The sequence below is a fragment of the Peromyscus californicus genome, unplaced genomic scaffold (assembly GCF_007827085.1).
Source record: "Peromyscus californicus insignis strain IS unplaced genomic scaffold, ASM782708v3 Scaffold_4__1_contigs__length_199733344, whole genome shotgun sequence".
NCBI lineage: Eukaryota > Metazoa > Chordata > Mammalia > Rodentia > Cricetidae > Peromyscus > Peromyscus californicus.
Genome location: NW_026294562.1, coordinates 55383256 through 55505151, shown reverse-complemented (window position 1 = coordinate 55505151; position 121896 = coordinate 55383256). Strand labels below are relative to the sequence as shown.

General features: G+C 49.4%; 8 protein-coding genes, 2 long non-coding RNA genes and 1 pseudogene across 15 annotated transcripts; 3 read left to right on the top strand and 8 right to left on the bottom strand.

Annotated features, from left to right (window-relative positions):
• Positions 1-14369: 14369 nt before the first annotated feature.
• Positions 14370-16507, bottom strand: LOC128124763 (preferentially expressed antigen in melanoma-like protein 7; annotated as a pseudogene).
• A 1607-nt stretch (positions 16508-18114) lies between these two features.
• Catsper1 (cation channel sperm associated 1) lies at positions 18115-31678 on the top strand. Its single transcript, XM_052761415.1, has 12 exons — positions 18115-19408; positions 20397-20603; positions 21428-21541; positions 21701-21854; positions 22172-22263; positions 22413-22556; positions 22695-22758; positions 22917-22989; positions 23089-23149; positions 24743-24818; positions 27176-27290; positions 27437-31678. Exons 1-12 carry the CDS (start codon positions 18115-18117, stop codon positions 27461-27463), a joined length of 2421 nt encoding a protein of 806 aa, XP_052617375.1. The 3' UTR covers positions 27464-31678.
• On the bottom strand, positions 18268-27182 carry LOC128124771 (uncharacterized). 3 transcript variants are annotated; one of them, XR_008222975.1, is made up of 4 exons: positions 24720-27182; positions 22827-22968; positions 22513-22637; positions 18268-18373 (listed from the first exon to the last, which is right to left on the bottom strand). It is a non-coding gene; the product is annotated as an uncharacterized LOC128124771 (long non-coding RNA). The 3 variants fall into 3 exon arrangements; XR_008222974.1 differs by lacking the exon at positions 18268-18373 and adding an exon at positions 19287-19373; XR_008222973.1 differs by lacking the exon at positions 18268-18373 and adding an exon at positions 20478-20587.
• A 117-nt stretch (positions 31679-31795) lies between the features above and the next one.
• Cst6 (cystatin E/M) lies at positions 31796-33338 on the bottom strand. The gene is made up of 3 exons (XM_052761411.1): positions 32967-33338; positions 32322-32447; positions 31796-31981 (listed from the first exon to the last, which is right to left on the bottom strand). Exons 1-3 carry the CDS (start codon positions 33210-33212, stop codon positions 31898-31900), a joined length of 456 nt encoding a protein of 151 aa, XP_052617371.1. The 5' UTR covers positions 33213-33338; the 3' UTR covers positions 31796-31897.
• A 220-nt stretch (positions 33339-33558) lies between these two features.
• Positions 33559-57215, top strand: Eif1ad (eukaryotic translation initiation factor 1A domain containing). The gene is made up of 7 exons (XM_052761410.1): positions 33559-33673; positions 52927-53332; positions 54783-55001; positions 55119-55227; positions 55322-55430; positions 55607-55654; positions 56897-57215. The coding sequence occupies exons 3-7, from the start codon at positions 54915-54917 to the stop codon at positions 57048-57050; spliced, it is 507 nt and encodes a 168-aa protein (XP_052617370.1). The 5' UTR covers positions 33559-33673; positions 52927-53332; positions 54783-54914; the 3' UTR covers positions 57051-57215.
• Positions 36627-47185, bottom strand: LOC128124772 (uncharacterized). The gene is made up of 2 exons (XR_008222976.1): positions 37946-47185; positions 36627-37335 (listed from the first exon to the last, which is right to left on the bottom strand). It is a non-coding gene; the product is annotated as an uncharacterized LOC128124772 (long non-coding RNA).
• Positions 50882-52822, bottom strand: Banf1 (BAF nuclear assembly factor 1). Its single transcript, XM_052761413.1, has 3 exons — positions 52703-52822; positions 51943-52081; positions 50882-51402 (listed from the first exon to the last, which is right to left on the bottom strand). The coding sequence occupies exons 2-3, from the start codon at positions 52063-52065 to the stop codon at positions 51256-51258; spliced, it is 270 nt and encodes an 89-aa protein (XP_052617373.1). The 5' UTR covers positions 52066-52081; positions 52703-52822; the 3' UTR covers positions 50882-51255.
• A 7707-nt stretch (positions 57216-64922) lies between the features above and the next one.
• On the bottom strand, positions 64923-73851 carry Sart1 (spliceosome associated factor 1, recruiter of U4/U6.U5 tri-snRNP). Of its 2 annotated transcripts, XM_052712648.1 has the most exons (20): positions 73477-73851; positions 71169-71226; positions 70759-70814; positions 70098-70224; positions 69886-69991; positions 69634-69711; positions 69448-69547; positions 69220-69362; positions 68902-69108; positions 68394-68518; positions 68178-68311; positions 67952-68094; positions 67438-67611; positions 67210-67320; positions 66906-66993; positions 66380-66470; positions 66137-66272; positions 65306-65395; positions 65088-65209; positions 64923-65000 (listed from the first exon to the last, which is right to left on the bottom strand). In XM_052712648.1, exons 1-20 carry the CDS (start codon positions 73787-73789, stop codon positions 64982-64984), a joined length of 2421 nt encoding a protein of 806 aa, XP_052568608.1. In that variant the 5' UTR covers positions 73790-73851; the 3' UTR covers positions 64923-64981. The 2 variants fall into 2 exon arrangements, with proteins under 2 accessions (XP_052568608.1, XP_052568609.1); XM_052712649.1 differs by lacking the exons at positions 71169-71226; positions 73477-73851 and having other exon boundaries at positions 70098-70265; positions 70759-70788.
• Positions 73852-75248: 1397 nt separating this feature from the next.
• Tsga10ip (testis specific 10 interacting protein) lies at positions 75249-87902 on the bottom strand. Its single transcript, XM_052712316.1, is given in 9 exon segments — positions 75249-75896; positions 76329-76447; positions 76539-76638; positions 80898-81068; positions 84988-85135; positions 85326-85794; positions 85796-86039; positions 86117-86256; positions 87774-87902. Coding segments are annotated over 9 exon segments (1644 nt in total). The 3' UTR covers positions 75249-75772.
• An 11500-nt stretch (positions 87903-99402) lies between these two features.
• On the bottom strand, positions 99403-101456 carry Drap1 (DR1 associated protein 1). Of its 2 annotated transcripts, none has more exons than XM_052712977.1 (7): positions 101311-101456; positions 100999-101071; positions 100819-100912; positions 100421-100540; positions 100209-100323; positions 99910-99998; positions 99403-99568 (listed from the first exon to the last, which is right to left on the bottom strand). In XM_052712977.1, exons 1-7 carry the CDS (start codon positions 101350-101352, stop codon positions 99463-99465), a joined length of 639 nt encoding a protein of 212 aa, XP_052568937.1. In that variant the 5' UTR covers positions 101353-101456; the 3' UTR covers positions 99403-99462. The 2 variants fall into 2 exon arrangements, with proteins under 2 accessions (XP_052568937.1, XP_052568938.1); XM_052712978.1 differs by having other exon boundaries at positions 100209-100302; positions 101311-101455.
• A 302-nt stretch (positions 101457-101758) lies between these two features.
• On the top strand, positions 101759-103888 carry CUNH11orf68 (chromosome unknown C11orf68 homolog). 2 transcript variants are annotated; one of them, XM_052712976.1, is made up of 2 exons: positions 101759-101901; positions 102546-103072. In XM_052712976.1, exons 1-2 carry the CDS (start codon positions 101780-101782, stop codon positions 102949-102951), a joined length of 528 nt encoding a protein of 175 aa, XP_052568936.1. In that variant the 5' UTR covers positions 101759-101779; the 3' UTR covers positions 102952-103072. The 2 variants fall into 2 exon arrangements, with proteins under 2 accessions (XP_052568936.1, XP_052568935.1); XM_052712975.1 differs by having other exon boundaries at positions 101765-101901; positions 102560-103888.
• The last annotated feature ends 18008 nt before the right edge of the window (positions 103889-121896 follow it).

Here is a 121896-nt window from a genome sequence, read left to right as displayed (position 1 = left end):
GGCATGGTGGCAAATGCCTTTAACCCCAGCACTAGGAAGGTGTCAATTTGAAACCAACCTGGCCTACAAAGTTCTAGGCCACTCAGAGCTATCTAGTGAGACCCTGTCCCCCAAAACAAACAAAAATGAGAACTAGGAATTCTGTTGCTTTCTCTAGCTACCTTGAAGTAGCTAGGCAAGTAATACCACAATAGCTAACGTAGTCTGCTATGTGCCAGCTACCACTTTAGAGCTTTGTTTGAATTGATTTGTGAGATAAACATTATTTCCCACATGATGGAACTGTACCTTAGGTTAAATGATCCAGTCCCACAGCTAGAAAGTACAATCAGGATTTGAACCCAGGCCCTGTCGCTTTAGTACATGCTCACATGTGCAGTTTCTAGTGTCATTCAAATAAAGAAGGTCACATGCCACAGGCTGACCCTTTGGACCTTCTCCCAAAAGAATGTAAAGTAAGACACTGCTATCAGTTTTTATTTTTCAGTGAGACAATGGTTGACTTGTTTGGGCAAGGAAGGTTGTAGAGGTTGGTTGGCAAGCTTTCTGAAACTTCATCAAATTATCTGTTTATTCTTAGTATAACAAAATACCTGAAACTCCATAGCATATGAAGGGAGAAATCTCTTTTGGCTCAGAGTTCTGGAGGCTCAGAGCATGGCACCAGCCTCTGCTTAGCTTCTGGTGAGGGCCTCACGGCAGGACAAGCAGATAAAGACAAAAGACGAAGAAACAAAACAATATGGCACAACTCTCACAGAAATTAATTCGTTCCCAAGAACAAGTATACCCAGCCAGTCACTTCTCACAGGTCCTACCTACCTCCTCTCAACAGTTATAGATCAAACTTCAACACAAGGTTTGGAGGCGACAAACAGTATGGAAACCACAGGTCTTTGAACGGGGCTCTTTTTACGGCACCCCACTTTTCGCCAGTAGAGCTATGGAAGGAGCAATAATTAGTGTCATGCAAAGCTATAATTAAGTTCCTCCTGCTAAGCAGCAATAAAGAATTGTACTAGACTCAAGGCCATCTAAGTCAGGTGTCCTCTGGCCCCCAGGCCTAGAAAGTACTCACTATTCTGCCACCTTCCTGTAGCTCTAGCCTTCGGTCATACCTCTGCAAGAACTGTCCTTTATCCTGCCCTTGGTTGCTTCAGAAAATTCAGACATGCCTTATATCTGCCTTGCTAGGCTCTCTCGTGCTCCCTGGCCCTTGGGCATAGCCTTTTTTATATGGTCAAGTTCAACAAAGGTACAACTCTGGATTCAAAAATGCCTGAGTCCAGGAGCTAATGGAACCCTTCTCACTAGGAGAGGCTTCTTCTAGCTGACTTGGGGCAGAGGCTCTAGGACTCCTTGATCCAAAGAGCTACAGGGTGAGCTATACCCAGGAGATAGGCTCGGGCTCTTGGGTCTCCAGCGTCTTCTAACAAGGTTCCTTGTATAACATGCATTTCGTTTGCTGCCCAATCTGTGGCCTACTTCTTGTGACTCTGGAGTGTGGCATTGGCAAATGTGGCCTGCTGCAAGGCTGTCACCCTAAGGCCTGGAGCTGGTATAGAAATAGTCACCATAGGGCCCAGTGGCAGTGGCACACGCCTTTAAACCCAGCACTCAGGAGGCAGAGCCAGGTGGATCTCTGTGAGTTCAAGGCCAACATGGTCTACAGATCGAGATCCAGGACAGGCACCAAAACTACAAGGAGAAACCCTGTCTCGAAAAACCAAAAAAAAAAAAAAAAAGAAAAAAAGAAATAGTCACCATAGTGGAGTGGCGATGCATCTGATTTGAATAGCAGTTGACCATCAGTGCTCTGGAGTTCAAAGCTGGCTTTGTCTCCTACTGGCTACATTCTTCGAAACTGGCCTTGGCGCCCCATTTTCCTCACCTGTGAGGTCAAGTTTCCTAAATGGAGCTTTGGGAACAGTGAATGAGATTATCTACCTAGCACTGGGCTGGTTTGTGGAAACTCCCTTAAGGAGCCCCATCTGCTTTTGAAGACAAGATTTCTCTGTATAGCCCTGGCTGTCCTGGAACTTGCATTGTAGACCAGGCTGGCCTGGCTCTGCCTCCTGAGTGCTGGGATTAAAGGCGTGCACCACCACCATCCAGCTGCCCCATCTGGTTTTATCATTTTCCCCGATATAAATACCCTGTACCTGGTATATGTCATAGGTTGGCATGTCCTATAAGAATTGTTCACCCGAGAATGGTGGAACATGTCTGTAATTCCAGCATCCAGGAAATAGAGGAAAAAGGATTGGGGAACTGAGGTCATCTTCAGTTACTTAATGAGTTCAAGACTAGCTTGGACTACATGAGATTCTATCTTTAAAAAAAAAAAAAAAAGCAGCCGGGCGGTGGTGGCGCACGCCTTTAATCCCAGCACTCGGGAGGCAGAGCCAGGCGGATCTCTGTGAGTTCGAGGCCAGCCTGGTCTCCAAAGCGAGTTCCAGGAAAGGTGCAAAGCTACACAGAGAAACCCTGTCTCGAAAAACCAAAAAAAAAAAAAAAAAAAGCTTTCAGTCGATAGAAGAAAGCATTTTGAGGAAGAATGTTGTTTTCCTGCTTTGTCCGAAGACATATCATAGCCCAGCAGCAGCCTTGGTTTTTATGACCAGGGAAGAACAACCAAGTGTGTGGAACACAATGGCTGCAGGCTGCAGTCAGGAGAGGCTCTCTGCAGGAGGCACAGACAGCTGAGAAAGGACAGGAGAAGGTATCTGAGACAGAGGGAACAGCCACACAGACATTTGATGTGAGAAAGGCCGGCCATCTGTGAGACTGGATACTGGATGCTATAGTAATGGGTCTGGAATGTTCTCAACTAAGGGACTATTGGGAAGTGGTTAAAAACACTTTTTAAAGAGGTAGGACCCAGAGAAAGGTTTCCAGGTCACTGAAGGCTATGTCCTGGGATCTTTCTCTCTCTTTTCTTTTTCTTTTCTTTCATGTCTTGGCCATGAAATAAATAGCTCGCATTCCTGCCATGATGTGCTGCATCTCCACAACCAGGCATGGTGGCACACACCACCTCCCAGCACTTGGGAGACAGAGGCAGGTGGATCTCTGAGTTCGAGGCCAGCCTGGTCTACAGAGTGAGAGCACTTTCTGCATTTCCAGAGAACCCCGGCTCTGTTCCCAGAGGCCACATGGCAGCTCACATTTTCTGTAACAATACTTCCAGGGTCTCTAACTCCCTCTTCTGGCCTCCACCAGTACAGACATACAGACAGGTTAAACACTATAAAATAAATAAATCTTTAAAAAGAAAAGAAAAGGCCTGGTAGGGTGGCACATGCCTGTTAATTCCAGCACCAGGGAGGCAGGGGAAGGCACATCTCCCTGAGTTCGAGGTTACTTTGTCTACAGAGTAAGCCTGTACATATGTGCATAAACACACACACAAAACATCAAGGACCTGGCATCTGGTGGCGTCAGAGCACACACACACACACACACACACCAACCCTGTGGCGTCAGAGCACACACACACACACACCAACCCTGTGGCGTCAGAGCACACACACACACACACACACACACACACACACACACACACACACACACACACACACACACACACACCCCAACCCTGTCCACACTAACATTCGTCATGCCAGGGCCGGGCAGGAGCGAGAGGCACAAGTTGCAAGATAGCGCGCTCCTGAGGATTGCGGAGCACCGCGCACAGTGCAGCCTTTTCGCGCTCTGGTTTCGCAGCTGGCCAGAGCTTCTGGGCCCCGATGTGGGCGGTGAATGGGGAGTCAGATGTCATGGGAACCATGCTGGGAGGCATCGCTGCCACCGCTTGCGTTTCCAGGAGGATCCTAGGGAAGAAACCCAGACTGCTAGCCAGTCCGCCGGCCTCAGACCTCGCAGCCGGGGCCTGTCTTGTGAGGGCTCAGCCCTCGGGGAGCGCCATGGATGCAGGCGCCACCCCCGCTGCTGCTCCTCGGAGCCGGCACCTGATCCTGCACCGCAGAGGAGCAAAGGGACCGCAAGAGCAGCCCCAGTGCTGAAGAGGTTACTTCTCAGGAGGCTTTGGCTAGGTCAATTTAAAAGAGATGTTACTAAGAATTATTGGAATGGGGACGGGCGGTGGTGGCGCACGCCTTTAATCCCAGCACTCGGGAGGCAGAGGCAGGTGGATCTCTGTGAGTTTGAGGCCAGCCTGGACTACAGAGCGAGATCCAGGCCAGCCAGGGCTGTTACACAGACAAACACTGTCTCGGGTGTGTTAGTTTTCACTGCAGCAGCAGGCTGCCTCTGCTGCCAGAGCTACGTCATCACCTGTCGCCAGGTGTGACATGCACACCCCTTAAAAGTGCCCGCTAGAGCACAGCTCACTCTCTTTTCTCTCTCTTGCCTCTTCTTTCTTCTTTGCCTCTTGCTCCTCTTGTCTCTCTGTCTATCTGCCGGCCTCTCTCATGTCCCCACTCCAACATGGCCTGTCACTCTTTCACTCTCCCCCTCCCCCAATAAACCTCTTGCACTAACTGTTGCCCCTGGCGTCTTTGCTTAGTGGCATACCTTGGAAGGCCCGCCAAATGGTACCCACTTTGCCTTTCTTTTTTATTTATCATTACAGCATGAAGACACACAAATTACACCGTTACGCTGTGGAAGTGTAATTCATGATAGGAGTTTCCATCATGCTCATGAACAGATAACAGCAATAAAGACGGCAGCTCAAGAGACACTCATCAAACCTTCCTGTGAAGGGACTGAAGAATCTATCTTGATTCTTTCCTCAACATCTGAAATTGCTTCCTGTTGGTTAGTGTCCATATCACCTGCTTGTACTTCCACCAGCAAAAAAAAAAAAAAGGCAAACTTACTGTTTCTGAGTAAGCAATCCATCCTCCCAAAATTGATCATATTTACAACATGGTTTACGTCCTGTATTCTAGGACACTGAGCATCTTCTATTCCGCTGTCCCTACTTTCAATAGTATTTGCCTTGAGGCAGGAGAGATGACCCAGCAGGAGAGCACTGGTGGCTCATCCACGGGAGCCAGGTTTGACTCCCAGCACAGAGACTTGGTCGCCCTCTTCTGGCCTCCGTGGATACTGCATACACATGATTCACAGAAATACATGCAGACAAAACACTCATATACATGAAAGAAAGAAAAGAAAGAAAGAAAGAAAGAAAGAAGGAAGGAAGGTGGCCGGGCGGTGGTGGCGCACGCCTTTAATCCCAGCACTCGGGAGGCAGAGCCAGGCGGATCTCCGTGAGTTCGAGGCCAGCCTGGGCTACCAAGTGAGTCCCAGGAGAGGCGCAAAGCTACACAGAGAAACCCTGTCTTGAAAAACCAAAAAAAAAAAAGAAGGAAGGAAGGAAGGAAGGAAGGAAGGAAGGAAGGAAGGAAGGAAGGAAGGAAGGAAGGAAGGAAGGAAGGAAGGAAGGAAGGAAGGAAGGAAGGAAGGAAGGAAGGAAGGAAGGAAGGAAGGGAAACAGAGAAAGAAAGAAAAGAATAGGTGTCCTTAGGGAATAAAGAGATGGCTCAGTGGTTTAGAGTACCTGTCACTCTTGCTGAGGACCTAAGTTCAATTCTCAGCACCCACATGGTGGCTCACAATCACCCTAACTCCAGTTTCAGGGTCTCCAACATTTTCTTCTGACTCTCACAGGCACCAGGCATGTTAATGGCACATATACATATATGCAGACTAAACATTCATATACATAAAATTAAATAAATCTTTAAAAAAAATTGTCTCCAATGATAGCCTTTCTCTTAGAAGGATGACTTCAGTCCTGATCTCAGGCATAACTTCGTAGGCAGGCTTACGTGTTCCAAATCTTTGAGGAGGATGTTAAGTGGAAAGTACTGAAAAGAGTTTAATGGTACTCTCAACTCTGAAAATTCCAGCATCAAAAACAGTTTTGCGCCGGGCGGTGGTGGCGCACGCCTTTAATCCCAGCACTCGGGAGGCAGAGCCAGGCGGATCTCTGTGAGTTCGAGGCCAGCCTGGGCTACCAAGTGAGTTCCAGGAGAGGCGCAAAGCTACACAGAGAGACCCTGTCTCGAAAAAAAAAAAAAAAAACAGTTTTGCAGGCTGGAGAGATGGCTCAGCGGTTAAGAGCACTGCTTGTTCTTCCAAAGGTCCTGAGTTCAATTCCCAGCAACCACATGGTAGCTCACAACCATCTATAATGAGATCTGATGCCCTCTTCTAGCCTACAGGCAAAACATGCAGGCAGAATACTGTATACATAATAAATAAATTAAAAAAAAACAGTTTTGCCAATTTCCTCCCATATTTCTGCAGCTACTCCATCCATCCATTCTCTCTGCTCAGGCCTCTCTTTCATCACATTTATGGCAGTGATACACTCTCTAGCTGTAATCCTTCCACAATCACCAGCTTTTGGTTTATTTGCTTTTCTGCAAGAGATGTTTTTGCTTGGGTTACTGTTTTGGCCTCTAGATACTTCAAGTTTAATTAGATTATTGAAAGTTTTTAAAAATAAATATTAGTGTGTGATTGTGAGTGTGTGTATGTGACGCAGGAAGTCAGAAAGACACCAGATCCATAGAACTGGAGTTTCAGGCAGTGACCCACCATGTGGGTGCTGGGAACTGAACCCAGGTTCTCTGCAAGAGCCATAAGTTGTAGCTAGAGTTTTTCTCCCCGGGTCCCGCCAAGCCCCAGCAGTCCCATAGCCCACTTATAAAATAAACATACAGATGCTTAGATTATTTAAACTGCTCAGCCATTAGCTCAGGCCTACCATTGTCTAGCTCTTACTATATACTCAGCCCATTTCTGTTCATCTATATGTCGCCACGTGTTCCGTGGCTTTACCTGCTGCCTTTACATGATGTTCCCTGGACGGCAGACTGGTTTCTCCCCCTCTCTGCCTTCCTGTTCTCTCAAGTCTCCTCTCTGCTAGTCCCACCTATACTTCCTGCCTGACTACTGGCCAATCAGTGTTTTATTTATCAATCAATCATCCACAATAAGTGTTCTTTTTTTTAGCTTGAACATAAAAACAGGTTATAATTCAAAGGTCCAGGGTTATTTGAAACAGGAAAATATTTGCTCTGTAGAAAATAGTAAAAATGAAGCAGAGGCCCAGTAGGAGCACACTTGCTACCCCTGGACTCTTTATTTATTTATTTATTTATTTAAATTAATTTTTTTATTATCAGCTTGATACAGGACAAATTCTTACCCTAACAGTGAAATGTTTCACTAAAGCTTGCCCAGTGACTGGATAAAACCAAAACTTATTATAAGCCACAGTCATCCCTAGGGTTCCCCATGGTAGGTAGCCTTCCTGGATCTGTGGGTTGCAGTCTGATTGTTTTTTGCTTTATAGCTAGTATCCTCTTATGAGTGACTACATACTATGTTTGTCCTTCTGAGTCTGGGTTACCTCACTCAGGATGATATTTTCTAGTTCCATCCATTTGCCTGCAAGTTATATGATGTCATTGTTTTTCTATGCTGAGTAGTACTCCATTGTGTATATGTACCACATTTTCTTAATCCATTCTTCAGTTGACGGGCATTGAGGTTGTTTACAGGTTCTGGCTATTACAAATAGTGCTGCTATGGACATAGTTGAGCATGTATCTTTGTGGTATGATGGAGCATTCCTTGGGTATATGCCCAAGAGTGGTATGGCTGGGACTTGAGGTAGGTCAATTCCCAATTTTCTGAGAAACCTCCATTATTGGTGAAATTATTAAGGCCACTCCACGTAGTTAAAAGGAGATTTATTGCCGGGCGGTGGTGGCGCACGCCTTTAATCCCAGCACTCGGGAGGCAGAGCCAGGCGGATCTCTGCGAGTTCGAGGCCAGCCTGGACTACCAAGTGAGTTCCAGGAAAGGCGCAAAGCTACACAGAGAAACCCTGTCTCGAAAAACCAAAAAAAAAAAAAAAAGGAGATTTATTTAATGGCGTAACTTACAAATTAAGGAATAGGTAGGTCGCGGAGTCTGGGGAAGGTGTATCACAGTCCAGCGGTGTTCTCTGGAGCTCTGCTCAGTCCACCTCTCCAGTCCAGGGTCCCGCAACAGAGAGAGCGCCCGCCGATCCAGATCTCGGGTCCCCCGGCGCCTCCCTTGGCCCCGCCTTGTAGGCGTGACAGTTGCCGAAGTCTCAATGGGGGTTGGAACTTCCAGATCAAAGCTGGAATGGCTACCCACTACATCTCCCCCTTTTTGTCTAAATAAGAAAGTTCTAACCTAATACAAGACTATATACAAAGGAATGGTTATCAAATATTGTCCAGGAATAATGAGGGATAATGACCTAGATAAAATGGAAGTACAACCAATGCAAACAATATCAAGCAAGAAACACATACTAAAGTCCAGAGAAGTATAGAGCATAGGTAAATGGCATGTTACAAAGATCCTTCCAAAAGGTGTCCTATCCTAAAGAACCTGAATCTAATACTTAATATGTTCTATCTACTAAGTTGTAACTATAACTGCTAGTCTTCAATCCCATCAAAGACCTGAGAAGGAATATAATGGTACCTGAGAAATGGTACATGGATGCAAACAACTTTCGGGAATCTTGCGAGAGTAGACGGAGACAGCTGGCAGCCTGGACAGTCACCTAATGTTTCTCAGCATTGTTGATGCATTCAAATTGGCTACAGGCCTAAAGTATCTGACAGACCATTTTCAGAAGCAGGAATTCTGAAAGACCATCTTACCCTGTCTTGGCAGAGTACAGTGGTCGCTTTCCTTGTGTCCCACTTGTCCAGAAAGGATAGCATTGCATTAGTACTGTCAGCCGTCGAGGCAAGGGCAGTTCTTTGCCCAGTAGGCCATTTTGTGCCAAGAAGACAAACTTCCAAATGGAAATGTCTTAGAAGCCCAGCATTCTCTCGGGATCAAATTGGTGCAGCCAGGAGCAATTATGTCTCACATCAACAGAATTCTAAGTTCCTAATTGTCTCTCTCAAATGAGCGGCAGCTGCCAGTTTGAGCTACTGGCGGGTTCCTGGCGTGCGCGCTCGACCTGCCGCCATATGGCGGGAATGAGGCCTCTGCAAGTGGCACATTAAGCTACATTGTGGATTTAGCCTTTGCTAGTACAAAACAAAAAAAGAGGTTTCTGGGCTACACGCTGCTTGGATAAAAGCATAGACCCAAGATAGCTCCCAGAGCTGGTGGTAAAGTACCACGCCATGTTGGGAAGCTGCGGTGGGCGGAGCCAGCAGCCACAGCTGCTGCAGCTTAAAGCAATAGATTCACAATAAGACAGATTCAGATGTAATAGTTTAAAATGTGTGTAAAATATACGTAGGCTTGGAAGAGACAAAAAAAGGTGATATATACAGTATAAAAACAAATACATGGTTTTAAAAAATAAAGTCTTTAAAGAGACAGTAAAATTAATATAAAAAATAAGCCACATAGAGATGACTATTACACAGAGAGTCTGGATTGTGTTGTCTTTGGGATTCTTAACTACAGAGAGATGTTTGATTGTAAAGGAAGCTGAGTTAAACCAGTACGTATATTTTAAAGATACTTTGACTTCAAAATTTGGATGTAAGGATATGTTGCTTTGGAAAAGAGTCTCTTTTGTTTCCACAGGAAGCAAGAGGCTATGGATTTGTTCCAGAGTAAGATACATCAGGTTTGACCAGCCAAGACCCCCTGAAAGGTCTCCAATGACACCATGGCCCAGATGATCCAACATCCAGAATGGTTTCAAGGCAACTGGCTCAGATGATACAGCCTCACGGACTACTCCATGATCCTAAAATTTTCTTTGTGTCCCCAGAAGATACAGCGCCCCCCTCCAGCAGGAAGTAGTAAGAGAAGCTACGCCCAAATTCCCAAATATACCAAGCTGACTTTGGAGATGTGTAAAGGTTAAAACCCTCCTTTTTAAGAAAAGAAAAGGGGAGGTGCTGTGGGATGGTCTGTATGTCAAATGTGTTGCTGATTGGTCAATAAATAAATCACTGATTGGCCATTGGCTAGGCAGGAAGTATAGGCGGGACAAGGAGGAGAATAGAGCTGGGAACAGGAAGCTAGGTGGAGAGACATTGCCAGCCGCCATCAGGATAAGGAAGATGTAAAGTACCGGTAAGCCACAAGCCACGTGGCAAGGTATAGATTAATAGAAATGGATTAATTTAAGCTGTAAGAACAGTTAGCAAGAAGTCTGCCACGGCCATACAGTTTGAAACCAATATAAGTCTCTGTGTTTATTTGGTTGGGTCTGAATGGCTGTGGGACTGGCAGGTGTCAGAGATTTGTCCTGACTGTGGGCCAGGCAGGAAAACTCTAGCTACACTCCATAGTGATTTCCACAGTGGTTGTACAAGTTTGCACTCCCACCAACAGTGGAGGAGTGTTCCCCTTGCTCTGCATCCTCTCCAACATAGACTGTCATTAGTGTTTTTGATCATAGCCATTCTGACAGGTGTAAGGTGGTATCTCAGAGTCATTTTGATTTGCATTTCTCTGATGACTAAGGATGTTGAGCATTTCCTTAAATGTCTTTCAGCAATTTGTGATTCTTCTTTTGAGAATTCTCTGTTTAGCTCTTTAGCCCATTTTTAATTGGATTGTTCAGTATTTTGATGTCTAGTTTCTTGAGTTCTTTATATACTTTGGAGATCAGTCCTCTGTCAGATGTGGGGTTGGTGAAGATCTTTTCTCATTCTGTAGGCTGTCTTTTTGTCTTATTGACCATGTCTTTTGCCCTACAAAAGCTTCTCAGTTTCAAGAGGTCCCATTTATTAATTGTTGCTCTCAGTGTCTGTGCTACTGGTGTTATAATTAGGAAGTGATCTCCTGTGCCAATGCATTCAAGACTACTTCCTGCTTTCTTTTCTATCAAGTTCAGTGTAACTGGATTTATGTTGAGGTCTTTGATCCACTTGGACTTGATTTTTGTGCTTGGTGATAGATATGGATCTATTTGCATTCTTCTGCATGTTGACATCCAGTTATGCCAGCACCATTTGTTGAAGATGCTTTCTTTTTTCCATTGTATAGTTTTGGCTTCTTTGTCAAAAATTAGGTGTTCATATGTGTGTTGGTTAATGTCAGGGTCTTCCATTTGATTCCATTGGTCTGTATGTCAGTTTGTATACCAGTACCAAGCTGTTTTTATTACTATAGCTCTATAGTAGAGCTTGAGGTCAGGGATACCTCCAGAGGTGCTTTATTGTACAGGATTCTTTTAGCTATTCTGGATTTTTTGTTTTTCCATATGAAGTTGAGTATTGTTCTTTCCAAGTCTGTGAAGAATTGTGTTGGGATTTTGATGGGTATTGCATTGAATCTGTAGATTGCTTTTGGTAAGATTGCCATTTTTACTAAGTTAATCCTACCTATCCATGAGCATGGGATATCTTTCCATTTTCTAATACCTTCTTCAATTTCTTTCTTCAGAGACTTAAAGTTCTGATCATACAGGTCCTTCACTTGTTTAGTTAGTGTTACCCCAAGGTATTTTATATTATTTGTGGCTATTGTAAAGGGTGATGTTTCTCTGATTTCTTCCTCAGCCCTTTATCATTTGTGTATAGGAGGGCTACTGATTTTTTTTGAGTTGATGCCACTTTACTGAAGGAGTTTATCAGCTGCAGGAGTTCCCTGGTAGAATTTTTGGGGTCACTTACACATCCTATCATATCATCTGCAAATAGTGAAAGCCTGACTTCTTCCTTCCCGATTTCTATCCCTTTGATCTCCTTTTGTTGTCTTATTGCTCTAGCTAGAACTTCAAGTACTATATTGAATAAATATGGGGAGAGTGGACAGCCTTGTCTTGTTCCTGATTTTAGTGGAATCGCTTTGAGTTTCTCTCCATTTAATTTGATGGTGGCTGTTGGCTTGCTGTAAATTGCCTTTATTATGTTTAGGCATGTTCCCTGTATTCCTGATCTCTCTAAGACCTTTATCATGAAGGGGTGTTGGATTTTGTCAAAAGCTTTTTCATCATCTAATGAGATGATTATGTTCTTTTTTTTTTTGTGACACAAACTTCTTTATTGCTACCTGATTATACAGACACAAAGAAACACAATTAGGCTCAGAGACTCATTAACAATATAAAGACAATTCGCCACTGGACATTTACTATGCAGATCCTAGGGACTGGCAACCCTTTAGGACAGGACAGGGACCTGTATTGGCATTCTGGCCTGCCCCTGGGAGACCCGGCCTGTGTGTGTTCTGACTTAAAGCCTACTTTTAAGAGAAAACTCCACCTTCTCCCCTCTCTCTCCATTCGCACCTCTCCAGCTAGAGCTCTCTCCCTCCCTAACTTTCTCTCTTTCCCTCCCCCATCTCTTCCCCCACCAAATAAAACTCTTCACTGAGCACTGTCTGCCTGGCATCTCTGCCTCTCACCTGCCATGGGTCACCGTGGCTCCACTCGCCAGGGACTCCGAGTGCTGTATAATAACAGGACCTTTGTCTGTCTCCTGGAGGTGTTTATGTGCAGGTGGCCAGCCAGAATTGGGAGCCCTGAAGTATAGTGCCCCACAGTCAGGTGGCCAACAAGCTGGGTTTGGTGCTTTCTATTAGAAACCCCATTGATCTTTAAGAGGAGGGAAGAGGATGAGGAGGATTAAGGCCATCCTGGGCTACATTGAAAAGACAGAAAGACCAAACAAAAAGCCCAACCCAAGAAGGAGGAGGAAGAAGGACCAAACAAAAAGCCCAACCCAAGAAGGAGGAGGAAGAAGGACCAAACAAAAAGCCCAACCCAAGAACTCTTGGTTCTGGGTGTCTGGGAGCAGCTTAGGTGTGTAGGGAAGTCGACTGGAAGACAGTAGTGGACCTCTGCAGCTCTGGGAAGAACAAAGCCCAGGTGCTGACAGGAAGCACGGCGTTTTCCCAGGACTTAGTCCCTCTCCGGGGCTTGTGGTCATCCACTTCACACAGGTGGGGGGCCTCAGCCCCTCAAAAGACAGGTGGGGTTCTCAGTCCCCAGAAAAAGGCAGGGTAGGCAGTATTGGAACACCCTTGGATCTCTTGTCAAAGTCACCAACCAATTGGGAAGGAGGAGTGGGTGGCCCATCAATGCCATCCCAGAAAGTGGGGTTCAGGCGACACTGGGGTGGCAGGCTCAGATGCAGATGCACCTCCATTTGGACACAGGGCTCAAGCCTGTGGAGAATAAAAGGGCCCTAACGGAGCAAGACCTGGGTTCCAGGAGGCAGACAGAACTCAGGTACCCTGGGGGATGCGGGGCAACGCTCGGATGGGTCGAGGGGGAGGATTATCCAGGACCGGTTCCGGCCTCGACCGCACACCACCTCGGCGCTTCTGCTTCCGCAACAGATAGTTTGAATATTGCACCTCAGGCATAGCAAGCTTGAGGCAGGCCTCCGTGGAGGGGCCGGCACCGCCGCCAGGCAGGTCATAGCCCATGATGTCCACTTTGCGGCTAGGCTGCCAAGGCTGCAGCTGCTTGGTGCGAATCTGCGCAGCGGGTCGCAGCACCGTCACCAAAGCAACGGCGCAGTAGACGCTAGCGGGCCTCGCGCAACCAGATAATCCGCCGGGCGGTGATGGCGCATGTCTTTAATCCCAGCATTGGGGAGGCAGAGGCAGGCAGATCTCTGTGAGTTCGAGGCCAGCCTAGTCTACAAAGTGAGTTCCAGGAAAGGCACAAAGCTACACAGAGAAACCCTGTCTCGAAACCCCCCCCCGCCCCCCCAAAAAAAGGCAGAAAGAGAATGGAAAAGAACTATGCTTATCCCCCATTCTGTTGTTGTTTGTTGTCTTTTGTTCTGCTTCAGGCATCTTTGATGTCCCCACAGTGCATCCCAGCCTAAGTACCCTGGATCGCCATCTGCTGCCCATTCCCCAAAACTCCCTTTCTCAACCCTTGGCTTTGCATCCATTGCTGCTTTGAAAACTTTACATATAACCCACTGCGATGTACAAGTAGGAAGACAATGTCAGATTAGCTTCAGGTCACTTGGATGGTGAGAAGTCTTAGCCAACAAGAGCTGAGGCAAGACAGTACCTTTCCATTCCTGTGTACAGTCAAAGGATTGCCCTGACCATGAGCTCGAGGACCAGATTAATGGAGAAGCAGAGAAGCACATCACAGACAGAATATCAGGTTCTCAGCATCTGACCATTACTTTGTATGCAGGAGAAAAGCCCTGAACAGCCAGTCCTGCCAGGCGGTGGTAGTACACGCCTCTAATCCCAGCACTTGGGAGGCAGAGCCAGGCCAATCTTTGTGAGTTCGAGGCCAGCCTGGTCTACAGAGTGAGTTCCAGGACAGCCAGGATTGTTTCACAGAGAAACCCTGTCTCAAGAAAAAAAAAAAAAAAAAAAAAAAAAAGAAAAGAAAAGAAAAAAGAAAGAAAGAAAAGAAAAGAAAAAGAACCAGTCCTGACAGGAGCTACAGTTTGAGATGTAGAACACTCTTTCTGACTCCACAAGACACTTAACCTCACTGTGCTCATCAGTGTCAGCCCCCATGTTCTGTCCCCACTGCATGCAATTTCATTTCCACCACACTGAGCAGTATCCAAAACCATGTGTTCTAGGGTCCCCTGGATGAGAGGCCTGTCCCTGTGCCTTCATTTCTTAGTACCCAGAAGGAATTTACAGTGAGCAATCACAAAGTGTTGTCTCCAGTTTATAGAAATAACGCTCACCACTGTCCAAACAGGGATTGCTACCGAAGCAGACTGACCTGAGCTGCCTTACATTGACAAGTGTGCTCTTCAGCTCAGCACAACATTGGGAAAATTCCACTACCTTGATATAACCAGAGTGATCATAGACCTCTTTAGGAGCAGGGTACAGCTCCTTGGTCAGCTGGCTTAGGTTGGCAGTGTGGTACAGAAGGTCTTTCAGGGCATTGGTGGAAATTTCATTGTCATAAAGGTTGATGCTGGTCAGCAGAGAGCATTGGCTCAGGACAGGGACAAGGACCCTGAGGTCAAGGTCCTTCATCCTACAATCTTCTAAATTCCAGGGTCAGCAGAGTGTCTGCAACACCCAGTAAGAAAACTTTGAGAGGCATGAAATTCAAATCACTTAAATTGACACCTCTCAGGTACAGATGTTTAAGCTGACAGTGGCCCCACTGGGCAAAGGACTCCAAGTCCGACTGTGAGAAATTGCAGAAAGAGATGGACAGGGAATCCAACGGGGTCTTCAGGCACCTAAGCAACTGTTTCATGTGGTCATTGAGGAAATAGACATCATCTATGGTGGCATGCTTGAGACGGTTGAGTTTGGAGAACAGAGAAATGATCTTGCGGACATAATTCTCGTTCCTGTCAGTGGTACTGCCAGTTGCAGGAGCGAGGGTGTGGTCTTGGAAGACATGTACTAGCATGATTTTGTGAAGATTTCTCATCTTCCTGATGAAGGGTACAAAACTGGCCAGTGTGGAGAGATCTCCCACTATGTTCAGTGCCAACTCCTTGATGAACTCCCGCTGTAAAATTTGGAAGACCTTCTTGACAGTGTCGCCGCCTTTTTCTGTGCCAATCCTCAGCCTCACACAGCACAATTTCAGGGAACCCCTTATCTTCTCTGCCCATTTCAACAACTGCGTTTGGTATTTATCCGCAGATAGGTGAAGATCAGTGACAACCTGCAAACGCTGCCTCCTCAGTGTGCGCTGAGGAAGGCCCTCCACTAGTAGCTTCTCAGGCAAAGTTTCTGTTGAGCGGTTTCCACCATCTCTTCCAGTCCACACATCCCAGAAATCATCGAGCACATTCCTCAAAGTCAACCACTTGAAGCTTCTGCCCTCTGAGGGCAGACACTCTTTTCAGCCATGTGCCTACTCCATCCAACATAGCCTGGTAGATCTCCAAGTTGGGGTTCTTCATCAGCAACTCAACAGAAAGGCAAGGGTAGGGTCAGTCTGCCACCAGGGCCTTAATCATCTCTGTTTTTCTCTGAGTGTTGGCCTCCTTCAGCAGTGTGGGAAAGAACTCCATTGGCAGGTCCTGCAGAGTAGAGATGGCCAAGGTCTCATTGCTCACTAAGCTTTGCACTGCCATTTGCAGGAGTGTGGGTGGGGCCTGGAGGCTCATTCTGATGGATGTTAAGGGAGATGATCCTGGCCTGGATATGGGTGACAGGCTCCAGAACTCTGAGTGTCTTCTCTGACTCCAATGGCACTTTCTGATCATGTTCTTTCAGTTTGTTTATATGGTGGATTACATTGACAGATTTTTGTATGTTGAACCATCTTTGCATCCTGGGATGATGTCTACTTGGTCCTGGTGGATAATTTTTTTGATGTGTTCTTGGATTCAATTTGCCAATATTTTGTTGAGTATTTTCACATCAATGTTCATGAGGGAGATTGGTCTGTAATTCTCTTTCTTTGCTGCATCTTTGTGTGGTTTGGGTATCAGGGTAATTGTAGCCTCATAAAAAGAGTTTGGTAATGTTCCTTCTGTTTCTATTGTGTGGAACAATTTGAAGAGTATTAGAATTAGCTCTTCTTTGAAAATATGGTAGAATTCTGAGCTGAAACCATCTGGTCCTAGGCTTTTTTTGGTTAGGAGACTTTTTTTTTTTTTTTTTTTTTTTTTGGTTTTTCGAGACAGGGTTTCTCTGTGTAGCTTTGCGCTTTTCCTGGAACTCACTTGGTAGCCCAGGCTGGCCTCGAACTCACAGAGATCCACCTGCCTCTGCCTCCCAAGTGCTGGGATTAAAGGTGTGCGCCACCACCGCCCGGTTGGTTGGGAGACTTTTAATGACTGTTTCTATTTCCTTAGGGGTTATTGATCTATTTAAAGCGTTTATCTGGTCTTGATTGAACTTTGGTATGTGGTACCTATTCAGAAAATTGTCCATTTCTTTCAGGTTTTCCAATTTTGTGGAGTAAGGTTTTTGAAGTATGACCTGATGATTCTCTGGATTTCCTCGTTGTCTATTGTTATGTCTCCTTTTTCATTTCTGATTTTGTTAATTTGGATGCTCTCTCTCTGCCTTTTGGTTAATTTGGATAGGGGTTTGTCTATCTTGTTGATTTTCTCAAAGAACCAACTGTTTCATTGATTCTTTGTATTGTTCTCTTGGTTTCTATTTCATTGATTTCAGCTCTCAATTTGATTACTTCCTGGTGTCTATTCCTCCCAGGTGAGTTTGTTTCTCTTTGTTCTAGAGCTTTCAGGTGTGCTGTTAACTCATTAGTGTGAGATTTCTCCAACTTCTTTTTTTTTTTTTTTTTTTTTTTTTGGTTTTTCGAGACAGGGTTTCTCTGTGCAGCTTTGCGCCTTTCCTGGGACTCACTTGGTAGCCCAGGCTGGCCTCGAACTCACAGAGATCCGCCTGCCTCTGCCTCCCGAGTGCTGGGATTAAAGGCGTGTGCCACCACCGCCCGGCTTCTCCAACTTCTTTATGTGTGCATTTAGAGCTATGAATTTTCCTCTTAGCACTGCTTTCATAGCGTCCCATAAGTTTGGATATGTTGTACTTTCATTTTCATTGAATTTTAGGAAATATTTAATTTCTTTCTTTATTTCTTCCATGACCCATTGGTGCTTCAGGTGGGCATTATTCAGTTTCCATGAGATTGTAGGCTTTCTATAGTTTTTGTTGTTGAAATCTAACTTTAAGGCATGGTGGTCTGCTAAAATATAGGAGGTTATTCCAATGTTTTTGTATCTGTTGAGATTTGCTTTGTGACCGAGCATGTGGTCAATTTTCGAGTTTTTGTTTTTGTTTTTGTTTTTGTTTTTTTGCTTTTTTTGGTTTTTTCGAGACAGGGTTTCTCTGTGTAGCTTTGCGCTTTTTCTGGAACTCGCTTTGGAGACCAGGCTGGCCTTGAACTCACAGAGATCCGCCTGCCTCTGCCTCCCGAGTGCTGGGATTAAAGGCGTGCGCCACCACCGCCCGGCGAGTTTTTGTTTTTTGAGACAGGGTTTCACTGTGTAGATTTGCTTGTCTTGGAACTCACTGTATAGAGTAAACTGGTCTTGAACTCCCAGAGATTTGCCTGCTTCTGCCTCCCTAGTGCTAGGATTACAGGTCTGCACCACCACACTGGCTTGGTTTTCTTAATTTACAATAAATAGTTAGACACAAGAATTCTTTTTCATTTCTGTTTGTTTTGGTTTTTGTTTTGTTTGTTGTTTTGGTTTTTTTAGACACAATAATTCTTGACTCTGAATGGTTAAGTCCAAAGAAGTTCCCACTGTTAAAATGAGGCCCAAGCCTGCTGGTGACATCATAGAGGAGGGTTCCAAGACAACAGACAGGGTCTTCCTGGAAGCCTGGGCCATAGTTGGCACTGATCTCAGCTTTAGGAGAGAAGAAGATCCAGGAAAGGTCCTTTGGGTTCTATGCTTAAGCTCTCTTTGTTCCAGGGGTTCCAGTACAATCATGGATAAACCCTCGAAGACGGATGATGCGCATCCTGAGGCACACCCTAGTAAAGTGGATCCAAGCCATTACTCATCCCACTCCCATGCACACCATAGGCCAGGCCACAACGGAGCCCATCATCATCGTGATGCCCATCACCAACCATCTCACAATCATGGTGGATCCCACTATCAAAATGAATCCCAGCATTTCCGTGAGTCCTCAGACCGTGAAGGTGCTTTCTCCCGTCAGTCCCATCACCATAACAGATCTCACCTCTCCACATCACCTGATACCGTTCCTCACCACTTTGGTGGGTCCCATGATGAATCTCACCCCCATACTGAATCCCACCACCATAGTGAGTCCCACCAGCATGGCAGACAGCACCAAGATGGACATCACTATCATGGAGGGCACCATCGAGCTAGCGAAACTTTCTCCCACCTCTCCTCTCCTGAGTCACACAGCCAAAGGGATGCTTCCCACCATGGGAAACCTCATCATGGTCACCGTCCTGAGGAATCCCATCATCAAGGCCACCGTTATGGCAGGCCTCACCATCCTGAATTCCAATACCACCGAAGACAGTCTTATTACGGAGGGAACATTTCCTTCCACTCCTCTGAGGGGTCCTTCCACCAGGAAAGATCTCACCTCCATGGTAGCCATCATACAGGCCACCAAGCTCACCATGGCGAGCATTCCCATCACAGAGAGCACCATCACCACAGAGAACACCATCATGGAGAGCATCCTCATCACAGAGGAGAGCATGGAGAGCATCCTCACCACAGAGGAGAGCATGGAGAGCATCCTCACCACAGAGGAGAGCATGGAGAGCATCCTCACCACAAAGGAGAGCATCCCCATCATCGCCATCAGAGCATCTCCCAATTCTCTGCCACATTCAAGTCCCACAGCACACTTGGCATCTCCCCTTCTCCTATGGGAACCAAAAGCTCACTCTATAGCGTGCCTCACTCCCACTTTGCAAGTCGATCTTTTGCCTCTCATGTTTCCAGCAAAGTTCATCCCAAGGACGGCTCCAAAGAATCAGACTCCTGGAGTGAGGATGAACAAATTCAGAAGCGCAAAAGTGAGTCTTTCCTGGACCTGCAACCCAGACTCCTACTCCCTTGCTCAGATTCCTGCAGATCTAGCCCAGACCCTGAACCGGCTTTCCACACAACAGGAAGCTCAGTTCTCACCTGCAGAGGCATTCCATCAGCCATTTTCTCCTCTTGCTGCTCACTGTCCTGCCCTCTATTCCTTAAGCTGTACGATTCTGAAGGCCACACAGTGTTTCTGCATTTAGTCACTGCTTTATTCATGGCATGTTCATGTCTTGACCATTGAGGCTCTCATCAAATGTGGATACCTGGTCTTTCTGGGTCCCTGGCAGTACAGGGAAGAATCTGGGACAGTTGTAGCAGTCACAGGGTCCAAAACTAGGGGCAGGTACAGTCACAGGCCAGCTAATGGCAGAAGCCTACCATCTTGTATATCAGGACATTTGTCTCTGTGGGTTCTGTGTCCTCATGTGCCTCACTATGTGAAACAGTTGCTGAGAGCATATCCTGGTAACCAATACTAAAAGAAGAAACCAACTTACTGCGAGAGACCTTGACTGTTACAGTCTCCCAGACTCTCTGCCTACTAGTTTATCAAAAACAGCAACAGTTTCACTCATAATCCGAGAGGAACAAGTGACTTACTGAATGGGAACAGGAAAAGTAGTCGGGGGAGGGATAATTTAGCAGGATCTTAAACTAGAAAAGATATCATCGAGATGGCAGGATGCTAACAAGAATTAGGTTTTCTTTAAGTTTCGATATGGGCAAAGATCTAGAGTTGTCGGGTCAGGGTCTCTTAGGACCTGCCAAACCACATCCCAAACAGCTTGACCCTGATGAGAAAGATTTAAGGACTGTGGCCCCAAGACCAGCACAGGGCAAGCATAGTGTTACATTAGTGAACGAGTAAGAGGAGGGATGGTAATGAACCTTTGCCTGTCTGGAAGCGTGCCTGGGATCACTGTACCCCATCACTCCCTGCCTGGGCATAACTTTCTGATCTCCTTACAGGGACCCAGCGCACCCACAAGAAGTTGCACTCTGGGAATATCTTCCAATGGATTTGGGAAAAAATAAGCTACCTCCTTTGGGGTTTCCGGCAAATGATGATGTCACTGACTCAGTCCCTGGGCTTTGAGACCTTCATCTTCATCGTGGTCTGCCTCAACACAATTGTCCTTGTGGCCCAGACCTTCACTGAGCTAGAGATCAGAGGAGGTAAGAGTCAGATCGTACTGTCCTTATGCTGAAGACAGTTGATGTGGCTCCAGGGCTTCCCATGAGCCTGATCCAGTGCCAGAAGGTCTTTAAAACTTGTTACTTTGTCTTCACCCCCTGGCAACTTGGTGACATTCCCGAGGTAGAAATATTGCTGAGATCATTGTAGAAAACCCACTGAACTGTAGGCTGTGCTGTTCATGATGTAGCCACCAGGTGGCGCATATACTCTAAATATATTGCTGGGGGTGGGGGGTGGGAGATGCTGGGAATCTTGGGTCTAGGGGAAGAACCTAGAAACCTCTACCAGGAGGCCCTGGAAAGGTTAAAACAGAAAGCTTAAGAATGCTGGCCTCTGAAGGCCAGTAGAGCAAGATGAAGAAAATGATTCACCACATGCCCACAGTTTAAGGCTGCAGTTTTAGGACATGTTAAATGCATTTATGCTTATAAACAACTCTATCAAGTAGATTATTATTGTTCCCATTTTACAGACAGGAAAACTCAGGAACTTAGTGTTTAAGTCACACAGCCATTTAAAGGAGCTAGGGGCCTGGGCACATGCCTTTAATTCCAGCAGAATGAAGCAGAGGCCAGCAGATCTCCATGAGTTTAAGACCAGCATGGCCTACATAGAAAATTACAGGCCAGTCAGAGCTACATAATGAGGTTTTGTCTAAAAAAAAAAGAAAGAAAGAAAACAGGCAGGTACAGCCTGGGTGTTTGGCCTACATGAGGTCCTAGTGATGAAGGGATGAGGGGTGTGTGTGTGTGTGGCCGGATGCCAGGGATTGTCACTAAGAACACCTCTGATGTCCCCACAGAATGGTACTTCATGGTCCTGGACTCCATCTTCCTCTCCATCTACATTCTAGAAGCCGTGCTCAAGCTGATTGCCCTGGGCATGGAGTACTTTTATGACCCATGGAACAATCTGGGTAGGTGGGTGGGTTGTGAGAGGGAAGAGGCCGTTGAACTGCTTCAGGGGAGCTTAGGACAGAAGAGGGACAGAGACAGGATGCTGGCTTAGAGAAGCCTGTGGGTCTGGGCTCAGGGTCTGTTGGGCCTCCTCAGCTCAAGCACCCCTCTGTCCTCAGACTTCTTCATCATGGTCATGGCGGTGCTGGACTTTGTACTCCTCCAGATCAATTCCCTCTCCTATTCATTCTACAACCACAGCCTGTTCCGGATTCTCAAAGTTTTCAAGAGCATGAGGGCGCTGAGGGCCATCCGGGTCCTTCGGAGGCTCAGGTCATTGCTGTCAAGGCTGTTTGCCCTGGTGTGAAGATTCTCAAGGAAAAGGGCACAGGGGCCTGGATTTCCAGGGAGTCCACTGTGACCTATTTCAGGGATGGTGGTGGGTTGGCACTGTGGCCCCTTGCATGATTGGGATAAGCCTTCCTAGGGTTCTTGCAAGAATCAATTTATTTTCCAGGGAAGGATGGGAACATGACTAAGTCACCAGTGAATTAGGGACCCCCTAATTTTAATGCCCAGTCTGGTTATTGGGTGCAGCTCTCCACTTCCATCCCCACTGATTCAGACTCCCTCTCCACCACTACCCACAGCATCCTCACCAGCCTCCACGAAGTGACGGGGACTCTGAGTGGATCTTTGCCATCTATCACAGCCATCCTCACCCTCATGTTTACCTGCCTCTGTATCCTGCACAGTGGGGGTTGGGTGGCTTCCGGCCTAGGGCAGATGGGAGTTGGGGGAAGCAGGTCTGGAAGGGGCTGAGTGAAACCTAGTGGGGGGTGGGTACAGGGGCAGGAGTTCTGGTTCGGGTTTGGCCCTGACAGTTGCCAGTCCTCTTCTCTGTGGTGCTCCGGGCACTCTTCCGGAAATCGGACCCCAAGCGCTTCCAGAACATCTTTACCACCCTCTTCACCTTATTCACCATGCTCACCTTGGATGACTGGTCCCTCATCTACATGGACAGCAGGGCCCAGGGTGGGCAGAGGGCAGGGTCCAGGGCATGGTGGGTAGGTGCTAATGGCTCAGTACCATTTGCCATCTGCGGGCTGCTGATACCTGCTAGAAAGAGTAGAAATTAGGGCATGCCTTTTGATTGACACTTTCCCTCCACAGGGGCCTGGTACATCATCCCCATCCTCATGATCTACATCATCATCCAGTACTTCATCTTCCTCAAGTGAGGCACCTACTTTACTGCCCAGCTTCACCACGGGCTCTCCACCCGACCCAGCCCAGCCCTCTCACCCTGGTCATCGGTCACACTGGACTCAGAGGACAGTATGTGGCCTCTTCTCTGGTGTCCCCTTTAAGAGCTCCCCACTGTCCCCTCTACAGCCTGGTGATTGCTGTCCTGGTAGATAACTTCCAGATGGCGCTTCTCAAAGGCCTAGAGAAAGTGAAGCTGGAGGTACCACACACATGGGGGAGGCCAGGGGAACAGAAGAACAAATGCCCCAGCGTGGGGGCCGGGGAAGAAACTCTGGTAGAACTCAGGCCTTTTATCTAGAAAGCTGCCCGGGTCCATGAGAGGCTGCTGGAGGACTCTCTGACAGAGCTCAGCCAAGCAGGTACTGGCCAGTCCCTCCTCCTTCGCATCCCCCCCCCACCCCCCCTGAGGAGCCAGGCTACTTCAGGACTATAGAATCTGAGATAGGAGAGGACTATCTAAGTTTAGAACTTTGGTCCAAAGGACTATCCTCTAAAAGCCTATTCAATTCAGCAATTTTTTACTTCTTTTTTATTTTATTTTTTTCTTTCAAGACAGGGTTTCTCTGTGTAGCTTTGGTGCCTGTCCTGGAACTCACTCTGTAGACCAGGCTGGCCTCGAACTCACAGAGATCCCCCTGCCTCTGCCTCTCAAGTGCTATGGTTTAGTTCTTAAGAGTTACTTTTTCTTTATGGTGGCAAAACGGTCAACTGCAACCCTAGTTCCAAGTCCTCACAGTGTAAGCATCCCTGTGCGCTCTCGCAGAAAACGTGGTCCTCAAGCCAGTCTTACTGAGACACACATGTGATCCTAGCACTTGGGAGACTGAGACAAGAAGAGTTGAGCTTCAAGTCGAGGGCTAGCCTGAGCTACAAAGTGAGACCCTGTCTCAAGCAACAGCAGTAATAGAGAAAACATGATCCCCTTCTCCCAGCAGTCCCAGCGAACCCCCAGAGGTGTGCCTCCTCTCTTCTGATTGGTTCCCATGCCTAGGGGTTTTTTTTGTTGTTGTTTTCCGAGACAGGGTTTCTCTGTGTTGTTTTGGTGCCTGTCCTGGATCTCGCTCTGTAGACGAGGCTGGCCTCAAACTCACAGAGATCCGCCTGGCTCTGCCTCCCGAGTGCTGGGATTAAAGGCGTGCGCCACCACCGCCCAGCCCCATGCCTAGTTTTGAACCCGTCACTCTAGCCTTTGATTGACATGCTTGATTGGAGTGGCCGTGGTAGTAATCCCAGCTAGACCACAAGGACTGCAACAGGATGAGGTAGAACACTTGTGCCAGATGAAGACCGCAAGGCTGGGGGTGTAGTTCAGTGGTACCCTCTCATGTGAGGGGCCCTGGACACCACCCATCCCTGTCACCACAAATGATGATGATAATAATAGTGATGATGATAATTATGAAATTAATTTCAGTTGGGTGTGGTGTGCACACCTTGAATCCCAGCACTCCAGCAGGCAGAGGCAGGCAGAGCTCTGTGAGTTCAAAGCCAGCCTGGTCTACAGAGTAAGTTCGAGGCCAGCCAGGACTGCACAATGAAACCCTATCTTTAGAAAAAAAAAAAAAAGAGAGAGAGAGAGAAATAAAGAAAGAAATGCAAATGAAAAAAACAAAATCATAACATGCTCTGCAGCTAGAGAAGCAACCTTTTAGGGGTGTGCTGGTAAGAAATTCCTTAAAGCCTCTCTTATATGTCCTGATTTTTTTTTCCAATACAGGGCTTCTCTGTGTAGCTCTGACTGTCCTGGAATTCACTCTGTAGACCAGGTTGACCTCTAACTCACAGAGATTTGCCTGCCTCTGCCTCCTTAGTGCTGGGATCAAAGTCCTGTGCTACTACTGCCTAGTTAAGACCTCCCTTATACTTTCCTGACGTGTGGAATTCCTCTGCCTTCTTGAGTCCAGTCATTTGCCTGGACATCCTCCTCACCATGCCTCTCTCTCTCCATCCAGACGCTGAGGCCCAAATGAGCGAGACTGCCTTGCAGATGCAGTTTATCGAGAGAATGTTCAGCACCATGACAGAGAAGTGAGGAGGTGGACGGAAGGGGAGGCCTTGGTCCAGGGCAGGAGGTCTGGAGGCCTCATGGTGGGCTGGGAGGAAAAAGAACATTGCCCATCTCTCATGGGCTGCAGGAAGTGGGTGGAAGACTCAGACTTGTTTCCACTCCCACGACTGGGACCTGGGAACCATAAGCACCCCTGGACAGTGAGGAGCAGCACCCAGCTCTCAGAGAAAGAGTCATGTTGCCTGCTCTGCGCGTACCATAGCAGTAGCAGAGCTTTCTCTTTTCTCTTTATTAGAGAAGTATCCTGACCCTTGTCAGATTCAGGCCCCCTGAGGGTGCCAGGGACCCAAGGAGAAGTCATACTCTAGTACTGCCATTCAGATCCACGCTGCCGGAATCTTTGCTGGTTCATTAGACTGACAGGTTTCAGCCACGTGGAAGGTTCAAGGGGGACTGTGGGGAATTGTTGAGGCAAAGTCTGGAGACCACATGGTCAAACTTCATCCCTCTCCATCCCTGGCCAGGCCAACTCAAGATTCCTGCTGAAGACGAGGGTCCTTGGCAACAGGCTGCTGTTTCTTGGTTCTTAGGCCTAGTTCTCTTGAGGTTCTTTATGAAAGCCAAGCCCTGTGCCTCTGCCCCACAACCAGTCTGGCTCCAGATCACTATACAGGGCATACCTGAGAGCTGACATCCCCTGGTCTCTGCTCACCATGAGAGAATTCAAGATCGGCAGCCTAGATTCAGGATCCTGTATGATCAGGCTAGTGCCAGCCCTCCTCATGTCACAGATATTGCTCCCTATGGCACAACCTTGTTTTGTCCACATTCTTTCCTAAGCTTGCTTACTGCAGGCCTCTGCCTACCCTATTGCTTTCGGTTAGATCTTGATGCCAGGCTCGGATGAGCAGGATTTAAGGGAGCCAGTTTCAGTCCTGATACTGTCACCTGCTGCGTCACTCTCCTGTTTATCCTACATGTTCCAGGACCTGAGCCACCACTGGAGCCTCTGCCATACTTCTTTAGGGGTAGAGTCCCTAGTGGTCCCCTCCACTGAGAGTATCTTTTCGTGTAATTTTGGCTTTTCACTCTCCATTGAACTTAAGCTCTGATCCTCACTCCTCCTTCCCCTCTGGGTGAAGTCAGGCTCTTTCCTCTAACAAGGGCTCTCAGCATCGTGCTGCTGACACTTACGATGTGTTGTGGTTGTCTGGGTCCGAGGGTGACACCTCTTTCTTGTTCGTGTCAACATCCTTGGAGCAGCTTGCTTTCCCTCTTCCCAGTGTTTTCGGCGAATGGATTGATAAGATCCAATGGGTGGGTGATTGTTAGACTGAGTGGGCGGATCCAGGGAAGAACAGGTAGGTGGAGGGTAGGTAAGTGTGGAAGGGTGCAGTCGCCAGACAGATGAGTGAGTGACTGGGCACATGATGGATAGGCAGGTGGTTGAGTGGGTCCACGTTTTGGCTTGTGTAGATAAATGGGCAAGAAGATGAGTATACAAATAAGTGTATGGCAGGACGGATGATTAAGAGATAAGCCATTGCTGATGCCTCGACGGCACAGACAGGGACATTTTGGGTATTGGACAACAGGCAGACTCACCCAGTCTAATGGTGTACGCTGGTAACCTCAGCTCCTTGGGAGGCCGAGGCAGAAGGATCACAAGTTCAAAAGCAGTCTGGACAACTCAGTGGGACCTCATCTCAAAATAAAAATGTTAGGGACTCGAAGAGACGACGAAGTCTGTAGAGTGCCGTCCATGCCAGCATGAGGGCCTGAGTTTGGACCCCAACACTCAAGTCAAACACTAGGTGTACCAGTGCATGCCTGTGCCTGCAAAAGTCGGGAGGACCCCTGTGCCTCGCTGGCCAGTCAGCCTAGCCAATCAGTGAGCGCCAGATTCAATGGCAGACACCACCTTCAAAAATAAAGTGCAAGTCCAGCAGTGGTGGTGTATGCCTTGAATCCCAGCACTCAGGAGGCAGAGACAGGTGGATCTCTGTGAGTTCGAGGCCAGCCTGGGCTACAGAGTGAGTTCCAGGACAACCAGGCTACACAGTGAAACCTTGTCTCTAAAAAAAAAAAAAAAAAATACAGAAAAACCCCCCAAAAAACAAACAAAACCCGAACAACAACAACAAAGTGGAGAACAGGAGAGGAAGACACCCAGCATTGACTTCTGGCCTCCACACACATGCACACATTCACGTATACCCACATGCACACATGTGTACACAAACATACACACATACACAAAGTAACTAATAAGCAAGATCTATAAAAAGAGACATCCTGGAGATAGAGGTCCAGGTCATGGCAAGCAGAGCCATGTTAGGGCCCCGGGAACCCAGTCCTTGTCTCTGCCCACCCCCAGGCAGCGGGACCTCCACTTCCAGTTCCTGCAGTTGGTGGCCTCGGTGGAGCAGCAACAGCAGAAGTTTCGTTCCCAAGCATCTGTCATCGATGAGATTGTCGACACTGCATTCGAGGTGAAGCAGGAAGCACTGGGGCAGGGGAAAGGTAGAGAAAGGCTTGGGGGTAGAAGCTCTTACCCAAACGTGGTTCTGAGTAACAGGCATGGCATTGGCAAAATCTGACCCGGGTTCACTCACACACACCCTATCTGACCCCACAGGCTGGAGAAGAGGATTTTGGGAAATGACCCTGAAGAGCACCACCATATTGACTTGAGTCTTTGGGAAGTGGCCTGCCAGGGTGGGTTGGGACAAGTCCCTAACTCTGCTGGCATTGTTATCCAGAACCATGCTCGACTGAGGTCCCAACAGAATTTTAAAACCCCCGTGTGGCTCTGTTGTTAGAGCCCACTAGATTTCCTAGTGGCTGTACCCAGCAGGACTGCATAAGAGGTTGATTGGACCATGGGCCTGGGCACCAGGTGACTGTAACTAGCAAGGGGGAAGTCTCTTGCTCCACCCCTTGGCATTGTTATAAACAGACTTTTGGAATAAAGTTCTGGGCCAGTAGATAAGGATCCAGGCCCACCCAAGTCTATCCTGTGTTTTCTCTCTTTACCCATTCCTCATTCCTCAAGAGTTCCTGGGGTAAGTGAGTGTGGGGGCTGGTCTCCCACACTCTGTCCTCACTGGCTAGCCTGACACAAAGGGCAAGGGGAGCTGGACAGTGTGCTGCAGGCATATGTCAAGAGTTGCATGTGGAAGGGGCTCTTCTTGGATCTCTTCTGGCCTCACCAGGTCCCAGCCTTCCAGTTCAGTCCAACAGTGCATTAGAATAGATCAGAAGGGTGGCACAGGAAGAGGAGCCTGATGCCAAGCAGTGATGGCGCATGCCTTTAGTGCCAGGATAGCCAGGACTGGTACACAGGACTGGTACTCAAAAAACAGAAACAAAACATAAAAGGAACCTGGGTACTGATGGAAGACTAAATGAGAAGTCCTCTGCTTATGGGAGGAAAGCCTGTCTGGCCTGGGGTCAGGAGAAAAAGAGCAGACTGGAACATCCCAGAATTGTCAGGATTGCATCAGACACCAGACATGGGGCCCAGCAATCAGGCTTACCAGGAACCTCATCATCTAACATAAGAGTACCAACCCAGTGGGAATATGAAGAGCTCAAAAGGTCGATAGTGGCGCACACCTTTAATCCCAGCACTTAGGAGACAGAGGCAGGCAGATCTCTGAGTTCTAGGCCAGCCTGGTCTACAGAATGAGCTCCGGGACAGCCAGGGCTACACAGAGAAACCCTGTCTTGAAAAACCAAAAACAAATAAATAAATAAAAATTAAAAAGAACTCAGAGGTTTAAAAAAGGGGGGGGAGCTGGTGTGATGGCTGGGTGGTTAAGATCACTTGCTGCTCTTCCAGAGGACCCAAGTTCAGCTCCCAGTAACAGACTACTTACAACCACCTGTAACTCAGCTCTAAAGGATCTGACAGTTTCTTTTAGCCTCCATGGGCACTGAACTCATATGCTCAACCCACACACAGACACACATGCATTCACATAAATAATATTCCCCAAACCCCTAGAGGTTAAAGGTCACTGACATCCCCTTTCCCACCTGAAGTAAAACTACAAAACGTAGTGAAGGGGCAGAGGAGGCCTCTGATCTTCCTGGCCTCAGAGCAGATGGGGACAGGGCCATGTGACATGGACCAGCCACTGTTGGGAGAGGGACACAGAAAATGGCTGTGTCTGCTCAGGCTGCTTTAGGGCTTAGATGAGTCCCACATGTACTGCCTGAGCCCCAGAAGGATGTCCTGAGCCCCTGTGGGACTGCCGGTTGGGACATTTGTCTGTGCTAAGCACTGAGTTAAGGTGAAGCTCAGTTCTGGCCCAGGGGCTCCCCATCAAGGGTTAGCTGTCTTCCATCATTGATAACCATCTTCCTCTTAGTGGAGGCCAATCCACGGGGTCATGTGGGCTGGAGGGACTCCAGAATGGGAGATGGAGGATGATTTGACCAACACCCACACAGACCATCGGTCTTTGCTAGAAAGCAGTGCAATCTCTGGGACCTTAAGACAGAAACATCACTTGGTGGAAACTCCTCCCCCTAGCCTTGTTTAGTCATGCCCAGCTTCAGAAATACACCAAGCAGAGGAAATGTCATCTGGGATTTGGGCACAGATTCCAGGGGTGGAGAAACCACTTCCCGGGCTTCCTTGAGTCTAGCCTCTCCCCAGGCCTCACACATTCATTCAACAAGTATTTCCTGCCATTCGCCCTGTACTGACTCCACGCTGGTATCTCCTGCTTGATGAAACTTGGGAAACCTTCCAAGCAGTGACTGACACACAGCACAAACTGAACTGCCACGGGTTTATCAGGTTCCCACAGAAGCAGGGCTGCAAGCTGTCCCCATGTCGACACCAAATCCAGCCCCTCAGTGTCTCAGGCTTCCCAGGTGGCACTCAGTCTCCATTCCTTCCCTGATGTGGCCTTTGAGGGCTGTAGACAGGACCCAACTGCAACTGCTGTTCATGAGGTCACAGAATTGGGTGGGAGGAGTGGGGTCAGACAGGAACAAGCTCGGTGTGAAGCCTTCCTTAGAAAGGAGAAGGTAAGCGGGCGGTGGCGCACACCTTTAATTCCAGCACTCGGGAGGCAGAGCCAGGCAGATCTCTGTGAGTTCGAGGCCAGCCTGGTCTACAGAGTGAGTTCCAGGACAGGCACCAAAACTACACAGAGAAACCCTGTCTGGAAAAACCAAAAAAAAAAGGGGGGGGGAGGAGAAGAAGACATGAATAGTGAAGAGTGGCTGTCTGGTCTCTGGTCACTCTCCACACCACACCTGTGATGCCAGCTTGAACCTAGCACCTCCTAGTTAGTGCTCCCAAGACAACCGGTGACTATAGTCTGTCCCCAGGGTGGGTAGATGCAAGTTAGTATGTCTGAGCAAGACTTCTGGACATGATTCAAGTGCTGGCTTGGGTGGGTAGGGAGCCCTGTACGCATCTCTAGGTTACCTCCTGCTTCTCTGAGGTATGTGCTTTCTGACTGTTTTCTCTGCTTGTGTTTCTAGGCTGTGTTACTAGCATTTTCAGGGCATGTCTATAATATCTATTAGCACCTGAGTGGGTCCTGTGACTGCCCCCCCATTTGATTATGTGTATAACAAGAATTGTGTCCACAAAGAAACATACAAAGAATGTATTACCTGTTTCCTCCAATCCAACATAGCATTGAAGGGACCCTGTTCCCTCCCGTGATAGAAACCCTCCAGGGTAGCAGGTTTGCTCTTGTTCCCTCAGGTGTTCCATGGCCCAGACACGTGATACTTACTCTTTCTGGGCCCCTCCCACTCCATCAGGCAGGGTTAAGGAAGTGAGGTTAGTTACTAGCTCCTAGGCCTCTTGGCCTATGGGAATGCTGAAGGAGAGGAGGTCATTTCTTGCTACCAGTGTGCACAAGAATATTTGTGACCTGGGAACCCAGAGCCCCGGAGCCCACAGAGTTCATCACCCAGGCACATCTTACATGTCTTCTGAGTACTGAGAGTTTAGCAGGATATGGGCTTCCCTTCAAGTGCTCATGGATGTGGGACTAGACTGGATTGGCAACTGCCTGGAGGCTCCTCAGTAGCCAGGGTCATTTCCGGTAAGGCCAGCTGTGGACTTGTGCCAGGGCCTCCAAGGGCTGTAGTTTGGGAACATATGTGGTCAAACATTTCAGACACTGAGACGGGAAGTACTTTGTTTGCTGTCCCAGAATCTAGCTCGTTAAAGGAAAACAAGATACCTTGAGCTCGCTGTTAATTCAGCTGTCTGATGCTCTGTGCTGCTTTATCATTTGAGAGCAATAAAAAGATCTGTGCCACTAATAACCTCGCTGGCCTGCGTCATCTGCCTTTTCAGCCCTCCTGACCACAGCTTTGTTGATCAGGGTTTCTCTGTGTAGCCTTGGCTATCCTGGAACTCACTATGTAGACCAGGCTGGCTTTGAACTTGCAGAGATCTGCCTGCCTCTGCCTCCCAAGTGCTGGGATTAAAGGCGTATACCACCACCGCTGCCGGGCACAAAAGACATTGGGTCTCCTGGGTTTGGAGTTACAGATGGTTGCAAGTAGCCATGTGGGTACTGGGAATCAAACCCAAGTTCTCTGCAAGAACAGCCAGTGCTCTTAACTATTAAGCCATCTCTCCAGGCTTTGACCCCGGCTTTTAGCTGTCTATCTTTTCTCATCCCCATCCTCCCCCTCAGAGTCCCAGCATGAACCAGGAAGGGATGCTGGTCCTGTTCACACAGACATCCCTGCTGCAAGTAGTCTCAGGGCATCGTCCCTCTATCCCTTCTATGACATTGTTTCCTTCTCCCTTACCTCTGAGACTACTGAAAGTGTCTGAAGACCGGCTTCCCATTTGAGGAATGCACCCTCTGTGAGCCTCAGATGGGTCAGCAGGGGCTCTCTGGGGGTTAAGGGCGTAGAGCCCTGTCAGCTGTGGGGTTCTGAGAGTCACTGGGAGCAGAGTGAGGGTCAGGGTGAGGAGGCACACAGGAGAAACCAATGCAAGAAGCAGTGCTAAGAATTTATTGCAGCAGATGTGGCCTGTGGCCCAGAGGTGCCTCCACCCCATGCTTGTTCCCATGGGGTCTTGTCACGGTCACCCTGGGGCTGGTTACACCTGCTTACAGTCATGCTTTAGAAGCTGAGTAGTGTTCTTCCAGGGGACTTCAAGGAGCTCAAAGTCACAACGCAGCCTCTGAGGAGGGAAGGCAGTGGACAAGGAGGGTAAGCTTGGTGCTGGCCTCCTCCCAGCAGTCAGCCTCCTGCCTGCCACATCTCTCTGGAGCCAGAGACAGACCATTGGTGATACCAAAACATCTGATGGCAGGAGATGATCCCAGATCTATCAGGCAACTCCCACCCCAAGAAAAAAAAACCCAATCTCTCCTCCCTGCACCCCACCCTGGCCTGAGTCACACAAAGACCAGACAGGACAGGTCCGGCCAGGCTTTTGCCTGGCCAGATAGACTAGTCAGGATGGACAAGCTAAGGGCCTCAGACTCTGCAGAGGGCTGGGCTGGAGTCAATGCTGTTACCTCCTGCTGCACCCCTGTGGCCAGGGGGCAAGTGGTGAGGTCCATGTGGTCTCCAGAGACTCTGGTCTTTCTGCACTCTGTGCTCTCTAAGTCCATAGTCAGGTAGAACTTGACGCCAGTCACCAGCTGGGAACAAGATAGGGCAGGTCAGAGATGCCTGGGAGCCCAACGTGTGTGTGCCTACTCTTTCCAAGTCTTCAACTTCGCCTGGCAAATGCAACACTCTGGCCTAATTCAGACCTGGAGTGGAGGTGGGGGCTTCTAGGTGTGGCCTAGGGGTAGAGCCTAGGCCCTGCAGGAGGCTGAAGAGCCCTGTAGTACACCTGTCCGCGGCTAGGGCAGATGTGGAGAATGGCACGTGATACCTACTCTGTCTGGGCCCCTCCCTCTCCATCTGGCAGGGTTAGGGAAATGAGGTTAGTTATACCAAAAGTGATTGAATCCTGCATTTTTTTTTTTTATCATTAGATAACGTTGGTTGCCATAGGTTTTGCCAGTCATCTGTATTTAAGTATTTCATAAAATGGGCTCGACGTCATGATTGGCTTAGCGCCCTCTTGTGTTTGGTAGCAGGCCAGCGGCTCTCTGGCCTGTCCCCCGTTGCCTGTCCCTCTCCATAGCCACTCCGTCCCACAACCACCACACCTGATAGGATGCACCGACGATTTTGGTGTCTCGGAAGTAGTAGAGGCTGTTGCTGCCCATATTGTAGCTGCTCACAGCTGCCTGCGCGGCCTTCTGCGCCCGCGGGTCGTTGGGAGACAGGTTCTGGCGTTCTCCGGTCATGCGGCTCCGGCTCCGCAGCTCTGCGCGGGCGTCCGGGGACAGAGTCAGGAGGCAGAATGCGAGCAGGGCCAGGCCCATCGCCAGCGGGAAGTGAGGACGCTCCATAGCCGCAGATGTCAGTGCCACAGCTCCATCCCGCACGGCTTTTACGGGCTCCCGGGGCCCCGCCCGGCTCCGCCCACCGCCTGCCTGTTTCCTTAGCAGGCCTGGACCCGCGGCAGGTGCCTGGAGGCGGCTGTACCTCCCCCACCTAGGAGGACCAGGACCGGCACACAGGTCCCAGAACCTCTACGTATAAGGATGCTGGCCTATCATCTCTATCATCCAGGAGGGAGAGGACAGTGACAGTTCACCAGCACCAAAGGCCACCACAGGGACAGGACAGTTCATACCACGAACCTGCAGTGTGAATTGCCAAAGCAGCTGTAGTTGAACTCTTACTATAGCTATCATTTTCTTGTCCTGGGGCCTTCATTTCTTCTTCTGGAAAATAAACGTTGTAAGGATTTAATGAACTGACACAGGCAAAGAGCCTAGGAAGAGGCTGGGTGCTATGCAAACACTAGGTAAGTAGGGAGAGTCCTTGCTACTGAAGCCGCACTGCTTAATCCTCCCGGCCACGGTGAAGCGGGGGTGACGGGCCCCTGCATTTGCTGATGTGGGAACAACACAGAACGGAGAACTAATTTGCTCAAAGACATGAGCTGGTCCCTAGTAAGTGAGGATACTGAACAGCTTAAGTCGTGTGTGTCAGTGTGTGCGAGAGTGTGTGTGTGTGTGTGTGTGTGTGTGTGTGTGTGTGTGTGTGTGTGTGTGTGTGTTATAAAACAAGATCTTATGTATCCTAGGCTGACCTTGAACTTGTGTAGTTCAGGATGACCTTGAACTTCTGATTTTTCCGGCCCCTACCTTCACATGCTGGGGTTAGTGTCGTATTTTATGTGGCACTGAGAACCAAACCCAGGGCTTCATGCATGTTAGACAAGCACTCTACCACTGACATCTCAGCTCCATTTAGTTTTGTTGGGCTTGAACCCAGGGTCTTGTGTATGCTGGGCAAACACTTTACCACTTAGCTATATTTTCAGCCCTCTTTTTACTCATTTTTAGACAGGGCCTTGTTCAGTCTCGTAGGGATTACAAGCCTATGCCACCAGGCCTAGATCAAATCTGTGTTCTTAACCCAGAATAAGTTTGAAAGGTAAGAATTGCCCCCAAAGGGGAGAGTGTCATACCAGCTGCCATCTTACTGACTGGGTGGCTTGGATAAGTCATTTGGGACTTCAGTGTCCTATGGGTACTAGCTCATTAGGAACCCCTGTGGTGTTTTGGAAGAACCCAGTGATTACAAGGGCACTTGGCAATGTTCTCTTCCCCAAGGGTCTTTTCATTTTGTTGTTTTTAACCAGTTCCATGCCCTCTTGCCTCTTTTCTTTTTTTTTTTTTTTTTTTGGTGGGGGGAAGGGATGCTCATGCTTCCACATGAGAGCAGGGTAGGCACATGCCATAGCATGCACATGTAGAAGGTCAAAGATCAGCTTTCCAGAGCTGGTTCTTTCCTTCTACAATATGAGTTCCGAAGTTTGAACCCAGGGCTTCAGCCTTGGCAGCAAACATCTTTCTTTACCCATTGAACCATCTTCCTGGCCCTCCTTGGGGGTCTTAAATGGCACTTGGAGGGGGCAGCTGCTTTCGGCACCTTGCAGACAGTATTTGACAAGTGTAGCTCTGCTATGGTGACTATGACAGTACCCAGTGCACCCCTCCCCCAATTCTAGACCTGTTAGAATGCCAGGGTCATGAGGCAGTGATCTCTCAGCCCAGAGTGTGATCGACACCCCATTGAGCTACAAGCTTGCTCCACCCGGCAGCCCAGATGTGCAAGGTAAACTGCAGTGACAGGCAGGCTGTCTCCTGCCTGTGAACCCAGCACTGGGCAGCAGAAACAGGCAGGTCTGTGAGTTCCAGGCCAACCTGGTCTGCATAGTGAGTTCCAGGCCAACCTGGTCTGCATAGTGAGTTCCAGGCCAACCTGGTCTGCATAGTGAGTTCCAGGCCAACCTGGTCTGCATAGTGAGTTCCAGGCCAACCTGGTCTGCATAGTGAGTTCCAGGCCAACCTGGTCTGCATAGTGAGTTCCAGGCCAACCTGGTCTGCATAGTGAGTTCCAGGCCAGGGCTACAGAGTAAACTTAGGAGGCTCTGTCAAAAAACAAAGAAAGAAAGAAAAGTAAAAACAAACACCCGATACCACCTCCTTGTGATTCCAATGAAAGGAGACCTCAGGTGTGATGCAGACCCAGGTGTGTAGGGTCTGGAGACACCAACTTGGAATAGAACTACCCCAAGTTCTAAGTTTTTTGTTTTTTGTGTTTTTTTTTTTTTTTTTTGGTTTGGTTTTGGTTTTGGTTTTTTTTTTTTTTGTTGTTGTTGTTGTTGTTGTTTTTGGTTTTTCCAGACAGGGTTTCTCTGTGTAGTTATGGTGCCTGTCCTGGATCTTGCTCTGTAGACCAGGCTGGCCTCAAACTCACAGAGATACACCTGGCTCTGCCTCCTGAGTGCTGGGATTAAAGGCGTGCATCACCACCACCCAGTGATCTCTAAGTCTTAACTAAGCAGGGCCCCTGAGTTGGGGGACCCTGGTGAGGCAGGAGAGCAAGAAACACAGGATAGCTCACTGCTCACCTGGCATGGAATCCAGTCACAGTCACATGCACCTCCTACAGCTCCCTCAAAAATTCCTCAGTTGGAGGGGCTGGGAAGATGGCTTTGTTGGTAGAGTGCCCACCACACAAGCTTGTGGATCTGAGTTCAGATCCCCAGCACCTACATAGAAGACAAGGAGATTCTTGGAGCTCATTGGCCAGCCAGGCTAGCAGCACTGATGAGCTCCCAACTCAGTGAAAGATCCTGTCTCAAAAACTAAGGTGGAGAGCAACGGAAGAAAACACTTACTGAGTTCTGGCCTCTGCACACACGCCACTGACCCTCTGCATCCCTAGACTGCTGACACCTACCTTACCTCCCACTGCCCATGAAGCAGTGAGTCTTTGACACCACAATCTAGCAATTTCCAAGGACTTTTCAACACACTGGCTCTTCTCACAAGGATGGTTGGGCTTGTTTACTAATGTTTACAAATGCATTATTCAGAGTTTATCTAAGGTCATTTGACTAAACTTGAGTCTTGGAGGGCCAGAAGGAGGGGGCATGGTAATCAATAATTCCAGGCCCTTGTCATGCACCTGGCCTCATGCCAGGGCTTGGCATCTCATTCTCATGGTGGCTCTGCAGAGCAGTGACTTCTATCTCTTCCTACTAAGAAATGAGACCAAAGGGGAAGAATCGATGGTGGGACCTGGGGTAGCACCCACATGCCAGCAATGTCCCAGTGTATGAGCCCCAGGTTGTTCCACAGGAATCCACTGCATGGAGAAGGGCTCTTTACAAGTGTGATTAACACAGCAGAAGTATTTATTCAGTTTTCAATTATTCACTAGCATATTGAAGAAACCGCATACTTGATCCAACATAACAATTTATTTGTTTGTAATTGATAAGTTAAAATAAATGGATTCCTATAACTAAATATGTCCAATTTGTAGGAATGCTGTTTGCATCTCTATAGTAGTATTTTGATACACAAATTCATATATTAATATTTCATATGGTGATGGTTGAAAATAAAAATGCTAAAATCAGACAAAACAAGTATGCTGCCCCATCCTGTGGCCTCCTGCAAAGGTCTTAGGCCAAGCACGAGCTCATCCTCACTGGCTACAGGACATAGTCTCAGCTTTACTGTGGCCCAGAGACAACCCCCTGCCCCCCACAACCTAAGTTATCTACAGCACTCTTCTCTGGCTAGTAGCCCAGTAGATCATGACAAACCACATAGAACATTCTTCTGGCTGAGATCAGACCCTCCAGGGCCTTACTGATGTCCCCAGAATGCTCTTGCCTGAGTCTTCAAGTAGGTGGAGGACATTCCACCTCCAGGCTCTGCTGCTTCTCTCTGTCATACCACATCCTGGAAAGAAAACTTTATAACAAGGACACCTGTGGCCCAACAGTGACTAAGGGACACCTGTGATCCAGCAGTGACTCCATGAAGGAGTTCCCCTAAATGCCAGGACCTTCCCTTCTGCAGCTGGATGAGGTTTCCCATCTGTGCACTGCAGAATGGCGGAGATGAGGCTCAGGGCAGTGGAGCAAATTGCTTCAGATCCCTGGAGGAAAGAGGGATTTGTTGAACACAAGGTCTAGCTGTCACTTCATCCAGAGACATCAGTGACACACAGAGAGCCCTGGTCTTTGTATGGAGGGACACCGAAATCAGGATGGACAGCTGCCAGCTCCCACTGCATGCCTTCAGTACTACTAGGCGGTCACCTGGCATGGTAAGGAAGGTGCCTTGGGTTATGTTCAGCCAGGTCCTCCTGCTCCTTCCTTCCCAGAGGTGGAAGAAAAGAGCCCCCAAAGACTCTGGGATGCGTGGGCTGGTTCATCATAAGCTCTACACCACATCTGAGTAGTAATGACTGGAGGGGCTGAGAGGTCAAGCTCTGGCTGGGCATAAGGATGAAGGAAAGGCAAGGCTCACCCATGCCCGTGGCCAGTGAGTGGGTAGGCCCAGCCTGCTGGACACTGTATATAGACACTAGACCTACCCACTCCTATCCTCCCTGATCAGGTCTGCTTCCCCTGCCAGCACACCAGCCCTGGTCTCTTTGGTAGGCCAACTGAGTTGATCTGGACCTGTGAGAGGCCACTTCGTTATACTATACATTCTAAAGACCCTTTGTCCCCTGCTGCCCTAGGACTGATCCAGGAACTTACGTGGGTTGCAATATGGGGCCCTGATACAGAGTTCATGGCTTGCCAGTCTATCTCAGGCACAGCCCATGGCCCAAGGGAGAGATGGAGCAGGTTTCAGATCCTTCAGAAACAAGCCTGTGGGAGAGCCAGGAAGACAAATGATAAGAAAATAATACAGACAGCTGAGAGGACCAGGCAGACGCCATGACAGGCTGCTCAGTCTTCTCTCAGAGATCAGGCCTCAATTTCAGTTTCCTGAGACTTGAGCAAGCAGTTTCTGGGAGGGCCATGAACAAAAGACAGTCTTTGCACTAGCTCTCTTTCTGCGTGTACTCTGACTGCTCAAAGTACAGCCAGTTGTTTACTGTCTGGGACCCCTCACCAACTTAGAGCTATGTGCGTGAGTCAAGGACAGAGCCTGGGCCACTGAGCCAGCCCCCACAGTCAGTACATGCTAGGCCAGCCAGCCCCCATGGCAGCTCAAGGACAAAGCCTGGGACTTGTCCTGAACAGCCCCCAAAATGATAATTGTAACCCCCAAGCAGTAAATTTAAAGGTTACAAACCCTCACCCAATTAAAAGAGAACAGAGACCTTCAAAAATAAAAATAAACCAATCCAAGTTGCACCCGTGCCAAACCCCCAACCCCACCCCCACCCGCCCTGAAGGGCTTGTGGTTTTTGCCTTTAAAAAGCTAGCCTCAGCTGGGCGGTGGTGGCACTCGGGTGGCAGAGGCAGGTGGATCTCTGTGAGTTTGAGGCCAGCCTGGACTACAGAGTGAGTTCCAGGATGGCCAGGGCTACACAGAGAAACCCTGTCTCGAAAAAACAAAAAAAAAAAAACAAAAAAAAGCCAGCCTCACAAAGAGCGAGCAGCTCCTCCCGGCCTGGCTGCGCTGCGGCCAGTGAGTGCTTGGGATGAGTTCCCTGTCGCGACTTGTAACGGAAATAAACCTTGCTATTGCACTCTGGACATCTTCAGTCTCCAGTGGTCTCTTTGGGGTCGCAATCTGGGCATGACACAGCCTGTCATACAGGGTCCCACCAGGGTCTAGGGACAGAACCAGGAGGACAGCGCCAGGTATCCAATATGGAGTCAGGGAAGCGGCTCTATTGCTTCATGGAGGTCTCCATTGCTTGGCTCTGGCTACAGTCTGGCAGAGTTAGGGCTGAAGTGTGGGCAGCTGTAGCTTAACCAAGCACCTGCCTAAGCATGTTGGGACTGTGTGACAGTATGCAGGTGAGGCTGAGCACGCCTGTGAGGCCAGAGAGAAAGACAGGGAATTCTAGACATGTGAAGGCAAGGACTCCCTCACACCAGAGTCTGGCTGAAGTCTTTCAGCTGAGAATCAAGGATTCCAACACAACTAACATCTTGTTAGGGCCTTTCTCCCTTCCCAGCTGTAAACTTACAATTTTCTAGGTATCTCAGCAGAAATCCCATTTATTTTATAGTGACGTTCCCTTAAGAAGACCATACCCCTTTCTGAGAGACAGCTCAGAGGTTAAGAGAACTTACTTCTCTTCCAGAGGCCAGGGCTTGGCTCCTAGCACCCACATGACAACTCATAACTACCTGTAACTCCATTTCTAGAGAATACAGCACCCTCTTCTGGCCTCTTATGGCACTGCACATATGTGGTACACAGACGTACATGCAGGCAAACACTCAAATACATAAAGTAAAAATGGCTGGGTATGGTGGTGCATGCTTTTAGTCCCGACATTGTGGAGGCAGAGGAAGGAGGATGCAGTTGGAAGCCAGCCTGGTCTACACAGTAGAGTCTCAGGAGAGACAAAGAGACCCTGTCTCAAAAATCAAACACGTAAAATAACGACAACAATTTGTGTGTGTATGTGATTTATTTATTTATTTTTGATTTTTTTTTTTTTTTGAGACAGGGTATCTCTGTGTAGACCTAACAATCCTGGATCTCGCTCTGTAGACCAGGCTGGCCTCGAACTCACAGAGATCCGCCTGCCTCTGCCTCCCGAGTGCTGGGATTAAAGGCGTGCGCCACCACCGCCCGGCTTGTTTTGATTTTTAAAAGAAGTCCACACTTGCCTCTCTGCTGTGGCGGTTATCTTCCAGTAACTCACCAAAACGACAAACAGGGTAGAAAGAGGAGAGGCGCCTACTGTATGTCCTCTAGGCCTTTTAGGAAACATGGAGTTGTTCTTTGGCCACATGCACGATGGTGATATTGCAGACATCACGGGAATGGCACTGTTCAGGGAGTTCCCCATAAGGAAGAGTCAATGTCACTCAGCATGCTGTGGGCCTCACTGTAAACAAGCAAGCTAAGGGCAAGAGTCTTGCCAAGAGGATTAATTCGGGGGTGTGGGGGAGGTGTGGGTGTGTGTGTAGGGGGGTGCCAGGGCAGCTTCCTGAAACTGCTGAAGGAAAACAACCAGGAAAGAAAAGGAAGGCAAAGGAAAGTCATGTGGGTTCAATTGCAGCTCCAGCCTGTCCCACCCAGAGTCGCACACTTAGTGAGGACCGCCGAAAGTAGCCTGAGCTGCTGGAGCCCATTCCCTATGAATGCGTGCCTTAACCTACAAAAGAAATAAAGCAAAGGACCTAGACTTTTTTTGTTTGTTTGTTTGTTTTGGGTTTTGGTTTTGGTTTTTCGAGACAGGGTTTCTCTGTGTAGCTTTGCGCCTTTCCTGGAACTCACTTGGTAGCCCAGGCTGGCCTCGAACTCACAGAGATCCGCCTGGCTCTGCCTCCTGAGTGCTGGGATTAAAGGCGTGCGCCACCACCGCCTGGCTTAGACTGTTGTTTTGAAAAAAAAAAAAAAAGACCGTGCTCTAGCTGGAGAGATGGCGCAGTGGCTAAGGGCACTTGTTCTTGCAGAGGACCAAGTTCAATTGGAGGATGGAAGCAGACAAAAGTGAAGGAAGGGACCATGAACTGTGAAGTGGGGATGCTGTGGTGTGATACTCGGAGTCAGACTCTCAAAGTTTGCATCACCACTAGCTATTTGGTTGTGTTCTTGCCTCTTGTGGATCATTTCTATGCTGGCTGTGCTGGTCACCTAGTCCCCCGAACTAGGGTGCTTTTCATGCCACCCCTATACTGCCAGCCTGGACCTGACATTGTGATGCCTAGTGCTCACAAAGCACTCATTTACTCCCTGGGTCCTGTCCCCAGGGATTGATATGTACCTGTGCATCAGAGTACACCTTCGGCAAGTTGCAAGAGGCTCAGGCTTTTGAGTGTGGGAGCTATGCACCCACCTCTGGATTGTCTCTCGGGGAATGCTCCTGTGTTGGATTTCTGTAGGTGTTGATTTCTCTGTTTGTTTGGTTTTTGTTGTTGTTGTGTTGTGTTTGTTTGTTTTTGTTTTGCTTTTGGTTTGGTTTTTCAAGACAGAGTTTCTCTATATAGCCTTGGCTGTTCTAGAGCTTGCTTTGTAGACCAGGCTGACCTTAAACTCACAGAGATCCTCCTGCCTCTGCCTCCCGAGTGCTGGGATTAAAGGCGTGCGCCACCACGCCTGGCTTGTGTTGACGTTTTCATGGCATGTCCATGGTGTCTTGGAGCTTCTGAGCCCATTTCGAAACTCTCTCTTTTCTCTCTTTCCGTGTGTGTGTGTGTGTGTGTGTGTGTGTGTGTGTGTGTGTGTGTGTGTCTGTCTGTCTGTCTGTCTCTCTGTGTATCTGTCTGTCTGACACTTGTACTGAGGAGTTCCTTTGGGGAAAGGAATGAAGAAGGATTTCAGTGGCCAAGGAGGTGCACAGAGAACATTGCATTTGGGGGTGAAATGGCTCAGCAGATAAAGATGCTTCCAGTCAAACTTAACAAACTGAGTTTGATCCCTGGGACCCATATGGTGGAAGAAGAGAATTAATTCCCACAACTTGTCCGCTGACCTCTACATATGCTGTGTCATGTGCATGCCCACCCTCACACTCAACTAGATAAAGTAATTTAAAAAATAGTGCATCTGTGCCTTGGAATGGTATCTTTCCTGGGGACTCAACCCTCTGGGTTCAATAGATTTGATTTTATTCCTCTAGTGCTGTGTGTCCAGTTCCTTTCAGATGTCTCTCCTAGGGCAAGGGCATTGTGCCTCTAAGGAGGATGGAAGAGAGACTGTCCTAGCCTTGTGGCTTCCAGTGATTCTGAAGGACAGGCAGCCACCTCCAGCCATCAGCAGGCACAGGAGTGTTTGTGGACAACAGCATCCTAGAGCTCACTGGGTTCCTCACTGAACCAGGTGTACCCCTGTGTGCTGAGATCATCAAGGCACTGGTTCCCCTTCAGAGTGCTCACAGATATCCAATGCCGGACTAGTCTTACGGCATCATCATCCCTCTGTGACTGTGTTTCTTTAGTTTCACCACATATGTAGGGATCACTACATGTAGGGAGTCTGTGTCTGTGCTTAGGAGAGCTAGAGGGTGTTCTCTGTCTGAGATTTTAGCATATTTGAGGGTCCATATTGTAGGGCTGAACCCTGTATGTTGGGTTCAGCTGGGGCAAGGACAGAAGAGATTGCCAGGGGTGGCATGGGACCCCGTCAGCTGCGGAGTTCTGAGAGTCACTGGGAGCAGAGTGAGGGTCAGGGTGAGGAGGCACACAGGAGAAACCAATGCAAGAAGCAGCGCTGGGAGCTGGGTGGTGGTGGCTCACACATTTAATCCCAGCACTCGGGAGGCAGAGGCTTGTGGATCTCTGAGTTCAAGACCAGCTTGGTCTACAGAGCAAATTCTAGGACAGCCAGGGTTACATAGAGAAACCCAGTCTTAAAAAAGAAGAGGAAGAGGGGGAGGAGTGGAGAGAAAGGGGGTAAGGAGGGGAGAGGGGAGGAGGAGGGGGAGGAGGGGGAGGAGGAGGAAGAAGGAGGGAGAAAAAAAGAAGAGGCCCTCCGGGTGGTGGTGGCACACACCTTTAATCCCAGCACTTGGGAGGCACAGTCAGGCAGATCTCTGTGAGTTCAAGACCAGCCTGGTCTATTAGGACAGACACCAAAGGTACACAGAGAAACCCTGTCTTGAAAAAAAAAAAGAAGAGGCCCATGGCCCTTGTTCCCATGGTGTCCTGCCATGTCCCCCAGGAGTGGGTTCCACTTGCCCAAAGTCTTCTTTCATTGTTGTGCTCTCATGGCCAGAGTCAGGACTTGTTGCCAGCTACCAGCAACAAGGCAGGTCAGGTCAGGGTACTTGGGAACCCAGCCTGGCCGTCCATGCCTCTCCCTTTCACTTTTCCCACTGCTGGTCAAGTGTAGTAAGGGAGTTCTTGCGGGGAGTTCCAGAGGGATCGGAGGCTTGGCCCCTGCAGGAAGCCAAGGCACCCATATTCACCTTCCTGAAGCAGGGTAGACATGATGAGAGGCACCCTCTGTGCCTCCTGGCTCCCTACCTCCTGGCAAGAAGAGATGCGGTATTTGATTCAAGGCTGGATTCAGTCTTTCTTTAAAATTTAGGCAAGTTTTGGTAATAGATTTTGACATTCATGATTTTTAAAAGGTATTTTATGAAAAAATTATTTTTCTTTTGTGACAGGGTCACTCTATATAGCCCTGGATGTCCAGAACTCACTGTGTAGTCCAGGCTGGTCTTGAACTCACAGAACTCCACCTGCCTCTGCCTCCCAAGTACTGGGATTAAGATGTGAGTCAACATGCTTGGCTCAAAAACAAATTTTTTTTTCACTTTGAAGCTTGGTTTTACTTTATACAGATTACTTTATACATGATGCCATGTTTTCTTCCCCTTAAAATAAAAAAGGTACTTTATTGTTGATATTACAGAAAACATTTGAGAGATCTTAATCTTTTTAAGAACAGTTTTTTTAAATATAAAAGTTTATAAGGCTATGGGACATTTTCAGCTTATAAAATGCTCTATATTGTTAATATTTAGACTTAAAATAAAAGGCTAAAAATTAGGGTAACAGCCATAAGCCCCAAATGCTAACCAGAAACTGGGATGTTCATTCCTTGTGATGCAGCAAGACAATGACCTAAGCAGTCTGACAAAGGGCTTAAAACAGCTTCTGATTCCATGAGTCTTCACCTTTTGGGAGTTAAAAAACAAACAAACAAACAACTTTTTACAAGGGTGGCCTAGGACTACCTATATGTCAGATGTTTGCATTGAGATTCAACAATGGCAAAACTGCAGTTATAAAATAGCATTGAGATAGTTGAGAACCATGACTTAGAGAATGTTGCTCCATACCCAAGGCACATTCAGGCTTAAGAATGTTGTCTAGCCTCTTTGTATTTGCTAAATTTGTTAAGTTTAAGCTATTTAGATAAATTGATTCATATACACACACACACACACACACACACACACACACACACACACACACACACACACACATATATATATTAGTGAGTTTATCTCTCTTTTTTTTAATAAAACCAAAATTTATTATAAGCCACAGTTATCCTAGGGTCCCCCCTGCTATATAGCCTCCCTGGTTCTGTGGGTTGCAGTCTGATTGTTCTTTGCTTTATAGCTAGTATCCACTTATCAGTGAGTACATACCATGTTTGTCTTTCTGGGTTTGTGCTACCTCACTCAGGATGATACTTTCTAGTTCCAACCATTTGCCTGCAAATTTCATGATGTCATTGTTTTTCTCTGCTGAGTAGTACTCCATTGTGTATATGTACCACATTTTCTTAATCCATTCTTCAGTTGACAGGCATCTAGGTTGTTTCAAGGTTCTGACTATTACAAATAGTGCTGCTGCCGGGCGGTGGTGGCGCACGCCTTTAATCCCAGCACTCGGGAGGCAGAGGCAGGTGGATCTCTGTGACTTCGAGGCCAGCCTGGACTACCAAGTGAGTTCCAGGAAAGGCGCAAAGCTACACAGAGAAACCCTGTCTCGAAAAACCCAAAAAATAAAAAATAAAAAATAAAAAAAAATAGTGCTGCTATGAACATAGCTGAGCATGTATCTTTGTGGTATGATTCAGCATTCCTTGGGTATGTGCCCAAAAGTGGTATGGCTGGGTCTTGAGGTAGATTGATTCCCAATTTTCTGAGAAACCTCCATACTGATTTCCACAGTGGTTGTACAAGTTTGCATTCCCACCAACAGTGGAGGAGTGTTCCCTTTGCTCTGCATCCTCTCCAACATAGACTGTCATTAGTGTTTTTGATCATAGCCATTCTGACAGGTGTAAGGTGATATCTGAGTCATTTAGATTTGTATTTCTCTGATGATTAAGGATGTTAAGCATTTCTTTAAATGTCTTTCAGCCATTTATGATTCTTCTTTTGAGAATTCTGTTTAGCTCTTTAGCCCATTTTTAATTGGATTGTTCAGTATTTTGATGTCTAGTTTCTTGAGTTCTTTATATACTTTGGAGATCAGTCCTCTGTCAGGTGTGGGGTTGGTGAAGGTCTTTTCCCATTCTATTGGCTGTCTTTTTGTCTTATTGACCATGTCTTTTGCCCTACAAAAGCTTCTCAGTTTCAAGAGGTCCCATTTATTAATTGTTGTGCTCAGTGTCTGTGCTGCTGGTGTTATATTTAGGAAGTGATCTCCTGTGCCAATGCGTTCAAGAGTACTTTCTTTTCTGTCAAGTTCAGTGTAGCTGGATTTATGTTGAGGTCTTTGATCCACTTGGACTTGATTTTTGTGCTTGGTGACAGATATGGATCTATTTGTAATCTTTTACGTATTGACATCCAGTTATGCCAGCACCATTTGTTGAAGATACTTTCTTTTTTCCATTGTATAGTTTTGGCTTCTTTGTCAAAAATCAGGTGTTCATATGTGTGTGGACTAATGTCAGGGTCTTCAATTCAATTCCATTGGTCTGTATGTTGGTTTTTATACCAGTACCAAGCTGTTTTTATTACTATAGCTCTATAGTAGAGCTTGAGGTCAGGGATGGTGATGCCTCCAGAGGTTGCTTTATTATACAGGATTCTTTTAGCTTTCCTGGGTTTTTTTGTTTTTCCATATGAAGTTGAGTATTGTTCTTTCCAAGTCTGTGAAAAATTGTGTTGGGATTTTGATGGGGATTGCATTGAATCTGTAGATTGTTTTTGGTAAGATTGCTATTTTTACTAAGTTAATCCTACCTATCCGTGAGCATGGGAGATCCTTCCATTTTCTGATATCTTCTTCAATTTCTTTCTTCAGAGATTTAAAGTTCTTATCAAACAGGTCCTTCACTTGTTTAGTTAATGTTATCCCAAGGTATTTTATATTATTTGTGGCTATTGTAAAGGGTGATGTTTCTCTGGTTCCTTTCTCAGCCCTTTTATCATTTGTGTATAAGAGGGCTACTGATTTTTTTGAGTTGATCTTGTATCCTGCCACTTTACTGAAGGGGTTTACCAGTTGTAGGAGTTCCCTGGTAGAATTTTTGGGGTCACTTATGTATACTATCATATCATCTGCAAATAGTGAAAGTTCAAAAACAAGTTTTTATTACTGTTTTTGGTACCCCTGCATCTGGCATCTCTACAAGACCATTGCTGATAGCCCAGCTGCACCCTGCTTTGTGTATTAGAGGTGTGGGTCCAATGGGAAGTAGAAGTGTAGCCACTGGCCATGGCTTGCTGAGGGTACCTGGTACCCATGCCAGGGTGGGTTATATACTTTGCCTAGACCCAGCCATGGATGAACTCCTATCCATATCCATGTCAGAAGAGTTTCTCACTCATCACCTGATTGTTAGAGCTTCAGATCATGTTTTTGTTTCATGGTCTGTTTGTCTTGTCTTAATGTTTTTTGAGACTGTCTTACTACGGAGCCCAAGCTAGTCTCAAACTCTCAATCCTCCTGTTTGCCCCTCCCAAATGTTCAGATTATAGGCACGCACAACCACACCTGGAACTCCTCAGGATGTCAGTTTTGTTTGCTTTTATCTTATAGCTCTAAAATATCACTAATACACAGGACAGGGCGCACAACACACATTCATTGTGTGTGTGAGATGACAGACATTGAACCTAGGATTTAACATACACTAGGAAAGTAATTGCTCTACCATTTAGCTACATTTGAAGACCTATTCAATTCAAATAAGACAATTTTACCACCTCAGGGATGAGAAAATGAAAATGTCACTCCTATTTGCAAGCCCTCCATTATCACTGAACTTTCTTCTCCAAAGATGATAACTACTATTGATTTGGTGATTCCTCCCTCTTACCTATTTTTTTTTTTCTTCTTAAACCCTTTGACCCAGGGTTTAAATCCGGGGCTTTGTGTATACTAAGCAAGCATTATAGCAGTGCCACACCCTTAAGGCCCTATCACTAATTTTTTGCAATAAGCTGTTCCTTGGTTTTCTTTCTAATCTTTTTTTTTTTTTTTTTTTTTTTTTTGGTTTTTCGAGACAGGGTTTCTCTGTGTAGCTTTGCGCCTTTTTCCTGGAACTCACTCTGTAGCCCAGGCTGGCCTCGAACTCACAGAGATCCACCTGGCTCTGCCTCCTGAGTGCTGGGATTAAAGGCGTGCGCCACCACCGCCCGGCTTTCTTTCTAATCTTACTATCTACACAGGGGTCCTTAAGCAAGAATTTACTTCTGAACATGAATGGAAGCGGGTCATGGTGTAGGACTGCAATCCTAGCATTCAGGAGGTTAAGGCAGGAGAATTGCTGTGAGCTTGAGGCCATCTCGGGCTACACAGTGAGTACCAGGCTAGCCAGGACTACACAGCAAAACACAAACACAGAAATCCCAAGAACAGAACTACATAGTTTCTCTGGTATTTTGTTGTTGTTTGTTTTTTCAAGATAGGGTTTCTCTGTGGGGTCCTGGAACTTGCTCTGTAGACCAGGCTGGTCTTGAACTCAGATCCTCCTGCCTCTGCCTCGAGTGCTGGAATTAAAGGCATGCAGCACCAAAGCCCGGCAAACCACATGGTTTTGTATCCATGGTCTCATGCTGAGATTATTCTGAACTACTGCTCTGATTCCCTTATCCTGCTGTGCAGAACTGACACTCACACTGGGAACCACCAGCCCGTACACTGCAGGGTCTCACAGACTAGGCAGCTGTGAACATTTCTTTTTTCTTTTTTTTTTACTTTAAACAGTAAAATATTTTCTCTGTAGAAAATAGTATAAAACTATAACATTTCCCAATAAGCTCCTTTCAGCCAAATAATAGCTGAATTATACAAATAAATATTGATTAGATTCTGGGATACATAAGAGACCTATTTTCATCTGTTCAGAGAGCTATGTTTTACTTAAGTTGTGTGAGATTCCTATTCATCTTCCCTTTCACTGTTTGATTTACGGCAGACATTTTTCTATAGGCTAATCCATAATCTAAAAAGATTTTAGCCTCCCCTCCTGAAAGTATGGCCAGCATTTTCTTTCATCAGCTTGATACGGTACAAATTCTTATCCTAATAGTGAAATGTTTCCCTAAAGCTTGCCCAGTGAATGAGTAAAACCAAAACTTATTATAAGCCACAGTCATCCTAGGGTTCTCCTTGCTAGGTAGCTTCCTTGGATCTGTGGGTTGTGGTCTGGTTGTCCTTTGCTTTATATCTAGTATCCACTTATGAGTGAGTATATACCATGTTTGTCCTTCTGGGTCTGGGTTACCTCACTCAGGATGATATTTTCTAGTTCCATCCATTTGCCTGCAAATTTCATGCTGTCATTGTTTTTCTCTGCTGAGTAGTACTCCATTGTGTATATGTACCACATTTCCTTAATCCATTCTTCAGTTGACGGGCATCTAGGTTGTTTCCAGGTTCTGGCTATTACGAATAGTGCTGCTATGAACATAGTTGAGCATGTATCTTTGTGGTATGATTGAGCATTCCTTGGGTATATGCCCAAGAGTGGTATGGCTGGGTCTTGAGGAAGACTGATTCCCAATTTTCTGAGAAACCTCCATAGTGATTTCCACAGTGGTTGTACAAGTTTGCACTCCCACCAACAGTGGAGGAGTGTGAACATTTCTCAATGTCCTGCTTCAGGTACTCAGGAGTTTCTTACAGGCACAGTCCTAAGAATGGAACTGATGGCTCACTGGGTGTGTCAGGCTTGCAAAATAACACTCAGGTGTTTTCCAGAGTGCTCACAGCAATTTACTCCCACCACCCGGGACCAGGGCCTGTAGCTCCATTTGCTCAACATCTGGTATTGTCTGATTTAAGAATTTTGCCAATCAGCTAGGCGTTAATGGCACTTGTTTTTCTGATTTCTTTTTTTTTTTTTTTTTTTTTTTGGTTTTTCGAGACAGGGTTTCTCTGTGTAGCTTTGCGCCTTTCCTGGAACTCACTTGGTAGCCCAGGCTGGCCTCGAACTCACAGAGATCCGCCTGGCTCTGCCTCCCGAGTGCTGGGATTAAAGGCGAGCGCCACCACCGCCCGGCGTTTTTCTGATTTTAATGAAAGTGGAGCCTTTCCATGTGCTATTTTGAAATCATCTCTTGTGGCTGCCTTTCAGATTTTCTACCAAGTTCCCCATTATGTATCCTCTAATCCAGGGCCTCATGAATGCTAGGCATTCTACCATTAAACTACATCCCCAGCCTGCGTCCCCCTTGCGTGTGCACGCATGTATGGTGGTGGGGGTGATTCTTTTGCCTATGCGTGTGAAGGCCAGCATCTTCTCTATCACTCTCCACTTCACCTGCTGAGAGGGTCTCTCACTGGACCTGAAACTTTCAGTCAGGCTGGCTGGCCAGTGAACTTCTGGGATCCGCTGCTCTACAACAATGGGGTGAGGGTGTTATGGGTACCTGCAACCATGCCTGTTTTTATGTGAGTGCTATGGACTTGAACTTGGGTCCTCTTGCTTTCACGGCAAGTGTTTACTCCCTGGCCATCTCTACAGACCACTTTCTTTTGGAGATAGAATCTTATGAACCCTAGACTGGCCTAGAACTTGCTTCATAGGCAAGGATGACCTTGAACTTCAGATCCTCTTATCTTCCAGTCATGAAAATAGAGGTGTGTACCACAACACTACCAACTGAGCCACATCCCAGACTTTTTCTGGAGAGCAGCTCTGGTATGTATTCTGGGTGAGGATTTTATTGATAAAAATACTCTCACCCACTCCGTGCTCATCTCCTTACTCAGGTTTTAGATTAAGTTTCTAGTACTATGGAGACCATCTTATTAACATTCTCTCCATTGTGAGATCATGAAAGTTTTCTCATGCCCAGTCTTGTACTGTCATCCTTGCTTTCCTGGATAATAAACATGCAGAAAAGCATTTCATTTGCATGATAAGCAAGTCACCACTCAGTGATGCTCTTCTTTGGAGAAACAAACACCAAGCAGGAGTGAGTGTTAAACAGCATTTTACCTGGTCCTCAAAACCCTCACCCATGAGGGAACTAAGGCTCAGAGAGCGTGGGTTACATGACATAGAAACAGTCTCCCCAGTTACAGTCTAGTTCATGTGGCTATTTCCTTTCAGCAAGTTCATGGGCAAATTAGCTTTTCTGAGCCCCAAATCTCTACACCTCTCCAAAACAAAAAAATTAAAAATGCTTTCAAAGATGTTAGTTTCAGGCTGGTTCACAGTATGAGTCTGAAAACAACAGGACTGGAATTTAGTTTTCAAGTATAACTCTTTCGTTTCTCTGATAGCTGGGCAAACAGCAAAAATCCCACCCATTCTTCCCAGAGGCTAAGAGAATACACACATGACTGGCAGGTGAACTCTTACCCACATCCTATCCACCCTCTTCCTGGTACCTTTGACTCCTACTGACTTTTCCACCAGGTGCTGCCTAGACCAACTGTTGACATCTGGAAGCCTACGGCCTACCTGGCTCCCAGGAAGAAATCAACCCACAGTCTCTCCCACATTATTCCGGAATTGGGACACCTAGGGCACCTGCCCAAGGCCCACATGGCTAGGGTGGCTCCCTTTTGGGAGGGAAAGGGAAGCCACCAGTTTCGGTGTGCACTGATAAGGAGTGAGGTGGATGTGTTCAGCCCCTGGTGAAGACACAACTCCCAGCCTATCTGCTTTCCAACACAGAACACCAATCATGAAGGCCACTGACTTTATTAATCTAAAACTCTTTATAACAACAGTTACTATTTTTGCCAAAAACAAAAAGGAGCCAACCGGCATCCAATAGATTGTGAATGGAAGGAGAAAGGGTCCAGGAATCCATTCAGGAAAGCTGGTAACTGTTGCCATGGAATTTCAGGGGAGGAGGGGCAAGGCATGCAAGGGGAAAATTCCAAAAAGATTGAAAATGCTGAGGGGAGAGAACTCCCCAAAGACCCTGGAGCACATAGGAGGTGAGTGAGACAACAGCAATCTTCTCCTTCATGGAGGACGGGGAGAAGCCCCATCCGGCTTTGGACTCTGGAGACTCGGTTCTGTGGCTGGGGGGCTGAGGAGTCCCTAGAGTACATTACAAGAAGGCGTCACACCATTCTCGAAGGCAGCCAAAGCAGTCTCGGGACTGCTTGGCGTTGGCACCACACGTGTCTTTCAGCCACTCTCGGAAGAGGTCTTCATCTTTCTTTAGCACCAGAAACTGGCCGAGAACCACATAAGCCTGCAGACAGGAAAGGGCGCAGGCTAAGTGCCTCTCGGACTAAAACCACAAGACTATGTTATACCACGCCGAAGGGGCCGGATCTCTGAAGCCAGGCAGGGTCAGTTGTGAGTACTTGAAAGGCAAGCCCATTTTTGTTCTGGTTGTTTTGTTTAAGAAAGGATCTTGCTTTGCTGCCTAGACTGGCATTAAACTCGATGGGAATCCTCTTGCCTCAACCTCCCAAGTGCTGGGGTCATAGGGACCCACTACGCCTAGTTTCACTTCTGTGACATTGAAAACACACAAAGGGGTAGGGCACAGTGGGGCACACCTTTAATCCCAGCACATGTGAGGCAGAGAGGCCCTGTCTCAAAAAAACAAAAACACACAAAAATGACCTTGCCTCCCTCGCTGCCGCCAAACCACTTCAAGTGATCTACCCCTGTCCATACCCTCCCCATACCCCTACTTTTCCTCACTTCCACTTTTTTTTTGCTTGGAAACATCTGATGCCAGCTTTCACTGCACCCCTCCCTGGCATTTGTGACCACCCCACACCTTGTCAAAGCCCCTTTCCTCCAGCTTCTTGCCCAGGACTTCACCAATCCCGGCCAGGCTCCCCACTGGCTTTTCCCCCATGGGCTCTGCCACGAAGTCTCGGTGCTTTTGGGAGGTTGTCATCTTGATCAGGTTTAACCTGGGAATCCCAAAAAAAGGCAGGTTAGGGCTGAAGAGCACAACTCCCCGGGGCAATCTCCTCGGCCAGCTATTGTGGCTGCTTCCTCGATTTCCCTCATTGCACACCTGAGAAAACCGAGGGCCAGGGAAGGCCTTTCCCGGCTATTCGGCAATCTCCACTTTCTGTGGGCCCTGGGTTTTGGTACTGACCGGATGGAAATACCGGCTTGGACTACCAGGTGGCGCACGTAGGGCAACGGGAAGATTCCCAGACTCGGGAGCCAGGGCCCGCCCAGAAGCTGTCACTCTCGGTGACCTTGGCGAGGCAGACACGGACCCCGTTGGGAACGACCACGTGGTGAGGTCAGCAAGAAGAGGGTCTCGTTACCCTCGCCGCCCTCCAGAGGCCAACAGGGGCCGCGCACCCGCAGACCGCCAAGCCCAGGCCACGCCGGTCCCAGGCCCCGCCCCAAGCGCGCCGCCAGCCCCGCCTCCTCCACGCGCCGCGCCCCGCCCCTCCCGCAGGGCCAGGCTGCTCCGCTGCAAAGGCGCGCCTCCGCGAGCGGCGCTCCTCTCCCTCCCGCCTCCGCGCGCCGCCTCCGCCCTCCAGCCCGAGCCCGGCTTCGCCGCTCACGCTCACCGGCAACTCTGGCTCTGGTAACGGCTCCTCGCGCCACTCAGCCGCTCCCGCCGATACCTCAAGCAACTAGAATGTTCCTCGACTTCCGCTTCCGGGTCGTCTTATGAGCCGCTTAAAAAAAAAATACCCAAATTGGGCACGTCTAGCCACCCAGAGCCATAGAGTTGAGGCGCAACCGCTCACTACGGCGCCCACAATGGTTGTTGTTTTCCGGTCCCTCACAGGAAGGCGCTGCTTTTTATGGTCTTGTTTCTCCGGCCGCGCTTCCCATCTGTGTGAGGCCGAGGCCTCCGAGGAGAATACTACTTTTTCCTGCCCAGCACCTGGAACGCAGAGACTTAGGTTTGCCTACCTTGGTCGAGGGAAGAGTTAAAGGAACGGACAACCAAGGGGCGGGGCATCCGGAGGGCTACTGAGAGCCCCGCCCCGGAAGTGCAATTCTCGCGCGTTCCTCAGAGTCAGGTCTATCCCAAGCCTGCTGACGGGAGCTGGGAACACCGGAGGTCTGAGGCGACGCGTCCGAACCGGCGGTGCCGTCGTGACCACCTGCAAGTCGCACTTCTCTGATTTCGTTGACTCTGTCTTGACGTCAGCCTGGAGACCGGAGCCTGCTTGTGTAACGCCGAGCGGGTGAGTGCGGTGCAGCGTCGTGATGGTTGTGGAGACAGTCTGAGCCGTGGAGTGTTCGGAGGTCGAGCATCTGTTGTGTGGCTGTACTAGACTTGGGGGTGTTCAGGCATGTGGAGGAAAGTAGTTTATCTCAGACTTCCCAAAGAGATTGTCAGGATGATCGGCCCCGAAGGTGCGTGTGGTTTCATCGTCACAGCAGGACTTTTAACAGGAGTGGCTCTCGTAGGACTTTCCCTGTCCTGGGGCCATGATCTGGTTTTATTTACTTATTTTTTTGTTATTGAGAGGGCATCTCACTATGTAGGCCAGATTGGCCTCCATCTTCCAGAGAGATCCCCTTGCCTCTACTTCCGTGGGTTGGGATGTCTTGAAATTAAAGGCTCGAGCCATCCCCACCCCCCAACTGAGACTGTAAAACTTGTTTTGTGGGTTTGTTTTGGTTTTTTTTTTTTCTTCTTGTGTTCTTTTCCAAGACGGGGTTTCTCTGTGTAGCTTTGAGCCTTTCCTGGATCTCACTCTGTAGCCCAGGCTGGCCTCAAACTCACAGAGATCCGCCTGACTCTGCCTCCCGAGTGCTGGGATTAAAGGCGTGCGCCACCACCGCTGGGCGGTTTTTAAGATTTACTCCGTGTTGGTCGGTGGTGGCGCACGCCTTTAATCCCAGCACTCGGGAGGCAGAGCCAGGCAGCTCTCTGTGAGTTCGAGGCCAACCTGGGCTACAGAGTGAGTTCCAGGAAAGGTACAAAGCGTGTAGGTTTTGCAAGTGCCCTTGGAGGCCAGAGAGGGCATTGGATTCCCCCAGAGTTGGAGTTAGAGATGGTTGTGAATCAACTGGTGTGGATGCTTGGTCTTGAGACATCTCTCTGGCCCTTAAAGGTCATGTTTGCTTTTTTTTTTTTGGAGACAGGTCTACTCACTGTGTAGACCAGGCAGACCTAGAACTCAGCAAATATCTGCCTGCCTCTGCCTACCAAGTGCTAGGAATAAAGGCGCACACCAGCATCTGGCTAAAGCTTGTTTTGTTTTTTAAGGATTTTTAATTTTTTTATGTTTATCAGTGGTTTTTTTGGTTTTTGGGTTTTTTTTGTTTTGTTTTTGTTTTTTTTTTTTTTTTGTTTTTTTGAGACAGGGTTTCTCTGTGTAGCTTTGCACCTTTCCTGGGACTCACTTGGTAGTCCAGGCTGGCCTCGAACTCACAGTAATCCACCTGGCTCTGCCTCCCGAGTGTTGGGATTAAAGGTGTGCGCCACCGCCGACACCACCACCACCACCACCACCCATGTTTATCAGTGTTTTTAAAAAGCTGCATGTATGTCCAAAAGAGGGCGTTAGATCCCCTGGGCTTGGAATTAGGGGCAGTGGTAAGCCTCTGTGAGGGCTGGGAACCATACCTGGATTCTCTGTAAGAGCAGCAAGTCGTCCAGTCCTGTAAAGTTCGTGTTTTTAACAGGGCGAGGTGGCACTTTGTCGTATAAGGCTGCTCCCCTTGGAAGCAGTCCTGGATTCTAAGACTGCCATCCAAATAACTCTAGAAGAAGAGCTGACAGCCTCCACGTCCTAACAACCCTGGACAGAACCCAGCATGTCTCAGGCCACCAAGAGAAAGCATGTGGTGCAGGAGGTGCTGGGGGAGCACATGGTGCCCTCGGACCAACAGCAAATAGTGAAGGTAATGGGATTGGGCTAAGCTTTTCTCTACTCCCATTGTACCCCTGGGGTGTGGGAAGGACTCAGTGAGGGTCACTGTGTGTTTGATCTAACTAATTGTTGGTCTTTCCTGGACCAGGTTCTCAGGACTCCTGGGAACAATCTGCATGAGGTAGAGACAGCACAAGGGCAGCGCTTCCTGGTGAGCATGCCCTCCAAATACCGCAAGAACATCTGGATCAAGAGAGGTTAGCATCATCCCTCTACAATACAGAATCATGGCCTTGATTTTTGATTTTCTCCTTCACACACAGGAATGGCTTTATCTTTTGTCACCTACAGGGGACTTTCTCATTGTTGACCCAATTGAAGAGGGAGAAAAAGTGAAGGCTGAGATTTCTTTCGTGCTCTGCAAGAATCATGTCCGCTCTCTGCAGAAGGAGGGTCACTGGTACGATAGATAATCTTGACCGATGGCCCTCTGGCTTCTGGGGACAGTAGCATCCTTGCTAGTGAATGGGGTGGGGGTGGGGTGAGGTTTTGCTGTCCCAAGAGGGACATTTGGAAACAGCTGTTTTGCTGAGAGGTTTCTTTTTGCTCTCTGACCTGGCTCTTCTCTTGTCACAGGCCTGAGGCCTTCTCCGAGGTAGCTGAGAAACAAAGTAACATAAACAGGTGAGGAGCAAGCCCCAGCCCAGGGAAGACAAAAATACAAGTTCACACCTTGGTACCTCAAGAAGAAAGGTGATCCTGCTTTTCTCCTGTTGAGAACTCCAACATCTATAGTAGAGTGTATAGTTATGAGTATGGTTTGAAGGTCACATGCTGCAAATTAAAATGCTGGCTTTGCTACTTAATAGGCAAGTGACTTTAGGTGCATCATTTAATATCTTCAGACAGATTCCTAACTGGGTGTGGTAGTACATACCTGTAATTCTGGCAGTTACAAGGTGGAAGCTGGAGTTTGAACCAGCATGGGCTACACGTAGCAGGTTCAAAGCCAGCCTGAGTTACGTGAAAACTTTCCTCATCTAAGAGATGAGATTATGCTGAGTATAAGAAAGGTAATGCTTATGTAATTGCTTAGGGCAGCAGTTCTCACCTGGGGTCTCCACCCCTTTGGGGGTCGAATATTAGATATCCTGCATATCAGATGACATTTACATTCCGATTCATAATAGAGGAAAAATCATAGTTATGAAGTAACAATGAAATAATTTTATGGTTGGGGGTCACCACAACATGAAGAACTGTGTGGAAGCCTGTTGGGCGGTGGTGGTGCACGCCTTTAATCCCAGCACTCGGGAGGCAGAGGCAGAGGCAGGTGGATCTCTGTGAGTTTGAGGCCAGATTGGTCTACAGATTGAGATACAGGACAGGCACCAAAACTGCACAGAGAAATCCTGTCTGGAGAAACCAAAAAAGAGTGGGAGCCTTAGGAAGGTTGAGAACCACTGTTTTAGTGCATCAGCACTAAATTCGAGCTCACTACGTGTGTCAGTGATGCTGATAGAGTTGTTGATTCCTTACTAAAACCAGTGATGGGTTGGGTAGGAGGTAATCCTTAGTGTTTTCCTTTGACTGGGTTTCCTTATTTGCTCTGTGCTTCCAGAAGCCCTGCACGATGGATGGATGGATGGATGGATGGATGGATGGATGGATGGATGGATGGATGGATGGATGATTTCTTGAGTCAGGGTCCAGTTATGTAGCCCAGGCTGTCCTCAAACTCATCATCCTCTGCCTCAGCCTCCTAAATACCAGGCATGTGCCACCACATCAGGGTTTGGGGCTCTTGGATTTTCAGAAACCTATCGGTTCCTGACTGTTTAGTTATTGGTGCTGATTTTCTGAGACTGGATTATAGATGTGGTTTTCCCAGAAGATGTTCCTTACTCCATCCTCTTGCTCACACAGACCGAGTCAGCCAGAACTCCCCGCTGAACCACAGCTCTCAGGAGAAGAATCGGGTTCTGAAGATGATTCTGACCTCTTTGTCAACACCAATCACAGACAGTATCATGAGAGTGAGGAGGAGAGTGAAGAAGAGGAGGAGGAGGAGGCAGCCTGAGCCCGAAGGGTCCACTTCTCTACTTGCTCAGGGACTACCCCTTGGCTTTTCTGGGCTTGGACATTCCCAGGGTGCCCTGCAGATCTTTTCTTTTGGATGGGGACAAGGCATGGCCCTTTCTGAACTGACCTAGAAGAATTAAACCCCTGGTGGGTGCTGACTTAACACTGGTGTCTGAGTGGCTCTCTGTGGAGGGAAGCTCATGGTGAAGTGAAAGCCTTTTTCTTGGTGGAGGCCTTGGTCACCTGGGGGTAGAGTGTGGGAAGGAAGCAGGGTTTGGCTGGGATCTGCAGCATGTGACTGGTTCAGAGTGCCTCTCTGGGCACTTGGTACCTCGCCCTGTGCTCCTTACCTAACAGCAGTCATTACCTGCGTACATTGAGTAGTGATTCCAATAGTTAAGGTCGTAACCTAGCACCTAGGACCCATCTGCCTCTTAAGCACAGCTCAGGACAAATCCCATGGTGCCTTGTGAGCTGTTTCCCTTCCTAGTTATCCTGTACTGCAACAGTGCTTACTACCTGCTGCCGTGTAAATAACACTCCTCTCTCTCTGCCTTGGCCACCTGTCATCTCCAGAATGTGTCTGTGGTCAGGGTACCTCTATCCTTACCATCTCCTGGTTTTCTTAGAATTTTGCTAATCTCAGGATAGTCACTTTCTTATAATCTTTTTCTTGAGATGGTCTCTATAGGACAGGCTTGCTTGGAAAGTCACTGTAGCCTAGGCTAACCAACTCAGTGACTGTCCTGCCTCAACTCCCAAGAGCTGGGATTACACTATCCCTGGCTGGGCTACTAAACTTTTACAAAAGGCTGTTGTAATACCCCCATCCCTTGTACCTCAGCAACATTTACTTATTTTTAATAGTTCTCCCTGTTACTTTAGTTCAAAGATCCTTCAGTGGCCTAGGCACTCAGCAAACTATGCAAGCTTCTATAAACTATCCTCTCACTTTTTTTTTTTCTTCTGTTTCTCGAGACAGGGTTTCTCTGTGTAGTTTTGTTGCCTATCCTGGATCTCGCTCTGTAGACCAGGCTGGCCTCAACTCAAAGAGATCCTCTTGGCTCTGCCTCCTGAGTGCTGGGATTAAAGGCGTGCGCCACCACTACCCGGCTATCCTCTCACTTCTTGGGAGGATTTGCTTCTGCCTGTACACTGCTAGCATTAACGTAGCCACTGCCGAATCTTCCTGAAGATTGGCTTCCCAGCTTAGTCTTCCCTCTGCTGGTCATTTGCTCCATCCCACAGTAGAGCTGTTTGGCCCTGTTGCCAGCTCCTAATGTGCTTGTGTGCTTATTTTCATTGTGAGCTATGGGACTTCTACTTTGGAGCCTTTGTTTTCTGAGGGATTTTTTTCTGTTGTGGATTGGTGATTGGTTGGTGGGGGTATATGGTCATTATGGGAGGTGTATTGGCCTCAGATATGCTATATTAGAATCTCATTTCTGAACAGGAAATCTTGTGACCACACCCTCCCCAGCTCTCATCCATCCTTCATGTTTTTTGTGATACTAAATATATCCTTGGGTATACACATGTATAAAATATAGATGTATATACGTGGAAAAATAAAACAGATGGGTTAAAGATAATCTAAACTTCTTTGAAATTTTTTTATTTTTTATATTTTTATTTATTTATTTATTTTAGAGATTTATTTAGTATACAGAAGAGGGCGCCAGATCTCATTACAGATGGTTGTGAGCCACCATGTGGTTGCTGGGAATTGAACTCTGGAAAAACAGTCAGTGCTCTTAACCTCTGAGCCATCTCTCCAGCCCAACAACTTCTTTGAAATTTTTTAATGAAGAGCTTTTTGTTTTTGGTGCTAAGGATTGAACCTAGGGCCTTTAGCACTTGGCGTGGTAGATTGGTGTTCTTCTAAACTATATCACAGCTTTTTGAAATCTGTCATTTGTAGGAAGGAGAGAGCTAACTTTTTAACTAGAGAAAGAGCCACTTGTGCCTGTCTCATTCACTGAATGGCTCATTGTTTCCTCATTGGTAACGCCTTTTTAAAAATTCAGAAAGGTATTGTTGGTTCACACCTTTAATTCTAATCTCAGTACTTGGAAGGCAGAGGGAGGCAGATCTCTTGAGTTCTAGGCCAACCAGAGCTACATAGTGAGATCCTGTTCAAACACATGTCTTTAATTGCAGCATTTGGGAGGGGAGGCAGAGACCTTGTATCTCTGTGAGTTAGTGGCCAACTTGATTTACAAGTTCCAGGACTGCCAGGGCTACATAAAGAAATCCTGTCTCAGAAAAACAAACAAAAAACCTTCCTACTTGGGAAGGTGAGATTACCACCAGTCTGGACTCAGACTTTGAAAAAATTTGCCCCATGGGTCTTTGTACCTACACATTTTGCAGTACACTTGATACCTCACAGCTCCCCCACTCTACATCCTGAGGCCATCTCATATTTCCTCATTACATTATTTTAGAATCAACTTAGTTGTGTCCATTTAAAAGTCCTCATGGCGGGGCCAGTGGAATAGCTCAGACACATAGTTGCCAAACCTGAAGACCTTGTTCAAACTCCAGGATCCAGACGGCAGGAGAGAACCAACTCCTGAAAGCTGTCCTCTGACCTCCACGGATGTGCCTAGGCACTCCTGCCCCCACCTCTGCTCCAGTTCTGAGATAATACACATGCACCACCATGCCCTGTGTTATGAGTGCAGGGGATCCAATCTGAGGCTTTGTGCTTGGTAGGCAAGCACTCGGCCAAGTAGCATAGGTTGTATATTTGAGACAGGGTCTCTCTTCATAGCCCTAGCTATCCTGGAATTCTCTATGTAGACAAGGTTGGCCTCCAATTCACAGATAACTGCTTACTTTTGCCTCCTGAGTGCTGGGATTAAAGGCGTGTAGACCATGTTATATATTGTGGTGGTTTTTTTTTTTTTTTTTTTGGTTTTTCGAGACAGGGTTTCTCTGTGTAGCTTTGCGCCTTTCCTGGAACTCGCTTTGGAGACCAGGCTGGCCTCGAACTCACAGAGATCCGCCTGCCTCTGCCTCCCAAGTGCTGGGATTAAAGGTGTGCGCCACCACCGCCCGGCATATTGTGGTGGTTTTTATAGTGTTTGTTTTTTGTTTTTTTTTTGTTTTTCGAGACAGGGTTTCTCTAGTTTTGGTGGCTATCCTGCATCTCACTCTGTAAACCAGGCTGGCCTCAAACTCAGAGAGATTTGCCTGGTTCTGCTTCCCGAGTGCTGGGATTAAAGGCGTGCGCCACTGCCACCTGGCCCTTTAGTGGTTTTTTATGCCAGAGCCTCGTGCATTATAGAAAAGTGTCCTACCACTATTTTACAACCTCAGCTTCTCTAATATTTTATTATTGTTTGGGTTTTTTGTTGTTGTTGTTTTTGTTTTGAGACAGGGTTTCTTTGTGCAGCTCTGGCCATCCTGGAATTCACTCTAGATCAGACTTAGCCTTGAACTCAGAGATCTGCCTGTCTCTGCCTCCAAAGTGCTTGGAATAAAGGTATGTGCCACCACTGCCCAGCTTTGTTTTGTTTTTTTGAGGCCATCTTGCTATATAGTCTAGGCTATCTTTGAACACGAAATAAGTGCCTACCTACTGAGGAACTTTCTATGTAGACCAGACTATCCTTGAACTCACAGATGTCCATCTGCTTCTGCCTCCCGAGTGCTGAAATTAAAGGTATGTGGGGTGTTTTGTTTTTGTTTTGTTTTGGTTTTTTGGTGTTTTTTAATTCTTTGTTTTCATTATTTTTACCCACTGAGCCCTCTGGCCAGCGCTGTTGTGATTTTTTTTTTTTTTAATTTTGTTGCTGTTGTTTTGAAAAAAGGTCTGTGTAGCCCTGGCTGGCCTCTAATGCACAGATTTGCCTTCTGTGTCACTATGCAGGGACCTGTCACGAACACATCTGAGATCAAAAGAGTAGGGGCATATACATGCCTATAATCCCAGTGTTAAGAAGCTTGAGGTGAGGGGTTGAGGATTTAGCTCAGTGGTAGAGCGCTTGCCTAGCAAGCACAAGGCCCTGGGTTCGGTCCTCAGCTCTGGGGAAAAAAAAAAAAAAGATATTTTAGCTGAGTGTAGTGGTACATGCCTTTAGCCCCAATATGGGGTGTGGGGCAGAAGCAGGCAGAGCTGAGTTCCAGGCCAGCCTAGTCCTCAAAGTGAGTTCTAGTACAGCCAAGGCTATGTAGAGACCCTGTATCAAAAAAAATTTTTTAGGCCGGGCGGTGGTGGCGCACGCCTTTAATCCCAGCACTCGGGAGGCAGAGGCAGGCGGATCTCTGTGAGTTCAAGGCCTGCCTGGACTACCAAGTGAGTTCCAGGAAAGGTGCAAAGCTACACAGAGAAACCCTGTCTCGAAAAAACAAAAAAAAAAATTTTAATGTTAAATTGTGTGTGGTGGTAGTGGTGGGGTTATGTGCATATTATGCAGGTACCCACTGAAGCCAGAGGCATTGTATCCCTTGGAGCTAGAATTATATGTAGTTGTGAGCTGCCATGTGGGTGCTAGGAACCAAACCTGGGTCCTCTGGAGAAGCAGTATGTGCTCTTAACTGCTGAGCCGTCTCTCCAGCCCCCTTTTATTTTTAAATTGTTCTTTTTCCCATACAATTCCTATATTCCTCTCTTGGCCTCTTTATTATTATTTGTGTGTATCCAGGTGGGTTTGTGTGGAAGTATGTGAATATGAAGGCAATGCACTGGAGACAGAGGGTAATCTAGGTGTTTGGTCACAGCAAAAAAAGTAATTTAGCCGGGCGGTGGTGGCACACGCCTTTAATCCCAGCACTCGGGAGGCAGAGCCAGGTGGATCTCTGTGAGTTCGAGGCCAGCCTGGGCTACAGAGTGAGATCCAGGAAAGGCGCAAAGCTACACAGAGAAACCCTGTCTCGAAAACCAAAAAAAAAAAAAAAAAAAAAAGTAATTTAACATATACTATTCACCAGTTCTAATAAAGAAAAACATCTGGGAAATCCTTTCATAAATGCCTTCAGTGGGGTTCTATAAAATAGCTGCCTTGTTCTTTAATCTCACTGGCTAGATGATGTTCAAGTGACCAAGCACCAGAAGAAACTTTTGTTCTCCATTCAGGCTGGACCTTACCGGTGTACTCTAGAAATTGTGTATGAGAAGTGTGTTCTCTTGTGTGCTGATAGCTTCAACTGCAGGCCCCCAACTCCTGGGATATAGTACAAGCAGTCTTTGGTGACTCTCCAGTGAACACTATGGAAGCTACAAGCAGGGGGTCACAATAAGCATATCCACCCAGCAAGGCAGCTCTTAGTGCTGGTTGCAGGACCCTAGGTCTTCTTCCTCATACAATAAAGAACAGCCACCTCAGGCCATTCAGAATCTGTGTGGCCCAGTATCAAGTGAAACCCTGGTGGGCCACTGGTGTTTCATGCTGCTGCGCTCAGATGGCGTCATTCCCAAACAGTGGCAGTTCCCACAAGGTATTGCTGCCAACCTTCCAGAGGTGGGGTCATTAGGAATGCAAAAAAAGCACCACCTGCCTCGGTGAGTGGGCAGGAGCATCTGTGGGGACACTTGCTTATAGGACGTGGAAGCACCCTTGGAACAGGCAGGAAGGGGAAAGGACTCTCCCAGTTCTCTTCAAAACGGTGTTGTGGAAGGGGGCAAACTTGGGGCTTTAAGGAGTTTGGCTCAGGGTCAAAGGGTCAGCTTCCTTTGGTGTATTGGACAGCAATCTAGACATCTTTATCAGCGCCAGGTCCTAAGTCAAGGCACAGAAAGTAAGAAATGGAGCCCCTACAACTTTGAGGAAGAGGAAATGTGTTCACTGAGGCGGCGGCAGCCCTCCCTCCATGTTTAAAAGCTAGAGATGCATCAGGGTACATGTGGAATGGGGCAGGAGCCTGCATGGTCTCTTTTCAGTTTAAATGTGTCCATACTGAGAAGCAAGGGACTTAAGGAAGCATCTGTGGCTATTCATGTCCCCTACTAAAACCTTGTTCCACACACTCCTGTCCTTTCAGTGGCCCTCTGTAGAGTAGGTGAAGGCCATAGAGCTCAGAACTGCCTCTGAAGGGGTCCAGTCTCTGCTCCTGGTTTTCGTTTATGCTGGGGTAACTCAGAAGAGATCCCAGGTAATGTCACATTCATCTATTGGCATGTACTATAGTAAATCTCTGCAACAGATGAGCCAAAGCTGAGGGCAGAGCACCAAGCTGGAAGATGACCTCTGGGCTTAAAGGATGTTTTGGGGACCTCAGCAGATACAGGCATAGCCTGAAGGGACAAGGGCTCCAGAGCAAGAGGCAAAGGCACCACTGGCATTGGACTTCTGTCCTGTGGCCTGGGGTTCCCATCACCATACCCTGAGGGCTAAGATGTACCTATAAAGTTTATCTGGATGGGGAGCACCCCTGCCTTCTCCATGAGATACCATGCTGGGAGAGGCCTAGAGGTAATAAATGATTTCTCAATGAAGCCTGAGCAGGAGTCAGACATCATGCCTTCCCCTTGCAACTCAGAACCCAAGATTCAGTAACTTAAGCTTAGTCACACAGCAGTAAACTATGAAACTCAGAAGCCAAAGCCAGTCCCTTGATGTTAGTGACCACCCCGGTCAGGCCAGGGGCTCATTGGCCCTTAGAACAATGTTCCACGTACCAGTGTAAGTTGCTAGCTTTACCTATCTGCTGCACAGCAAAGCTGGGATGTCTCCAGTATATTTGGTAGCCCCTAGGCCCTTCTATCCCTAAGATGTGACAGCAACAGCAACCTAATTTCCTGAAAATGAAAGTGTAATAAGCTTTGCCCAATGGCCACAGACAGCTAACACTGAAATGCTACGAACACCTCAGACTAAGAGAAATGTTCCAGCTCCCCCCACCCTCCCACCCCCACCCCAGATCCACTGGCACCTTCCTGAGAAAACAGTCAAGAGAACACAGATGAGAACCAGAGGTCCAAGTAGACTGACCTGACCTCTTTCTTGGGAAACTACCGCCCAGTATCATTTATAAGCAACTGGGTTTCTCATCTGTTGCTTACATGTTAAAATTCATTTTTTCTAGTGATTTGTTACATTCCTCAGTGACCCGTGTGGGATGATCTGTAGTATGTGACAACAGGGCACCCATCTTCTGTCTCAAAGTAGCCACTTGTGGCCATCCATAGAAGGCGGAGGGTATCTCACAAGTCTATGGTAGGCTGGGGTTCCTCTACAGCTCCTTCCCAGGAAACCAGTCTTTCCAGGGACAGCTGGAGGCATCTCCCAAGGCACTGGGCTCAGCCCTTGTGCATAAGTACACTCAAGCTAACTCCCAGCCCAGTCCTGAGGTGACTCCCGTGACTCCACAAAGGACATGGTAGCATAGGTGACAGGAGGTGGCGTCTCTACATTGCCAGGAAGGCTAAGCAGTGCTGGGCACTCTGAAAACTATGTGATCAGAGAAGTTACAGGGTAGTGGGTTATCCAGCCCCAGCAACACCCATGTGACCAAGTCTCTACAAACAACCACCTTGTGGATGATGTAGCCAGTGAAGCTAAGGTGGATAGGGACCACACACCATTAGGTGGAGGTGAGGGGCTTCTGTTCCAGCTGAGTCAGCTCCTACAGAGGAATGTCCTTTAAGGGCATAGGCTGGTTTCCCCCTCGTCACCTCTGTTCACCTACCAGATTTCAAATCACACAGGCTCAAGGATCAGCCCCATCTTGCTCCTATATAATCAGTGAATGTGAATGGGTTCACTGAAGCCTCACATATGAAACAGGTATTCTGACTGCTCAAATGGCAATTCTGAGGCTGAAAGAGGTTCACTAACTTGCCAGGTCACGGAACTGACCATGAACTGAGGCCCAGCCTGCCTTGCTTCCTAGGTCTGATCTTAGACTGAGCATGACCAGGAAGGAAAAAATAAGGAGGGGACTTTATTTAACATATCTGGGAGGGCAGGGAGGAAGGCGGCTTCATTTGGTGATGGTGTTCCTGCAGGGAGAAGAGAGCAAAGAGGGGTGTGAGATGGAGGCGGAAGTGGAGTACTCCTCCCCAGCCCCAGCCAGGCCTCCTACTCACGCATTCATGCTCTTGCCGCTGCCACTGAGCACGATGTATGGTGTCTTTTGGGCCTTCTGCTTCTCCTGGAGCAATGCCACAGTGCCCAGGGGTGTATCACTGGAGCTCATCTTCTTCAGGAGCTGTGAGGCCAGGGTAAGTCAGCACAGGGGAGCAGGCCCAGTATATCATCCTACAGCACCCAAAAATACAGACCCCCCCCACCTCCGGAGACCCACCGCCTCCTCATCCAGCTTCTTCATCCGCCGCTCAGTCTTCATCTTGCCTGAACCCTTGCCGTGGAAGCGGTGAGACAGCTGCCGGAAGGCCTGGGGATACAGAACATGAGCATGAGCATCAGAACTGCCAGGCCAGGCCAAACCAGAGCCACATGCATCCACTGGGAGCCTCGCAGCTGTGACTGGCAGTGCTGATTCTCCCAACCCAGGATTAGGCTCCACAGGGACAGAAAGAGAAGAGGGGGCTGGAGAGATGGCTCAGTGGTTAAGAACACTGGTTGTTCTTCCAGAGGTCCTGAGTTCAATTCCCAGCAACCACATGGTGGCTCACAACCATCTGTAATGAGATCTGGTGCCCTTTTCCAGCACACAGGTATACATGCGGAGCACTCATACATAAAATGTAAATAAAATTTAAAAAAAGAAGGGCAGAGGATGGGACATGGACCCAGACTCGGGAACCATATATGGGTTGTGTGCAACCTGAGTGCTAGGAATCCGGGTGAGACCTGCTTCTCGGAGCTGGGGCTGAACCCAGCAAATGTGGAGCTGTACACAGAGAGGGACGAGTCGGGAGCTGGGTACCCTCAGGCTCGGCTTCAGGTATGGCAGGCAGCACGGGTGTCAAGCCTTCCTGACAGCCCGTGGAGACTGCTGTGCTGTGCCCACCACCGTCAGCAACAGAGACAGGGTTCTGTCACCTCACAAGGCCCCACTGGTAGGCAGTCAGACCTGTGCAGTGTTGTTCTGCCTTGCTGGGGGGAGGGGGCCTGGCTGCATCCTGACCTAGTCACCCTTGACCTGGCCCCATCTTCACAGCACGCTGCTCACCTCCTTGGGGGTCAGTTTCCTGCCCGTCTCGTCCACATACTCAATCTTCACATCAGGCTTGTAGCCGTCCTTCTCCTTGAAGTCCTGGGTGAAGCCCCTGTACTCCTCACGCCGGCTGTACTTATCATCGACTGCCCTAGATCAAGGCAGAGGGCTCAATGTGAGCTGCCTGCTGTCTGCTGCTTCGTGTTCACAGGCCTGTTCACACGTGCCCCTGCCTCCTGCCCTCACTGCCAGACTCACATCTTATCCTCGATGCAGTACACAGCTGAGGGAAGAGACTTATTGGGAGCCTTCACCCGGGCCACCTTTTGTACTGTGGTCTCCAGCAGTCCTGAGGACAGAGAAGTTGTGACACCCAGGGGCTATCTGCTATGCCTCAGGCAGACAGCCCCAAGACAGCCCGAGGAGAGTAGGCCCGGGGCCCCAGCTTCATGAGTGCTAAGGGTCCCTCAGAGCCCTGCTCAGGATGTAAACATGCCGTGTCTGGTTTACAGACCAAGAAAAGAGACATGAGAGATGGGCACCTCCCCAAGGAGACAGCACAGCTGGGATCTGGACCCCAGGGTTATTTGTTCAGCTCAGCACACTTCTTCAAGGACTCAGAGCCTTGAAGGCACAGAAGAGGAACAGGTGCTCCTTCTGAGTCTGAGAGGAAGGAAGAGGCAGCGGTGCAGAGCCAAGGACGCCATGCTGTACCCACAGTCACCCGCCCAGCCCTGCCCTGCTACAGCACCCAGACTGCCAAGGCTCCTAGCCTGGGCCCCACCTTTGTTCTGACACAGGAGCAGGGCAGCCGCCAGCCCTCTGTTCACGATGGGCTCCTCATCCAGGATGGTGGTAGAGGAAGCAGAGAACTAGAGTGGGGAAATGTGGGGAGGAGGAAGAAGGAAGCGTGAGCAGGTCACCCCACCTCTTCTACCCAGTGGCCAGCAGGTGCCAGACTAGGAGACCAGTTTAACTGACTCTCCAGCTGGCTCTTGGAGGTTTAGTACCCCTCCTACGTGGGTGGAGGCTCTGGACACTGGACAACTAGCCTGGGTCCCCACACCCACAAACCCCTCAGTGCTCACATCCTGTTGCTGCTTCTCCTCATCCAGGTTGACGGTGCTCCAGCCAAGGTTCTCTTCCCCATCTGATTCGGAGCCGCCATTGGCCGAGCGCTCCTCATCCCTTTCAAAGTCCTGGGACCAGGAGTCAGGGTCAGGATGGGCAGCCCCAGCCCCCCCCTCAGACCTTTGAGCACTGGACCAGAAGGCACCACCCTAAAGATAGCAGGCCAGGGGAACAGCGGGACCCACCATGAGCTCCTCCTGCTCCTCCCGGTTACCAGCCAACCCATAGGTGGGGATCTCCCCCAGCGTGCGGCAGAATTCGGAGGTGGCATTGAACACGATGGCCCCCTTCCGCTCAGGGTCCTCTTCCTCCTCCCAGCCACGCTGGCGAGACTCCAGCTTCTTTACAATCTCCACCACCTAGGGGAGGGAGTGGCTGTGGGCAGACCCCAAGTTTCTGGGGTGATACCACAAAGACTCAAGAACCCACAGGTCCTCCCTGGTGGCAATAAACAAGCTATTCCTACAACCCACAATGGATCGTCCAACTGTGTCCGCTCTAATCTCTGTAGGTGCACTCTGTCCAAACCCACCAATGGCTCCCTACTAGCCATGGAATCAGTACCACACTGGAGTTACCCATGAAATCCAGAAATCTGGTCCTAACCAAATGTAAACACAGGAGACTCCTAAGGGAATGTGAGTGCTGCCTGTAATGACAGGTCCCAAACCACACGTCAACTTCCATGCCCAGCCTCACCTTCTCACCGCTGTCTCGAAGCTGCTGCAGTTGCTGCAGCTGCCGCAGACGGCGCCCCTTCTCCAGTTGCTTCTGCAGCTCCAGCTCTGCTTCATCTTCTTCCAGCACCTCTGGGGACCCTGATGGAAGGGCTCCCCCATCCTCTGGTGGAAACATGGAGGACACCTGCTCACACAACCTCCTTGGCCCACAGACCCACCCCGCTCCCCGCTAGCCAGCCCCGAACCTTCGTCACTGATATCCATGTTCTCTACTCGAGTATCATCTGATGGTGGGGGCTGAGCCACAGGGTCCTTCTCCTCATCCTCCAGGGCCTCCTCCTCCACCTCAGGAACTCGACGCCGACCCCGGCCCCGAAGCCTAGGAGAATGGCATACCTTCAGTGAATGGTGTTCCTTTAGGCTAGCCCAACCCTCATACCCACCAACGTGCTCAAGCACACCTGGATCCAAAGTCCCCATCCTGAGTCTGGTCCCCAAGAGGCAGCAAGTCATCTGCCCGCACGACCACCTCCTTCTCCTTCTTTCGGATTTTCTTCACCCTCCGCTTGGTCTTTTTGAAGGTCACCTTCAGAGAGGAGCACAGAGGAGTGGGATGGAGCATGCAGGCCCCCAAAGTCCCAGACAACAACTACCTCCATGTTCCTATTATTCCTCACAGCAAGCCTCCAAGGTGGCTGCTGGCATCACCATTCCACACGGGTGCCCCAGGCTGTTAAGTGACTCACCCAAGAACAAGCTGGTTTGGGGACAGAACTGAACATAAACACAGGCCCATCTGGTTCAACGGTCCCTGTCCATGAACACTAGCACTTCCTTGGGCTGCCATTTACAGCTCACCCTGGAACAAGGGCGACTATGCCAACACTCAGCTTCCCTCCCAAGCTCACGTTGGCAGCTTGTGACCAGAGGAGGCACAATTGTCCTAGCACAAGGCAAAGAGAGGCTCACCATCTCTTCAGGACTTAGGTACTCAGAGGCAAGTCGGGGCCCTACAGAGCTCAGAGACTGAGCCTGCAGCCGTAGCTTGGCCCGGATCTCTTCTAGCTCGCGCTCCCTCAGTCCATCAGCCATGCCACCTTGCTCCAAACGGAAGGAATGTGGTCGCTCGCCCTCCAGCTCCTCATCATATTTGGCCAGGATAGAGCGGGGTTTTTGCTGCAAGACAAGAGGGTGGCTGGGACCTAGGTCAACCCTTGGGAAGCCATGGAACTGTGGATTTCTTAGCACCACACACCATCTGCCCCGGCAGCTGCCCCACAAGCAAACCTGTGCCAAATCATCAATACTCTCATCTTCCGCATAGGGCAGGTAGTCGGGCTTCTTCTTCCGAAGCTCCACATTCTTGTCTGCCCGCTCCTTGTCCACCATGTTCACATTCACCAGCACGTCCTCCCCCTCCTGTAGTACCCCTGCAACAGAGCAGAGACGGCACAGCTCCCACCTGCCCCAGCTTACCAGTGTCCACACCCCACAGGAGTAACCAGCTCAGCTCACCTTTGTCCTTGAGGGTGAGAACCACAGTCTCCCCTTCTCGAAAGGAATCGATGGCATGTTCCACAGTGAGGCCTTGCAAGTCCCGGGCACTATAGAGGTCCTACAGGCAAAGAATCCACCAAGTCAGAAGCCAGAACGCACCCAACCCTGGGATGCCCACAAGGTCTCTGGATGCTGCAGCTTCACCTGTCGCCTCTGCTCAAACTCCTCCTCCACCAGAGTGCTGACGCCAAACTCTTGGTCCATCTCCTCTAGTAGCTTGGCCTATGGGGAAAGGAAGGGTGACCAGTGACCTTACCCTCGGTGACCAAAAACCACCCACGACTCTACCAAGCAGCTATGCAAAAGGACAGGCTTTGCAGTGGGACGGTGGAGAACCCAAAGGCCCCTGAGCACAGGGCACCGCGGCAGCTGGCCTACACGGCCAGGTGTCCTCACCCGCTTCTCTGCCAGGTCCTTCTCTTTCTGCAGCTGCCGGCTCCTCTCAATCCAGGCTGCCGTGTCATCCAGCCAGGGGTCATCCTCTCCCAAAGTCTTGATTTTCCTGAGGAGGGAGAACACTTAGGAGGAGCCCAGACGTGCTCTCCCGGCCTGACCCAGGGCAAGGAAGCAATGAAGAGCGTCTCCCTGCTTGGCCAGAAAACCCTCACCCCAATTTTTGGTTCAGCAAACGCTTTTCCTTGGCAGCTGCCAGCTTCTCCCGTAGTTCCTCACGCTGTCGCAAGGCCATGGGGTTGATGACATCAGCTGCCACGGGCTCCTCCTTGGTGCCCGCCTCTGGAAGGGGGGCCCAGACGTAAGGCTATGCTTGCCCATGGCTGGTGGGGAGAGGAGGGAGCCACTCACCCTGCCCCTTCCAGCCCAGGGGCCAGAAGGGGCCGGAGAGGGGGAAGAACTTTCATGTCCCTATTCCTACCTCACCCCAACCCTCCACTTTTGTCCCTCCACATAGTATGGCAGGAACCCGCCCCTCTATGCCTTCCAAAGCTTCTCAAGTCATGTGGGTTTTTTTCTGTCAGTTTGTTTTTTGGTGTGCATGGGTTTTTTTGTTTTCTGGGTTTTGGTTTTTGTTTTTTTTGCATGTCTGTTTTAAAAAAGAAAGCAACAGCCTACAGCACTGTGCATATCCCTTAGCCTGGGTGAAGGTGCCAAGGTCACACAGGAAAAGCACATCTCAGATCCCCACTAAGACACAAAGAAAAGTCTTGGTCCTTTGAGAAAACACACATAAGGCTACTAAATGGAGTTGTCTCTGCTAGCTAATCCCCACTTTCTTCCCACTTAGATGCCCCAGCCCAGCCTCACACTCACCTTTCTTGACAGCATTGACCTCCAAGGGTTTCAGCCCCAACTTTGCGCGGAGTTTACTGAAGACAAGAGATAGCAGTATTAGGGTTTACCTAAGAAATGGGGCAACAGGGCATTTATAGATCGGCAGGAGGTGGAGACAAGGTGAGAACGAGTAGTTCTAAGGGCCATACGCACAGGCCCTAATCCCTGCAGCCTAGGGCATGAAGACACGGGCTTCCAGATCAGGGAATGCCTAACAGGAGGAGCCCATCCTTCATCCTGGGTCTCAATTTCCTCCACTGTAGCTCCCTTGGTTGGCTGGCCATTCCAACTCTAATTGGCTCCATTTAGAGGGGAAAAGTTTCTGTGGGTGACAGCCCCAGGTGCAACCAGTCTCAGAGGAAAAATAGGACAACATACGGGCTACTCACTTGGTCTCCTCAATGCTAAGTGATGAGGCATCTCCAGAGCTAGTTTTGGAGCTGGCAGCTAGAACAATAAGAGGCATGGCTTAAGGGACCCATGAACATGGGACCAAGAAGCAACACTGTGGGCTCCAGCTGCAAGGTGGAAGACAAGGGCCCCTCACCAGCACCTGGGCAGATGACACTAGAAAACAGCAGCCTTCTTTCCCCCTCCCTGAGCTCCCCAGCAGCTGCTACCCAGGCCCTTGGCTATCAACACTGCCTCTTCCAAAACCCTTCTTTCTGACCCAAGCGATTCCTCTTCCGCATCCCTCACTGGGCCACTCCAAATCTCACACCCCACCTTCAGCCTCCACTGTCCCTTCTGCTCGTCCTCATACAGTTCTAGTAAAGATCAAACATCATCTCCTCCATGAAGCCCTGGTCAATTACTGACCAGAATTAAAACTAACTGCACAGCACGGTTTGTCATCCCTGGTACTTTCTGCTCACAGCAGTGTATGCAGTCAAGGAATACTTACTAATGTGTGTTCCATGCCAGATGTTGTGAACATAGGTAAGTAAACACTCTGGACCTGCTCTACCCACCCCACAAACAGGAGAGAACTTCAACAAACACCACACAGAGAAAGACACCACCAGGACACCCAAAGTCACCCTGACACACACTACACACAGCGCATCTCCTGTTCTTTAAACCCAACAGGTCCCTTCCTCCTCCACCTAGGCTCTGGACCCCATTTTCTTTCCTTTTTTTTTTTTTTTTTTAAGATTTATTTATTTATTATGTATACAATGTTCTGTCTGCATGTATCCCTGCAGGCCAGAAGAGGGCACCAGATCTCAATACAGGTGGTTGTGAGCCACCATGTGGTTGCTGGGAATTGAACTTGGGTCCTCTGGAAGAGCAGTCAGTGCTCTTAACCGCTGAGCCATCTCTCCAGCCCTGGACCCCATTTTCTAAATAAACTCTGAAGCCCCAAGTCTCCCTTTTTCCAATTAGCAGGTTATTTTCAAAAAGTTTCAATTTGAGGGCTGGAGAGATGTCTCAGTGGATAAGAGCACTTGCTGTTCTTACAGAGGACCCAGGTTTGGTTCCCACAATACTATATGGCAGCTCACAACCATTTAACTCAGTTCCAGAAGACCCAATGGCCTCTTCTGACCTCCACAGGCACCAGGCATGCTCAAGGTGTATATTTACACATGAAGGTAAAACACTCAACTACATAAACTAAAAACAATCCTTTGTTTAAAAGTTCTGGTTTTTGCTTGATGCCCTGTGGTATGTGACACTGTTAATTACTCCATCCTCTCAGCAATTATGTCTTCGCACAGATCCTATGACCCAACTGTGGTTCCCCACACCATTTGGCTACTCTATTTTTTGAGTATGTTCCTCTGCCCACAGTTGAGCTACTGGTATTCCTCAAGCTCTATTTCTGACCCTAGTTCTCACTCCACACATTCTAGGGCACTTCTTTGGTTTCCTGAATACACACTAGCCCCAATCACTCTATTCCACTTAAACTGTAGGTTTTCCCACGCACACCAACCACAAAGCTCTTCCAAACTGTGTGATTCTCCCTTGCCTCCAATGTGCTAATCTTCTAAACGCAATTTCAACAGAGGAACACCATTTCACCAGGCCGATAAGGCCAAAACTCAAGGAGTCATTCCCTATTCCTCAACTCTCCCATCCTCAGCCCAGGCACTAAATTTGTTCATTCCACTTCCTAAACACCCATTCAACCTGTCCATTTCTCTCCACCCCATTGCACGAAGAAATATGCATACTATCAGTCTTCACCTGGTTGGGTTGACCTCTCTCCCAATCTCTGGGTCTCTAGTCCTATTTCTGGCAAGCTCTCAACCCAGTGACCTTCTTAAAATATGAAGTAAATCAACGCACTTCCCTACTCAAACCCTTGGTTCCCTACCATCTTCATTATAAAGCCCAAATTTCTCAACAGGGCTTACAGCACAGGGTCCTTGGTGTTCAGACCCAAGCGTGTGTTACTGCTTCATGACGCTACCATGAGCCCAACACGATTCGCCCAATGTCAGGTTTCTCTCGCCTCTGTCAGTGCATGCTCGTACCTCCCTTCATTCACCCACCCAACGCATTTACTGTGAAGTGTCAGACGGAGAGGGAAACAGTTGACCCCAGACTTCATGAAGCTTAACAAGGGGAGTCCGTCCTTAATCCCCAACAGCCAGAGGAAGTCTTTAGCACAAGCGGCAGAAGGCCCCCAGGTCACTCTGCACCCTCCGTCCCGCGCACCCCCAAGACCCTGGCCCGCCCCGCCCTCACCGGCCTCGTAGCCGTCATCGCGTTTCTCCCTCTTCACGCGCCGCTCCGCGGGCTCCGCTTGACTTCGTTCGCGACCGTGCGCCCCGCCGCGGGCCTCGGCTTCGGCCCCGCGCCTCCCGCTCCCGCGCTCGGCCCCACGCTCGCGGCTCCGCTTCCGTCGTTCGCCGCCGCTGCTCCCGCCGCCGCTGCTCCGGTGCTTGTGTTTCTTGTGCTCTCGATGCCGCGGCGGCTGCTCGGTGGCGCCCCCGGTACCCGCTGCCGCCGTCGTCCCGGCCGCCTCCTTCTCTCCGCGGTGCTTCTTTGACGACCCCATGATTAGTGCGTTCGTCTGGAGCCGGGCCGCCACCCGAGCCCAGACGACGCAAAATGGGAATACTTCCGGGTCGCGCGACCGCCGCTGTCCTGTTGCCGGAAACTAAGAGCGGCTGTTTCCGGGGCCTGCCTGGGACCCTCCAAAGGCTCATGGGAAAGACTGATCGAGACTGCGCGTTCCCGACGGCCGGGTGTGGACTCTGCGCATGTGCACCTGTAGAGGCTACGGAAGCAACCTTATCTCCCTCGGGTCAGACAGTTGTTCTCGGGCTGTAAGAACTTTAGAATCTTACTAAGCCACCATCTCCGGACTAGAGGCTCTTTCCCTGCCTCCTTTCCCTTCCACTCTGATAGCCTCGTGGTGCTCTCAGTCTCTCCGTGGGCGGGCCCCTCTCCAGTGATGTCCTTGTAGGCTCCCTGGGGCCGGGGTACCACCCTGTGTTGGAAGATACCGCAGGTTTTTTTCATGAAGAAACCAGCTCCAGCCGGGCGGTGGTGGCGCACGCCTTTAATCCCAGCACTCGGGAGGCAGAGCCAGGCGGATCTCTGAGTTCGAGAACAGCCTGGTCTCCAAAGCGAATTCCAGGAAAGGCGCAAAGCTACACAGAGAAACCCTGTCTCAAAAAACCAAAAAAAAAAAAAGAAAAAGAAAAGAAAAAAGAAACCAGCTCCAAAGGCCTAGCCTTGCAACCCCAATAAACCAGTATTGCCAGCGAATGCTACCGTCGTCCCACGTTCCCTGGATTGGTGGGTTGGGCCTTTTTAACCTGCGCTCTGGACTGCTAAGGAACGCTTTATGAATTTGTGCCTGTGAACCCCGTGAAATTTGAGTGCTGTTTTTTGTTTGTTTCCAGTTTTCTTTTTCTTTCTTTTTTTTTTTTTTTTTCTTTTTAAGATAGGGTCTATATAACTTTTGTTGGCCTGCTACTTGTTAGGTAGCCCTGGCTGGTCTCAAACCCACCATAGTCCCTCTGTTTCAACCTCCCGTGTGCTGAGAGTCGCTGGGATTTCAGGCGTGCACGTCCACGCCAGGCTTGAGTGCAAATTTGGCATATCCGTTTTTCTTTCTTTTCTTTGTTTTGTTTTGTTTTTCGAGACAGGGTTTCTCTGTGTAGCTTTGCGCCTTTCCTGGAACTCACTCTGTAGCCCAGGCTGGCCTCAAACTCACAGAGATCCACCTGCCTCTGCCTCCCGAGTGCTGGGATTAAAGGCGTGCAATACCACCGCCCGGCATTTTTTTTTTTTTTAAATAAGGCTATGCCGATAATTATGTGGTCCCAGTCTGTGATTACAGGCACAAGCCACCATGTCTTGCTTTCCTAGCCCTTTCTCTAGTTGATTGCTTGTTTGGTTTGGTTGCTTTGTTTTGGTCTTGAGGAGAGGGGATTTTTTTTTTTCTTTTCTTTCTTTTGGTTTTTCGAGACAGGGTTTCTCCGTGTAGTTTTGGTGCCTGTCCTGGATCTCGCTCTATAGACCAGGCTGTCCTCGAATTCACAGAGATCCTCCTGGCTCTGCCTCCTGAGTTCTGGGATTAAAGGCGTGGGCCACCGCTGCTCAGCGAGAGGGGCTTTTAAGTTAAAGGTTCACACACTCACTCCCTTCTGATAGTAGTTGCTCCTCTCCGCTTCCTGTGAAGTACATCTCGGCATGTTTTGGTGTGGTTTGCATGCTCCTTTAAAGCTCCACTCCAAGACTGGGAGTCCTCAGAGGCAGGGTCCTGTTCCCTAGGATTTCTAGGTCCCCAGGTATATGTATGTTAGAGAAAGCACGGAAAAGCCTCAGCTGATTGCTTTCCAGGTGCCTCACTCCTCAGTAGCAGAGACAGCATGTGTTTGCTGAAGAAGGGGTGCAGCCAGGGTTCCCAGCCTAAGTGGGAAACAGCTAAGGCTAGGCCACCCACATGCCACTACCTCTCCCCTATCACATAGCCAACTCCACTCAGAAATCTCACACTGAACTTGCCATAAAGTCTTTAATTTTTATCTCAGGGACTGTGTGCTGGTTCCAGGGTGGGAGAGGGGAGTCTTCCAGGCTGGTCGCTGGTGTGTTCTATCTTTGGGGAGCTCTGAGAAGAGGGCTCCATATCTACTCCAAATGACCGGTGGCTCCTTAAAGACACAGATGGAGGCCAATGGGCTCCATAGCACCCCACCCCATACCCAAATGCAGCCTTTTACCCTGTGGGTCCAAATCTAACTTACACTGGGCTGCTGTGAGTCCCTGGGAAGGGACACCCCTCCTGCAGTGTCAAGGTGTTTTGTGTTTTACTGTGAAGTGAATCTTACAATCCCCGCTCTGTACCAGATCACTTATTCTAAGGTGTCAGGGACAGTGTGCATAGGGTCACAGTGTGGCACCTGCTGCTTGGCCTGCTCAGAGCCCCAGACTAGCTTTGCTGCTTATTTGTCCCTGTGTCCTGAGTAAGGTCCTACTCCTCTGGTCATACTGGAGGTGGGAACAGTAACTGGCCCACCTTCCTGGGTGACATGGAGAACACTGGAAGGACCAGACGCTGGTGTGGATACCTTGTCCTACCTCACCTGTGTTTCTGGGCGATTCCCTCTGCATTGCCTGCCTCAGCCAGCAGCTGTTCCTCATCTACTCCCAATGCTGACAGCACCTGGGAGAAGCGCCGATTTACTGTGAGCCTGGCGTTGGTCTGATGAGAGAAAAAGAAAGGTTCCTATTCTTCACCAAGGCTGCTGGGGGCACTGTGGGGCTCTGATTATTAAGAAAGGGGTCTCCCTCACCTGCATGGCCTGCTGGAACAGGAAGGGCCGGGCTTGCACCCTGTGCTGGATACCCTGCAGCTCTGCCTGGTACTCAGCAAAACGCTGTCGCTCTTTGCGCCTGTGAAAAAGACGGGCCTCTGGGCAGCTGAACATGGACACTCCCCAGGCCAGAGGCTCCCGGTCTTCATTGAAGCTTATTAATATAAAGGTTTCCCCTGACTTACAAAACCATTTCATTCCCATTCTGGCCCTGTATTTCTTCCCCCCGCCCCCTGTATTTCTTGTGTGAGATTATTAGGGTGGGACTTATTTGTCCCATTTTACTGATGGCTCAGGAAGGTCACAGGGACTCGTCCAAAATTGTAGGATCGAGCACCTGTCCCAAGTTTAGGCTGTTTATCCAGGGCTTACCCTACCTTCTGGCCAAAGGAGGGACCAGCCCTGGCTCCTGAGCTCCTGCTTGCACAGCCTCCCCCTTCCTAAATCATCTCCCTATTCTCCCCCTCTTGCAGCTTATTGCAAATAAAAGAACATCTCCCAAAGCTGGACCTGGTGGCTAACATTTGGGAAGCTGAGGCAGAGGAGAACTGCCTGAATTCAAAGCCAGTCTGGGCTACGGAGTAAGTTCCAGGCCAGTGTGGATTGCAGAGTGAGACTCTATCAAAAACAAAAGAAAGATCTGGGCTGCACTGGAGAAAAACTCTTTACAAAAATCAGTTTGAGGATGTTTGGATGGCTCAGCAGGCCAGTGTGCTTGCCACAGTGGCGGCTGGCAGCTTTGGTCGACGCTCCAGAGCCCACGGACCTGTCCTGTAGCTTCCATGTCTGCACTTTGACGTGCCTGTAATCCCAGCATCCATCGGGCAGAAGTGTTGGGATAATCTTTTTGTACACTGTGTGAAAATGTGTCTCTAGCGTCACCTGCCTAAGGCACCTTCTGATTGGTTTAATAAAGAACTGAACAGCCAATAGCTAGGCAGGAGAGGATAGGTGGGACTTCCAGGCAGAGATAGGAACTCTGGGAAAGAATCTGAGGTGGGAGATTCACCATCCAGACACAGAGATAAGTTGGACATACAGTACTGAGGAGAGGTAACGAGCCACGAGGCAGAACGTAGATTAATATAAATGGGTTAATTTAGGTTATAAAAGCTAGGTGGAAACAAGCCTAAAAGCTAAGGCCAAACTTTCATAATTAATAAAAAGTCTCTGTGTCGAGGCAGGTGAATCTCTGTGAGTTCGAGGCCAGCCTGGGCTACAGAGTGAGTTCCAGGAAAGGCGAAAAGCTACACATCGAAACCCTGTCTCGAAAAAAAGAAAAAAAGAAAAAAGAAAAAAAAAGTCTCTGTGTCATTGTTCAGGAGCTGGCAGTCCAAAGAAAGACCCATTATGCAAAAGTAAGATCAGAAGTTATCCTTTGCTACACAGTTCTAGACCAACTTGGCTTACCTGAGACTGCAAGTCTGCTCACCCAGCCCAGTGTTACACTGCCTTTTAACCTCACTCCTCACAGGACTAGGTATCTGTCAGTTAATGCACATAAGACATGCTCAGCATGAGGTGGCAGAACCCACAGAAGGAATGAAAGGGATGAGCAGACAAGATCTGAAACTTGTTCTAGGCTCTCAGGCATGTACATTGGACACCTGTGGGAAAGCCCTCCCATATTAGGACAGGTGCCAGGGAAGGAAGCTTCCTTCCTGGAGGAAATTCAAAATTCAAAACATCCACTGGGAAAACCATGCCAGGACCACAGCACCGTTAAGAAATCTTCACCAATCAAGAGAGACTTCCAGTGGTCCCAGGTGTGGAGGCAGTCTTGAGCGGCGTCAGGGCTACTGCCTTTTGCATGATGTCCTGAGGTTTTCTTGCTGTATAGTTTTTGTTTTGTTTTTTTGAGACAGGGTCCCACTATGTAAACCAGACTAGCCTGGAACTCCCTCCAAAGAGCTGCGACTGAAGGAATGTGCCACTGTGCAAAACCATCTTATATTTTTTAGACAGGGTCTCTCACTGAACCTGGAGGTCACCAATTTGGCTAGACTAGGTGGTCAGCAAGCCTCCCAAGCACTGGGATTGTGGGTGCACACAGCTGCACATGGGTTCACTTTGTTGATTTTTATTTAAAAAAAAAAATGAAGCTGGGCGGTGGTGGTGCATGCCTTTAATCCCAGCACTTGGGAGGCAGAGCCAGGCGGATCTCTGTGAGTTCGAGGCCAGCCTGGGCTACCAAGTGAGTTTCAGGAAAGGCGCAAAGCTACACAGGGAAACCCTGTCTCGAAAAAAAAAAAAAAAATGAATGCTAAGGACTCAGCCCAGGTCCTCATGCAGCAAGTACTCCACTGGCTAAACTGTCTCCCAAGCATCTATTTGTTTAGGTCTTAGAGACTGAATTGTGCTTTGTAGTCTAGGCTGGACCGAAATGCACAATCCTATTGTCTCAGCCTCCTAAATGCTAGGATTACAGGCGTATACCATCATGCCAAGCTTGTTTTGTTTTTGAGACAGTCTGGCTGTATTGCCCAGGCTGGACTCAAAATTCCAGATCTCAAGCTATCCCCCTGCTTCAGCTTTCTAAGTAGCTGGGATGATATGTGTGCACCATTATGCCCAACTTCTTGCTGGATATCTACTGTCATTTCTGTCAGAAAGGAAGTCCACACCAAAAAAGAAAAAAGAGAGAACTGGTGCCAGTAGATAACACCTCTGTCATTCCAAAGTACAGGATGACAGACCTCCTGCCACAGTGTCCCTCTACTTGGCCTCTCCTCCTGGGAAGCACGGTTGTAAAACTGGACCATCTCATGGGGAAGGAGTTCCTTTGTGGCACCTGCCCCAGGCAGGCCGGAAGACCGCCAGGGAAGGTCTACCTATGCCTTCACCCTGCAGGAAGACCGCCAGGGAAGGTCTACCTATGCCTTCACCCTGCAGGAAGACCGCCAGGGAAGGTCTACCTATGCCTTCACCCTGCAGGAAGACCGCCAGGGAAGGTCTACCTATGCCTTCACCCTGCAGGAAGACCGCCAGGGAAGGTCTACCTATGCCTTCACCCTGCAGGAAGACCGCCAGGGAAGGTCTACCTATGCCTTTACCCTGCAGGAAGACCGCCAGGGAAGGTCTACCTATGCCTTCACCCTGCAGGAAGACCGCCAGGGAAGGTCTACCTATGCCTTCACCCTGCAGGAAGACCGCCAGGGAAGGTCTACCTATGCCTTCACCCTGCAGGAAGACCGCCAGGGAAGGTCTACCTACGCCTTCACCCTGCAGGAAGCAGCAAGACTCTAGCACCCTTCTCATGTGCCTGTTGGCTGGAGAATAGGCCTTACTCTTACCACTTCCTGAAGAGCTAGAGCTAGCAGGGCATGCTGGCAGGTGTTGGTAATCTCAGCGCTCAGGAGACTAAGGCAGGCAGATTGCCACAAATTTGAGAGCAGTCTGAGCTATAGAAAGCCCTATCTCAAAAGAAGCACAGATGTGTGGGGGAGGTGCAAGATGGCTCAGTGAGTAAAGGTGTTGGCTGCCCTGCCTGAGGTCCTGAGTTCAATCTCCAGGACCCACTTGGTGAAAGGAGAGAGCTGACTTCTGCAAATTGTCATCTGAAGTGCTTTAAAAAGAAGTTACCAGGCAGTGGTGATGCACACCTTTAATCCTGGCACTTGGGAAGCAGAGGCAGGCAGATAGATCTCTGTGAGTTCAAAAAAGTTCCTTACAAGGAGAAACGAGGAGGCAACACATGTCCCTAAAAGACACTCTGTTCTGTAAAGTTATCTATGAAGTTGAGCTAGCCAGGTGTGGTGACACATGCCTTTAATCCCAGTACTAGGAAGGCAGAGATAGGAGGATCTCTATGAGTTTGAGGTCAGCCTGCTCTACATAGTGAGTTCCAAGACAGCTAGGACTACATAGAAAGATCCTGTCTTAAAATAGAAATAATAATACTAATAATTTAAAAATGAAGTAGGCATAACAAGACTGACTCAGCATAGGTGATCTGAGCCCTGCCAAGTCCTTGGTGCCTCTTCCTACATCTCCTGAGCCAAAGAAAACAAGCATGGAGAGGACCCCATAGGTGTTCCCGTCAGCGGCTTAAATGACTGTACTTCGTCACACTATCTATGTCATGAGGTTGAGCCAAAAAAAGAAGATTTGAAATCATGACTCTATGCAGAATGCTTTGAACTTGAGGATAATATCTGAAGGGGTTCCTATTAATAACTCAATGATCTTGACCCTGCCCTTCTCCAGGGGCCTCAGCATCTTCATTTGTAAAATGCAGCTAAGGGGTCTGGCCTGCTTTCTGTGGGGTCCTGCATCCTGACACCCAGCACACCCTCCCTGCCATGCCGCAGCCAGGCCCTTCAAAGCCTGGCCTCCTACCTCAGCTCCTCCAGTTTGCGCTGAGCAGCCAAGGCCCCTCTGTTCCCTCTGGGTGTGTAGGCTGCCAGACAGCGAGCTACCTGCTGCTGCACCTGATGCTCCCGAACCCTACGCATCTCGGCCTGCTGCCGCTCCTCCAGTTGCTGCTGTTCCCAGGCCTGCAGCAGGTTTCTGGGAAGGAAAGGGAGATGTCTATGGTGGATCAGGAGATTCAAGGAAGGTCAGAGAAGCATAGAGGAACATGTAAGCCTTAGGGGAGGGGCTGTGGGAGGAAGTATGTGTCTCAGAGAGCCAAGGGCCTGGGAAACAAATGGCATTTGTCATGGAATCCATGATTCCTGGAGCCTGCATATGGTGGCTTACAACCAGCTTAAGGCCTTAAGGCCTTACCCTATTCTTCAGCAGTGAGATCCAGTTCTTTGTTTGTTTGTTTTGGGTTTTTGTTTTTTGTTTTTGTTTTGTTTTTTTGGTTTTTCGAGACAGGGTTTCTCTGTGTAGCGCCTTTCCTGGGGCTCACTTGGTAGCCCAGGCTGGCCTCGAACTCACAGAGATCCACCTGGCTCTGCCTCCCAGTGCTGGGATTAAAGGCGTGTGCCACCATCGCCCAGCTGGTTTTGTTGTTTTTTGTTTTTTGGGTTTTTTGAGACAGGGTTTCTCTCTGTAGCTATGACTGTCCTAGAAGTCGCTCTGTAGACCAGGCTGACAGGCTGGACTCAAACTCAGAGATTCGACTGCCTCTGCTCCTGAGTGCTGGGATTAACGATATGTGCCACTACCGCCCGGCTTGAGATCCAGTTCTTAACACTTGGCTCAGGCCTTCCTCCTGAACACTGTAGAGCTCAGCTGAGGCCTCCTGAGCCCCGAGGAGGCCAGCACACAGCCTGGCACCTCCTGAGCCCCGAGGAGACAGACCAGCACACAGCCTGGCACCTCCTGAGCCCCGAGGAGACAGACCAGCACACAGCCTGGCACCTCCTTTTTCTGCATTGCTCACATGCCTTCCCAGTGTCTGTCTTTGAGAAAGGGCCAGATGTCTAACCACTTTACTTGACAGCAGCTAGGTTAATGCCTAACAGCTTGAGACATGGATGGATGGACAGTCAGATGCATAAATACGTGGGAAAGAATAAAAATGTCGAAAGAACATGTGGGCAAAAAGTGTGGATAGCTGAATAGCAGCTAGACAAACCTGGAACATTCTTCCCTGGATATCATGGCCAATGTCCTCTCATCAATCAAGTCTTTCCCTTGGCTACTCTATTTCCTTTCTAGGAATCTCTGTCTCTAGCTACATATTTTGTTCATTTCATTTCTTATATTCCCCTGGCTGGCCCAGAACTCTTTCTGTAACTGAGAGTGACTTTAAACTTCTGAACTTCATGCCTCCACCTCCACAGTACTGGGATTACAGGCTGCACCACCACATTGGGCTTTAAAGCTATCTTAACAGAAAAAAGACCTGGAAATATCATATGCTGATGTCATAAGAAACCATTAAACTGTCAGGCAGTGCTGGCGCACACCTTTAATCCCAGCACTCAGGAGGCAGAGACAGGCAGAACTCTGAGTTCGAGGCCAGCCTGGTCTACAAAGTGAGTTCCAGGACAGTCAGGGCTACACAAAGAAACCTTGTCTCGGAAAACCAAAGAGAGAGAGAGAGAGAGAGAGAGAGAGAGAGAGAGAGAGAGAGAGAGAGAGAGAGAGAGAGAAGAGAGGGACCTTGCCTCAAAGTGGTAGGAGAGAACCAGAGAACCAACCCCTGGACTATACATACACACCCACACTCACACAAAATAAACTTTAAAAAAGAAAATGATCAAAAGGTCAGGCATGGTGATGTACACCTGTAATCCTAGAACACGGAAGACTGAGGCAGGAGGATTACAGCAAGTTCAGTGCCAACTGGGGGGCATAGCTAGTACCAGACATAGTATTTGTGGCTAAATAGCAAGACTTGTCCCAAACAAAACAATTGAGAAATGCGAGCCATCGTCCACATGGGTGACAGGTGGAGAAATGGGAGCCCTTGTACACAGTAGATGGGAATATAAAAACAGTATAGAGGGGATGGAGAGATGGCTCGGACCCAGGCCCAATTCTCAGCACCCACCTGGGGTCTCACAGCCATCTACAACTCCAGTTCAAAGGAACAGATACCCTCTCCTGGGCCTCCAAGGGCACCAGACATGTATGTGGACATGCATGCAGACAAAACACTCATTCACATGAAATAAAGTAAATAAATCTTAGGGCTGGGGAGATTGCTCAGTAGTTAAGAGCACTGAGTGCTCTTCCAAAACACTTAGGTTCAATTCCTAGCACCTAAAAGCTAGCTAATTAATAACCAACTCCAGTCCCAGGAGATCCAATGCCCTCTTCAGGCCTTCCTGTGCATGAAGCACATGCACCAGCCATGCATGTGGTGCACAGACATACATGCAGTCAAAACACCCACACACACAAAGTAAAAATAAATTAACTTAAAAAATAATTTTTAAAAAAGTATAAAAAACAAACCAGCTAGGCATGATGACACATGCCTTTAATCTCAGCACTTGGAAGGCAGAGGCAGGCAGATCTCTGAGTTTGAGGCCAGCCTGGTCTACAGAGTGAGTTCCAGGACAGCCAGGACTACACAGAGAAACAAATCTATCCTACAATATGGTGACTATTATTTTTCACAACACATTTACTGTGTATTTGAAAATCACTAAGAGATTAAATTTTAGGTGTTCATAAAAAAAGTATGTGTGATAATATACATTTTAATTAGTTTGATGTAGCCATATATACACATAATTTTAAACTAATGAGGAGTAAATCTGTAAGAAAGGGTTATAGAGGGTACTCTGAGAATCTGGTGACCAAGGGTGGTGGTGCAGGTCTGTAATCTCAGCACCCAGACAGAGGCAGAAGGATCCAGAAGGATCAGGAATTCAAGGTAGCTCCAGCTACATGGTAAGTTCAAGGCCAACCTGAGATACATGAGACCAAGCTTCAGTCACCTCCCCTCATCAGAAAAAAATAATAACAATGCTGAGTGATTTGAATTTACCCCTCCCTCACATTCCACTTCTAATCAGTCCCCAAGGCTCATTAAGTCAGACTCTAAAAATCTCAGGGCTGCGGGCTGAAGAGATGGCTCAGAGGTTAAGAGTACTGAATGCTCTTCCAAAGGACCTGGGTTCAATTCTCAACACCCACATGGCAGCTCACAACTGTCTGTAACTCCAGTTCCATGGCAAAACACCAAATGCATATTAAAAAAATTTTTTTTAAAAATCTCAGGGCTGGGACAGCAAGATGGCTCAGCAGATAAAGGAGCTTGATAGCAGGCCTGACAGTGTAAATTCAATCCCAGAACCAGGTGGTAGGAGGAGAGAACTAACTCCTTCAAGTTGTCTTCTGACCTTCGCACCTATGCTGTGGTACTCATATGCTTGCACACGTAGACAGTAAGTAAATAAATATGATAAATTTTTTTAGATAGCATGGTTGAGGATATAGCTTAATATTAGAGCCTAGCATTCTCAAGTCCCTGGGTTTGATCTCCAGTTACACACACACACACACACACACACACACTCAAGTCCCTAAAGAACTCTGGAGTGAGCCCCCTTCTCTCTGTCCACACTGGCACCTGGTTCAGGCCCTCATCATCCCTTGGCCAACAGCTGCCTCCTCGCCTCCAGGCTTCTCTGAGCCCGCGGTCTCTTCTTCTAGCCCAAGTGTAGCAGCTGGAACTAAACATCCCTAAGCCACCCATCTCCTTTTGTAGACCTTGAACTTCTTGGGACTGACCCAAGTCTTGCTCCCTCCTATCCTGAGGACCCCCAGGAAGACACTCAATATATGTTACATTAATCGGCTGAAGGATGACTAGAAGAAAAGAAAGGACTGAGAAGTGTCATGTGTTCATACAGTAGGACAAACAGACAATGGACGTTATCAAGAGCAGGATGGATGGATAATCAGAAAGCCTGGTGAATGGGTCAAAGAATAAATGAACTCGAAAGAGAGTGTCATTTGTAAACTGGCCCCTTATCTACCCTCACCCTCAGCTCTGGCTCTCCTTCCTCTTCTTCCTCACCTAGTGGCCTGCTGTCGTTTATGGAAGGTGCGATTAGGGAAGTTGGCAGACAAGAAACTTTCATCATCCCCCAAAGTAGGGGTCTTCCTATTCCTGGTAGAGGCCTGGACAGCTGCCCGCAAAGCCTTCCAGGTCTGCTTTTCGGGACCTGTCCACAGGAAAATCAAGTCAGGGTCACACTCTCTCCTGGGTCACTGGGCAGTCCCAACCAGCACCCAGACAATCCCTAGCCCACCCCAGCCTCTACTAAATATCCCCACCACCGCCACCCCACCCCTCCATCTGAGTGCAGGTCTCCCACAGCTTCCAGGGACCTCAGGCTCCCCAGATGCACTCACCGCAATCCAATTCCTCCTGTAACTGCCTGTGTAACCGCTCCAGGTCCCAGGGCCCCTTCAGATCCTTGGCCATGGACTTGCCCCTCTGCGACTTTCGGAGGCTGTGGGAACTGGAGCTGCTTCCCTGGCTGGGACCCTGCAGCTCCCTTTCTTCAGATGCCTTCTCTCCAGAATTCCTCCCCTTATGTTGAGAGCTGCCCTTCCTCCTGTGGGGGGCGCTGTGTTCCTCCTCTGTCACCTCTGAGATCCATTCCTCCTCCAAGGTCAAGCCTTGCCCTGAGAGCTGGGGCAGTTCCCCAGGGCTCAGAACCCTCTCTGTCCCCTCAGCATCCTGGCCTTCCACCTCTGAGACATCCTCAGACTCTGACCCTGACCCTTTTCCTAGTGGCCAGAAGCCACCCTGGCTGCATGGCTCCAGCCCTTGGCTCTCTGAGTTGCCCGGAGGGAGGGCAATGCTGCCCCCGGCCCCCCAGCTGATATCTTCTCTCCTGGTTTTGCACTTCTGTCTTCTGGCAGAAGCCGAGGTCTTCTGAGAGGCTGGCTACTGACTTGCGCCTGGACTTGAGCTGGGGGGCTGCTGGGGGCAAAAGCAGGGATCGTTGGCCCAGGACCACAGAGGAACTTTGCTGAAGCAGAGCCTGGCCATCTATGATGAAGCTCTCCCAGGCCCACTGGAAAGGGAAGGAAGGCTTCCGAGAGGCTGAACTGAAGAGACTGAAGGAGAGGACAGAAGTCAGAGTGAGGGTCCTCCTGGTCCCCAGTGCACCCCCAGGCCACCCCCAGCCGCTTACTCCTCTGCCTCAGCTGAACCTCGTCCTTTCTTGTTCCGTCTTTGGGGCTTGCGTTTTTTCCTTGTCGTCTGCCCTGCGCTCTGAGACCTCTGCAGCTGGAGGCTCTGACTCTGGAGGCTGTCACGACTCCCAAGGCTCCCCTGGGCAGGACAGGGGAAGAGGGCAGCTCCTGTACCACTCTACATCTCTCCAGGGGCTTCCTCTCTTGGCATTCTGTCCCAGCTGTGGCTGTCTCTAAAACTCCCTGATCACTCACTACCTCTTCTGTTCAAATAGCAAGAGCTGCAGACCCAGTTTGGGGAGGTGACTCACTTGGTGAAGGCAATGTCACTACGCCTGACAACCTGAGTTTGATCCCTGGGACCCACATGACAGAGGAGAGAACCAACTCCCACCTCTTGTTCTATGACCTCGACTTGCACACACACACACACACACACACACACACACACACACACAATCAAAAGCTGCAGACACATAGGCACCAGAACTTTAGGCAGTTACATATTTGACCTTCCCAAAGAAACACCCAGGGAAGTGGAGGCTTGCTATTACCCGTTTTCAGGCAAAGAGTTAGGTAGGCTCTTGCACTTCCAAGAGCAGAGGCCACATGGCTGGTGAGTAGTGGGGCTGGGACCCACACATGTTGTCACTGTTTTCAAATCCCAAATGTGTCACCATTGAACTCTGCTGTGAGAGAAGTGTCCAAATGTTCCCAACACAGAGATGAGAATTGCCCTGATTTGTTTATTGTGTACATACGATTATCATACTGTTCCCCATTAATTTATATTATATTTATTATATTATATTATATTATATTATATTATATTATATTATATTATATTATATTATATTATATTATATTATATTTATTATATTATATTATATTATATTATATTATATTATATTATATTATATTATATTGTTTTTGTTGTTGTTGTCATTTGTTTTGTTTTGGTTTTGGTTTTTCGAGACAGGATTTCTCCGTATAGTTTTGGTGCCTGTCCTGGATCTCGCGCTGTAGCCCAGGCTGGCCTCGAACTCACAGAGATCCGCCTGCCTCTGCCTCCCGAGTGTGTGTGCCCCCACCTGGTGGCTGAGGATAGCTCTGAACTACGGATCCTCCTGCCTCCACTGCCCAAGCGTTGGAACGACAGGCTGCACCAGCATGCCTGGTTTGGACTTCTTTAAAATTAGGAAAACGTCTGGGTATGAAGGCACATACCTGTAGCCCCAGATATTCAGGAAACTGAGATAGGAGCATTGGGAGTTCTAGGACAGCCCAGATAATTTGGTAGGAGCCCTCAAACAAACCAACCCTCCACCACCACCACCTCCCAAAACAAAACCACCACAAAAGCTCACATTCTTTTGGAAGTCGCACAGGGATCTAGACCTAGTGCAGCACAGGGATCTAGACCTAGTGCAACAGACGTGAAGGAGTGACTGTTTTCTAAAAGCTCTTTCCTCCCTGCAGTGTTCCCAGACTGTTCCATCTGTCCTCTTCGGTGCCTGTTCCAGGCCTTCCTAACTGTTACCGGGACCTGAGCTCTAGGCTTCTGGTTCCTCAAGAGCCTCAGCCAGCCCTAGCTTCTCTTGGCCGAAGATGCCGCTGGGCAGTTGGAAGTTCCCCGGCAGTGCCCACCTCTCTCACTTGTTCTTCTGGAGAGATGCTTGATAGAAGTTTGAACAGCCTTGTGGCTGTCCCTGGAACCAAGGGCTCTGTGCTCTGCCTTGGTCTCTCCGTTGTGGCCCTGGCCAACAGTTGGTCAGTGTTTAGCATATTGGTACCCTGCCCTTTCCCACCCCCACCTGCCAGCTCTGGAACTGCCCCCTCTGCCGTCTCCATGACAACCAGGCTGTGACCAGTCTGACTGACTCTAGCAAGAAGTACTAGGGGTCAGCCAGGTGTATGATGCTGACTTCCTCTCAGAGATCGTGTTCAACAGGACCCAGGACTGCACCCTGCCTCTGCCCCTGCTACCTGGCCTGGTGTAAGCTCCTACCTCTTTAGGCCTATGTTTGCCCATCTGTTGTGAAAGGGACATCAGAACTTGCCATCTCAAAGGGTCCTCAGCTCCTGTGAAGATGCCCACTCAGTTGATGCCTGAGGCAGGCCATGTCCCTCAGCCTGCCTTCAGCCTGATTGAGCCTCGTGAGATCTTATACAATTACTCTGCTCTCCAGGCCCATGACAGGGCCAGACCACCGGATATCATGCTCCTCAAAGAGGCAGCAAATGGGTCAGAGCTGAGAATAGCTGTGCTTCAATCTTACATTTTCTGTGCACGCCTATGTGTATGTGTACTTGGGTTTTGTTTTGATTTTTTATGGATTTTGTTTATTTTAGACAGTATCTCACATGTAGCCCTAGCTGGTCTAAAAGTCACTATGTAGACCAGGTTGTCCTTGAACACACAGAGCTCTGCTTGCCTCTGCTTCAAGAGCACTGGGATTAAAGGTGTGTGCTACCATGACCAACAAGTTCTCAGGTTTTTCTGTGTGGATGCTGGGAATCCAACACAGGTCCTTATGACTGTGTAGCAACTGAGGCTCTATCACAGAGTCATCCCCCTTTTACTTGGTTCTGGGATTGGAACACAAAGCCTCATGAATACTAAGTGTACACTCACCACTGAGCACAGACCTTCCCCTGAGTTTTCATCTGTTTCTTACTGTTTCGAGGAGGTTTGTTTGTTTCTGTAAGCAGTGTCTCGTGTAGCCCATGTTAACCTCACGCCCTGTATGTAGCTGAGGATGACTTTGAACTTGATCTTCCTGCTTCCTCCCAAATGCTGGGATTGTTAGCCTGCACCACCACGTCCAAGTGGACTCTTAGATTATTAGAACGTTCTTCACTGGTTTTGGATCTATTCATGTTTGTGTTGTTTTGTGCCAATTTGGGCATTCCACATTTTTCTAGAAATGTTTCCACCTCACTTAAATTTTTATGTTTATTTATGTTATTCTTTGGTATTTGAATATTTTAAGCCTTTCTAGGCTCAAGGGTCTAGCTGTGTAGGGCCTATTGGCTCTGGGAACTCTGGGTTCACCTCTTAGTTGGGGGAGCACATGACGAGTGGTTGGAAGATGCCATGAGGTTTAAAGGGAAGAAGAGAATAGAATTACCGAATGAGTAGCTGCTGGCCAAAATTCAAACTTTCAATTAAAAGAATAAGCCTGTTGTCTTATTCAGGGTTTCACAGAGAAACTCAGTCTTAAAAAAGCAAAATAAACCGGGCGGCGGTGGTGGCGCATGCCTTTAATCCCAGCACTCGGGAGGCAGAGCCAGGCGGATCTCTGTGAGTTCGAGGCCAGCCTGGGCTACCAAGTGAGTCCCAGGAAAGGTGCAAAGCTACACAGAGAAACCCTGTCTTGCTGTGGGATGTTCTGTATGGAAAATGTGTTGCTAATTAGTCAATAAATAAAACACTGATTGGCCAGTGGCTAGGCAGGAAGTGTAGGCGGGACAAGGAGGAGAATAAAGCTGGGAAGTGGAAGGCTGAGTCAGAGAGACACTGCCAGCCGCCACGATGAGAAATAGCATGTGAAGATGCCGGTAAGCCACGAGCCATGTGGCAAGGTATAGATTAATGGAAATGGATTAATTTAAGCTGTAAGAACAGTTAGCAAGAAGCCTGCCATGACCATACAGTTTGTAACCAATATAATTCTCTGTGTTTACTTGGTCAGGTTTGAGCGGCTGTGGGACTGGCGGGTGAGAGAGATTTGTCCTGACTGTGGGCCAGGCAGGAAAACTCAAGCAACACTGTCTCAAAAAACCAAAAAAAAAAAAAAAAAAAAAAAAGCAAAATAACAGGGGAAAAAAAGATTCACTTATTTTTATTTTATATGTATGCGTGTTTTGCCTGAAGTATGTCTGTGTATCACATGAATTCAGTGCCTGCAAGAGGCCAGAAGAAAGCACTGGGCTCCTGGAAGGAGCTACAGTTGTTAGCTACATGTAAGGGCTCCCTCCAACGGAGGGCAGTGACTGACAAGAAACACTGAGAGGTCAAGGCACGGCCAAGGATTAAAAGGAAACTTGGCAACCTTACTTGTTCCCTAGGTCCATTCTCTAGGAAGTCATGCAGAAGGCCCGTTACAGATGTTAGCAAGGCAGAGGAGGGATGTGACAGGGGCTGACTCGATGGCTCAGTTGGTAAGGGTGCTTGCTGCTAAGCCTGATGGCCTGATTTTGATCCCCACATGGAAGACAAGGGACCCACACGGTAGAAGAGGACAGATACATGTTGTCCTCTGATTTCCAAGTGCACCATGACACGTATCCCCTGCCTTCCCTTTTGTGGCACAGGGCTGTTGTAGGACATTATTTCTAGGGAGATATGAAGAAATGTCTTCTCACCCCAGGTAGAGAACCAACAATAGGCCAAAGTACAGACACCAATATGGGTAAGGGGCTCCTTTCAGGTAACTCAGGTGCTTTCAGACAAGGTCTCACTATGGAGCCCTGTCTGGCCTGAAACTTGTTATATAGACCAAGCTGGCCTCGAACTCATAGATCCATGTGCCTCTGCCTCTGGAGTGCTGGTTAAAGGCATGTACCACCACACCATGCAAAAGTGTAATTCTTAACCAGAAGGAAAAGCATCTGTCCCTGAAACAAGCCCAGAGAGTAGTAATCTCCACAAAACAATTCTGCTAAGTCCCTGTCAAAATCTCAGCTGGCGCCGGGTGGCGGTGGCGCATGCCTTTAATCCCAGCACTTGGGAGGCAGAGCCAGGTAGATCTCTATGAGTTCAAGGTCAGCCTGGGCTACAGAGTGAGTTCCAGGAAAGGCGCAAAGCTACACAGAGTCTTGATAAACTGACCTTAAAATTCATATGGAAACTCAAAGGACCCAGGATAGCCAAACAATCTTGTAACAAACACAAAAGCATATCAGATGACATACTTTACATTTTCCCATCTGAAAGTCCTGGTAATAGCTTCAGTTATCAGTCCAGCAGTGGTGGTGCACACCTTTAATCCCAGCGCTCTGGAGCTAAGCAGGAGCATCAGAAGTTCAACATCATCCTTGGCTACATAGTGAGTTTGAAGCTAACCTGAGCTATGTGAGACACTGTCTCAAAAAAATTGGGGGTGTGAGGCAGGGTTGGGTGGGGTGGTGGACTGGAGGGAGGGCTCAGTGGACAGAATCACTGCCCTTGCAAAGGACCTGGGTTTGGTCCCAGCACATGGAGGCTCACTGCCTTCTGTAACTCAAGTTCCAGTGGATCCAGTGTCCTCTTCTGACCTCCAAAGCACACACCTACTGCATAGACATGCAGGAAAAACACTCATATGCATAAAAAAATACAATTAAGTAGTTAATTAAATACAGAATTACCACGTGTCTTAGTTACTGTTCTCTTGCAGTGAAGAGACACCATGACCAAGGCACAAAAGAAAGCATTTCACTGGGGACTTGCTCACAATTTCAGAGGGTTTGTCCATGGCCATCATGGCAGGGAGTGTGGCAGGAGGCAGGCAGGACTGGTGTTGGAGCAGTATCTGAGAGCTTACATCCTGATCATCAAGCAGAGAGAGTTCGAGACTGGGCCTCGCATGGGATCCCCTGTGACACACCTCCTCCAACAAGGCCATACCTCCTAATTGTTCCTAAGCAGTCCACCAGCTGGTACCTAAGTCATTCCCATTCCAACTACCACACCATGTTAGCTACCAGTTCCACTTCAGCATGTATATATACCAAAAGACCAGAAGCAGGGGCCCTGCCGGTGTAATGTTCAGAGTAACACAACAGCCAAAAAGGCAGAGAGGCAGGCAGAGGCCAGCAGGTGTCTGTGGAGGCCAACTTGGTCAACACTGCAAGTTCCAAGCCAGACAGTGCTGTGTAGTGAGACCCGTTTAAAAAAAAAAAAAAGTGTGGTATGTATAGAAGACAAGTCTAAGAAACCAGGAAGGAAGACAAATCCAACACTGGATCCAAGGTGGATACTGGGTAAGGGAGACCCTGTGGCTGGAAGCAGGGATCACTGCCTTACCCCCAGGAACTGGCAGTTGGTCCCTTCACCAACAACCTCCTTGGGTCCCCAGCAGAAAAGGTGGAGCTGAGAGGTCTCTTTCTCGCTCCAATCCTGGTGTCTCTTCTTGCCCAGTACTTGACACCAGGCATGTTGCCGATTTGTTTAGCTCTGCTCATTAGCCCTGTCCTGCCCACCTTTCAGACAAGCAGGACTTCATCCTGAGTCACCTCTAGGCACAGGAGCTGGACAGGTGCACCAAGGAGGTACTCAGCAAATAGAACGAGTGATTGAAAAAGATAGATAATGCAGAGGACCCCGCCTGTATAGGAGGATAAGTCAGTGTGACTCATTCTAAAAGACCACAGGATAAGGCTGGGCATGGTGGCACACGCCTTTAATCCCAGCACTCAGGAGGCAGAGGCAGGTGGATCTCTGAGTCGGAGGCCAGCCTGATCAACAGAGTGAGTTCCAGGACAGCCAGGGCTATGTAGAGAGACTCTGTATCAAAAAACCAAACCAAACCAAAACAGGCTAAATCACTTTAAGTCATTCTAAACAATGGCCTGGAGAGACGGCTCAGTGGGTAAGAGCACTGGCTGCTCTTCCAGAGGACAGAGGACCCAGGTTCAATTCTCAGCACCCACACAGCAGTTCACCAAGCTAGCAAGTGGTGCACAGACACACGCAGGCAAAACACACACAGTAATTTTAAAACAACAATGAGGTCTTGCAGGGGTTGTGGGGTACTTGAGATTGAGTAGCTCGGGCTTGTTGGTTTAGGGCATTCAATGGGTTAACAGAACCCTGAAAAACCTTCCCTTTAAACTGACTTTCCTCTTTCTCACACCCCTCTTCTTGTTCCTGCCTCCCAGAGTATCTTCCATGCCTTTCCCATCTGCTTCCAGGCACTGATTTCCATGCACATGTACACTAATTACCTGTGGCTACTGCAAAATGCCTGACCACAGCAGTTTGAAGAGGGGTTTGTTTTGACTCAGTTTCGGGATACAGTGTAACATGGCTGGGGAGTCATGGCAGGGGTGTTAGGGGGCTGGTCACATTGCATCCACAGTCAGCTGGCTCTCCCCATTTTATTCTGTTCAGAGCCTCAGTCATAGGCTAGTGCTGCCCACATCTACAGTGGATCTTCCACCTCAGCCTAATCTAAGAACTCCCTCACAGATGTGCTCATATTTGTTCCCATGGTGATCTAAATTCCACCAAGTTGATAGTCAAGATTAACCATCTCACCACGGGATATATGGGTGTTCGCTGTGTGCCAGGTTCCATGACCGGAACTTCAGGTGTCAAATTGCATCCATCCCTAAAGGAGAGGCTCTTACTATCCCCGCTTTACATAGAGAAATACTCCCATGCTGGCCCCAGACTTCCCTTCACCCATTTCTCACAGCAGCCCATCTGTCCTACTTTCTTTAATTTTTAAAAAATTTTGCTTTTTATGTATATAGGTGTTACCTGCATATATGTCTGTGTATCACATGTATGCCTGGTACCTGAAAAAGCCAGAAGAAAGCATTGGATCCCCTGGAAGTGGATGGTTGTGAACTGACATGTGGGTGCTGGGAATCAAACCCAAGTTCTCTAGAAAAAGATCCAGTGCTCTTAGCTGGATGCTGAGCCATCTCTCCAGCCCTTGTCTGACTTTCTGTTCTTGCAACTCTCTGCCTAGTGCTTGTTTTGTTTGTTTGTTGAGGCAAAGTGTCACTACGCACAGTCCTGGTTATCCTGGAACTCACTATGTAGACCAGAACTCACAGAGATCAGGGGCATGCCACCATGCCCAGTGATTATTCAGTTTTGTTTTCTTTTTTTGGTTTTTTTTCAAGACAGGGTTTCTCTGTGTAGCTTTGCGCCTTTCCTGGAACTCACTTGGTAGCCCAGGCTGGCCTCGAACTCACAGAGATCCGCCTGGCTCTGCCTCCCGAGTGCTGGGATTAAAGGCGTGAGCCACCACCGCCCGGCTGATTATTCAGTTTTTAAAAAATGACATTTGAGGGACTGGAGCGATGGCTCAGCAGTTAGCAGCACTGGCTGCTCTTCCAGAGGACCTGGGTTAGAGTCCCAGTGTCCACAGGAGAGCTCACAACCATCTATTGACTCCACTTCCAGCGAACCCAGTGTCCTCTTCTGACCTCTGTGAGCATTGCATGCACACGGTGCACAGAGAGACATGCAGGCAAAACACTCACACAAATTCATTTTTTTAATTAAATAACATTTGAGTAGGACATGGAGGCACATACCTTTAACCCCAGTACTTGGAAGGCAGAGGCAGGCAGACCTGTGTGTGTGTTCAAGGCTAGCCTGGACTACAGAGAGAGTTCCAGGTTAACCAGGGGGTGGGGTTTTTTTGTGTATGCTCTGGCTAGAAGCCAGGTACAATTTAGTTTAAAAAAACATACAAACATTTGCACATACATGAATACCCCCACACAATAGGAAAAGCTTCTTTGAGAATATAAAGATAGCTCACCTTACAAAGGGAGGTGGAGGGTCCAACACACTCAACTATAAGGAGGCGCTGAGGAAATCCAGACCTACTGTCTGTCACCAAGGATCCTGCACCAAGGAGCAGTGAGACCAACCCCTAGGAGAGTGCCAGAACCTCCCCCGGGACACATACCCCTAGCCTAGAAGCGTGCACACTCGGTCACTTCTGTGTCCTGCAGCTCTGTGTCCTGCTCCAGAAAGACATGGCTCTGGTTCTGGGACAGTGCCTGCTCTATTCCCCCACACGCCAGTCCACCGCATGAGTATGTGGGTAAGCCCCCATCTGCAACTCTGCCAAAGGGAAAACTCAGGTGCTCACTCACTCCTGTAAGCTGGGGACAGTGGGGACACTTTCCCTGGAGGATGGCTCTGAAGGGAACACAGCCAACAATGGATTTTTATCTGACAAGCCCTGGTACTTGAATGGCCGTAACACCTTCCCACTAGAGGTGAAGATGATACCTAGGGAGGAGAAGGGAAACATCATCCAGGCTTGGAAGAGATGTTCAAGGAAGTCACTGAGACTCCCAACATTCCTTCCTCTGCCCCGTCCCTGGCCTGTGAGACCCATGTCAAGCAGTATCCTAGGCAAACGTGCTATAAGTGTCCCACCACTAAGATTTCCCTTCTCTACAAAGCTTCTGGGCCAGGAGGGACTGCCAGTTGCCATAGGGATACCCATCAGCCGAGATGGGACCAAGTCAAACTCTGGGCTGTGGCTAAGGAAGTGGAAGCTGGAAGAGAAAAGGGGAACCGAGCTATACCATATACTTGCTCCTACCCTCCCAGCCTTCCCACAGAGCTGTCTGCTCACCCCCTGCTTGCCAGGATTTCTACTCAAATCTTACCTTATTCAAATTGTCCCCATGCCTGGTGCAGAATGCTAGGTCACCCTCTTCCTGCCCTAGGTGCCCCCCACTCCTATGTCCCCACAATACAAGTCACCATCTGACATGCTATTTCTGGACGTTGTCATCTGTCTCTCCTTTTCAAACTCCAAGGACATTTTGTTTGCAGAATTACCACCATTTAGAACACTGGCTTTGGCATAGATAGATTCTTAAGTTCTTTTTTTTTTCTTTTTTTAGAAATTTCTTTGTTGTTTTGTATTTTTGAGACAGGGCCTGTGTGTTTCTGGCTGACCTGGAACTCACTATGTAAGACAGGATTGCCTCAAAATCAGGAATCTGCCGGCCTCTGCCTCCAGAATGCTAGGATTTACAGGTGTGCACCACTACACTGGACACAGATTTATGGGCCAGTGTGCATATATACCTATGTACCCACAGAGGCCAGATAAGGGCAAACTCTGTATTTGAGTATTTGGTGCTCTGTTGTATTGTTTCCCCATGTACAGGTATAACCAGTGTAGTACACACATCTAACACAGACAATAATGAGTCCCACATTACTGGTGAAAAACCAAGGCAGAGAAGCTGCAGAGCTTGTCCAAGACTAGTAAGTGCAGGTGTGAGCCCAGGGCCTGACTGTAGAGGCTCCAGGCACCGTCTGGCACCGTCTGGCAGGCACCGTGTTTCCCCAGGTCTTTTGCCTAGCAGCAGCAGCAGCAGCAGCAGCAGCAGCAGCAGCAGCAGCAGCAGCAAGGGTTTTCCCCAGCACCCTGGTTTCTCTGTCTTCCCATCATCCTATGAATCCTGAGTTCAGAACTGATCTTTCTGTTCTTGGGAGCAGAACTGCACTATGCTGCCCAGGCCAGCCTCAAACTTGAGATCCTCCTGCCTCTACTGAGATACAGGTGCCACCACACTTGGCCCCAGAACCCACTTATTTTTTAACATTTTTTAAAATTATTTTCATTTTATTTGCATTGATGTTTTGCCTGCACATATGTCTGTCTGAGGGTGTCAGATCCCCTGGAACTGAAGTTACAGACAGTTGTAAGCCACTATGTGGGTGCTGGGAATTGAACTCAGGTCCTCTGGAAGAGCAATCAGTGTTCTTAACTGCTGAGCCACTTGCCCCCTAACATTTTTATTTCATGTGTACGTTTGCCTGCATGTATGAACATGTGTGTGTATTGCAAGAGGACACTGGGTCTCCTGGAACTGAAGTTACAGATGGTTGTGAGCTGCCAGGTGAGTTGTGGGAATTGAACCTGGGTCATCTACAAGAGCATCAGTGCTCTTAACTGCTGAACCATCTCTCCAGCCCAGAATCCACTACTTGGATGGATTCTACTCCACAACTCTTAAGAGTCTCTTGCGCTAGGCATGGCCTTTGCTATGGTGCCCCATGTGTTTGCCTTTCCTGTCCCCGTCTTCAGCTAAAAAACAGTGTTCCTATGAACATACCCTACCCATGCTACACAGCCCCCATGCTACCCAGAGTTCTTTCAAGTGTTGGTGGTACGGAGTGGGAGGAAGCCTCCTGGTCCATGTGACTAGGAAATACAGGCATACCAGGCACCTGATGGGACTGACTGAGGTGATCCAATGTCCTCAGGCTCCAGGGCCTGCACCATTCTCATTCTCAAGCCCAGGAGTGGGCAAAGTTCCCAGCAGCACCCAGTTCCCCTTCTACCAGCCTCACCAGCTCAGGTGTGTTGAGAGCAGTCACCATAGCCAGAATATGGCACCGACTGACCAGGCTGCACCATGCCCGTTCATGCCCATTCAATCCCAGAAGTGGGGTCAGGTGCCCACACCTCAGGCTGGGGTGGAGGAGTCACAGCACTATATCCAAAATGGGAGTGGAGGAAAGGAGGGCAGCACCCTTGGAGGTCTGTCTCCAGCGCCCAGCCATTTTCCTCCCACGGTCCGAAACCCCATCCTAGCCTGTCTTCCCTCACACGGCACAGGGAACTTTGCATCCTGCTTTTCAAAGTCTTTTTTTGCAGTGCCAGAGATCTCACCCAAGGTTTTGTGTTGGGCAAGTGCCTCTCATCCTCCACACCTTTTGCCATCTTTTTTTTTGTTTGTTTGTTTTGTTTTTGTTTTTTGAGACAGGGTTTCTCTGTGTAGTTTTGGTGCCTTTCCTGGAACTCGCTTTGTAGACCAGGCTGTCCTCGAACTCACAGAGATCCACTTGCCTCTGCCTCCGGAGTGCTGTGATTAAAGGCGTGCGCCACCACCGCCTGGCACCTTTCGCCACCTTAAAAAGCAGGGGGCTGGAGACATTGCTCAGCATTCCCTTCCAAATGACCAGGGTTCAGACTCCCAGGACCCACAAGGTGGCTGGCAACCATCTGAAACTAGTTCCAGGGGATTCAATGCCCTCTTCTGGCCTCTGTTCGTGCCAGGCACACATGTAGCACACAATGCAGGCATTATATTATATGCACCCATACACATACATTTTACAGAGAAAAAGTAAACATACCCTGCATTCCTTTAGTCCCTTCTCAGCTCTCCTTTCCCTCAATAGCTACAAAGCAGGTGTGCAAAGACTCTCCTCTTGGGGATACTTCCTTGATCAAAGCATTTGACAACTGTCATCTCTCTTCTACCAGACCATTTGTATAGACAGCTCAGGGTGTGGCAGCTCTTGTCTGGTGGCCTTCCCTTCCAAGTTCATACATCTGTCTCTAGGTGTCCATGTCAACGTGACCAATCCACATTCCTCAGTGACCTCAAGAGCACCCCAAATTCATCAGAGCCAAACTTGAGATCTTCAAACCAAATCTTGTCTTTTTCTCTCATATCCCTCAGCTGGGAAAGGGTCCCACTCTTGCCAAAGAGCCAAAGGAAACTAGCAAAGGTGCTTACCAATACCCTCCTTTACCCCTTTGCAGTCTGTCTGCAAGCCTAAGGTCAAACAGGCCTGGGCCTCCCCTACCGGAGCCACCATCATCCTCCCCCACCCCCAGCATGTCCCCCAGATTCCCTGAATCTCCAATTGGAAGAAGCCAGCGAGCTTGTCAACAGATGGACCTTCAGGAACCCCACGTGGCCACCGTCTCCTGCTTCACCCCCCACCAGAGCTCCTTGAAGATGCGCTCTGCCTTTGGCACTGAAGCTGCCCAGCCTGCTCAGAAACAGGTGTGCGGACTGCTCGGCTCAAAAGCTGCTCCACGGCCCGCCGCGAGCCCTCTTTCCTTCCTGTTCCTTCACTGCGCTGACTGAAGAGTTCCAGAGTTTTCAAGGCCCAGTCTCAGTACTGATCCCATCTGTCCCTTCTCAGCAGCCCAGAGAAGGGCAGAAGGCTGCCCAAGGCCCCACAGCACATGGGGTTAACCTGCAGCACTTCCAGCATGTGGTAGCTCCATTCCTAGACCATCTTCCTTTCTTCAGTGCTCCTGATAGTACCCCAGACTCCCCTTTTTACTCAGGCACTGGCTGGTCCACCACTGCCCTTCCCCGCCTCCACGTGGGGAGGTAAGTAGGTGGGCAGTGGGGACACATGTCTTTTTTTTTTTTTTTGGTTTTTTGAGACAGGGTTTCTCTGTGTAGTTTTGGTACCTGTCCTGGATCTCGCCCTGTAGACCAGGCTGGCCTCGAACTCACAAAGATCCGCCTGGCTCTGCCTCCCAAAAGAGTGCTGGGATTAAAGGCGTGCACCACCACCGCCCGGCAGGACACATGTCTTTAATCCCAACACTTGGGAGGCAGAGGCAAGTGGATAGCCTGGTCTACAGAGTGAGTTCCAGGACAGCCAGGACTGTTATACACAGAAACCTTATCTCAAGGAGAAAAAATAAATAAAGAATGCAGTCACAAATCCCAGGACACAGACTGAAAAGAAACCAAAATCCTCTTTCTTTTTCTTTCTTTCTTTTTTTTTTTTTTTTAATAAATTTAAGAACAATTCCATCTTTGTTTTCTCCCCAGAGCAACTAATACTAACTAAAGGGGGTATATGGCCTGGGGTAAGGGGCAGTGGGCGCTAGGAGTCATAGTCTTCTTCATCCTCTGCATCAGGTGCTGAGGGGCCAGGGGGCGCTGGGGGCAAAGGCAGAGGAGAGGTGAAGGGCATGAAGGGGGTTGGAGGGCTGCAGGACAGAAAATGGATAAAATCAGGGCATGATACTGTGCTCTGCCCAACCTACAGGCCCTACTGCCATCCTCCAGAGGCAGCTGTGGTACAAGCCACCCATGATGTCACAGGAGCCAAGCCGCGCTAGGAGAGAAGGGCCCAGAGAGAGTACTATCCAGGTTCTCTCCCCAACTACTGTGAGAACAGACCTTCTTAGGACAGTCTCTTGTGGTTAAGGTCCCCTCTCACTCCCTAAGTCGGTCACCACCAATCACCACCACCACCAAGCAGTTAGGGGAGTCAAACTGGCTCTGAGGAGTTTGGCATGCCCCCATCTGGTGTCCCTGGGCTGCTTACCTCTGAAAGTGGGCAGGGGGGTGACTGGCTTGGGGTGGAGGCTGTGGTATCTCCTCTTCCCCATCAGTATCTGTGTCCTCAGACTCATCCTGTGAGCACACCAAGGGTCAGGGTTAATGAGAGAAGGCCTGGGCCCATCACTGGCAAGCCCAGACCCCTTGGAGAGCAGAGATAGGCCTGTCAGAATTTACACATGGAGACAGAGGTACAAGAGATTGTAGATAAGGGTCAGAGCAGGCCTCCAGGCAGCGCTGCCCAGTGCAGGCTACCTTTCCCATCACGGAGCTGGCCTCACTCACCTCCTGTTCTGAGTCTGTCCCAGACAGCTTCTTGTCTTTGCCTTTGCTTCCGGTGCCTCCATTCTTCCTGCCACTGCTGCCTGGTTTCCGGCCCCTTCGGGAAGGTACAGTCCATCTGCCCAGAGGACTCTCTCCTCCTGTTCACCCCCCAGCCACCCCCAACCCTGTGGCCTTGGCCTTTCCCACCTATATACCTGGTCTTGGCTACCCACCTTCGAGGACCCTTGTCCCCATCCATGTGGTTATCCTCCCCATCCCCCTGCATGTCAGGCACGGATGCCACCAAGTCTTTCAAGAAGTCAAATTGCTGCTCCAGCTCAATGCACTGCTTCCTGGAAGAAGCAGGAGAGGAAGGCGTTCAAAGGGACCACTTACGGAAGGATATAAAACAGCTTTTTCGTGTCATGACACTGGAAGAGAGAAACACCCCTCCCCACTTCCACCCGGCCTCGAGGGCCTGGCTCTAGTTATTCCCTCCACCTGGAACACCTAATCCCTCCCTACCTCAGTCCAAACCCACCAAACTGGCTCAAACTCCCTGAGACTCCCACCACTCCCCCGTCAGGACGCTGCCTCATCACAAGCCCGTCCCAGCTCTGCAGTCACTCACAGGTGGGACGTGGTCATGGTTTTGGCATTTCGAGACTGGGTCACCTGGCAAGCCTTCTTCAACAGCGACTCCAGGAAGAGCTCAAGCGCCCGGGCTGAGGGGCGTCAAGGAGAATCGGAAGAGGGGAGTGCCGAAGTCCCGCCCCACGCCCCTCAGCCCAGCCAGCCCCTAGTAGGATACAGATGATGACAGGCACAGCCGCCGCCACCTTCCCAATCTCTTCGTCCGTCTGCATGATCTTCTTGATCCGCGCCTGCCGAAGGAAGGAGGCAGAGCTCGGACGCCGTGTCCTGCGTCCCTGCAGGAGGGCCGGGGGCAGCCGGGGGGTATCCCGAGAGAAGGGGGCGGGAGGCACTAAGCCACTAGGGCATGGAAGGGGGCGGGGCGTCAGGCCGCGAACACCTCAAGGCACCCGCCCCCCCGCCGGCAGGACCTGGGCCCGAGCCTCCCGGGAGCCCAACCCGCGGAGGCCCAGCTCGGCCACGTGCTCACCGGCGGAAACCGCGCGTTGTACTTCTTCTTCTTGCTTGGCATCTCGGGGCCTCTCCCGCCGCGCCGGGCCCAGCGCCGCCGCCCGCAGCCTCCCGGCTCCGGGCCTGTTCGCCGCCGGCCCGCCGCGGTTCCCCCGGGTCCTGCTGCCGCCTGCTCCGCCCCCGCCGCTACCCGCAGGGTCCTAGCGCCGCCCGTCCAAGAGCGGCTCCCCTAACCCAGAGGCTCTGCTTTGGGAGCCTCTGGGGCGCTGCGCGTCCTTCTCAGGGATCGCCCGCCACTCCCACCCGCCCCCAAACTTGAAGTACGAACGTTAGCCCCGCCCCCTGCAGGCCGGCTCCTCCCAGGAATCTCGCGCTGGCCCCGCCCCTTCCCCTGCAGCCCCCGCCCCCAGCCGGCTGGTTCCGCCTCTGGCCCCGCCCCGTGATTGCGTTTGTCTATAAAGTTGTTGTTGAGGTGGCGGGACCCTAAGATGGCGGCGGCGGCGGCGGCCGTGGCAGGGGCGGGACGCGGCGGGGGTGGCGGCGCGGACCCCGGGCAGGAACGGAGCCGGGCCCGAAGTTGGGTTGGCGCGGAACGGAGCGAAGGCCGAAGGTGACTGCGGGGCGGCGAGAGGGACAGCCCGGGGGCGGGGGCAACCCTTAGGCTGTGGGCACTAATGGCGGCGGGTGTGGTAGGACGGGGGCCTGGCCCTCCTGCAGGCTCTATCCAGATCAGGTTCGAGTCTGGACGCCGCCCATTGACTCCGGATGGGCCTCTGCCCTCTTTAGGCCTCAGTGTCTCGGTCTTTCAGTGTGCCCCAAATAGATGATGGGGAGGCCTAGCCTTCCACCGCCACCCCTTAGGGTAGGCAAACGTGCGTTTTGCCTACATTCCATAAATGGCAGTGCCGTGCTACCTGCTGGTCTCTAGTCAAGAGGTGTAGCAGAGTCCTGTGCCAATTCGCACTTCAGCTGTTCCACTTAATACAGACGTGACCTTGGGCAAGTCCCGTTTCTCAGAGTTTCAATTTCCTTGTTTGTAAGCAGTGAAAGTAATACTAACAATAGTGATTTGACCTCAGGCATTTTATTTTAAAGACAAATCTAGACAGGATCAGTTGTTATCCCATTGTAAAGATGAAGCAACTGAGGCACAGACGTTAAGTCTTGCCCACGGCCACACAGTTTAACGCAGTGCCTGGCACACTCTAGGACCCAGCACTTGATATTTACTTTCTCAAACCTCCTCTGACTCAGTTCCCTCACAACAGGATGGAACCAAATGAGGAGCTGGAAGAGGAGGACTCTCCAGGTGGCCGGGAGGATGGCTTCACTGCTGAGCACCTGGCTGCAGAGGCCATGGCAGCCGACATGGACCCCTGGCTGGTATTTGACGCCCGTACTACACCTGCCTCAGAGCTGGATGCCTGGTTGGCCAAGTACCCACCATCTCAAGTTACTCGCTATGGGGACCCAGGTTCACCCAACTCTGAACCTGTGGGTTGGATTGCAGCCTATGGGCAGGGTTACACCCCCAACTCAGGGGATGTTCAAGGGCTGCAGGCAGCCTGGGAGGCTCTGCAGACCAGTGGGCGGCCCATCACACCAGGTACCCTGCGCCAGCTGGCCATCACCCACCATGTGCTCTCTGGCAAGTGGCTGATTCACCTGGCACCTGGCTTTAAGCTGGACCATGCCTGGGCTGGCATTGCCAGGGCTGTAGTTGAAGGCCGTCTTCAGGTGGCCAAGGTGAGCCCACGGGCCAAGGAGGGTGGGCGCCAGGTCATCTGTGTTTACACAGACGACTTCACGGACCGCTTGGGTGTGCTGGAGGCAGATTCTGCCATCCGTGCTGCAGGCATTAAGTGCTTGCTCACTTACAAACCTGATGTCTACACCTACCTGGGCATCTACCGAGCCAACCGCTGGCACCTTTGCCCCACTCTCTATGAGAGCCGTTTCCAGCTTGGAGGCAATGCCCGTGGCTCCCGAGTGCTGGACCGTGCCAACAATGTAGAACTGACCTAGTGGGGCCAAGTGGGAGAGACCACCTTTTGCTCCCCTGCCGGGGATGGATCCTTCTTTCTTTTCTTCCTTGTCCCGAGAAGGCCAAGCTCCCTAGCTCTGAGGACTAATTGACTTGGGAACTGCCTATACTCAGTCCCTTTGAACTTCTCTCTGCTGGGTTGACTCCAGCCCCCACAGGCTGGGGCTTGGGCTCCCTGAGGGCCGGGTCCTCAGCTGCCCTCTTTGATGCTGCTCCTGCCACTGCCCAGGACACTCAAGAAAGCCTGCCCTGGCCACCTCTGTCCCCTACTCTACTCACCCTGCATCTCCCTTTCCTCTCCTCCCTCCTAAGGGAGAACACTTAGTGCTTCCAGTCCCTGCCCTTGGAGCCATCCTAGCCCGGGTGGCAGGGACCTACAAGGACTGAGCATGCTGTTGGGGCCTGTATATTCGGGCCAAGAGAGGATGCAGGGTCATGGACATAGGGCTCTCCTCCCTGCAAACTCATAGCCTGCATCACCAACATCCCTTCCCTGACTACCTTGACATGTGCCTGCTCCTGGCATTTCAATAAAACCCAGCTTGGGTCTGTGTCTTGAGTGTTTTTAAAAAATATTGTTCTGGAGCTGGGCGGCGGTGGCACACGCCTTTAATCCCAGCACTAGAGAGGCAGAGACAGGTGGATCTCTGTGAGTTCGAGACCAGCCTGGTCTACAGAGCGAGTTCCAGGACAGGCACCAAATCTACACAGAGAAACTCTGTCTTGGAAAAAAAAAAAAAAGTGTCTTGATGGTTGCCTGCTTTGGCTCCTGAGGAAAGGCAGGGCCAGAAGAGGCAGCTCTGATGCCAGGCCTTTTTCTTCCTCCCTCAGCAATGAAGATGGTGCCTTTCACTTCTGAGAACCTCTGCACACATGGATCAGAATCAGTGTCTTAGGTCTTTCCAGGAAGGCCCAAGGGGCTACTCTTTGACCTCAAGATGTATTTGTTTTTAGACTTAAATTTTATCGAGACAGGGTGTCACTATGTAGCCCTGGGTCTTCTGGAACTCACTATGTAAACCAGGCTGGCCTTGAACTCACAGAGATCCACCTGCTTATACCTCCCAAAGTGCTAGGTTTAAAGGCCTGTACCACTACCCTCAGTTTTTAGGTTTTTAAAAAATGATGTTCGCCGGGCGGTGGTGGCGCACGCCTTTAATCCCAGCACTCGGGAGGCAGAGGCAGGCGGATCTCTGTGAGTTCGAGGCCAGCCTGGTCTCCAAAGCGAGTTCCAGGAAAGGCGCAAAGCTACACAGAGAAACCCTGTCTCAAAAAAAACCAAAAAAAAAAAAAAAAAAATGATGTTCATGGTGGCACGTGCCTTTAATCCTAGCACTTGGAAAGCATAGGCAGGTGGATATCTGTGAGTTCCTGGATGGGGGGGAGGGGGCTAAAGAGCCTGGGGACTTGGCTCAGTACTTAAGAGTACTGATTACGCCGGGCGGTGGTGGCGCACGCCTTTAATCCCAGCACTCGGGAGGCAGAGCCAGGCGGATCTCTGTGAGTTCGAGGCCAGCCTGGGCTACCAAGTGAGTTCCAGGAGAGGCGCAAAGCTACACAGAGAAACCCTGTCTCGAAAAACCAAAAAAAAAAAAAAAAGTACTGATTACTCTTCCAGAGAATGGTGGGTTTAATTCCCAGCATTCACAGGTGGCTAGTAATGGCCTCTAACTTCAGTTCCAGGGGCTAAGATGACCTCTTCTGGCCTCTGCAGGCACTGCATACATGGTTCAGAGACATATACAGGAAAAAACACCCATACGCAGAAAAATGAGTCTTTACAAAATACTAAAACTAATAAAAATTACTTTTTAGGACGGTTCAGAGGCTAGTTCGTCTCATGAGGTCAGAACAATTTGGAGGTCAGAACAATTTGGAGAAGTCAGTTTTCCCTCCACAGTGTGGGTCCCAAGGATCCAACTCTGGTCAGGCAAGCACCTTTATCTACTAAGCCATCTTAGTTGCTCAGGCTTTGTTTTTAAAAATGGTTTCATTATGTGGCTCTAGCTGGCCTGGATCTGGCTGTGTAAACCAAGTTGGCCTTGGAATCAAGGCCTAATGCTGCCTCCCACGTGCTGGGATTCAAACATGCTCATCTTGAATTTATGATCCTGTGCCTACACTTGAGTGTTGGGATTGCAGGTGTGCACACTCACACCCAGTTTAGTGCTGCCCAGCTATGCAGTAACTGAGATTAAACCAGGGTTTAATGCCTGCTGGGCATTCTGCCAGCGGAGCTACATCCATAGGCCCTCTGCCCCCACAATTTTGAAACAGTGATGTAGCACAATTTGGTCTCACAGTTCTGATCTTCCTGCCATAGCTTCTTAGTGCTAGAATCACAGGTCTGAACCGCCATGTGCATGCTTCAGACCTTAGATAAAGGCACACTCTCTGTCCCTGCAGTTCCAGACTGGTCACATAGTTCTGTAAACGGAGATAGGCTGGATTTCAACACCCTGGGCTGCAACAGCCTAGCCAGTGAGCAGCTGAATATCCATGGATTAGGTGTCTCCAGAAGCCCTGGCCTTGGCATTCACTTCTGCCACCCTATCCAGAAGCCACTGAATAGTTTACAAAGCACTTCCACATGGGCCACTCAACTCTCATGACCTCGTTAAGGAGATACTGACCCCATCCTGCTGTCAAGGAATTACCATCAGGTGTGGTGCACACTGTTAATCCTAGTACCTGTGAGGCAGAGGCAGACGGATCTCTGGGAGTTAGAGGACAGCCTGGTGTTATATAGCAAGTTCCAGGACAAGCATAGCTACACGACCCTCTCTCCAAAGCAGAGAGGAATTGAGGCCAATAGGAGAAAGGATAATGGGGGTGACTCAGTGAGTGAGCAGAGCCGGGACTTGCCTCTGATCCCTCCCTTCTCAGGCAGAGTGTGCTTCTTGACCCAGAGAGACACCTTCACAGCCCACAGAGCATGGACACTCACATGATCTGGCCATCCTCTTCTGCATGGCTGCTGTATCCTCAGGGGCCTGCCTTCGGCACCATGTTATCTCCCCAAACCAGTGCCTGGCCTCGCCTTGGTTGGGGGCTAGGTGTTGGCAGAGAGCCCCTAGAGATGTTGCTCTCGTGCCGTGCCGTGCCAGCGCTGACTCAGCCTCCAGCAGCCTCACCAAGTTGGAATTTGGAGCAGAGGAGCGGAGATGCCACTGGGCTGACTGGGTGGAAGTGGCTGAGTCATGAGATGCTGGCTTAACCCCCTCCCCAACTTCCTCCCTACCCTGAGTTTCCTCAAGACTGAGTCTACCTCAGCCCAAACCTGGGAAGTCCCTAGAGCCAGGTGCCCTGCCTGCCTGCCTGCCTGTCAATGCTTTGCACTTGACAAAAGTGGGCCAACTTTCCCTAGGCAGGGGAGTGGCGTCCTGGCAGAGTCTTGAGTTCCCACAAAGATGTCCACGTGGTACAGGCAGCCCAGGTTCTCTTCCCGTACAAAGCCTGACACATCCCTCCTCTCCATCTCTATGGCCCTGCCTGGCCCCTTGCCTGGTCCTTTGCCCTTCCTCATTGTCTCCAAAACTATGACGACAGCCACTAGGCTCCTCCACCCCACATCTCCTTCCCTGCCCTCTCCCCTCCAGCCAGGTCCACAGATCACTCTGTAGAGATGCTCCCACTCCTCTCCTACTGAAAGGCCTTCTGCGGTTCTCTACAGCAATGAAGAACAAGGTCTGCTCTCCTGGACTGGAATTGACCAGGTCCCCAACAGCTGTCTCAGCAGTCCTTGGGCACATCTGTATCTGCACCCCACTGAAGCCAACTGACACGTCCTTTACCACCTTGGCATGGAGCCTGGGGCCTCAGGCCTTCCTTCTGCTTGAACCCCTGTTGTGTGTACTGATCACAGAATCAGCAGTTACTTAGCAATCACCTGGTTGATAGCTGTCTCCTGCTGGTCCCGAAACCACAGACCCAGACTAAGGCAGGGGCAGTGTCTACATTTCAGCTTCTTGCCCAGAACAACCCTCTCCAGAGGTTATTAAATGAAAGAAGTAATTGCCTGTGAATCCCTCCTGTTTCATCTCTCTACTCTCTGTTCATATGGCTTTTTTTTTTTTTTTTAAACCACATTCTGGCTTTTTTCCACTTTGGTGTCTTTGTTGATGGGTAGTCTCTATTTGCATGCCTGACACCAACTCTCCCAGCTAATGGTCCACTAGCTCCCCAACCATGTTCCACTTGTGGCTCTCATCTCTATGTCTGGGGACTTCGGAGGAAAGTGATTGGTTTATTCTCAGGGTATCTTCAGCACCCCGTTCAATGTCAAGCCTGGTGCAAGCACCAAATGTTCTTTTTTGGGGGGTGGGGGGAGTTTCAAGACAGGGTTTCTCTGTGTAGCCCTGGCTGTCCTGGAACTCTGTAGACCAAGCTGGCCTTGATCTCACAGAGATCTGCCTACCTCTGCTGGGACTAAAGGCATGTGCCACCACATCCGGCTCAAATAACATTCTTGAATACTGGGTGATTGCATGAAAGCCAGCCTTGGTCTCCAGGCCTCAGTCTCCTCATCTTATTAAGAGCCTGACACTGTGCTCAACATTTACCTACATTATCTCATCTAAGCTCTGTTTAGTTCTTTTATTTTAAAAATATTTTATGTGTATGGGTGTTGTACCTGTGTGTATGTCTGTGTGCCACATGTGTTCATGGTACCCAGGGAGGCCAGACAAGGATGTTGGATCCCCTGGCACTGGAGTTACAGATGGTTGTGATCTACCATGTGGGCACTTGGAATCAGACCTGGATCTTCTGGAAGTGTAGCCAGTGCTTAACTCCTGTGTACCATCTCTCCAGCCTCTAGCTCTGTTGTTACTACGTTTTGTAGAAGGGGAAACTGAGACCAGAGAATTCCAGTTAATTGTCTCAAGGATGCAGAGCATTCAGATGGCAGAGCCAAGATTTCAACCCAGATAATTCAATTCCAGGGCATCTGATGCATCGTTAAATCTTGTTAATGAAAGTGCTGTTGAGGGCAGGGGTGCTGCACAAAGAAATACTGCCCTGAGGGACATAGGATTGACTTGTGAGGCACACAAGGTAGGGTCTCCGAGCACTTGGGAGACAGGCTGGGCCTAAACAGAGACTCCTTCAGTACTGACCAAGAAGCTGAGGGCCTATCTCCAGCCTACATGGAGGATGACACCCTGGCAAGCTAAGGGCTCCCAAACCTGGCCAGCAGGACTTCTCTTAGCCAGCTCCTGCTTACATGGGAGTACAGAAGCACCCGGACTGTGGAGGGACTGGCCAAATTGCACAAGCCCCTGTGTCTGCTCCCCTAATAAAAGTGAGAGAAGTATGACAGAGGCCAGAGAGACAAGAAGATGTTCTGGAAGGGGGAGGCTCTATCTGCTCCTGACTCCCGCATGGACCTGGGGGCAGAATCCAGGAGTACTGGAGACAGCTGAATAGGAAGACGCCTCAGCCAAAGCTTTGGCAGGATTTGGGGGATTTTCCTAGTAGGCCAGCTGCGCCCCACTCCTGCTGACTGGGAGGGGCCTTGGCAGGGATGAAGATTGGGTCACACAGCTGATTCACTGAGGAGGGAAACTCCCCACGTCTGTGACGTGCATCCCCCAGGCATTCAGGGGTACAGCTAAAGGCACTAGTCTGAGAAACCTTCTACCCGGGTTTTCTTTGGTCACTGGCCTCTAGAAGAGCACAGTAAACCTGAGGTTAGGCAGAAGGCTGTGCGGGCAGGGTGGCAGGCTTGTGGAGACAGCTTCCCAGGAAAGGAAACCAGAGATTGCAACCGGAATGAAGGCTGGACAGGATACCTCAGGTGTCTTCTATCTATTTTATAAGTGAAGCAACCAAGGCTTATCATACAAGCAAACATGTATACAGGCCTGCTCTTTCCCAGCACATGCAGGGCACCTTACCTGCATTAACTCACTCCGTGCCTCACAGCACTCCTTTTATTGATGAGAAAAGTGAGGCCAAAAGTGCTAAGTAAGCTAGTCAAAGGTGAGCCAGGCATGGCGGTACATGTTTATCATCTTTGCACCTAAGAGGTAGAGGCGGAAAGGTTAGGAGTTCAAGTCCAACCTCAGCTACTCAGCAAGTTTGAGGCTAGCCTGGCCTACATGAGACCCTGTCTCAAAACAAAACAAAATAAGAACTTGGCCAAAGTCAAGGCTACAGAAGTTCTGGCAGCCCTCACAGCTCCTCTGTCTTCTACATTAGGGTGTCGGGGCATTCTGTCCTGGTCTCTGAGCAGTTCCAGCTCCTAGGGTCAGAGGCCTCCTTGGGATTGGTTTTTGTGGGTCTTCTACCATTGGTCCCAAGTCTGCCTGCTGGGAACCCTGGAAGACAGCCATGTCCCAAACCAGGGCCTGGCTCCTCCTTTGGGGCCCCCTGAAGGGAGAGAAAACTGCCCCAGAAAATCAGCCAAATCTTCAGAGGCCAGGAGAGGGCAGCGAAGGTTTCCCACCAGAATCTCTCCAGAGCTTTGACTTTTTTGTTTTGTTTTGGTTTTTTCAAGACAGGGTTTCTCTGTGTAGTTTTGGAGCCTGTCCTGGATCTCGCTCTGTACATCAGGCTGGCCTTGAACTCACAGAGATCCACCTGGCTCTGCCTCCCAGTGCTGGGATTAAAGGCGTGTGCCACCACCGCTGGCGAGCTTTGACTTTTGACCAAACCCCGATCCTGTGCCCAGAGCTTTCCTTTCCAGTCTTGATGCTCACCTCCTGCATCGTGTGCACACACACACAAATGCACATGCACAGACACATACAGAGATACACAAGTGTACACATTCACACCCTCACCCACAGAAACGTACACACAGACACAGGCATGCACACACATGCACACACAGACATGAAGTGAAAGCCTGGCATTATCGCCCACTGCCACAGAGGGTCCTGTTCCCCTCTGCTCGAGGCCAGGGGACTGCAAGTACTCTAGGGGGCCTAAGAGCTGTGGCTTGATGAGGCGTGGCCAGTGGCCCCACGCAGGCGTGCTTTGCCCCACTTGGCTCTCTCTCACAGGCTACATGACTCACTCCCTTGCCCCCCATGACTCAGTTTACACCAGTGCCTGGAGGTCCTCACAGCTCGGGTGGGGCAGTTTATGGGTCCAGCCCAGGCCCGCCAGCCTTTCATCCCAGGATGAGCTTTTCATCCCACTCCTGGCCCAAAGCAGGAGTTGGCACCCCTGGGATCAACAGGCCAGGCTCTTGGGAGCGTGGGGACAGGAAGTGTGTGTTGGAGGAGGGGGGCCCTAGGCTTGGGTATTAGAAGGAGCTGAAAAACAGGGTGACAAGCACCAACCTTCCTTAGCAGGGGCCACTCTGTGGGTCAGGCCAATTGGGCAGAGCCATTCTGGACACACAGAAGAGGAAATGGACCTCATGGCACCAATGTTATCAGTAAGAGAGCTCCCTAACATGTTTCCTGCCTTTCTAGGATTCTCCCTCTAAGCATTAGCCATGCTTTACCCTGTCCACCCCACAAATAACCCAGGAAAGCATATACAAATGAAGAAATGGAGACGGAGCAGTTGAAGGAATTGCTGAGGTTACCCAGCCAGGAAGTTTCCACAGTAACGAAAGGAATGAGTTAATGCACACAAAGTGCTTGCAGAACGATTGCAAAGAGTATTTGTGGATGTGTTTGCTCTTACTATGAGCTGCTCATCTGTACAATGGGTGAGAAAGGACAGCTGACGTATCCTGGCCAGCCTTCACTCCAGTTAGTCTGTTTCTCTTCTCTTAGAGCAGTCCCCACGGCCCTCGCATCCCCAGGCCATTTCATGCAGTTACCTCCTCCTGCCTCCCGAGCCCATGAGTGGGAGTGGGAATGAGAGACCTCCACCCTGTAGGTCTCCATTGGAACGCCTGGTTTTAGGGAGCACAGTATATGATGTACAATGAGAAACGAGAAACGGGCTGGAGAAATGATGGCTTGGTGGTTAAGAGAGCTTGCTGCTCTTCCAGAGGATCCAAGTTCAATGCCTAGCACACATGTTGGGCAGTTCACAAGTGCCATAACTCTAGCTCTAGGGAACTCAACACACTCTTCAGACCTCTGCAGATACAGACAGACAGACAGACACACACACACACAGACACAGACACACACACACACACAGAGAGAGAGAGAGAGAGAGAGAGAGATCTTTAAAGAATGAAATAAGAGCCAGGCATGGTAGAGCATGCCTTTAATCCCAGCACTCAAGAGGCAGAGGCAGGTGGATCTCTGTGAGTTCAAGGCCAGCCTGATTTACAGAGCAGTTTCTAGGACAGCCAGGGCTACACAGAGAAACCCTATCTCAAAAAAAAAGAAAGAAAGAAAGAAAGAAAGAAAGAAAGAAAGAAAGAAAGAAAGAAAGAAAGAAAGAAAAAGAAAGAGTCTGGCGGTATGGCACCTGCCTTCAATCACAGCACTTGGGATGGCAAAGCAGGCAGATCTCTAAGAGTTCAAGGCCTACTCTATAGAGTTCCAAATCAGTCAAGGCTACTAGTGAGATCACATCTTTTTTTTTTAAATAATTTATTTATTTTTATTTTATGTGCACTGGAGTTTTGCCTGCATGTGTGTATGTGTAAAGGTGTCCTGGAGTTACAGACAGTTGTGAGCTGTCATGTGGGTGCTGGGAATTGAACCTGGGTCCTCGACATCTCTCCAGCCCTGAGATCCTATTTCAAAAAGCTAATAGGTAGGTGGTCAGGCCTTTAATCCCAATAGTCGGGAGGCAGAGCCAGGCAGATCTCTGTGAGTTTGAGGCCAGCCTGCTCTACAGAGTGAGTTCCAGGAAAGCCAGGACTGCTTCACAGAGAAACCCTGTCTCAAAAAAAAAAAAAAAAAACCAAAACTAAAACAAAAAACCACTTACTGCTATTCCAGAGAACAGGGGTTCAGTTCTCAGCACTCACATCTGGCAGCCTCTCTGGCCGCCTTGGGTACCTGTACTCATGTACTCACACCCACAGGCACAGATACAGACATATTTTAAAATAAATAAAAAATTGTAAAAACATTAAAAAGAAGACAGGGGTCCTAGAGGGACCAGAGTGACTGACACCAAGTCTTATAACCCTTAGAAGCCCATCTGGAACTGGACTCGTTTCTTGGATTCTGGAAAGTGGCTGGTGTGGTGACAGGAACCCTATAGGAAGACTGAGGAGACCAGAGCTGCCCCTGACACCCTGTGGCATTTATCCCAGTCCCTTCCCATCTCTGGGCAGGGAGATCCTCCTCTGCCTCACAGCAGTGAAGCGTGGGTACCAGCAGAGGATGGCGCACACTTGAGTCAGGTGTTCTGGAGGAAGGCTGCCATGCACCCACTGTGAGCCCCTAACCTTGACTACCACTTTCTCTACATGTGCCCCCTCCCTCTTCCACAGTCTGAGCCCATCAAATGGCTTGCTTTGACCCCAAGAGTCAGAATAACCAGGTCACAAAGCCCTGGGTCCAGCAAGGGGCTCAATCCCTTCCCCAGACTTCAGCCACATCCTTGTTCAAATATCTACCCCAGCCATTTTGTCCCCAAGCCTGGGGCAAGCTCCTCAGCCTGCTGTTCCAGGGCCTTGGCTGAGGCCTGGCCAGCCCACCTTCAGTTCATTCCCTCAACACACATTCCACTGGGCACCCTGAACCTTCGCCACCGAGGCCTCCCCTTCTGTCCACCCACAGGCCTCTGTGCTCACTGCCTCCCACCCTAGGAATGTCTCCCTTGACCTTCAGCACCCTTCTGCTGGGAAGCCTTCTCCCACTGGCCCCCACCCCAGCTGAAAAGAATGCTTTCTTCCTTCCTGGGGGCTCTGGGAATGTCCCAGATGCTCTCAGGCTCCGGCCCCCACGCTGTGTCTCCTTATCAGCTCTCCAAGATGTCAATGTCTTGGGGCCAAGGCCAAGTCTTTATCAGTCCTTAGTCCCTGAAAATTAACTCCATTCTACTTCCTCTAATGTAGCCCAGGCTGGCCTTGAACTTGCCATGTAGTACAGGATAACCTGGAGCCACTGATCTTTGCCTCTCCCTCCCAAACACTGCCTGATATTTGTTGTGACAAGGTCTGACTACATAGCCCACGCTGGCCTGGAACTCACTGTGTAGACCTGGCTGGTTTTGAACTTCCAGAGATTCCCTTGCCCTGAGTTCTGGGGTTACAGGGTTGCAGTACTATACCCAAGTCCATTCAACCTTTAGTACAGTTCATTTGGGTCAATGAAACGAGTACATCTATGGGATATTATACTGTCATAAAAAAGAGTCAGGAGCAGCCACACACAGATGAAGGAACTGCACAGACAAGATTATGAGAGCCAGAGCCAGATTGAAAGCATATGCAGTGTGATTCTATTGCTATGGAATTCCAGGGGAAAAACTAATCTATGGCCATGGAAGTGAGTCAAGTGATTTCCTGGGATGGGGATACTGGCTGCAGAGGGGTAGGAGGGTTTTCTGGCCGGGGAGTGCAGATGTGTTCTGTCTGGATTGGAAGATGGCTATGTAAGTTAAAACACATGACCAGAACACTGAAAAGTGCAAGTTGTGTTAAACGTGCCTCAGCCAAATGCATTTCCTTTTTTAAAACAAGGTCTTGCTTTGTTGCTTGTAGTCAGATTTTTCTTTGGGCTGTCAGCTCACAAATAATGACTCAGGGTTTTTTTTTTTTTTGGTTTTTTGAGACAGGGTTTCTCTGTGTAGCTTTGCGCTTTTCCTGGATCTCGCGCTATAGACCAGGCTGGCCTCGAACTCACAGAGATCCGCCTGCCTCTGCCTCCCGAGTGCTGGGATTAAAGGCGTGCGCCACCACCGCCCGGCAGGGTCTTCTTATTAATTAGGAAAGCTTGGACTCAGCTTAGGCTTGATCCATGAGCTCTTATAACTTTAACTTGGTTTTACTGATCTACATCTTACCACATGGCTTTGTACCTCTCTTTCACCTTGAACCTCTTGTTTCCTCTCTGTGTCCCCTGGTGTCCCCCACACATCTAGATTTCTCCTCTTCCTTTCTCTTCCTGGAAACCTGCCTGTACCTTCTACCTAGCTGTTGGCCATTCAGCTTTTTTGTTTGTTTGTTTGGTTGGTTGGTTGGGTTTTTTGTTTTTGAATTTTTTAGTTTTTTCGAGACAGGGTTTCTCTGCGTAGTTTTGGAGCCTGTCCTGGATCTCGCTCTGTAGACCAGGCTGGCCTCAAACTCACAGAGATCCCCCTGGCTCTGCCTCCTGAGTTCTGGATTAAAGGCATGCACCACCAACGCCTGGCTGGCCATTCAGCTTTGTTCGTTTGTTTGTTTGTTTTGTTTTTTGGTTTTCTTTAGTTTTTTCGAGACAGGATTTCTCTGTGTAGCTTTGGAACCTGTCCTGGAACTTGATCTGTAGACCAGACTGGCCTCAAACTTAGAGATCCACCGGTCTCTGCTTCTTGAGTGCTGGGATTAAAGGCATGCACCACCACCGCCCAGGGACTGTTCATCTTTTTTACTACACCAGTCACAGCAATACGTCTTCATACAGTGTACACATACCCCACAACAGTTGTTCAGGTTGACCTCCAACTGTTGGTTAAAGCAATCCTCTAGACTCAGGTTCCTGAGTAACTGGGACCACAGGTGTATTTCCAACCCCAGCCTCATTAAAAAATAAGACTGTTATAAACATACTTAGAGGAAGCCTTTCAAAATACAAGAAGATGGGTGCTGAAGGGATGGCTCATCAATTAAGAGCACTGACTGCTCTTCCAGAGGACCTGGGTTCGATTCCTAGCAACCACATGGCAGCTCAGAACTGTCTGTAACTACAGTTCCAGGGGACCCGACACCCATGGCAAAGACCAATGCACATAAAATAAAAATAAATTGAAAAAAAAATACAAGAAGGTAGCCAGGCATGGTGGTGCATACCTTTAGTCCCAGCACTTGGGAAGTAGAGACAAGTGGGTCTCTGTGAGTTCAAGGACAGCCTGATCTACATAGTGAGACCCTGTCTCAAAAACAAGCAAACAAACAATAACAAAGAGATGGAGCTGGAGAGATGGCTAATCTGGTAAGAGCACTGGCTGCTCTTGCAGAGGACCGGGGTTCATTTTTTGTCTTGCACATGGTGACTCCGTGTGCCTTGGTCCCATAACTTTCCTCTGGCCTCCATGCTTACTGCACACACACGGTGCACATACATCATGCAGGCGAAACACTCATAGATGAAAGAAAAATTAATAAAAATAGTTAACATTTTAAAAATATAAAATGGCACACAAATATTGGGCACAGTGGCTCACACCTGTAATCCTAGCACTTGGGAAGCTGAGACTGGAGAATTGCCATGAATTTGAGAACAGCTTGACCCTGACCTACAAGGTGAGACCTTATCTCAACAAAACAAACTAACAAATAAAACACAAAAAATAAAATAACTAAAATAATCTCTTCCTTGCAAGGCAGTGGTGGTGCACGTCTTTAATCCCAGCACTTGGGAGGCAGAGGCAGGCAGATCTCTGGGTGTTCAAGGCCAGCCTGGTCTACAGAGTGAGTTCCAGATCAGCCTGCTGCACAGAGAAACCCTGTCTCAGAAAAACAAATCACCACCACCACCATCACCACCATCTCTTTCTGTGCCCGCCCCCCCCCCCCGGGAGGGGCGGGGTGGTGGTGGTGACACAGGCTTTCTCTGTATAGTTTTGGTGCCTGTCCTGGATCTCGCTCTGTAGACCAGGCTGGCCTCAGACTCACAGAGATCCGCCTGTCTCTGCCTCCTGAGTACTGGGATTGAAGGTGTGTGCTACCATATTCAAGGTGTGTGTGTGTGTGTGTGTGTGTGTGTGTTCATGCATGTGTGCTCTCTCAAGTGTGTGCCTGTATTTAAAGGAAGGGCCCAGTGAGATGGCTCAACAAAGGAGGCTGCCGCTGATGACCTTTGTTCAGTTAATCCCTAGGATCCATATGGTGGAAGGAGAGAGGGAGAGAACCTACTCTCAGGTTGTGCCCACAAAATAAATATAATAAAAACTGTGAAGACAGCTGAGAGCCAGATGTCATGGGATAAGCCCGTAATACAATCACCACAGAGGTGGAGAGAGGAGGATTCTGAGTCAAAAGCCAGAATCCTGGGCTACATATCAAGACCCTGCCTTTCAACAAACACAATAGAATGAGAAAGACACATTTGCAAATCATAAGGGTTTATATTCAGAATATATAAAAACTACTACACATCTCTATTTAAAATAAAAAGAAGAAGGAAAGAAAATAAAAGAAAAAAGAAAAACCAAGTGCAGTGTCCCACAACTGTGACCCCAGCACTAGGGAGGCAGAAACAGAAGGATCAGATATTCAAGATCCTCCTTACCTACATAGGAAGTTGGAGGCCAGCCTGGGCTACATAAGCCCCTGATTTACAAAAAGAAGAAAATCTCTGATCACAGAAATGGACAAAGGACTTAGATAGATACTGTATATAAGAGGCCAACAAGCCAGGTGGTGGTGGCACACTTGGGAGGCAGAGGCAGGTGGATCTCTCCGAGTTCAAGGCCAGCCTAGTCTATAGAGTGAGTGCCAGAATGGCCAGGGCTACACAGAGAAACCCTGTTTCAAAACAATAACAAAAAGAGGCCAGCAAGCATGTGGGAATACTCTCTGCTCACTAAGGAAATGCAAATAAAACCCAATGAGATGCCACCTTGTATCCACTAGTCTTTAATTTTTTTAAAAAATTTTATGTATTTATTTTATGTCTTTGGGTGTTTTGTCTACATGTGTGTCTGTGCACCACATGGATCCCTGGTACTCTTGGATTCCCCGGAACTGGAGTTACAGACTGTCGTAAGCCAACATGAGGGTGCTGGGAATTGAACTCCCTTGGAAGAACAGCCAGTGCTCTCAACTGCTGAGCCATCTCTCCAGCCTGTATTCCTTAATTTTTAAATCTCCAACTGGAAACTAACTAGGGTTGGCATGATTTGGAGAGATTCGAGGCCCCACACACCGATGGGGAAGACGCACAGTGGCACAGGAAGATGCGCAGTGGTACAGGAAGGTGAGCAGTGGTACAGGAAGGTGAGCAGTGGTACAGGAAGGTGAGCAGTGGTACAGGAAGGTGAGCAGTGGTACAGGAAGGTGAGCAGTGGTACAGGAAGGTGAGCAGTGGTACAGGAAGATGCGCAGTGGTACAGGAAGGTGAGCAGTGGTACAGGAGATGAGCAGTGGTACAGAAAGGTGCGCAGTGGTACAGGAAGATGAGCAGTGGTACAGGAAGGTGAGCAGTGGTACAGAAAGATGAGCAGTGGTACAGGAAGATGAGCAGTGGTACAGGAAGATGAGCAGTGGTACAGGAAGGTGCGCAGTGGTACAGGAAGGTGAGCAGTGGTACAGGAAGATGAGCAGTGGTACAGGAAGGTGCGCAGTGGTACAGGAAGATGAGCAGTGGTACAGGAAGGTGAGCAGTGGTACAGGAAGGTGAGCAGTGGTACAGGAAGATGCACAGTGGTACAGGAAGTTGCGCAGTGGTACAGGAAGATGAGCAGTGGTACAGGAAGGTGAGCAGTGGTACAGGAAGATGAGCAGTGGTACAGGAAGGTGAGCAGTGGTACAGGAAGGTGAGCAGTGGTACAGGAAGATGCGCAGTGGTACAGGAAGACGCGCAGTGGTACAGGAAGATGCGCAGTGGTACAGGAAGGTGCGCAGTGGTACAGGAAGGTGAGCAGTGGTACAGGAAGATGAGCAGTGGTACAGGAAGGTGAGCAGTGGTACAGGAAGGTGAGCAGTGGTACAGGAAGACGCGCAGTGGTACAGGAAGATGAGCAGTGGTACAGGAAGATGAGCAGTGGTACAGGAAGATGAGCAGTGGTACAGGAAGGTGCGCAGTGGTACAGGAAGATGAGCAGTGGTACAGGAAGGTGAGCAGTGGTACAGGAAGATGCGCAGTGGTACAGGAAGGTGCGCAGTGGTACAGGAAGATGAGCAGTGGTACAGGAAGGTGAGCAGTGGTACAGGAAGGTGAGCAGTGGTACAGGAAGGTGCGCAGTGGTACAGGAAGATGAGCAGTGGTACAGGAAGGTGAGCAGTGGTACAGGAAGATGAGCAGTGGTACAGGAAGATGAGCAGTGGTACAGGAAGACGAGCAGTGGTACAGGAAGGTGCGCAGTGGTACAGGAAGATGAGCAGTGGTACAGGAAGGTGAGCAGTGGTACAGGAAGGTGAGCAGTGGTACAGGAAGGTGAGCAGTGGTACAGGAAGATGAGCAGTGGTACAGGAAGATGAGCAGTGGTACAGGAAGGTGAGCAGTGGTACAGGAAGGTGAGCAGTGGTACAGGAAGATGCACAGTGGTACAGGAAGATGAGCAGTGGTACAGGAAGATGAGCAGTGGTACAGGAAGATGAGCAGTGGTACAGGAAGATGAGCAGTGGTACAGGAAGGTGAGCAGTGGTACAGGAAGATGAGCAGTGGTACAGGAAGATGAGCAGTGGTACAGGAAGATGAGCAGTGGTACAGGAAGATGAGCAGTGGTACAGGAAGGTGCGCAGTGGTACAGGAAGATGAGCAGTGGTACAGGAAGATGAGCAGTGGTACAGGAAGGTGAGCAGTGGTACAGGAAGGTGCGCAGTGGTACAGGAAGATGCGCAGTGGTACAGGAAGGTGAGCAGTGGTACAGGAAGATGAGCAGTGGTACAGGAAGGTGAGCAGTGGTACAGGAAGACGAGCAGTGGTACAGGAAGATGAGCAGTGGTACAGGAAGGTGCGCAGTGGTACAGGAAGATGAGCAGTGGTACAGGAAGATGAGCAGTGGTACAGGAAGATGAGCAGTGGTACAGGAAGACGAGCAGTGGTACAGGAAGGTGCGCAGTGGTACAGGAAGATGAGCAGTGGTACAGGAAGATGAGCAGTGGTACAGGAAGGTGAGCAGTGGTACAGGAAGGTGCGCAGTGGTACAGGAAGATGAGCAGTGGTACAGGAAGATGAGCAGTGGTACAGGAAGATGAGCAGTGGTACAGGAAGACGAGCAGTGGTACAGGAAGGTGAGCAGTGGTACAGGAAGGTGCGCAGTGGTACAGGAAGATGAGCAGTGGTACAGGAAGGTGAGCAGTGGTACAGGAAGATGCGCAGTGGTACAGGAAGACGAGCAGTGGTACAGGAAGGTGAGCAGTGGTACAGGAAGGTGCGCAGTGGTACAGGAAGACGAGCAGTGGTACAGGAAGGTGAGCAGTGGTACAGGAAGATGCGCAGTGGTACAGGAAGGTGAGCAGTGGTACAGAAAGGTGCGCAGTGGTACAGGAAGATGAGCAGTGGTACAGGAAGGTGAGCAGTGGTACAGGAAGGTGCGCAGTGGTACAGGAAGGTGCGCAGTGGTACAGGAAGACGAGCAGTGGTACAGGAAGGTGAGCAGTGGTACAGGAAGATGAGCAGTGGTACAGGAAGGTGAGCAGTGGCACAGGAAGGTGCGCAGTGGTACAGGAAGGTGCGCAGTGGTACAGGAAGGTGCGCAGTGGTACAGGAAGGTGAGCAGTGGTACAGGAAGATGCGCAGTGGTACAGGAAGATGAGCAGTGGTACAGGAAGGTGAGCAGTGGTACAGGAAGATGAGCAGTGGTACAGGAAGACGAGCAGTGGTACAGGAAGGTGAGCAGTGGTACAGGAAGGTGCGCAGTGGTACAGGAAGACGAGCAGTGGTACAGGAAGGTGAGCAGTGGTACAGGAAGGTGAGCAGTGATACAGAAAGGTGCACAGTGGTACAGGAAGATGAGCAGTGGTACAGGAAGGTGAGCAGTGGTACAGGAAGATGAGCAGTGGTACAGGAAGGTGCGCAGTGGTACAGGAAGGTGAGCAGTGGTACAGGAAGGTGAGCAGTGGTACAGAAAGGTGCGCAGTGGTACAGGAAGATGCGCAGTGGTACAGGAAGGTGAGCAGTGGTACAGAAAGGTGCGCAGTGGTACAGGAAGATGAGCAGTGGTACAGGAAGGTGAGCAGTGGTACAGAAAGGTGCGCAGTGGTACAGGAAGGTGAGCAGTGGTACAGGAAGACGAGCAGTGGTACAGGAAGATGAGCAGTGGTACAGGAAGATGAGCAGTGGTACAGGAAGGTGAGCAGTGGCACAGGAAGGTGCGCAGTGGTACAGGAAGGTGCGCAGTGGTACAGGAAGGTGAGCAGTGGTACAGGAAGATGAGCAGTGGTACAGGAAGACGCGCAGTGGTACAGGAAGGTGCGCAGTGGTACAGGAAGATGAGCAGTGGTACAGGAAGATGAGCAGTGGTACAGGAAGATGAGCAGTGGTACAGGAAGGTGAGCAGTGGTACAGGAAGGTGAGCAGTGGTACAGGAAGATGAGCAGTGGTACAGGAAGGTGAGCAGTGGTACAGGAAGGTGAGCAGTGGTACAGGAAGATGCGCAGTGGTACAGGAAGATGAGCAGTGGCACAGGAAGGTGCGCAGTGGTACAGGAAGATGAGCAGTGGCACAGGAAGGTGCGCAGTGGTACAGGAAGGTGAGCAGTGGTACAGGAAGGTGAGCAGTGGTACAGGAAGATGCGCAGTGGTACAGGAAGATGAGCAGTGGTACAGGAAGATGAGCAGTGGTACAGGAAGGTGCGCAGTGGTACAGGAAGGTGAGCAGTGGTACAGGAAGGTGAGCAGTGGTACAGGAAGATGAGCAGTGGTACAGGAAGATGAGCAGTGGTACAGGAAGATGAGCAGTGGTACAGGAAGGTGCGCAGTGGTACAGGAAGGTGAGCAGTGGTACAGGAAGGTGCACAGTGGTACAGGAAGATGCGCAGTGGTACAGGAAGATGAGCAGTGGTACAGGAAGGTGAGCAGTGGTACAGGAAGATGAGCAGTGGTACAGGAAGATGAGCAGTGGTACAGGAAGATGAGCAGTGGTACAGGAAGGTGAGCAGTGGTACAGGAAGGTGAGCAGTGGTACAGGAAGGTGAGCAGTGGTACAGGAAGGTGAGCAGTGGTACAGGAAGATGAGCAGTGGTACAGGAAGGTGAGCAGTGGTACAGGAAGGTGAGCAGTGGTACAGGAAGGTGCGCAGTGGTACAGGAGATGCGCAGTGGTACAGGAAGGTGAGCAGTGGTACAGGAAGGTGCACAGTGGTACAGGAAGATGCGCAGTGGTACAGGAAGATGAGCAGTGGTACAGGAAGGTGAGCAGTGGTACAGGAAGATGAGCAGTGGTACAGGAAGGTGAGCAGTGGTACAGGAAGGTGAGCAGTGGTACAGGAAGGTGAGCAGTGGTACAGGAAGATGAGCAGTGGTACAGGAAGGTGAGCAGTGGTACAGGAAGATGCGCAGTGGTACAGGAAGGTGAGCAGTGGTACAGGAAGACGCGCAGTGGTACAGGAAGGTGCGCAGTGGTACAGGAAGGTGAGCAGTGGTACAGGAAGGTGCGCAGTGGTACAGGAGATGCGCAGTGGTACAGGAAGGTGAGCAGTGGTACAGGAAGATGAGCAGTGGTACAGGAAGGTGAGCAGTGGTACAGGAAGGTGCGCAGTGGTACAGGAAGATGAGCAGTGGTACAGGAGATGCGCAGTGGTACAGGAAGGTGAGCAGTGGTACAGGAAGATGAGCAGTGGTACAGGAAGGTGAGCAGTGGTACAGGAGATGCGCAGTGGT

Bases quoted from the DNA above. Each gene is read 5' to 3' on its own strand.
- Cst6 (XM_052761411.1), bottom strand. From the start codon at position 33,212: ATGGAGCGTCCTCACTTCCCGCTGGCGATGGGCCTGGCCCTGCTCGCA. The intron at 32,448-32,966 runs GTGTGGTGGTTG...TCTTGTTCCCAG, and splicing joins TCGTCGGTGCATCCTATCAG to CTGGTGACTGGCGTCAAGTT. The intron at 31,982-32,321 runs GTAACAGCATTG...TTCCCTCCTCAG, and splicing joins CCACAGGGGTGCAGCAGGAG to AGGCTGCGTTGTGACTTTGA.
- Catsper1 (XM_052761415.1), top strand. From the start codon at position 18,115: ATGGTTAAGTCCAAAGAAGTTCCCACTGTTAAAATGAGGCCCAAGCCT. The intron at 22,759-22,916 runs GTGAGGCACCTA...TCCCCTCTACAG, and splicing joins CAGTACTTCATCTTCCTCAA to CCTGGTGATTGCTGTCCTGG. The intron at 23,150-24,742 runs GTACTGGCCAGT...CTCTCCATCCAG, and splicing joins GACAGAGCTCAGCCAAGCAG to ACGCTGAGGCCCAAATGAGC.
- Banf1 (XM_052761413.1), bottom strand. From the start codon at position 52,065: ATGACAACCTCCCAAAAGCACCGAGACTTCGTGGCAGAGCCCATGGGG. The intron at 51,403-51,942 runs GTGTGGGGTGGT...TCCTGTCTGCAG, and splicing joins AGGAAAGGGGCTTTGACAAG to GCTTATGTGGTTCTCGGCCA.
- Sart1 (XM_052712648.1), bottom strand. From the start codon at position 73,789: ATGGGGTCGTCAAAGAAGCACCGCGGAGAGAAGGAGGCGGCCGGGACG. The intron at 69,363-69,447 runs GTGAGCTGAGCT...GCTCTGTTGCAG, and splicing joins TCTCACCCTCAAGGACAAAG to GGGTACTACAGGAGGGGGAG. The intron at 66,471-66,905 runs GTGGGGCCCAGG...CTCTGTCCTCAG, and splicing joins GCTCCTGTGTCAGAACAAAG to GACTGCTGGAGACCACAGTA.
- Drap1 (XM_052712977.1), bottom strand. From the start codon at position 101,352: ATGCCAAGCAAGAAGAAGAAGTACAACGCGCGGTTTCCGCCG. The intron at 100,913-100,998 runs GTATCCTACTAG...GACGCCCCTCAG, and splicing joins GGCTGTGCCTGTCATCATCT to CCCGGGCGCTTGAGCTCTTC. The intron at 100,324-100,420 runs GTGGGTAGCCAA...TCCTCTGGGCAG, and splicing joins GGGGACAAGGGTCCTCGAAG to ATGGACTGTACCTTCCCGAA.
- Eif1ad (XM_052761410.1), top strand. From the start codon at position 54,915: ATGTCTCAGGCCACCAAGAGAAAGCATGTGGTGCAGGAGGTGCTGGGG. The intron at 55,431-55,606 runs GTACGATAGATA...CTCTTGTCACAG, and splicing joins CTGCAGAAGGAGGGTCACTG to GCCTGAGGCCTTCTCCGAGG. The intron at 55,655-56,896 runs GTGAGGAGCAAG...TTGCTCACACAG, and splicing joins AAACAAAGTAACATAAACAG to ACCGAGTCAGCCAGAACTCC.
- CUNH11orf68 (XM_052712975.1), top strand. From the start codon at position 101,780: ATGGCGGCGGCGGCGGCGGCCGTGGCAGGGGCGGGACGCGGCGGGGGT. The intron at 101,902-102,559 runs GTGACTGCGGGG...CCCTCACAACAG, and splicing joins GAACGGAGCGAAGGCCGAAG to GATGGAACCAAATGAGGAGC.